General features: G+C 32.0%; 14 protein-coding genes across 17 annotated transcripts; 6 read left to right on the top strand and 8 right to left on the bottom strand.

Annotated features, from left to right (window-relative positions):
- The first annotated feature begins 14,985 nt into the window (after positions 1-14,985).
- Positions 14,986-23,450, top strand: LOC145952529 (uncharacterized). Its single transcript, XM_083064909.1, has 6 exons — positions 14,986-15,162; positions 15,205-16,015; positions 16,508-16,640; positions 16,788-16,932; positions 17,056-17,374; positions 23,443-23,450. Exons 1-6 carry the CDS (start codon positions 14,986-14,988, stop codon positions 23,448-23,450), a joined length of 1,593 nt encoding a protein of 530 aa, XP_082921035.1.
- A 3,705-nt stretch (positions 23,451-27,155) lies between these two features.
- Positions 27,156-27,898, top strand: LOC109805550 (histone H3.2). Its single transcript, XM_020367672.3, has one exon. It carries the CDS (start codon positions 27,244-27,246, stop codon positions 27,652-27,654), a length of 411 nt encoding a protein of 136 aa, XP_020223261.1. The 5' UTR covers positions 27,156-27,243; the 3' UTR covers positions 27,655-27,898.
- Positions 27,899-28,031: 133 nt separating this feature from the next.
- Positions 28,032-31,620, top strand: LOC109805480 (G2/mitotic-specific cyclin S13-7). The gene is made up of 9 exons (XM_020367561.3): positions 28,032-28,226; positions 28,766-28,880; positions 28,971-29,013; positions 29,090-29,149; positions 29,244-29,366; positions 29,949-30,071; positions 30,146-30,565; positions 30,659-30,840; positions 30,940-31,620. The coding sequence occupies exons 1-9, from the start codon at positions 28,211-28,213 to the stop codon at positions 31,079-31,081; spliced, it is 1,224 nt and encodes a 407-aa protein (XP_020223150.1). The 5' UTR covers positions 28,032-28,210; the 3' UTR covers positions 31,082-31,620.
- Positions 31,063-31,716, bottom strand: LOC109805481 (histone H3.2). Its single transcript, XM_020367562.3, has one exon. It carries the CDS (start codon positions 31,630-31,632, stop codon positions 31,222-31,224), a length of 411 nt encoding a protein of 136 aa, XP_020223151.1. The 5' UTR covers positions 31,633-31,716; the 3' UTR covers positions 31,063-31,221.
- Positions 31,717-35,444: 3,728 nt separating this feature from the next.
- On the bottom strand, positions 35,445-40,419 carry LOC109805458 (uncharacterized). The gene is made up of 4 exons (XM_020367539.3): positions 39,827-40,419; positions 37,102-37,385; positions 36,279-36,506; positions 35,445-36,160 (listed from the first exon to the last, which is right to left on the bottom strand). Exons 1-4 carry the CDS (start codon positions 40,251-40,253, stop codon positions 35,651-35,653), a joined length of 1,449 nt encoding a protein of 482 aa, XP_020223128.1. The 5' UTR covers positions 40,254-40,419; the 3' UTR covers positions 35,445-35,650.
- Positions 40,420-43,567: 3,148 nt separating this feature from the next.
- Positions 43,568-47,610, bottom strand: LOC109806550 (inactive rhomboid protein). 2 transcript variants are annotated; one of them, XM_020368992.3, is made up of 7 exons: positions 47,096-47,609; positions 46,703-46,906; positions 46,469-46,609; positions 44,970-45,089; positions 44,779-44,865; positions 44,114-44,557; positions 43,568-43,842 (listed from the first exon to the last, which is right to left on the bottom strand). In XM_020368992.3, the coding sequence occupies exons 1-6, from the start codon at positions 47,417-47,419 to the stop codon at positions 44,120-44,122; spliced, it is 1,314 nt and encodes a 437-aa protein (XP_020224581.2). In that variant the 5' UTR covers positions 47,420-47,609; the 3' UTR covers positions 43,568-43,842; positions 44,114-44,119. The 2 variants fall into 2 exon arrangements, with proteins under 2 accessions (XP_020224581.2, XP_020224582.2); XM_020368993.3 differs by lacking the exon at positions 44,779-44,865 and having other exon boundaries at positions 47,096-47,610.
- A 1,428-nt stretch (positions 47,611-49,038) lies between these two features.
- Positions 49,039-55,252, top strand: LOC109805401 (uncharacterized). The gene is made up of 6 exons (XM_083064908.1): positions 49,039-50,333; positions 50,523-50,776; positions 51,769-51,865; positions 53,248-53,367; positions 53,472-53,558; positions 53,857-55,252. The coding sequence occupies exons 1-6, from the start codon at positions 50,004-50,006 to the stop codon at positions 54,298-54,300; spliced, it is 1,332 nt and encodes a 443-aa protein (XP_082921034.1). The 5' UTR covers positions 49,039-50,003; the 3' UTR covers positions 54,301-55,252.
- Positions 55,253-62,249: 6,997 nt separating this feature from the next.
- LOC145952528 (uncharacterized) lies at positions 62,250-63,832 on the bottom strand. Its single transcript, XM_083064907.1, has 5 exons — positions 63,488-63,832; positions 63,248-63,298; positions 62,892-63,008; positions 62,699-62,785; positions 62,250-62,477 (listed from the first exon to the last, which is right to left on the bottom strand). The coding sequence occupies exons 1-5, from the start codon at positions 63,830-63,832 to the stop codon at positions 62,250-62,252; spliced, it is 828 nt and encodes a 275-aa protein (XP_082921033.1).
- Positions 63,833-64,337: 505 nt separating this feature from the next.
- Positions 64,338-67,557, bottom strand: LOC145952918 (uncharacterized). The gene is made up of 2 exons (XM_083066038.1): positions 65,159-67,557; positions 64,338-64,969 (listed from the first exon to the last, which is right to left on the bottom strand). Exons 1-2 carry the CDS (start codon positions 65,501-65,503, stop codon positions 64,877-64,879), a joined length of 438 nt encoding a protein of 145 aa, XP_082922164.1. The 5' UTR covers positions 65,504-67,557; the 3' UTR covers positions 64,338-64,876.
- A 3,441-nt stretch (positions 67,558-70,998) lies between these two features.
- Positions 70,999-74,323, bottom strand: LOC109806502 (transcription factor bHLH122). 3 transcript variants are annotated; one of them, XM_083065308.1, is made up of 7 exons: positions 73,553-74,323; positions 72,874-73,193; positions 72,245-72,412; positions 72,031-72,096; positions 71,888-71,956; positions 71,736-71,800; positions 70,999-71,477 (listed from the first exon to the last, which is right to left on the bottom strand). In XM_083065308.1, exons 1-6 carry the CDS (start codon positions 74,067-74,069, stop codon positions 71,747-71,749), a joined length of 1,194 nt encoding a protein of 397 aa, XP_082921434.1. In that variant the 5' UTR covers positions 74,070-74,323; the 3' UTR covers positions 70,999-71,477; positions 71,736-71,746. The 3 variants fall into 3 exon arrangements, with proteins under 3 accessions (XP_082921434.1, XP_082921433.1, XP_020224518.1); XM_083065307.1 differs by having other exon boundaries at positions 71,710-71,800; positions 73,553-74,321; XM_020368929.3 differs by lacking the exon at positions 70,999-71,477 and having other exon boundaries at positions 71,494-71,800; positions 73,553-74,314.
- An 8,751-nt stretch (positions 74,324-83,074) lies between these two features.
- Positions 83,075-87,591, top strand: FRS4 (FAR1-related sequence 4). The gene is made up of 4 exons (XM_020368432.3): positions 83,075-83,294; positions 83,951-86,168; positions 86,264-86,311; positions 87,263-87,591. Exons 2-4 carry the CDS (start codon positions 84,114-84,116, stop codon positions 87,398-87,400), a joined length of 2,241 nt encoding a protein of 746 aa, XP_020224021.2. The 5' UTR covers positions 83,075-83,294; positions 83,951-84,113; the 3' UTR covers positions 87,401-87,591.
- A 5,590-nt stretch (positions 87,592-93,181) lies between these two features.
- Positions 93,182-94,929, top strand: LOC109805959 (uncharacterized). Its single transcript, XM_020368264.3, has one exon. It carries the CDS (start codon positions 93,674-93,676, stop codon positions 94,778-94,780), a length of 1,107 nt encoding a protein of 368 aa, XP_020223853.2. The 5' UTR covers positions 93,182-93,673; the 3' UTR covers positions 94,781-94,929.
- Positions 94,930-100,407: 5,478 nt separating this feature from the next.
- LOC109805657 (uncharacterized) lies at positions 100,408-108,274 on the bottom strand. Its single transcript, XM_020367828.3, has 13 exons — positions 107,641-108,274; positions 106,923-107,419; positions 106,142-106,344; positions 105,857-106,054; positions 105,524-105,595; positions 105,303-105,398; positions 105,128-105,207; positions 104,870-104,948; positions 104,370-104,580; positions 104,057-104,253; positions 101,776-101,881; positions 101,524-101,613; positions 100,408-101,396 (listed from the first exon to the last, which is right to left on the bottom strand). Exons 1-13 carry the CDS (start codon positions 107,670-107,672, stop codon positions 100,660-100,662), a joined length of 2,598 nt encoding a protein of 865 aa, XP_020223417.2. The 5' UTR covers positions 107,673-108,274; the 3' UTR covers positions 100,408-100,659.
- Positions 108,275-111,990: 3,716 nt separating this feature from the next.
- Positions 111,991-113,525, bottom strand: LOC109805658 (serine/threonine-protein kinase UCNL). Its single transcript, XM_020367829.3, has one exon. It carries the CDS (start codon positions 113,449-113,451, stop codon positions 112,279-112,281), a length of 1,173 nt encoding a protein of 390 aa, XP_020223418.2. The 5' UTR covers positions 113,452-113,525; the 3' UTR covers positions 111,991-112,278.
- Positions 113,526-117,617: the final 4,092 nt, after the last annotated feature.

Raw genomic sequence — 117,617 nt, 5'->3', positions numbered from 1 at the left:
AGAATAATATATCATAAAAATGTTAATCCAAAAACATTGATAATTTTCATTATTTGATTTCAGTTATTTTGGTTTATCACATGAGAAATGATTTACTTGGTATTGGTCTACACCAAGGATTATATGATTCTGTGCATCCCAGCAGTGTGAACCCAGTTTACCGAAATGCCCACACGTTAGGAAAATTACCAGAAAGTGGAATTAGGTGTATTGCTTTGTAAGCAACATGGGAAGTTCCATCCACTATGTATAATGTCCCCCATCATATCTAAGGTGAAGTAATATTCAGCTTTCAATTTGAGGGCATTGTCAACCATATATTACTTTAGTACTCATTTACATTTTGTGTGTAATCATGACTTGAGTATGATGCCAAGTGCCAACTATAACTGTTCAAAAAGCCATCAAATACTTCCCTTACCCCAATATGGTGGTGAGGAGTAGGTGAACATACTAATTAAACTAAATGGCTTAAACCTGAAAGAATATTCTTCTTGTATATTAAATGCCTAATGCACAGGGTATAACACAAGCCTCACTATTCAATTTTTTCCATGCAAGCATGATGACCCTTCATGAAGATTAATATTGTAAACCCTTAACCTGTTCATGGATCCAAAGGCTAATGGGAATTTTCAAGACGGAAAAAAGACTTACCAAGTTCATGGAGTTGACCTCAAATTGGAGAATTTTAAAGCATTTAATATGTATTTAAAGAAAAAATAGCGATTAATCTCGGTAGGAAATCGTGGACTCACAAGATGAATACTCTTCTTTTTAACATAATCCGTTTGATATTTAATATTAAGATCCAAATTCTAAACAATTTAGTTAATTGATATAACTTTACCATTTATGTCAAAAGTGTGGTTCAATAATTTTTTTTATTTTTTTTTTGCAGATACACAGTTAGGGTGGCTGAGGTTAATATTGTTCAAGTACAGAAAGTAAAAACAAACAATATTGAGCCGTGCAAGGTTCAGTTTTTTCGGCCGAAAGGGAAAGGAAAATAACCAAAAGGTCCAAAACCATCCAAAAACTCACAGACAAGGAATCCTACAAGACAGAATGCCATAGTGGGGACCAATTGGTTCGTAGCATCTTTTAAAAATTCAAATTACATAAAACCCTAGCCATGTCATGCACAAATACAAGTCCCCATAGGGTATTTTTGAAATTGGAGAACGTTTTCTTGGTTGCAGCATGGTACCCTTTTGTATAATTGGAATTGGAATTCCATGTAGGACAATAGAATTGTTTAATTAGGAGGAGTTTGTTGTGACTGTGACCACCCCTTTTTCTCACAATGACACTGTTTTATGGAAATTAAGATCCCTAAGCCAAACCGGCCAGGGCAGTTAGTAATATTTGTCAAACAAACACATGCAAAAAGTGTCTTTTCTTGTTTAATTGGTAGCATTAACGCATATGCCTGAATTAAATTCTGTATTTTCTTTGATCAAATATTTCACAACCACTCCAGCAACCCTTAGTAGGTAGTTTAGCTAAGCTTTAGAAGACAGAGGTATTTGGTTTTGACTATAATTGATGTAGTAGTTGTGAAAACATCAGTCTTCTCCTAACCACCAAATATATTTTTTGTTCCCACCAAACGATCATAGGATGCTTTGACATTATTCAATAATTATACGCGAGTTAAGAATTAAAGGAGATCTATTTATTGATACTGGATTAGCTGAATAAATGTTAATTAAATGGTTTAGCAGAATGAAGTTAATCCACTGGTGAAAGGGAGTATCAATCTGCTAGTCCACTGCACAAGAGAGTGAAAGGAGTTTTTCTGGAATGAGAAAAATCAAGGTCTTTGAACTTATCAATTTAAGCGCGCATACCATTCATTGTTGAAAAAGTAAGAGACAAGATAATTTGATCACGTAAGGAGATAAGAAAGAATTTCACAATCAGCTCCTAAATTTTGATGATGAAGATCAAAATTGGAGTAGACAAATTCTTTATTCGATAAATCTAAAAATACTTGTGCAAAAAAAAAAAAAAAGTTAAAGATGATGTTGAGAAAAAACAATTCTTATGTCAACTAGAAGTAAAATAATATCAATTAAACATAAGATAAGTAAAGAGTATATAAGTGTGGAACAATTTTAAAGATTAAGTTAGACTTATAAATCACTTTTTTAATATAGTATCGAATTTATCTACTACTAATATATTCATGAAATTTAACAGTATTAAACGTGAGAGGATATATTGAAAAAAATTTAAAGTCTAATATATCATAAATCATTAAAAATAGTCATTTATCATTTATCTACATATTAAATCCAATAGTACTAAATAAAAGAAAGTGTATTGAAAAATATCCTAAATTATTAAAAAATGTCACCCACCATTAAATTTAATAGAAAAAATTAAAGTCTCACATCAACAAAATGATAAATGAGTTAAAATATCAATTATTACATAATATTGATCAAAATTTAGTTGATGAGGTAATTACTTATATATGTTTATCGTGAACACCATTTTGAGTGGAGTTTACTGGGTTTGAGACATGCATAACATGTTTTGTAGGATTAATTATTTGAATATTGTTGTAAATACTAAGTTTATATTAAGAGAGAGTATTTTTTATGAGTAAAAATGGTAAATAAAAGATGACAATTTCATGACTATCGGATAAAAGAATCAATGACATGCTTTAGATTTTCAGACCAAACATTATTATTTACTTAATAATTAGTCAAAATTTAATAATATTCAATTTGATAAAAACTTTACTTGTAATAGCAACCTACTAGAAAAATTTCACCTTTAATATCAAGTGAATTGTTATAAATAAACTAAATTTGATTAATAAAATACCAAGTAAATAATTATATGTAAAAGTCTCTTAAACATATCTAAATACACGTCAATTAACGCATCAATTAAACATAAACTTATTTGTCATTAACTTTTACACTTTTATCTATTATTTTTATTTTTTTTATGAGTATATGTTATTCATAGTTTTAATTTGTTAGAAGCAAAGCATATGAAAAAAAATAAAGAAAGAGAACAACACAAGGATTTAACATTATTTGACAAACTAGGAAATGTTTTAATATTTTTTGTGTGAATAAAAGTATTATAAAGTGTTAATTATATAGTAATATAAAAAGTAAAATTTCTTTAAAAATATTAGATGTGAGACTAAATCAAACTACACGATACTAACATTATTCACCTAATTTGATTTGCACTTTTTCATTAAAAGTTTCTGTTTTATTTTTAATTTCATCTGAACTTCTTGACAAATCCAATTAAATTTCACACTAAGCACTTTTTACGATTGAAGTAGAGATTTTCTTTCCTTAACATAAGAAGATTTTGTTGTGTTTACTTTACGATTGAATAACCAAAAAAATAACATGCATTATGTCATGTGTACATACAGTTGAAAATTACAATATAGACCACTGACATTCCTATTTTAATAAATAAAAAATTGATGTCATTGTCAGTGTTATTATTATATTAAATTTTGTATAACATATTAAAATAATATATTTTTTAAAATATTAAATATGTTAATTTAGATAAAGAATAAAATTTTATTAATTTAGTGAAAGACAAGTTTGTATCGAGAATTTATTATAAAAATATGTTTTTAAATAAATTACCATCATCAATTATATGTTAGATTACTCTTAAAAAATGTGTAAGTTATTTTAATGTTAAATAAAAAACTTGAAAAGAAAAGGCCAAATTTATTTATTTTTTTTATGTAGAATAAGTAAAAAATTTATGTAAATAAGGCTAGATATTTTTAAAAAAATTATAATAGATAAACATGATAAACCCAAATCGTGTACTTTAAACTAAAACAAGGCCTGATAAAAACATAATTTGACTTAATACATTTTCACTTTTATCTCTCATAGAGAATATATATATGAGGTCCATGTCAAAAAATTTATTTTTTTTAAAATGCATACATTATTTATAAAATATTATTGGCAATACCCTTAACGATTTAGAAATTTCGATATATGATTGAAAAAATAAAAAATAAAAAATTGATCGAATATTTTTCAAAACTTACCCAAAAACAACTTATTTTTTAACTAATGAGGAAAATATATATAGAAAAAAGATAATGAATTTAAACCATTAAATAAAATCAAAGAAAAAATATAGTAAATTTAAACCATTAAATAAAATCAAAGAAAAAGAACTCAAAATTTTAATGAAACAAACACACACACACACAAATATCCTAATGTAGTCATCACATACACACACACAAATATCCTAATGTAGTCATCATACACACACACACAAATATCCTAATGTAGTCATCCAAAATTATACTATATGATATTGTATTTGTTATTATTTTTTTTTATCATCATATTGGTTGAAATTTTGGGACCTTAACTATATTAAAGTTATTTTTTACAAGGTTATTTTTTTTATTTATCAAACTTAAGACCTTAAGACTTGAGATCAATCACAATATCAATTATACAATCAATATTGTATTTGTTATTTTAAAAAATTGATCACTAAATTAATTATTTAGAAACCAATAAGCATAGGTAGGATTATTTATTTTAGCTGGTAATCTCCAATTTTAATCACAAATAGATACTTATAAAAAGGAAAATTTTGTAGTCTAGAGTAATTTTACTAAATTTGAGTAAGATTAGTTTTGTGAAAAATACATGTGATTTTTTTTAAAGAAATACATTTTAAAGTGTTTTTTTTATATATTTTAAATATTTTATTACCAAATTAGTTACTAAAATATTTATTATGTCATGATAAATATTCATTTTGAACGATAGACGAGCTAAAGTATTAGTTTAGTAATTAAAATTTACAAAACCTTATATTAATTATTTTGATAATCAAAATAAATATTTTTAGAAAGGTTTATAATAAAATTTTATTTTAAGTGGTCATGACTCTAATATATCATGTAAAATTACTAATTTCCAACGGTAGCTATATGCACAAATAATGAATAGTTGAGTAGTATATTATATACTTGTTTCTCTAATATTTAATATTTCCCTTAGATAGTGGCTGTCAAATGGGACCAAATATCGAGGCATATAGGGTCGATCAATCATGGCGTAAAATTTACTCATGCAGCATGTACCTTTCGGTCTATTCTTCAATAATTGGCTTCATCATCAGAGGAAATTAAAGACTTGCACAATGGCTGTGATGAGCAAAATTTCTTTTATTAAAAACATCTCCATATAATAAAAGATTAATTCATTTTGTGGGACGTATTTCTAATAAAGTTTTGTCTTGTGCGTGGCTAAAAAAATCAAAATTCTTATTGTTACTATCGGAAGTTTGCTGACGACAGAAACACCACCAAAGATATTTCGCGACATTCAAATCAGTGAGCAGTTAGATTATAACAGAATTAGGGTAAGATTGATGCTCTCATAAATAAGTCACTGGCATTATCTCTGATATTAGAGACATATAGTTATATGATTTTTAGAGATATATATTATAATGGTTATGTGAAGATAATCCTGTAAACATTAGGGAGAAGGAGAACCATCTAGATTTATCTTCTGGGTTTAATGTGGAGAAGCTGACATTTTGATCGAGCTGAATGGTACACTTATTATCTATGATCTATCAAATATATTAAACGTAATTTGTTGGGAACAAGATTGCACGAAAATATGGGACCGTGATATAAGGTAGTGTGTTGGGTGTCGACCCACAGGCCACAGCTATTGAACAAACGTCGCATTGCACTACAAATAAGAGTTACGTAGAAGTTACAACTTACAACCATACTAGAACAATTCTGATCATTCGCAAATTATTCTTTGTTTCATTGGCCTTAGTAGGAACTAAACATGCGAATCTGCCTGCATGCGTCAACAATACTTCTCTTTCGTTTTCACTCACAGCCTAGCTTGAAAGAAACAAATCATGCCAATTTCCTTGTCTCTTTCTCAGTGAAAAACACAGCAAATAGTAAACTAAAACCAACCCAAGTACTGCTACCACACCATGTTTATTTCTACCTTTTGTCTAGTATAAAATGACAACAACATTTATATATACATTCTTTTATGCATATCCCATCTTGGGATCCATTTCTGTAGTATTGTAAACTCAAGTATACAGTAGTTATATATATATTACCATGTTACGTTACCTTAAATGATTTCATATTGTCCTGTAATGGGAGCTTACCGCTGTTTGTTTCGTTGTGTGTTTTCTGACACCTGCATTTTAATTACTCGTATAGCTCGAGTACTATGGTCTTAGGTTTTTGAAGAAGTGTTGTGTCGTTGTTGATGAATATGATCGAATGTAACAAATATGAAAAACAAAATGCGCCTGGCTTAATCGATAAAATTCTTGGAACAAGTTCACCTTCACATGGGTTAGTTGAAGGTGAGGTCTCGGAGCACGGAACAAGACGGGACAAGTCGGGAATTTTCGTGGTTTTAACTAATTTGGGATCGATTCAGAAGATTTATCAAAATTAATCAAAGTACTCCAACTAATTAATGAGATATAGGCATTGAGGACAATGAATTTGTCATTTCGAGTGGATAAGGCATTGGTGATTTCAAATGTAGAAGAGGTGATGATTAATTAACTACTTTTTTTCGTCACAAAAAAATGTTGCATCTTATATTACAAATGTATATATAATTAAGTGATTTCACTTCTCCTAATCAAGATTTAAGATTGAATTTTTATTATTTTTATGTTTTATATTATTCTTTCATATAAATTTATGTTAAAAATGAAACACATGATTCTTATTTTTACTAAAAATCTTTAAAAGGATTGGTGATTGATTTTGACATATATAAAAACACAATGAGAATAAGTTTATTAGTTAATAATATTTGAAAAGTATACAAATTTTTGTAGTAAAAATTTTCAAACAATCCAAATTAACAAAATAAACCATAAATAATGTCGGGTAGAATAATAACACACTCTCTGTGAGAAACATGATATATACACCTCTTTTCTTTTTATAATTACACCTCTTTTATTTTTTTTATTTTAAAGAAAAATTTAAAAATATCCTTAATCTTTTTTTATCATTTTATTTTTTGATTTTATACCTCCAACTCTCAATTTATCAGTTTCTTCTTTTTCACATACCTCATTCACTCTCTTACATACTTTTAGGAAGTATGTTCGGTAACACTAAATTGACTACTTTGAAAAAAAATGCTAGAATTATGTAAAATTGCATACTTTTATAAAGTATTATCCGGAAAACTAACTTTAATATTTTGAAAAATACTTTTTGAAATAGTAAAATTAATATTTTAGATAACACTTTTCAAAAGTTTATTATTTTATATAATTTCGAAAAGTGCTTTCAGAATAATAAATTTAGTGTTTCAAAAATACTTTTATGAAATATGTTAAAAAATAATTTTTGGAACACTAAATTAATTATTCTAAAAAATATTTTTGAAACACTAAAATTATTTGAACCGCTAAATTTATTATAGTAAATGTGGGAAGTACTCAAAGAAAAAATGTACATTTGGTTTGACATCCTTGAAAGAGTTAAGGAAATCACACACGTCTATCACGATATTAAGAACCAATTTTACATCATAAGTGCGTGAAAAAACTAAAAGAGAATGAAAAAAAGTAATATATAAATTAAAAGAATTAAAATTACCTACTAAAATAGGTGAAAAATAAAGATAAGACAAGATAGTGCATGTGAAAATTGAAAAGAAAAAAAATGTGAAAAAGAAAAATATTTTAAGAATTTAATTTTCTTTTTCAAAAAAGAAAGGAGGTGTACTTATTAAAATAAATAAATAAATATATATATATATATATATATATATATATATATATATATATATATATCATATTCCATAACTTGATGAGCCAAGCAATATTTGAAGAGTCCATGAGTCATAGGCTCAGCCCACAAATTTATGTAGTAATAAAAAAATAAAGGCGGGCCAATAATAAATAATCTCAAAAATTAAAAAGCCTGCGCTCGCCCTCTTTTGATACGAAACAAGATGCTATAAAATTAAGGGAGTTGCTACGATACCTTCAAAGATTGAGAAATTTCAATATATTTTTTCTGTAAACTTATAAAAATTTTAAAAATAAATAATTTAATTATAAAATAAATAATCTAAATTATATTTATAAAATGAAAAGTAAGATAAAATTATAGAGATTAAAATTATAAGATTTTAATAATGTTATAAAACATTAAAAAAAATTATTAAAATTACAATATGAAAATTCAAAAATTTAAGATAAAAGACAAAAATATATTTAAAAAATTATTAAAATTAAAATATAGAAATTTAAAATTTTTAAGTAAAAAGACAAAAAATATACTTAAAAATTTATTAAAATTAAACTATTTAAATATATAATAATATTATTACAAATAAAATTAGAATATATAAAATAAAAATAAAATGACTAAAGCTACCGCTTCATGAGTTGAATCTCATTGGTCCATTCGTATAGACACGGATCACCATCTCAGCCGTACAATAAAAACGAAATCAACGGTTCATTTTTATCCTTTCTGCCAAATTGTTTTGATTTCCCGCTTCTTTTCATTGCCTTAGGTTTTTCACTTTGAGTGGCGTTCAAAAACTCTTCCTGATAAATTTGATACTTTTGTTGGTGTAGGTTTCTGATCAAATTTGGAAGCAAAATTCTGGTTCAGGACAACATCAGCAGGAAAATCTGGGGCTTTATTGACAGAAGAACTTGTTGAAGTTTAATGAATATGCACAAATAACGTACTGAATATGTGAAGAGATTGCATCCTTTTATTCAATCATACGAAAATGGCTTTATAAGCCTTACAGACTTGACTCTCAAAACAGAATAACAATAAAACAAAAACCACCACAAAATTGCATGGCAGCAATCTAGGCGTAAACTAAGCAACTAACCATACCCAATCAGTCCTATAAAATAGGACTGTTTATTGACACGTTAAAAATAACTAACAGAACTATCTGAATTAGAAGGATTCATTCTTGGTTATTTGTGGCAGTGGTTTCTTTCCATAGGTAGTTGTGTGGCTATTACTGTGACACCCTCTACCCCAATGTACATATACAGTAATTATAAAAAAAAAATTCAATAAAAATCAAATTTCCAACCACGTAAGGGTAAAAAGTTCACATTCATAAACTTAATCCAAATAACATGCCAGTAAAATTACAATGAAATAAAACTGAATTTTCCAAAATAATTTAATAAAAACATCTTAAACTAATCCTATCTATGTCCCGATGTCACATGTCCTATCAGAGCAAATCCCAACATAGAAGCCTAAGTTTCATCACCAACATCCTCAGCCTCACGCTGATGATCACCTGTATAATAATCAAAGCAAAACAACACGAAAAAAGGGAGTGAGAAACATTTCACTCTAGCTCACAGTGTAGAAATGTATGTCGAATAGCCAAACACAAATAAAACAAGTATAACATAGATAAGTTAATAATAACATCACACTCATCCAAGACATAAATCATCACTTTATCATATAACATTAAAAATGCATAAGTATGGACACGGACTACATATTATCATGCATGTGGCGCTAGTAAAACATCACATGGCATATTGCCGCTAGAAATACACGAAGAGTAGTCTAGGAGTACATGCCGGGTCACACCCTCTGCGCACTCTCACTAGAAGGATATATTACCAGAGTCTCGTCGGGATAGCTAAGCCGCGCAAGATACATCCCATGCACATAATGGGCGAGACTGAGACTTCCAAACCGAGCTATCCCCAAGGACTAATCCCCAAAACTTTTACACTAGGGGGCCTTATCTGGCGGTGTATTCCATATCGTACCCTTAAAACACTTATGCAAATGATGCATGTCAATCAAGACTCTATGCATTCTCATATCACATTATCATTTCTCATTCCCATATCACATTATCATGTCTCATTATTGTAACAGCCCAAGCAACCCGCATGAGGATATTGTCCGCTTTGGCCCACGGCCGCACGGTTTTGCTCTTGGCGATGACACGCATGCCACCCCAAAAGGCCTCCTCACAAGGAAGGTATCCACACCCATATTCCGCTGAGGCCGCATACCCACGACTAACAAGGTGTACCTTTGGGTCACCCATGATATGCTAACAAGGTGTGCCTTTGGGTCACCAATGATGTAACCAGGCTCTGATACCACTAAATGTGACACCCTCTACCCCAACATAATTACTTAATAAGCATTAACTATATTAAAAAAATATATTAGAGTGATAATAAATATCATAAGATAGAAGATGCACATTCGTAATTAACATTTATACCAAACTCAAGAAGTCATAATAAAACAAAGATTATAAATTAATCCCAGTAAAGGTGGCAGTGCCTCCTAGTTAGGAATCAATTTATAATTTTTTTTTATATCATACAAATATATTTAAATTTCAAAAAAAGGAAAATAAAACATTATTATCCCAGAAAGAAGCCTAGCTAAGCCCGATGTCACATCCTATCAGAGCATGCCCACTTAAGCCTCTAGACTTCATATTTCATAATTATGATTTATTTTATTAATCCAACTTTAATAGTCCAATAGTCCAACAGTCCAATAGTCCAATCAGTCCAATAGTCCAACGGTCCAATAGTTCAACAGTTCAACGGTCCATTCATGGATCGTAGGTCACAAGTCATGAGTACATATTTCATACAGTCATATCCTTATAGGTCCGCATAGGTCTCATATATACTTCATATACTCAAGTCATAATAAGATCTTCATAAGTTCGCATAGGTATTTTTATTCTAAAACTTATTCTTTTTTATCCAGGTAAGGGGGGGAGTGGGAAACCTCGCTTGGGGGTGTTGGAGTAATCGTTAAATAGTTGTTTGTTAGATTGGCTCCCGATCTTATGCCTGTTGTTTGTTTGTATGAAATATTGTTATTAATGTGCTTTGCTTTTTGCATTACTTGATTTCTTGTCCGTAGTAAATAATAACTATACTATTTTTATAAAAGAAAAAAAAAATGCTGTAGTATTCACACTTAAGATTTGGAGACATTATTTGTATGGTTCAAAATTTGAGGTGTTTAGTGATCATAAGAGTCTTCGGTATTTATTTGATCAAAAAGAATTAAATATGAGACAAAGGAGATGGTTGGAGTTCCTTAAGGACTATGATTTTGATCTTAATTATCATCCAGGAAAAGCTAATGTGGTAGCTGATGCCTTGAGTAGGAAATCTTTGCATTTGTCTTCTCTTATGATTAGAGAGATGGATCTTTTGACTCAATTTAGAGACTTAAGTCTAACTTGTGAGGTGACCCATAGTAGTGTGAGATTAGGTATGACTCGAGTGACTAGCGAGTTGTTAAGGGAAATTGGAGAAGCACAGTTAATAGACCCATTTCTAGAGGCTAGACGTATGGCTATAGGACAAGGGGTGGGAGGAGAATTTACCTTAGGTGCAGATGGAGTGGTAAGATTTAAAGACCGAGTATGTGTGCCTAGTGACCCTACACTTAGACGATTGATACTAGAGGAAGGTCATAAGAGCAAGCTTAGTTTTCATCCAGGAGCAACTAAGATGTATCAAGACCTAAGGAAGATATTCTGGTGGCCTAGGATGAAGAAAGATATAGCTGAATTTGTGAGTGCCTGTCTAGTATGTCAGAAGGCTAAGATAGAGCATCAAAAACCTTCAGGACTACTTCAGCCTTTGAATATACCCGAGTGGAAGTGGGATAGCATTTCTATGGACTTTGTAGTTGCTTTGCCTAGGACTAGGAAAGGGCATGATTCCATTTGGGTTATAGTTGATAGGTTGACCAAGAGTGCACATTTCTTACCTATTAACATTAGGTATTCTCTGGAAAGATTAGCTAGACTGTATATTGATGAAATTGTGAGATTACATGGTATACCATCTAGTATAATTTCAGACAGAGACCCTAGATTCACCTCTAGATTTTGGGAGAGCCTACAACAAGCTTTGGGAACCCAACTGAGACTTAGTTCAGCATACCACCCTCAAACTGATGGTCAGACTGAGAGGACTATTCAGTCTTTAGAGGATTTGCTTAGAGCCTGTGTTTTGGACCAAGGAGGAAGTTGGGATAGCCTTTTACCTTTGATAGAGTTTACCTATAATAATAGTTACCACTCTAGCATAGGTATGGCACCCTATGAAGCCTTGTATGGTAGGAAGTGTAGAACTCCTTTGTGTTGGAGTGAGCCTGGAGACAATGTCATCTTAGGACCTGAAATTGTGCAGCAAACCACTGAAAAAGTTAAATTGATACAGGATAGGATGAGGATAGCTCAGAGTAGACAGAAAAGTTATGCTGACAGGAGAAGAAAAGATTTAGAATTTCAAGAAAGTGATCATGTATTCTTGAAAGTCACTCCGTGGACTGGGGTTGGTAGGGCATTAAAATCCAGAAAACTTACTCCTCGATTTATTGGTCCTTTTCAAATTCTTAAAAGAGTCGGCAATGTTGCCTACAAAATTGCTTTGCCTCCTAATCTGTCAAATCTTCATGATGTTTTTCATATTTCACAACTTCGAAAATACATCCATGATCCTTCGCATGTGATTGAGTCGGATCATATTGAGGTTAAGGAGAACTTGACGGTGGAAGCTACCCCGATAAGAGTCGAGGATCGAATGGTAAAGCAACTTAGGGGTAAAGAAATTCCTTTGGTAAAAGTTATTTGGGGAGGAGCTATACCAGAAGGTGCTACTTGGGAATTAGAGGAGAAGATGAAAGCTTCATATCCATTTTTATTTGCATCAGGTAATTTCGGGGACGAAATTTCTAAAAGGAGGGAAGTAGTGTAACATTCCAAAATTTTATTTTTTTTATGTATTGGAATTAATAGAAGAGTTACCATATTTTTATACGTATTTTACTATATACATATACGTATTTTACTATTTACGTATATGTATTTTACTATTCATGTATACGTATGTATGAATAGTATTCTACTATGCATGCATAGTGAATGGCTGCGCATGAGGGGCGGCTACGAGGGGCTGCGGAATTCAGAATTCTAAAAATTTAATTAATTCTAATATTTTAATGAATAGTGCATAGTAACTTTAATATTATAATAATGAAATAATATTATTTTAATGAATAGTGCATAGTGCATAGTAATTTCAAAATTTCTATAAATAGGGGCCTAGGGTTTTGAAAATTCATAATTCTAGAGAGAAGGAAATTCTAGAGAGATAGAAAGGGAGAAAGAAAGAGAGGAGATTCTGCCCTAGTTCCGGTTCCGATTTAAGAAAAAGAGGAGGAGGTTCTGCCCAAGTTACTATTTATCCAGGTACGGGAGAAAAGAGGGTTATTTATATGTAGAGTACATGAGGGTATTGGGTAGAATTTCTCAGAAGCATGTTTAATTTATCTGAATGGAAGGCTGAGCCTCCTATTAATTTGTAATTTAAACGTTTTTGATAAAAGACTAAAATGTACATCTTTGTTATATTTTTATTACATGATTTGGAAAATATAAATGGATTCCTAACTAGGAGGCACTGCCACCTTTACTGGAATTAATTTATATTTCTTTATTATTATCTGTATATATATAATTTATAATTTAGAATAATTATTCTATTGAAGATATAAATTGATTCCTAACCAGGAGGCACTGCCACCTTTACTAGAGTTAATTTATATTTTCTTTATTATTATCTGTATATATATATTACAACTAAGCGACCCATGAACGGTTGGACCATTGAAATATTAAATATTGAATTATTGACCCTTGGAATATTGAACTTTTGGATTATTGGACTAATGAACTGCATTAATGGACAATTTAGATTATAATTAAGGGAATATAATGTGATGTAATAAGTCGAGTGTTGAATCAATAAATATATGACATGTATCATTAATGATCTTGCTATATTTTGTTGGAATTATTAAGAATGATTGAGGGGTATGTAAACTCTATTTTGTTGTCTTATTTGTTATGAATATGAAATTGCATATGTGATAGAAATTGAATTATGAGTTGAAATGTTGTATGGTTGTGATATAGATGTGATTGTGATGTCTCACATCAATGACTAGGATGGCACGGTCCTGTATAAGTGGTGCTACAGGGAAGGCGTGACCTAGCATGGTGTGTGATGAGTAAGACAGTTAACACCACCACTTATGTCATTTATGGCTGCCCTGACATAGGGTTAATTGCAAGAGATTGTATTGATTGTAATGTGATTGTGGATACTCACACTAAAGGATTAAGGATGATACGAACCCTGGGTGGTGGATACTTTAGGGACGAGCGTATTCCTCGTAAGATCAGGGATGATACGAACCTTGGGTAGGTGATGCTTCAGGGACGAGCGTACCCCTGGTATGGTGTGAGTTGAGTGAGGCAATTAACCCGTATCACTTGTGTCAGATATGGCGAGATCTGGGCATAATGTTAACTGTGATATTGACGTGTTTGATGGATTATGAAAATGTTGAATAATTGATATTTAAACTATATATATGCTTGTAGATATTATACTGTGATGTGTTTGTATGTACTTTGCATATAGATATTTTCTTTTCTCACCGTATAAATTGTGGATATTTTAGGTGGAGAGGATCCAACTGCAAGTGGCATATAAGATGCTAGCATTTTATTTTGGGAAATGCTCTGATATTGTGACATCGGAGCAGAGGATTTTTAGGACGAAATATTTATATGCATTTGGTATTGTAATATTATTTTGAAAACAATTTGTAAAACTCTTATGTTTTATGTTTTATATTTATATTATTGTGATGTGAACTAGTAAGGGTGTCACATTTAGTGGTATCAGAGCATGTCGATTCAATCGGCCGTGAGTCATGAGTCTACTGTGCTTGTTTGGTAGATGAATGGTGTAGTAAATTGATTATTGAACTTAATTGATATGTTAAAATGACAATTGTTGTTTTAAAGCAAAATTGTTAACTTTTCTGGGAAAAACAGAAAAACAATGGCAGGAGGTAGAAACGATCGTGCAATAGCTGATGCTCTGCAAGCAATGGCTCAGGCTCTTGGTAATTTGAACCAACGACCAGACATTGATTGGCTAGAGAGATTCCAGCGAAATAATCCACCAAGTTTCCGTGGAGGCTATAATCCTGACGGAGCTGCTGACTGGATATTTGAAGTTGAAAAGATATTCCAAGCTATGGGATGTCCTATAATACAGAAGGTGACTTTGGCTACCTTCATGCTCTCTGGAGAAGCTGGCATCTGGTGGCAAAGTACTTGGAAAAGAATAATAGCTACGGGAACCCAAGTAAGTTGGGATAATTTTAAGCTGTTATTCTTAGAGAAATATTTTCCCCGAGATATAAGACATAAGAAACAGGTGGAATTTCTTGAGTTAAAACAAGGAGAGGATTCGGTGGCGGAGTACGTGACCAAGTTTGAAGATTTGGTTAGATTCTGTCCTATGTATGATGGTGTGGGCAATGAGGAGGACAAATGCGTAAAGTTTGTGAGCGGTCTTCGCCCAGAGATTAAACAAGTATTCAATTATCAAGGGATCACGCACTACCACGAATTGGTAAATAAATGCAGAGTTTATGATGAGGACAACCGAGCTAGGGTAACTCATTATAAAAGTGGGGGACCAATGAGAAATAATAAGTTTGGTTCATCCAATAAGGGTAAACCTTATAACAAGCCCGCTGGGAATACGAATACTAAAGTGAATAGTCAAGACTTTGTGCAAAAGAACCAAGCTAGCCAACTTTCTGGAAGTGGGAGTGTGAACATTGTTCCACACAAAAACTGCTATAACTGTGGAAAACCAGGGCATAGGGCATTTGATTGTCGATTACCAAAAGCAATAATATGCTACAAATGTCAACAGAAAGGACACAAGGCTAGTGAATGTCCTCAGAATAAGAAAGAAACAACAGAGAATGGAGGCAACGCTAGCAAACCTCGAACCATAGGAAGAGTATTTGCCTTGAGTGGTGTCGAAGCTACTCAATCCGAAGACTTAATTCAGGGTATGTGTTTCATTAATGGAACTCCTTTAACCGTTTTATATGATTCTGGTGCGACTCACTCTTTTATATCACATGCATGTGTGTCTAAGTTAAAATTACCTGTCTCTTCCTTATCTTTTGAGTTAATTGTCGAAACACCCACTAATGGTTCTGTAATTACTTCTAATGTCTGTCCAAAATGTCCTCTGATTATTGAAGGTAGAGATTTCCTGGTTGACTTAATTTGTTTACCTCTAAGTCAACTAGATGTTATTCTGGGTATGGACTGGTTATCTTCCAATCATGTCCTTTTGAACTGTGCTTGTAAATCTATTGTTTTTGGTGAACCTGTTGAGAAAGTGAGTAAGGATTATTTGACTGCCAACCAAGTTAAGGTATCTATGCAAGAGGATGCCCAAGTATACATGTTGTTAGCTTCTTTAAATTCTGAGAAAAATGTTCTGATAAATGAACTGCCTGTTGTGTGTGACTTTTCGGATGTCTTTTCTGAAGTGTTTAGTTTACCACCTAGAAGAGAGGTAGAATTTTCCATAGATTTAGTTCCAGGAGCAGGACCTATTTCTATTGCACCTTATAGGATGTCACCCATAGAATTAGTGGAATTGAAAAAGCAAATAGAAGACTTGTTGGAGAAGGGGTTTGTGAGACCTAGTGTATCACCTTGGGGAGCACCCGTACTCTTAGTCAAAAAGAAGGATGGTAGTATGAGATTGTGTGTGGATTATCGCCAGTTGAACAAAGTAACCATTAAAAACAAATATCCATTGCCTAGGATAGATGATCTTATGGATCAGTTGGTAGGTGCTTGTGTGTTTAGTAAGATTGATCTTAGATCAGGGTACCACCAGATTAGAGTTAAGAAAGATGATGTACCTAAGACAGCCTTTAGAACTCGCTATGGACACTATGAGTATCTAGTAATGCCTTTTGGTGTGACAAACGCTCCTGCAATTTTTATGGACTACATGAATCGGATTCTTCATCCGTACTTGGATAAATTTGTAGTTGTCTTCATAGATGACATACTAGTTTATTCCAAGACTAAAGAGGAGCATGAGGAACACTTAAGGGTAGTACTACAAACTCTCAGGGAGAATCAACTTTATGCAAAGTTGCCCAAGTGTGACTTTTGGTTGGAGGAGGTGAGTTTCTTAGGACATGTAATTTCGAGTAAGGGTATAGCAGTAGATCCATCTAAGGTTGAGGCTGTGTTGAATTGGGAGACACCTAAGTCAGTTAGTGAGATTAGGAGTTTCCTTGGATTAGCTGGATACTATAGGAGATTCATAGAGGGATTCTCTAAGCTAGCATTATCTTTGACAAATTTGACTAGGAAAGGGGTTGTGTTTGTTTGGGATGGTAAATGTGAAGATAGTTTCCAAACCCTTAAGGAAAAATTGACCAGTGCACCTGTTTTAGTATTGCCTGATCTTAGTAAGACTTTTGTGGTTTACTGTGACGCTTCTAAGATGGGTTTGGGTGGAGTGTTAATGCAAGAAGGAAGGAGAACGAAGCATGCCATATATATGGGTGTGGATACCTTCCTTGTGAGGAGGCCTTTTGGGGTGGCATGCGTGTCATCGCCAAGAGCAAAACCGTGCGGCCGTGGGCCAAAGCGGACAATATCTACATGCGGGTTCTTGGGCTGTTACAATTATCACTTTTCACATCATCTCATCATATTCACATAGTCATCACTTTTCACATCATCTCATCATATTCACATAGTCATCATTTTTCACATCATTTCATCATATTCACATAGTCTCTACAGAGCACTCAAAATCATATCAAAACTGATCTATTTTCAAAAATAAACACACATTTATACATCTCATTCAACAAGGAATACATCAGAAAACATTTATATTTTGTCTATTTCTCATAGGGTTCCCACAGGAACCCATAGAGCACTCTAATTCATATCAAAACTTGTTTATTTTCAAGATTATATACATATTTACACTCAGCAAATATCAAGAAACACAATAAAACAAAAAACATTTAAAATTTGCCTCTTATAATTATCAATGCATTCCCTTAGGGTTTCCCATAGGAACCCATAGAAATCTCAATTCATACAATTAATTACACATAAGAAAACAATAGGCAAAACAGATACAATTGGGAAAAACCCCTTGTAACAGCCCAAGCATCCCGCATGAGGATATTGTCCGCTTTGGCCCACGGCCGCACGGTTTTGCTCTTGGCGATGACACGCATGCCACCCCCAAAAGGCCTCCTCACAAGGAAGGTATCCACACCCATATATATGGCATGCTTCGTTCTCCTTCCTAACCGATGTGGGACTATATCCACCCCCCCTCAAGGGAGTCCAGCGCCCTCGCTGGCACACCGGCCCGGGAACCGGCTCTGATACCAATGTAACAGCCCAAGAACCCGCATGTAGATATTGTCCGCTTTGGCCCACGGCCGCACGGTTTTGCTCTTGGCAATGGCACGCATGCCACCCCAAAAGGCCTCCTCACAAGGAAGGTATCCACACCCATATATATGGCATGCTTCGTTCGCCTTCCTAACCGATGTGGGACTATATCCACCCCCCCTCAAGGGAGTCCAGCGCCCTCGCTGGCACACCGATCCGGGCCCCGGCTCTGATACCAAATGTAACAGCCCAAGCATCCCGCATGAGGATATTGTCCGCTTTGGCCCACGGCCGCACGGTTTTGCTCTTGGCGATGACACGCATGCCACCCCAAAAGGCCTCCTCACAAGGAAGGTATCCACACCCATATATATGGCATGCTTCGTTCTCCTTCCTAACCGATGTGGGACTATATCCACCCCCCTCAAGGGAGTCCAGCGCCCTCGCTGGCACACCGGCCCGGGAACCGGCTCTGATACCAATGTAACAGCCCAAGAACCCGCATGTAGATATAGTCCGCTTTGGCCCACGGCCGCACGGTTTTGCTCTTGGCAATGGCACGCATGCCACCCCAAAAGGCCTCCTCACAAGGAAGGTATCCACACCCATATATATGGCATGCTTCGTTCGCCTTCCTAACCGATGTGGGACTATATCATATGGATATAGTCCCACATCGGTTAGGAAGGAGAACGAAGCATGCCATATATATGGGTGTGGATACCTTCCTTGTGAGGAGGCCTTTTGGGGTGGCATGCGTGTCATCGCCAAGAGCAAAACCGTGCGGCCGTGGGCCAAAGCGGACAATATCCTCATGCGGGATGCTTGGGCTGTTACATTGGTATCAGAGCCGGTTCCCGGGCCGGTGTGCCAGCGAGGGCGCTGGACTCCCTTGAGGGGGGGGTGGATATAGTCCCACATCGGTTAGGAAGGAGAACGAAGCATGCCATATATATGGGTGTGGATACCTTCCTTGTGAGGAGGCCTTTTGGGGGTGGCATGCGTGCCATTGCCAAGAGCAAAACCGTGCGGCCGTGGGCCAAAGCGGACAATATCTACATGCGGGTTCTTGGGCTGTTACATTGGTATCAGAGCCGGTTCCCGGGCCGGTGTGCCAGCGAGGGCGCTGGACTCCCTTGAGGGGGGGTGGATATAGTCCCACATCGGTTAGGAAGGAGAACGAAGCATGCCATATATATGGGTGTGGATACCTTCCTTGTGAGGAGGCCTTTTGGGGTGGCATGCGTGTCATCGCCAAGAGCAAAACCGTGCGGCCGTGGGCCAAAGCGGACAATATCCTCATGCGGGATGCTTGGGCTGTTACATTGGTATCAGAGCCGGGGCCCGGATCGGTGTGCCAGCGAGGGCGCTGGACTCCCTTGAGGGGGGGTGGATATAGTCCCACATCGGTTAGGAAGGAGAACGAAGCATGCCATATATATGGGTGTGGATACCTTCCTTGTGAGGAGGCCTTTTGGGGTGGCATGCGTGTCATCGCCAAGAGCAAAACCGTGCGGCCGTGGGCCAAAGCGGACAATATCCTCATGCGGGATGCTTGGGCTGTTACATTGGTATCAGAGCCGGTTCCCGGGCCGGTGTGCCAGCGAGGGCGCTGGACTCCCTTGAGGGGGGGTGGATATAGTCCCACATCGGTTAGGAAGGAGAACGAAGCATGCCATATATATGGGTGTGGATACCTTCCTTGTGAGGAGGCCTTTTGGGGTGGCATGCGTGTCATCGCCAAGAGCAAAACCGTGCGGCCGTGGGCCAAAGCGGACAATATCCTCATGCGGGATGCTTGGGCTGTTACACCCCTCATACATAAGCATACAAAAAATGCAACAAACACAAGATTGGGGGCCAATCCTACTACCCAGCATACAATCCCACGCCCAGGGCGAGGTTTCTCACTCCCCCTTACCTGGATGAGCAGAAGACGAATGGTCTTGGTGTGATCTAGGATCGTTCCTAAGTACTCTTCCTTAGAGCTCCTTGTTTCTTCTCTTTTTTTTCCCCTAACCCTTTAGAACGCAAATGAGGCAGATAAGGTTAACGTTAGCTGACTCCTTTCTTAAAATTAATTCATTGGGCTGGATCAACCCAACCCATTTTCCTTTTCTTCTAACCCACTTCTCTTTTTCCTCAAAATAAATAAATAAAATAAATACATGTATATTATAAAATATTTTTCCTCTATGATAATAATATATTTATGACCCAAAATATAATAATATAATTTTAATAAAAAAATATCATATAAAATCAACATTCTCTTAAAACATATAAATATTTATTTAAAAACGCTAATAAAATACTTATTTAATACGTACAAAATAATTGTCCAAACAATAATTATTTAAAACGTACAAAATAATATTCATCTATAATTATTAAAATAATTATGACCAAATACCATATAATAATAATAATAATAATAATCCTTTTGAAAACTGGGGTGTTACAATTACTAAGTGTGTGTTTGGTTTATCATTTAAAATTCATTCAACGGACTTTTACACATTTTAATGCACTAAATGGAGAGGTAACTCTTTTGTTCCATTTGATTAAAAGCAAGTTACGTTGAACGTAACTTTTTCCCAAACACACCCTAAATTGGCTCATGGTGTGTCGTTGGAGTTAGTAGTCTGCCAAGGAATTGACTGCTAACTCCTTTGACTTTGATATGTTGTGTTGATATGTTTCGCCTTGACATACTTCGTTGTATTGATGATGGTAGTCTTTAGTACAGGTGGATATACGAGCTAGTTCGACCCTTTTAAGACTCGATTCGTAAAATCCGCATTTTTAACGAGTTGGATAAGTCCGATTTGTAAAATAAAATAGTCTTAAAGACCTATATCCGCCCATGAAATCCACAGATTAACGAGTAAGCCTCCGAGCTTAATAAAAAATATATTAAAAAAACATCCTTCCTTTTTAATATATAAAAATTATACTAAAATATAAACATTAAATAATTTAAAATAAAAAATTATAAAAGTCTTAATATACAAAGTTTTATACATTTAATCTAAAATATTAGAATATTAACATATGAAATTTGTACATTTAATCTAAAACATATTTATGCATAAAAAAAATCTAAAACATATTAAGTTAGCAAAAATGTAATATACTTTAAATATTAAATATACTAAATTCAATATTTATTACTTATATTTATTTATTAACAAACTATTAAAATCACTCATTATTTAAAATGTTTCATAAAGTTAAAAGAAAAAAAAATCTCTCTTAAACGGGCTAGCCTGCAGGGTTCGTAGATAAAGTTCGTGAAATCTGCAGACTTCACAAGCTGGACTTAATTTCTTCTATAATTATGCAAATTTTTAAAGGCAGATGATAAACACACCTCCACTCTCGTATAAACACACCCCTTTTAAAAATATATATATATATAATGTCTAAATTACCCTTTAAAAAAATGAAATTCCTAAATTTACACCTCTCTTCCCCACACCCCCCTTCTCCGCACCCACACTCCGCACCCTCTTCTTCCCAAAGCCTCTTTCCGCTCAATGTCATTAAGCAATATACTTTTACAGTCATTCTGAATAGAAAAAAAAGACTAGCCCTACCATAACCAGCATAAGAAAGGCTCTTTGCCGGTGAAGGATTTGACTCTGGTAAGTATCCTTTATACTAAAGCTTCTTTACAATGATTTTCTTTTATATAAGTGCTCGAGTTAGGATTGTTGACTCGGAATTTTGAAGTATACAATTCATTCCTGGCCGATTTCTTTCTCAATACCGGGACATCACATGTGTACATAAGTTTCAACCATTGCGTAAAAATTACATGCATGGAACATTATCCTGTATCTGCATGTAAACTTTAGTCTGGAACGGCACCAGAACGGGTCGTTCTGCAAGAAGAACGGCCCGTTCTGATTGCAGAACAGCCCGTTCTGCTTGCAGTACGGGCCGTACTGAAAGCAGTACAGGCCGTTTTGAGGCCGTTCTGGGGCCGTTCTGTTGCAGTACATTCCACCGCGTCACTTTTAAAATGGCTACCTTATGACTGATTTTAAAACTCTGATTTTAAAAGTCATTTTTGTACTAGTGTTTCTCTCCATAGAACAAGTAAGAGTCTTTCTCTTACAAGACCACCTGCTGACATTGTGCACCCCTCTTCTTTCTCTTTCTTGCACTCCTCTTCTTCTTCTTTTTTTCCCGCACCTCGCACACCCCTCTCCTTTCTCTTTCTGACACTCCTCTTCTTCTTCTTCTTACTGTTACGGAAAGTTCTTTCCGGAATTATATAAAAATGTTCCAGAAAATACTTTCCATAATATTAAATTCTTATTCTGGAAAGTATTTTCCGGAAATATTTTGTTACATAATTCCGGAAAGCACTTTCCATAATATTAAAGTTACTATTACGGAAAGTTCTATCCGGAATTATATGAATAATAATTTTACTATTCCGGAAAGTACTTTCCGAAATGCTAATGACTGTAAAAGTACTTTATGGAATGTTAATGACTGTAAAAGAGCCTTTCTTGTGCTGGTTATGGTGGGGCTAGTCCTTTTTTTCTATTCAGAATGACTGTAAAAGTATATTGCTTAATGACATTGAGCGGAAAGAGGCTTTGGGAAGAAGAGGGGTGTGGAGTGTGGGGTGCGGGGAAGGGAGGTGCGGGGAAGGGAGGTGCGGGGAAGGGAGGTGCGGGGAAGGGAGGTGTAAATTTAGAAATTTCATTTTTTTAAAAGGGTAATTTAGACATTTTATATATTTTTTTTAAAAAGGGGTATGTTTATACGAGAGTGAAGGTGTGTTTATCATCAGCCATTTTTGAAAGATAGACCCGTTAACTGTGTGGGCCGCAGACTTCACGGATCAGTCTGTTGGTTTGAGCCCATATACCCACTACTAGTCTTTAGTCTTTCTATTAGTAGTAACTATCTATGTATCCGTTTTAATTAGCAATTTTTTTTGTTTCACTTTTTTGCATTTCCCATGTCCTTGATTCTAAAATCTCTAGTTGTTGCCAGTATGTTTCTTCATTTTCTGTTTTAGTTTTGTAATAATACAATTATTAAATTGTTTCTTCATAATTTCTTATTTCAAATTTCAATGTCCTGCAAAGTTATTTCTTGCACTGATTTGATGTGATGAAATGTTTTCTTTGAAATGCTTGGCCTTCTCAGTGTCGCTATAGGCTTAGCCAACACACTTGATGGACAAAAAAAAATTATGTAGCCCATAGCGACACCCTATAAGAAAAAAAATTTAAAAGAATGAAAATAATAAAGATGTAAAATAAAAATAATAAACTGAGTTATTTATTATATATTTATAAAAATAAAATATTTTTTTAAAAAAATGAAATTTTAAATTAAATTATATGTATTTTTAAAAGAGGCACTATGGCCCATAGCACATGGTGTCGCTATGGGCCATAACGCCAAGCTCTTTATATTTTTATTTTTTGCAAATAATCACGTTTATTTTTTAATTTTTAATTTTTAAATTTTTAATTAAAAGTACACAAAGTAAATAATTTAAAAAAAATTATTTTATAATATGTTAAATTTTAAAAAACTTGGGGAAAATTATTTATTTTATTAAACATGTGTCACTATGGGTAGCAACATCATTTTTTTTTTAATATTAAATAAGTGTCGCTATGGGCAGCGACACCATCTATTATTTATTTTTTAAATATTAACATTTAATTTTAAAAACTTAATTTATATATTTTTAATTAAATAAGCACAAAAATAAAAAATTTAAATTTGCAGTATTTTGTTTAATATAACTAATATATATTTTTAGTAATTCAAAAATGCGTAATTAAAAAAAAAAACTGGTGTCGCTATGGGCAGCGACACCATTTTTTGTTTTACTATTTTTTTTTAAATATTAACAATGCTTTTGTATAATTTATTTTGGCAAATATTTACGTTTTATTATTAAATTTTCGTTTTTATATTTTTAATTTAAACAACAAAAATTAAAAAGTTAAATTAAATTTATATATTTATATGTTAATTTTCAAAAAACTGTTGAAAAAATAAACAATTAAAAAAAATGCAAAAATAGGTGTCGCTATGGGCACCGACACCTTTTTTGTTTAATATAAATAAATTTATATTTTTCGTAATTTATTTATAAATTTAATTAAAAATAATGAATTGTGTAGTTTAAAGAAAATTTATTGTTTAAATCTATTAATAATTTTTTTATATGTTAATTTACAAAAAACTAGACAAAAAATAAAAATTAAAAAAAGGAAAAATGAGTGTCGCTATGGACTACGACACCTTTTGCATATTTTTTTTTTGCAAATATTTACGTTTTATTTTAAAATTTTCGTTTTGATATTTTTAATTAAAATTACACAAATTAAAAAATTAAATTAAATTTATATCTTTATATGTTAATTTTAAAAAAACTGGGAAAAAAATAAGTAATTAAAAAAAAAAGAAAAAAATGCCAAGCCTGTTTTTAATAAACTAGTATAAAAAAAAAACCACACGAAAAAATAAAACTGAGGAAAAAAATATAAATAAAAACGCACACACAAAAAAGTGAAGAGAAAAAATGTAGAAAAAGACAAAAAAAAAACTTACAAAAAAAATTAAAAAAAAAATTGGTAAAATAAATGTGGAGAAAAAAATGACCCAATGACAAAAAAAAAAACAAACATTTTGAAGAAAAAAAAACTGAGGTAGAAAAAAATGAAAAAAAAAAACTGATGTTGCTATGGGCCATAACGACTTTTTGTCACTATAGCTCACAGCAACTTTAGGGTTTAGGGTTAAAAAAAAGAAAAACTAAAATTTTCAAAAAAAAATTTTCTTCAAAATTTTCGTTTTTCTAGGATTATTGGGTCCTTTTTTTTCTCTAAATTTATTCTACTAGTATTTTTTTCAAAAAAATTATTTTATAATTCATTTTTTTATGTTTTTTTATTATTTCCATTTATATAAATAAATTTTGTCCCTAGAAAAAATGTATTTTTTTTTCATTTTTTATTATACACTATACACAATTTTTAAATAAAATATATATGTTAAAAATTATTATATACTCAACATTCCAGTAAATTATTTTACAAAAAATTTATTTAATTCCACTAAATTTATTATTTCTGTAATTTCTTTATTTTATACATTTTTTTTCCTTTTTATCTATTTAAATATTTATAAAAGTGGCGCTATGGCCTATAACGACATTGTGTCGTTATAGGCCATAGTGCCACCCTTTTTTACGTTTTTTTTAATGATTAACTTAAATTATTTTTTTCAAATTTTATTTTTTATTTTCAGTTTCATATAACATTATATTTATAAATGTATATTTTCTGTAATTTCTTAATTTTTAATGTATTTTATTTTATATTAAAAATGAGGCGCTATAGGCTATAGCGACCTCATTGAAGCCATTTATTGTCGCCATGGGCTGTAGTGACATTGTAAATATGACTTTCATGGCTTTTTCTGAAGTGAAAAAAATCCACGTGTCACTGGTGTCGCTATGGCCCATAACGACATCGTTAAAAAGTGTCCCAAAGGTGTACATTGTTTAAAAACATCCCTATTTACGTAAATAATTTGGGGAAGTACCCCATTATTAAATTTGGTACCCTGGAACATTAATTTCAATATTCCAAAAGTTACTTTTTGCAATAATGAAATTAGTCTAGCATTCTATAAAGTATTTTTCAACATTATGTTTCTTACATACTTCTAGGAAGTATGTTCTATAACACTAAATTTACTATTTTGAAAAAAAAAAATGCTAGAATTATGTAAAATTGCATACTTTTAGAAAGTATTATCTTAAACACTAACTTTAATATTTTGAAAAGTACTTTTTGAAATAGTAAAATTAATGTTTTAAAGAAAACTTTTCAAAAGTGTATTATTTTATATAATTTCAAAAAATGTTTTCAGAATAGTAAATTTAGAGTTTTAAAAAATACTTTTATGAAATATGTTAAAAAATAATTTTTGGAACACTAATTTAATTATTCTAAAAAGTACTTTTGAAACACTAAAATTATTTGAACCACTAAATTTATTGTAGTAAATGAGGGAAACACTCAAAGGAAAAAAATGCACATTTGGCTTGACATCTTTAAAAGAGTTAAGGAATCACACACGTCTATCACGCTATTAAGCACCAATTTTACATCATAAGTGCGTGTAAAAACTAAAAGAGAATGAAAAAGAGTAATATATAAATTAAAAAAATTAAAATTATCTACTAAAATAGGTGAAAAATAATAAAGATAAGATAAGATAATGCATGTGAAAATTGAAAAGAAAAGAAAAAAAAATGTAAAAAAGAAAAATGTTTTAAGAATTTAATTTTTTTTTTCAAAAAAGAAAAGAGGTGTACTTATTAAAAAAAGAAAAAGAGTATATATATCATATTCCATAACTTGATGAGCGAAATAAAATTTGAAGAGTCCATGAGTCATAGGCTCAGCCCACAAATTTATGTATTAAGAAAAAAAATAAGTGCGGCCCAATAATAAATAATCTCAAAAATTAAAAAGCCTGCGCTCGCCATCTTTTGATACGAAACAAGATGCTATAAAATTAAAGCTACCGCTTCATGAGTTGAATCTCATTTATCCATTCGTATAGACACGGATCACCATCTCGGCCGTACAATAAAAACGAAATCAACGGTTCATTTTTATCCTTTACGCCAAATTATTTTGATTTCCCGCTTCTTTTCATTGCCTTAGTTTTTCACTTTTTTGTATAGAAGTGTATTATAAATCTCCGAGAGAATTTCTTGAAACGCCACAATCACTCGATTCTCTCTCACACTTTGCTCTGAAACAAGTCTTCGATCTCTACAATGGCAAGAACCAAGCAAACGGCGCGCAAGTCCACCGGAGGCAAGGCTCCGAGGAAGCAATTGGCCACAAAAGCCGCCAGAAAATCGGCTCCGGCCACCGGAGGCGTCAAGAAGCCCCACCGCTTCAGGCCGGGAACGGTGGCTCTAAGAGAAATCAGAAAGTACCAAAAGAGCACCGAATTGTTGATCCGGAAGCTTCCGTTTCAGCGATTGGTTCGCGAAATCGCGCAGGATTTCAAAACGGATCTGAGGTTTCAGAGCAGCGCCGTTTCCGCTCTTCAAGAAGCAGCGGAGGCTTATTTGGTTGGTCTCTTCGAGGACACGAACCTCTGCGCCATTCACGCTAAGCGCGTCACCATCATGCCAAAGGATATTCAACTGGCGCGCAGAATCAGAGGCGAGAGGGCTTGAGCTTCATGAACCCTTCGTCACCGCCAGGACACGTTAACGTATTCTCGCACACTTAGTAGTTTAGTCGTTATTCTTCTCCTCGCTGCACGTTGAAATCGTGAATTCGATTTTTGTTTTGAATGTGCATTATTATGCTGCTGCGGCGTTTTGAACTGTAACTTATTTTATCGAATATCATGGATGTAGATTGAAATTGCTAAACGGTTTTTGTAGTTAATATTTTTTTCCTTTCCGTTATTTTTAACTTTCAGCTGTCTCCCTTTTTATTTCGTTCTTGTAGTTACGATACTTTATCAATGAATTTTGAATGCTAATCTTTATGGATCTAACGTGGTGTGCACGACATTTAAGAGTTTTTATTTATTAAAATACGTTAGTGTGGGAATTTCTTTTTTAAATATTTTAAAAATACCGTAGGGTATTATAAACATAGGTATGCAGTAACATATGAGTGTTCAGAAGCTTCTATTCATATATCGTGGTAATAGGTAAAATTACTAGGATTAAGGTTGCCTGCGATCGTTAACGCGAAAAGGTTTTTATCTCCGATAGGGCGATGGGAAGAGAAAAAGGTGTTAACTTTTACTCCTTCCTAAGATAGATCCATTTAGTTTCTCTTTTCTTGTATCTATCTTATAGTTTCATTTTCAATCTTGTAATTCTTTCTGGTGTTCGCTGTATTTTTGTTTGTTTTTCATGGTATTTATCTTGTTATCTTTATCTTTTCTTTCTGATATTTAACTTTATTATAATTCTCTATCGTTTAAGCAGTTTCTTGATGTTTTTTCGTTGGTTTTTTAAAGTTATGTCGATACCAGGTTCTGTCTTATTTCTTTGAAACTAGAACAACGATCAGAATTCAATTTGTTTAATTCAAGTTTTCAACGTTGTCTTTGGTGCGGTGGAAAGAAAGAGGGGAGAGTTTTAAATTGAATTAAGCAGAAAATTAAAAAGCAAGAATTCAATTTGTTTAACGCATTCTCTTTAATGTTGTCTTTGCGCAACCTCTGGGTTAATGAAAAAAACGGTTTAATCATGTAAAAGTTTAGACTCTCTTCTCTTGGTTAGACTCTATATTTTCTGTGCATCATGTTAAGAGTATGGCATGCAGGAAAAGCTAAAAATGTGGAAGATGGACAAGGGTGCCGTCAAGTTCTTGGTGACATTGGTAATTTGGAGGTGCCTAGAATCACTGAAGGGAAACTCATTTCAAAGCCATTTACAAGGTTCTCCAATTTTGTTGTTGCTCATCAGTAGCTTGCCTTAGATCTTGTGTGTGTTACTATTTATTAACCAAGCTTGCTTGTTGCTTGCAGAAACTTACATACAAAACTGTCGGAAAATGAGCTATCTCAAGAAGTAAAAATGAAAAATCCTTTGCTATCTTTATTTGGGAATGAAATTGAATTATGAATCAATCTATGTTTAATAGCAGGATCCGGTACTGGTGTTAGACGTTCATGTTAATGAGCAGGGAGCTGCACAAGGGAACAAAGTAAAGAACCATTAAGACGACATTTTTCTGTCTGGTATTGTACTAAAATTATACTTGTGTTTAATGCACTTTCAGCTGCATATTGTGTTTTCAGAGCGTTATTGTACCTACTCTAGACAAAGAAGCAATTGTTCACCAGGAACATGGTGCCGAAGATTTCTTTCGCAAACCAAATCTTGAGCCTGTAGCTATGGCTAGTTCTGAAGCTGGAGAAAGGGTTAGTTGTTTGTGAAAGAAATTCAAAAGAAAAATCTTTTAGGAATGTCAAGACTCTGACTTCTGTAATTAATTCACAAAGCAAGGTGGAATCAATTTTGCCCAGAAAATATTGTATGAAAAAATAATGTATAAGAATATTGAGTTGTGTCACTTATCACTGCTTTGAATGCAAATTCTAATAGACTTTTGTGCAACTCATTATCGATTTTGTTCTAAAAGATTTATATAGTGGTGTGTTTGAATGTGTACTAAAGACTAAAACACATTTGAGCCTTATAAACAATGCCCAAAAGAAAACTAAAAATGCAACACACTTCTGACACTATCTAGAACTCATTTTGTTATATATATATATATGTTTAGGGTACAAGCAATTAATCCACTGACAGTTTTAATAAAAACTTTTAATACTAACATTAACAAATATGCTAATGATAACAAGAATATGTCAATAGTAATCAAGAAATAACTAGTATTTATATGCCCATTATTTCCATCTTGGTGATAAATCTGGCCAACTTCCTCCAATCACTCCTTGGTTTATTCTTAGTGATATTCTATGTTGTGGGTTTTAATACAGGAAGCTTCTGGAGTTTTGATTGAAGCTGAGTATGAACCTTTTTACATTGATGTAAATGATCCTCATGAAGTGGCAGTAGCTGAATACTTTGACGACATATACAGATTCCTTAAGCTTGCTGAAGTACTAATGATTTTTCATATCCTCAATTTCTCATTTGTCACTTCATCTTTTCACTAATGCAATTTATGATGCAGCTGGAGACTGGGTTTCGAGCTTCAGATTACATGAATTCACAACATGATATTAATGAGATTATGAGATCAATTGTGGTGGACTTTTTGGTTGATGCCCACATGAGATTTCATTTAGTGCCTGAAACCCTCTTTCTCACGGTAAACATATTTGATCGATACCTATCATCAACAATCGTGCCTAAGGAAGAAATACTGTTGTTAAGCATAAGCTCAATGCTCATAGCTTGCAAATACGAAGAGATGTGGACCACTCCTAAGGTTAGCGACTTCATTAGCATAACAGACAATGCTTACTCAAGAAACCAAATACTTTCCATGGAGAAAGACATTCTGATGAAGTTAGAATGGAAATTAAGTGTCCCCACCTCGTATGTATTCATAGTCACATACATCAGAGCTTTTAATCTACCAGATAAACAGGTATAATATATATATATATATACAACATATAAGTTACCAATTTCAAAATTCGTATCGCTAGCTTCTCTTAACGGAATTTTAAATTTTGAGTAGATGGAGAACATGGTATTTTTCTTAGCGGAACTTGGACTTGCGAACTACCGAACCGCAATTTCGCTCCTACCTTCAATGCTTGCCGCAGCAGCAGTTTATGCTGCTCGGTTTACACTTAATAGAAATCCCATATGGAACGAAATCCTGAAGAATAGGGCTGGCTACACCACACAAAAAATAAGGTAACTTCTTTCAGTTTGCTTTTCCATTCTATTATTACTTTCATAGTCCACACAAACACTGATCAAATTTCTATTTTTTCAATTTGCACGCATACACAGAGACTGTGCGAAGCTTCTAGTTAGGTTACTCTCAAATGCTCCAAACAGTAACACAAACACACTGTATCAGAAATTTTGCAGCATTGACAGAGGAGGCGTAGCGTATTTAACTCCGCCGAACGATTTTGAAACACATTTGTAAATCATTCATTAATCTTTGACATGAGCACAGATTCACATGAACATATACTAGGAATAAGGTGAATCTTACAATGAAAGTGCGTTTAGGAAAATACACGATACAATAGTTAACCTAATTAAATACTATATAAGGCATTCATTCTAAGCCCTCTCGCCTCTGATTCTGCGAGCGAGTTGAATGTCTTTAGGCATGATAGTGACTCTCTTGGCGTGAATTGCGCAGAGGTTGGTGTCCTCAAAGAGTCCTACGAGATAGGCTTCGGCGGCTTCCTGCAGAGCGGAGACGGCGCTGCTCTGGAAGCGGAGATCGGTTTTGAAATCCTGAGCGATTTCACGAACCAATCGCTGAAACGGAAGCTTTCGGATCAACAACTCGGTGCTCTTCTGGTACTTTCTGATTTCCCTCAGGGCCACCGTTCCTGGCCTGAAACGGTGGGGCTTCTTGACTCCGCCGGTGGCCGGAGCGGACTTTCTGGCGGCTTTCGTGGCCAATTGCTTCCTTGGAGCCTTGCCTCCGGTGGACTTGCGAGCGGTTTGCTTGGTACGTGCCATTGCTTTAACTCGAAAGGGAATTAGGTTATTGAATGGGATGAGATGATGAAATTGATTTTGCTGTGTGGTATTGGCATGGATTTGGGGGGTATATATATCGTGAAAAGTGGAGCGGGAATTTTGAAATATTTTGGGTTTGGGAAAATGTGGTTGAGCGGGTGGGGAAAGCCTGAAACTAGAACCGTTGATGAGCACTTCAATCGACGGTTGGAGTGTTTCGTACACTCAAGCCACGGATCGTGATCCGTGGCACGTCTATACTTTACACATCATCGTCACATGGACTAAATACATTCTTGGTTACACGTTTCAAATTATTTGCTCTGCGTCTATTAGTGTTAAGGAAAAAATATATAAGGGATAAATTTTAATTTTTTAAAAACTTTTTTTTTGTTGTTATTTTCTCGTTAACCAAATACAATAAATTATTTTATCATAAAATTTTAATATGTATATTGTATGTGATAATATTAATTTATATAATTAAAATTTATAATGAGTACATATTTTCAGTATAAATTATATATTATAGATAAAATTTGTAAGATAAAAAATGCAGCTTCAAAAAAAATAAATAAATATATATATATATAATATTTTTTATAATAAATAATTTAAAGTACGATATAAAATTACTTTTAACTATTACTCTATATATATTAAAAATAATTATCTGTTTTATAAACATAGTATTCCCTCTACACAGCTACACTCCATTATATTTGTTTTAATATGAATATTTTCTCCTTCAATTAAGATGTGAACTTCATTATCTTAATATTTAAATTTCTTTAATATTTTTCACATCAAATAGATGATATATTATCAACAAGTAATAATTGAATAGTATCAAAATAAAATTTGTCTTTAAAATATAAATATTATTCCGGTGCATTATTTTTATATTTTAATATTTTGTTTCTCTTATCTCGTTTAATCATTTAATGTATCATTTTTTATATTTATTTAAATATTTTCTACTTTTTGAAATTTTTATTTTAAATATTTATTTCAATATTTTTTTTCCAAAACATTTATAATTGCATATATAATAATAAAACTTGAGATTATTAGTTAAATTGTAATAACATTGTCAGGGCCTCAAGTATAAAATAGTTCAAACCTTAACTTTAGCCTTTCAAAAATATTTTAGGCCAGTCTCGTGTAAAATATACCCCAACATCTTTTTTTTTTTTACTTAAAGAACTTAATGAATTAATTGTATTAATATTAAGTACGTGTTTGTATAATTGGGAACGAGCATTCCAAAGCAATAAAATAGAGAAGTATAAGTCTTGATGGATTAAAATAAACGTACATTTACTTGTATCAAACGGGAAAACAAACACACTATAACTTTGGTTTGTTGGTCATTGTCTAAGCTTAACATTGTAAGGACTGTGATTTGATTATAGTATTGTAATTTTTTGCTAAAAAATTCTTTTTTTTTATGGGTGACTGTTAATTTTCTTGTAACTCTCTCTCATCTTTAAACTAGACTCGCTTTCCTATTAATTCTTCTTCTCCTCACTAAATTAAGTCCCAAATTATGAACGTTCCCACTTTCTTATTAATTCTTCTTCCCCACTAAATTAAACCCCAAATTATGAACGTTACTAATTAAATTTACTATATCCTTCATTTCTCTCCCCGCCTCTTTCTCTTTGTCTTTTCTCAATCCGTCTCTTGATTATAATAACTTTTAAGTGATTTTGCATCTCAAAAGGCTCAAAAAATAAATTTTAAATAAAATTAAAATAAATTATTGCTATTGATTTTAAAAATGCCTAATTTTAAATTTTGTTTTAAGCCTTAAAATATGTTGGGCCGGTCCTGAACATTGTATTAGTCTATTTGGATATTTAATAGTTAGTTTTTTTTTGTCACATGCATATAAAATTTCTTAGAATGTGTTTGGAAATCCGTTTTTTTAACGAAAACGTAAAACACGCGTTCCAAAGCACCAAATTACAAATGAACTTTTCTTATCTTTTCAGTTGAACGTAAATTTGCAAGATTTTAACAATAAACCAAACACACATCTAGTAGTTGGTTGAGAGGTGAAATTTTTATACCATATATTAATAGTCATGTTCCATGCCTTCCTTACTTCATTTTCACCATACTAAATTGTAACTTCACATTTATAAGAGTTAGAAGCAAAAGTGTTTTCACGGTGTATTCTTCAATTATAAGATATATAATTGCTCTCTCCTTATATTTAGAGAAATTGACAGCATCTAAGGGAGGGATTAATTTTGATCCTATTTAAGTCTGAGACTCAGAGTATCTATAGAGTGGCGTAATTGTATTGAGCCATGCAGGTAGTCAAATGATTTTGGGTCTAGCAACAATCTATACTCATTGGTAATTCTGAAGTCTGAAGCAAACCCCATTGCTTTAAAAAAATGAGAACTCAAAAACAAAACCAAGTACCAGTAGCCAGTATTGGAATTTCAAATCCAATGCAATAGCAAGACTTCAATGATTGAAAATAATGAAGCAATCTAACTTAAGAAGCACAATAATGATAGCGCAAATACGGTTTATAATTAATTAACAATCTAATGTTGCCAATTAGTTCTATTGGGAAAAACCCAAGTCCCACATCGACTAGAGATTAGGCAATTGAATAGTATATAAGTGGAAAGCAACCCTCACCTTACAAGCCGGTTTTGTAGGGTTGAGTTAGGCTTAATCCACTATTCTAACATGGTATCAGAGCCATTTAGATCCACTTTAAATGGGCCACCCACCATTGATGCATGCCTCATAGGCATGAGGGGGTGTATTGGGAAAAAACCCAAGTCCCGCCTATCCTAGATCATTAAAAAGGGCCACCCACCATTTATCCACGTACCAAGCCCAATAGTGCTGGACGTGAGGGGGTGTATTGGGAAAAACCCAAGTCCCACATCGACTAGAGATTAGGCAATTGAATAGTATATAAGTGGAAAGCAACCCTTACCTTACAAGCCGGTTTTGTAGGGTTGAGTTAGGCTTAATCCACTATTCTAAGATGGTATCAAAGCCATTTAGATCCACTTTAAAAATGGGCCACCCACCATTCATTGATACATGCACCATGGGCATGAGGAGGTGTATTTCAAGTCCCGTCAATTAGAAAAGGGCCACTTACCATTCATTGCTACATGCACCATGGACATGAGGGGGTGTATTCAAGTCCCGCCAATCCTAGATCATTAAAAAGGGCCACCCACCATTTATCCACGTACCAAGCCCAATAGTGCTGGACGTGAGGGGGTGTATTGGGAAAAACCCAAGTCCCACATCGACTAGAGATTAGGCAATTGAATAGTATATAAGTGGAAAGCAACCCTCACCTTACAAGCCGGTTTTGTAGGGTTGAGTTAGGCTTAATCCACTATTCTAAGATGGTATCAAAGCCATTTAGATCCACTTTAAAAATGGGCCACCCACCATTCATTGATACATGCACCATGGGCATGAGGAGGTGTATTTCAAGTCCCGTCAATTAGAAAAGGGCCACTTACCATTCATTGCTACATGCACCATGGACATGAGGGGGTGTATTCAAGTCCCGCCAATCCTAGATCATTAAAAAGGGCCACCCACCATTTATCCACGTACCAAGCCCAATAGTGCTGGACGTGAGGGGGTGTATTGGGAAAAACCCAAGTCCCACATCGACTAGAGATTAGGCAATTGAATAGTATATAAGTGGAAAGCAACCCTCACCTTACAAGCCGGTTTTGTAGGGTTGAGTTAGGCTTAATCCACTATTCTAACAAGTTCCATTACGAACTATCCAGACCCAAAACTAAAAGAGGGAAACACAAACAAAAGTCGTGATGTTTTTCAATTTCCAAGTTATATGCTATATCATTCTGCTTTTCCATAGCTAATGAAGCAAATTAAACAAAATCTGGAAGACCTGAAGTCTAAAACAATGTATATTATATGTACAATAATTAAACTACAATACCATGCATGACCATCATCTAATATGCAACTACGTATTATATGAACATGATATTCATACCCAGTTGCTGGACAAGGAAAAATCATGGAATCTAAAAGAGGATTCACCAGCTGTGTCTCTCTCAAGCCTGGACTGCGAAATTTCACTTGTATCATCACTTGGTTCGGAGGGTGGAGGGGGCAGTGGCAGTACATGGGTTTCGTTTGGAAGGCGCGGTACTTGAACTTCAGATGATAGTGATGGAAACACAGAAGAAGAGAGATTCTTAAACCTAGTGCTTCCTCCACTTGAAGAAGCCAAAGCCCGGTCCCAAAGCAAGACATGCAGGAGAATGGGAACTTTGGTGTGTCGATGCAATGAGAGCTTCTGGCTCAGTGAAACAGTGTCATAACACCGAATGGCTCCTGTTGAAGAAACCATCCATGGAAGGACTTTTTGATTTGACACTCTTGAAACTACCAATAGCCTACAAGTATCCGTTGCTAGTTTGTACAGATTGCTCAGCCCTGATCTTGTAGCAGGCACATTTTCTTGATTAATAACTGATGAGATGAAAATAAATCCCTGTATACAAAAAAAAAAAAAAAACTATTAGCTAAAACTTTAACTCTTTAAGCAATATGGTATGTTTATTTTAACCACACACTAATATTATGTAAGGGTATGCATGATCAAGATATACCTCTTCGGTACGACTAATGGCAAAGCCAAGCTTTGCATCTTCCTCTTTGAGTTTGATCTCAATAGATAACTCTCCTGCAACTGGAGCATACCATAGGCGAATTGCTCGAACAACACCAATGTCTATTCCATGGTAATCCTCAAAGCCGTAAAGGCTTGCATTTGATAAGTTAGCTAAGTCAGATAATGACCCTGCATTCACAGTGGAAGAAGCGGTCTCTCCAGATATCTATCACACAAATAAAATGGAAACACCACATGTCACATATTTGTACAGAAAAAAACCACCAACAACAGAAGAACAATTCTCAAGAAATAAAAAATGAAGATGGTGAAAGCTTGGTTGCCTCCTAGTACACAATACGATGATAAAATCTAAATTGTGTTTTCCAATTCCTTATGATCAACTACATTACATATATAGGTAACAAGATTATAACTGGCAGCACCTAAATTTATGGACCTCAATAATAGTGTTCCATCCTTTGAAATGGGGAACTTTTTGATTGCAGGCGAAACAAACATTCCCCAAAACTAACTTTCCGCGAGATTTGGATTTTTTCTAATAACTCAACAGTCAACTCTACAAAATTGACATGTAAAGTAACGGTTGTCCTTGCCCTCATTTATGTTATATACTTTATTTTAACTTTATACAAAGTAAAACTTGAATTTTTCCCACTACCTATCTACCTACCTAGTGTCATTTAAATGCTCATATCATGTTATGGACAAATTCTTCCAATTAAGTTTAAGCTTTAAATTAAGTTAGAAGCTCACGAATGCCACAACTTCATGTGCCACAATAAGGAGTGACCGTTTACCTTAGTAAGTAGGGACTCTGTTTGGATGTTCATGAAGACAATAGGGACACCTGAAGCTTGACCTGCATTGAGCCATGCATTTGCCCGAGCTAGGGTATCCTCCAGATCATTGTAGCGAGAAGCTACACGATCTGAAGCTTTGGGAAGAAATAATAAGGAAAGGAAGTTGCTAGAATTGGGAACTGATAGCATTTCCTGCATCCTTCTTTCCCATGAATATGAAACATATCCATCCTGAAGCTTGGTTCTGGTTAGCGCATTTACCATCCTAGTGCTCCTTGAAGCTGCAAATTGCAGATGTTGTTTTCAAATATTATATATGATACCCGAAACTAAAAGAGTGAAGAAAATTGCAATTCCATTGATGACTAAATAACTGGTGACTATCAGCCAATGCCCAATACAGACGGAGAGGTTGAAAACGAGTTGAGCAACAACTTCCAAGAAAATAACCTGATTTTCTGTTGTTTTGAGATTGAGGGCCTTTAAATTCATATAACCTTACAAGTTATAAGACAGAACATACGCAGAATTTGTAATACTTGGTGGTGGCAATTCATCCATATTACTTATAATAAAAATATAAAATCACTTATTAAGCAAGAGTTAAAAAATTGAACTTGCATATTTGAGGAGACATACATTGATTGCTTAGTCATAGCACATAAGTTAAGATCGGCATTCTTGCAATTGAACGGCAACTGACTAAAAATTGCTAGCAGTAACTTAATTGCAGTTGAATAGTACACACAAATGAAGTTTAGAGGCCCTTCAATTAGAAAACAAACAATCCAAAATATGTCCAAGATTAGTTTCAGTTTTGAGGTGACATAAGTATTAGGCCTATTTATGACGACTATAGTAAGTAATAGAGTCTGTATCTAGAAGAAGTCAGTAAGCTTCGTACTGAGTAAATAGATAATGTTCAAAGCATGATTGTGTGAGGAAACATTAATCCTTGGCCCAGGATGCTTCCAGCCAACGTTTCCATTTTAGATATGTCCCTTAAGTCTGTAATGTGAATCCATTACTACTGCTTATGTTCGTGCCAAATACAAGTTTAATTTACTCCTCAGATAGTCTTGATAAACCAAGTCTGATTGAGACTACAGTGAGTCCGACGCTATGTTTTGAAGAAGATCAGGGAACTTTAAAGCAAAGACAGCATTACTAATGCAATACTTGAATATCCATTTGGTTTTAATAGACAATTATACATTTCACCAGATCGGGTAACCAGTTTGATCAATATTAAAGCATCAATAATCCAATGACAGCCAACAAGAATCCTAAGCCCACAATCTTTTTTTTCATTAATGATTAAACTCTACTGTAATCGCGTGCGAAAAACATTGGTTCCTATAGTTTAAGGGGCTAACCAAGTCTTAAAGTTAAAGGTGACTTCACCAGAGGAAGTCACGAGTTTTGAACGAATCTGACAACGTTTTGCAACTTTTAGATGAGAAGTTCACGTTTTCAATAAAGGGATTTCAGTCCAATAAAATGAGGTGTCCGTTGGTCAATAAAGTCAAAAGTCTATTTACAAAGTAAATCAAATCGTTGGATGAAGCATGAGAAACTCTTTATGAAGGATCTTGAATCAGTTCGCGCAGACACATTGGATCACAGAAAGAGATGGAATGGGCTCAACACACACCAAGGAATGTCAATTCGCAGGCCGCCCCAAGCAAGTTACGTGTCAGCTAATTAAGCAAAACAACTATTATATCATTAACTTTTTATATTGTTTTACACGTCAATAGAGTAAATATTTATTTTTTTTTATAATTAAAATTTACGATATGAGAGTTTTTAAACTTAACAATTTGCTTTAGAAAATATCAAAATTCAATATAACGAAAGAAATAGAAAAGGAAACAAATTGAAAAGGGAGGGCAGTTTGAGATTATTGGAGATAACTTTTAATTAATTAGAAACGTATATTTCACACTTCAAATTGTGTATTATAATTTAGAATACATGAATATATTATGATTTCCTTAATCGTTTATATCTTTCAATATACTTTCCTTTTATTTTTAAATTAACTTTCAATAATTTTGTAAATGAAATTGTCAATCATTAACAATAAATTTATATAACAATTCAAATTAATTATTATAAATTTTAAATATAATTTATATATTTAAAAATTTATAATTATGAAACAATATGGCATAACTAATTTTGACTCTTAATTTTTCTGCTTAATTTATTATCATCCGTATAGTGTTATTACATTTCCTTTATATTCATCAAGTTTTGCAAAATTGTAGACAAATCCCCTACTTTTTCTATCTCTATCTTAAAAAATTGCAGCATATCCCTTATAAAAAAGGTTGTTGTAATTTGTAAATGTTAAAATTAGTATGACTTATCTACATTGTTATAAATCTTTAGAAAGTATTAGCATAATTACTCTGTTTTTGGTTGAGTTTCAATCAGTTTTTTTAACCTTGTTATCTGTCACATTTATTTTATTTGTTCTTTCCTCTTACACATCTTCACCATTTTACCTAAACAGCAGATTCACCCAACTTCCATCCACACCTCATGAATGAGGCACGTGTGAAACGAAGCAAAGTGTTCCCAACGAACGAACGCACTGAAACAATTTTTTATTTTCAAAAATAGACGACGGAGTCTCGAAAGTCGAAAGTGGAAACTCAAAAAGTCAAAGGCAAACACAGTGAGTTGGAAGTAGGAAGAGGTTGGCGAAAAGTACCTTGAATCTCGAAGCATTCCGCCTCAGTCCGATCCACAAACCCTACCACGTAATTCGGATCGGAAATCGAGCGAAGCACGAAGCTCTTCTTCGCCGCGAGCTCGTTAGGCACGATGCACGCCTGCAGCTCCGCCAACTCGTCGGAGCCTCGCCGCACTCTCACCGCGATCGACGTCTCCTTCTTCCTGTAGGACTCCTGAAGAATCCTCTGGACGCCGCTCTTTCCGCCCTTGAACGGCGCCTGGTAGCGGATCCGCGAGGTCGGCGACGACCCGATCCGGAGGTCCTCGACGACGTCACCGCTCTGGAGCATGTCGGCGCTCCACTCGTCGCCCTTGGAGCTTCCTCTGAGGCATTCGATGGACACCACCTTGGGGTCTCGGGTGGGGGAATCGGAGCTGCTTTGCGATGCTTTGTCCATGGTCATGCTAAAAACGTTCTCTGTAACTAACTAACTAACTAGCTCCAGTGGAGATGGCGGGAAGGTTAATAAGGGAATGGTGTGGTGTGGTGTGGTGAATTCAATTGCTTACGCTTCAAACTTCAAACTATGGCTGCTCCTATAAAGTCAAACAATTCTAATGAATGTGAACGAAATGTTTCTGAAATTTAAAGCCGTGTCACGCCTTGTTGTGGTTTTTGACTTTGACCATTTTTCTTTCTCATTAATATGCTTTCACTAAAAAGAATAATCTAATTATCACTAAAAAAATATTTTTATTTAAAATATAAATATAATAAATATATTAATATATTTGTTAAAAAATGCATCAACGTATTATATATTGTTAAATATTATTTAAAATTAATATTAAAATAATATATAAATATATATTAAATAAATTTATATCTTTATATATTGTATCTATATCATACTTTTATATCATTATATAACTTTTTTTTATAGTACATCTATGTTCATACTTTTATATCATTATATAACGTTTTTTTTATAGTACATTTATGTTCATACTTTTATATCTCGTAATATTCATCTTTTCATATATCAAATCTTATTATTGTCATTAATTTAACTTTTTTCTTCTTTATATATTTTGGTAGATTATATCGTGAACTATTTTTTTCTAATTTAATAATATTCTTCCTAAAATATATATTTTTTAATACATGATCTTTCAATTACATTATTTATTTTGATAATAAGGATAATTTAAAAAAAATATTATGAGATTAATAAAATTTAATATAAATAACTAATTTTTTAATATGCATAAAATTAATATTTTTTCTTTTTATAATATAAATAAAAGGGAGTATTCTATCATTTATTTTACATATATATATATATATATATATATATGCATAAAAATATCGAGTTTCATGCGGATGTTCTTGTCACATCTACCAACTATTAAAAGAATCATGATCCTAAAAAAATTAGGTTCCACTAAACCTTTTAAAAACAGAAAAAGTCAGATTGCTAAAATGTTAAATGCTATTGAATCCATTTTTTTTTCTTCCAATTTTAAATTAAGAAGATATATTTTCTCACAAAAAAAATATATATACAAAACAATAGTGTGAATAACATACATGAAGTTTAATATTTACATGTTACAAATCTTGTCTCAAAGGAATGCGAACACAATGAGATACACCTGCGAATTCAATCAATCTGCTCAATCCAATTATATTGCAAGAGTTAATTCATTGAATTGAGATGAGCATATACTAATTAACTTATAATTGAAGTAACAAGTTAATTAGTACTTCATTAACTCAACTCAACCGCACTCAAAATTAGTATTAATATATAAATTTACTATTAATCATAAGTTTTTTTTTTTTATTCACATAAGCTCCCACATGTTAGATTTTTAGGCGATACCTAATCGATTCATAATTGTTGCCAACTAATTCAAAGTTGTAGCTTCAAATCTACGACCGACCATGTAAAAATGAGTATAACCTTTCTACCTTCTCAAACTTAGACCCACCTAAAAATGTACTGTATTATTTTTTAAAATTGTATTTCACCACCTACTCTACTTCGTAGAAACTGTTATGTTATTAGATACCCTGTCTCCCACTCATTGACTTTCTTAATGGTCTGGTTGTTGAACTTAATTGTCTGACTTGGTCGGAACATGATGCTCGCTTTCATGGAATTTCAAAGTAAGATGATTTTCTAGAAACTGGATCACACCAGCCAACCTGTTTTACAGGAATCAGTTATGTGATTTCTCAGATAACCATGGAAATTAGACATTAACGCGACCAGTCAAGAACCAAGTAAACCTTTTTATGTACTACTTTTTTGTATTTTTAATATTATAATTTTTTTTTATTTCTTTTAATCAGTATCCTAAGTTAACATCCACCCTATTTTATAATTAGAATAATGTTGTCTTCACTAATTAGAATAATTTCTTTCGTGTTTTGTTTTTCTGGTGGAGGTCAAACTAATTTCTTTGGGAAAATGATTTGAGTTGACTGTAGAAATATCGCAAAGAATAGCACTAATCGCACAGAAAGAAACGGCGTGTACATAATACGTGGACTGACTTGACTGCATGGAAGGTTCTGAAAACGAAGAAAGATATTTGCAAGAGAACATCGTGATGCAATTCATAACTTTAATATAAAAAATAAATGTGTATAATATTACAATATTAGTATAAATAATTTCAATAAATTAAAGAAAAGGATGATGTAGTCATTTTCATTCATGGACTTCAACAAAAATTTAATAACTAAAATTCTACATTCAACTACAACTTATTTTATTATGTTTTTAGTGATTATTTAATTTTAAAAATATTTATTTTATGTATAACATAAATTGTGATTTACAGATGAATCGAGAAAATAACATATAATTGATTCGATTAAAAAGGAAACTGGTTTGATAAAAAGAAAGGAAAAATAGAGAGAATGAAATGGAAGTTTGATGAAATTTTTATAAGAATGTGACAGTGAAATATGTATTTGTTAAATTATTATGCAAATTCTAGAAAAGAAAAGAGTATTCTAGAAATATAAGATAAGATGTATAAGAGAAAAAGAAAATTCTAGAATCATAAGAAAAGTTGTATAAGTCTCTAGAAAAATTTAAAAGAGTGTAGAGATTTGTAGAGTCTAGAAAATTCTAGATAATTTTACCATCATCTAGAGATGAAGCATCATGCCTATAAATAGACAAATTAGAACTTCATTGTAACAACAACAACAATTACCACAACTACTACTACTCTCTAAATACAAATAAGTTTCTATTATTCCTCCGACTATTCTCTTGACAACTATCATATACTAATAGTATTTTTGTTTCAGTTTTAAATCGGTGAAACTTCAAATTCTAGAAAAGAAAAGAGTATTCTAGAAATATAAGATAAGACATATAAGAGAAAAAGAAAATTCTAGAATCATAAGAAAAGTTGTATAAGTCTCTAGAAAAATCTAAAAGAGTGTAGAGATTCGTAGAGTCTAGAAAATTCTAGATAATTCCACCATCATCTAGAGATGAAGCATCATGCCTATAAATAAGCAAATTAGAACTTCATTGTAACAACAACAATTACCACAACTACTACTACTCTCTAAATACAAATAAGTTTCTATTATTCCTTCAATTATTCTTGACAACTATTATTATATACTAACAGTATTTTTGTTTCAGTTTTAAATCGGTGAAACTTCAAACAGAAATGGTAGAAAAAGAAACTGTAGTGTCGTTCGTTTGTTTCTTGAATCACTTGAGAGAAAGACCATAGAAACAGATCAACTGAGAATCTAATGACTAAAATAGTCCATCAAAGATATTATAAAACATATAAACCATCTGTCCGACAGCACCAACTATATTTGAATAATATCCATGTCGCTGCGATCTGTAATTTATCATCTAAAGCATAACATGCATAGCTCAAGTATTTAACTAGTATGTAAGCTAAGCCCATAAAATATTTACCATCTTCTGTTTTACACGATTCGATCCCATTGGATAAGTGCAGAACATAGGGCAACCTGTATCCTTGACCACATTCCACAGGAGCCTACAAGAAGAAATGAACGTAATCTCTTAATACAAGACGAATTCAAAATACAATGAGAGAAAAAAAAAAAAAGGAATTTATTCATGGGCCATGACTGTAGCTGGTGCACGGAATAATTTTTTTTTTGGAAACATGTGAAGTAATTTCCTGATTTTGAAAAATATTTTCAAGTTTTTATGCAAGATTTTTGGCTCCTAAACTTTAGTTTCAACATAAGGAAACCTGTAACATAAGTGAATAAATTTTTGTGATATGATTCGAGATTACTTACTCGTTACTATACCCATCTCTTATGTACAGTTGCACTCTTATCTCCATTGAGTGATCGTTTTCTACTCTTTTTTAAGTCCCCACGAGCAGACAATTGTTTTTGGGCCGAAGAAGAAGCTTCAGTAGATTTTCGGCTGCTTGAAACTTCTTTACAAGGACTAATGGATCGAGACTTTGAGTGGCGTTCAAAGACTCTCCCTGATGAGTTGGATACTTTTGCTGGTGTAGGTTTCTGATCAAATTTGGAAGCACAATTCTGGTTCAGGACAACATCAGCAGGAAAATCCGGGGCTTTAATGACAGAAGAGCTATCTGAATCAGAAGAAGAGGGACTAGTGGCGCTCTCCATATCATAAATAACGTTATCTATCATAAGCGGCAGCTGACTGTCATCTGAGCTACTAGCACAGAAAGAGGGTCGACGAAGTCTTGTAAGTTGCACAACCTGCAGTCAATTGTGAAAGACATAGTTATGCATTAAGCATTTAATATTTGTAGATAAGAAATCCTTCTTGTTTTGCACTGCTTTGAGAGCTTACAGCAATGTAATGTAAACTTCTATTACGTTGTACATTATTATAATTTACATTCCAGGGTTGTCTTCTTATTATGCAATACATCAAAGACTGGTGCATACTAAATTTTTTATATATATCAGCATCTTACCTTTTGTTCTAGAACCACCAAGTCCTTCTTTAGTTTTAAAATTGTTATACTCTTCCTCCGTATAATGTCTTCTAATTCAGTAATTCTCTAGTTTGAATAACAGTGAGAGTGATGAGTTAATTAAGATAAAACAAAAAAAGACACAATCATACAAATTATAATCTTCAAGAACAAATGTAGATCAGTATTACCTTACAATTAGCAACCTCGGTTGAGTTCAACAGGGTGGTTAGCTCCTTTATTGTAGTATCCTTCTCTTCACAGTCCCTCCTAAGATTATAAGTATCTTGTTCTACAGCCAAGTTGTTTAACTGAGGATAATGACAAAGGTATCCAAAACATTACGAAAGTAAAAGTACTTTTACAACTAATATTCAGAAATGATGGAACTAACAAAAATTGCAAAAAAGAAAATGGCAAAAAAGGTAGCCAGAAAGTAGAACTAGGACAACATAACAATATAATTCTGCAAGTACAATTAATCATGTACAACAATATACACAGTAAAAATTTACTATTAATTATCCTAGATTCAGTTAAAATCAAGGTTGCGGAATGAAAACAAACTGGAAAAATGTCTGATGAGTTATCATATTCATTCATGAGAACCCCATTTGCTCAACTTAACTTGAGTCAAAGCAGTCGGATTTATAATGCACTTTTGTTAAAAAAAATATATATTAAAATTGCATAGCCGAACTACTAAGATCAGCTTTATGGTAAGAGTTAGAATAGTATATATGAAGTTATAAATTTTAATGTTTTTATATGACTATTATACACACAAAAAATAAATCAAAATCAAAATCACATAGCCTTAGAAAAACCTTCCAAAAATCACTTTTTCAAAAGACCTAAAAAGAAAAACCTCAAACATGTTACTTCTTGTACATGGCTTAAAAAAGTGAACATTTATAAAAAGTACATGTCGTATGCAACCAAATGTGGACACCACTCAAAATTGAGGTTATAAAAATCAAATTAAACCGCTTGAAACTAGTATTAAATCTAATTATAACGATGGTGACATATTTAAATATAAGACTCTGCATACTATTAAACAAATTTATAAAAAATAAAATAAAAAATCAATCAAATCGAAAAAAGAAAGAAAAAAGACATTTTTATTTATTACAATTCGGTTCAGTTCTGATTTTTTTAATTCATATTGTTAACATTGAACTGCATCTTTACTATATTTATATCATTATGTAATAGTATTTCCAACATTTGTTAATGATAATATGTATTAAATATTTTGGTTATATTAAACTATAGATGGACGTCATTAAGAATGTATGATTAGTAGACTATGAATGGCCTATAATACAGTTTTTTTATAAGAAGTTTGTAATGTAGTTCTTTTTGTTGTTATTATTGAAATTTGTAATGTAGATATTATCAATAATGCGTGTGGTCTTTCAATTGCTCTATAACTCTATTGCTTGTAGTTATGTGAGTATAATTTTCGAGGACTGATCATAAACCACATGATATTAAATTTTGTTTTGTTTCAATGGTGTCAAATTGAAAACAGAATTATCATCCAATTACTTAAAACAAACAAATAAATAAATAAATTCGCAAGTCATATAAAAAATGAACTCAAATTTTGAAAAATCACCAAACAATCCTAACGCAAGCGTTTGACCCAGGACAGTAACAAAGACGAGTCTGAAAAAAACAGTACCTGGATATCAGCAGAAGATGTAACACTGGAAGCCCAATCTGACATGTCAGACATCCTTCGCTCCTCTTGATCTTCATTAGAGAAGGGAGTCTTATACTGTAGCTCCTCACTTGCATCAGAGCTTCTTCCAACAGAGGCACACTACAAAGAAAGCCAAGTGAACACATCGTAAACATACACTTACAGCATTACGATTGCACACCACCAACAGTAAGCACCAACCAAAATTCTCACCATTAATTCACCAAAGTATGCAGAGTGCTGTTCACAATGCCAACAACCACAATCAACAAACTTAATTTTCTCAGTACCAAAAGCTTCACTCGATCGCAATTCCCCGTCCTTCTCAGAAGCCTCATTAGTCGATTGCTCTTTAGAATTGTTAACCATCTCGCAAAGACTGGCCAGCTTCTGCTGCATGCTCGATAGCACCTTATCCTGTCAAAAAGTCACAAATAATTAAAACCTAAAATCAGATTCATTCATAAAAAATAATTAACGCACCAAAAGCATTACAAAAAATAGTGCATAATAATAATGATAACATATTACAGATCACACATAATAGATTTGAGTATTAATCAATTAATTTCGGAAGTGTAAACAGTAACGGTTTCGAACCAGTACCCTGAGTTCAACACACTTCTTGAGGTGACAAATCTGAAGGTCTTTCCGGGAGCGTGCGACAGCGGCCCCAATGACGGCGACAATGAGAAAGCGGTGGACGGGAGGAAAGAGGTTCCAAGCGATGGCTTGCTCGGCGCTTAAGCCGCCGCCGACGGTGCGAGCCGCGCTGGCTTCGTGGGCGTAGAGAAGCCGTCCCTGAAGGGATATCCGCGCCATTGGCTTCTCCGACGACGAGACAGGGCGGCTCCGCTCCACGAAGCTCGTGGAGAGGCGGCGGCGGGAGGTGGTGTGTGCGGACACGGATACGAACCACGGCGGTGGCATGGCGATGGCGTCGCCGTCCTGATTAAATCGATAAGCAGCGTTCGGGGGTATGCGTTTTACGGTGGTATTAATTCAAACATTTGAAATTGAGAGGGAACGAGGCATGGTGTGGTGTGGTGCAGTAGAGGACAAAATGTTGAAACCGTGAATGGTGTGGATGAGGACAGAAACAAGTCTTGCACCCCCAAATATTTTTCTTTCAAATCTATGTCCTTTCATTACCCTATTTTTCTTGTGTATAATGTTTTTTTTTTTTGGAGAGGGTTTTTTATTTATTTATTTATTTATTTTATTTTAAATATAAAGGATATTTTATATATTAAAATATTAATGGTCAATCTTTTAAAATAGAAAAAAAAACTTAATTTTTATTATTTAATAGTCAAAAAATATATATACTTAGTATTATGTATAGTAGTGTAAAAGAGACACTATTTTTATTTTAAATAAATAGTAAAATAATTTATTTGAAATATCATTGAATAATTAATGATTATAAATTTTGAACTATTTTAATAAGTTATAAAGATAAAATTAAATTAAAAAAATATTATTTAAAAAATATGTGTTGATTGACAAGATTTTCAATATAAATGGCGAGGTATAATATATACAACTAAATAAACCTGTGAAATATAATTTCTTTTAATGTATTGATAAAATTAATGTTAATAATTGATAATCTAGTCAACACGTACTTTTTAGAATGTGAATTTAGGATTATGCGGGCAAAAAATATTTTAAAATTATTTTTTTATAAAAATATATTTAAAAATATTTTAATACTAAATGTATTTTTAAATATTTATTATTTAATAAATGTTTTTACAGCTAATTCATTTAACATAATTGAATTTAAATTTTAGCCCAAACATTCCTTAATTAATTCAATTTTTCAAACTCTTCAATCATCAATGGTCAAAATTTTCAAACCCTAAAATTATTAATGTGTATATATATTAAATTAAATCTCTTTCACAATAAGAATTTAAAATGTAATCATTAAAAAAAAAGCATTTAATTTTTGTTGCACTACTTTAAAGGCTTTTAGACATTCATTAAAATTTTAAGTGGATTTCTATACTACCAGAAAAGGAAATTAAATCCTTCTTTTACGCGAGTGAGTGATAAATATTTTTAGTGTATATGATATCCTAGACTAAGTTAGATTTTTAAGTCCTCCTATAATTAAAGTAACAATTTTAATTTCTCTACTTGTAATTATAAATTTTTGGCTTTTAATTTCTTAAATTACGTAATTTTAGTCTCCATTCATTAGTTGACTATTAGATGACTGTTATTGCAGGACTACAACTTATAAATATCAGTATAATTTGTACCATTTGAACTACTTAATATTTTCTTTTTAAATTAAATATTATATTATATATAATATTATTGTTCGAGTTAATTATTTTTTTAAAGTTCTTTATCTAATATTAATCTAGTTTAAAATTAATAAATAATAGTTTTGATTAATAAGAAAGATTAAATTTTAAATAAATTAATCATATAATTTATTATTTAATGTATTTTTATACAATAAATATAAATATACAAGCATTTTTATTTTTTATTTCCTTGTTAAAATGTTTTTCTCTTTTCTTAATACACTAGTAAAGCTAAATTTGATATTTTAATATTGTAAAATTTATTGATTTATTGTATAAAAATATACGTGTGTATATATATATATATACTAATATTTTATTTTTATTTTATGTTTTTACTATGATTTTCATCTAATAAATATAAATTTTATTGTTTAATATATTTTTTATCTAATAAATATAAATATTCAATATAAAATAAATTAATATATTAAATGATATATAATAATATTTTATTTTTATCACAAAACTCCTATTTTACTATTTTTGTTATTTTTTATATTTTATTATTATTTGTATTGTGTTTACTTTTTTATTCTTCTTTATTTTAATACAAAAAAAAAGGCTAATACGTTTTTTTTTCTTTTTTACAATTTTAATGAAATTGATCACCAGGCCATATGAAATTATGAAAGTCGCATAATAAGATAAATCATGAATTAAAAATTCTTAACCAACAACATCAACATCAAGGATATATTTTATGACTAACACTATTGTTGGAAAAATTAAATGGAGATTTAACCTATAATATTTCTATAATTGTTGTAGTAGTATAACAATCCCTCTAATATTGATATGTCAGTGCTTAATGAGAAGGTAACTTTTATATTACTTTTGTAAATATTTTTAAGTTATTATGATAAGAATGCCTTTTATAAGATTGACCATTAATATTTTAATATATAAAATATCCTTCTACATTTAAAAAAACATTATACACAAGACAAATAGGTTAATGAAAGGACATAGATTTGAAAGAAAAATATTTGGGGGTGCAAGACTTGTTTCTGTCCTCATCCACACCATTCACGGTTTCAACATTTTGTCCTCTACTGCACCACACTACACCATGCCTCATTCCCTCTCAATTTCAAATGTTTGAATTAATGCCACCGTAAAATAGCAAACTCCCAAACGCTACTGCGTATAAACTCCCAAACGCTGCTGCATATCGATTCAATCACGCTTTAATGGACGGTGACGTCACCGCCGTGGTTCATATCTGTGTCCGCACACTCCACCTCTCGCCGCTGCCTTTCACGAGCTTCATGGAGCGGAGCCGCCCTGTCTCGTCGTCGGAGAAGCCAATGGCGCGGATATCCCTCCAGGGACGGCTTCTCCACGCCGACGTAGCCAGCGCGGCTCGCACCGTCGGTGGCTTAAGCGCCGAGCAAGCCATCGCGTGGAACCTCTTTCCTCCCATCCACCGCTTCCTCATTGTCGCCGTCATCGGCGCCACCGTCGCACGCTCCCGGAAAGACCTTCAGATATGCCACCTCAAGAAGTGCGTTGAACTCAGGGTACTCGTTCGAAACCGTTACCGTTTACGCTTCTAAAATTAATTGATTAATACTCAAATCTAATATGTGCGATCTGTAATATGTTATCATTATTATTATGCACTATCTCTTTTAATGCTTTTGGTGTGTTAATTCTCCTTTATGAATGAATCTGATTTTAGGTTTTAATTATTTGTGACTTTTTGACAGGACCAGGCGCTATCGAGCATGCAGCAGAAGCTGGACAGTCTTTGCAAGATGGTTAACAATTTCAAAGAGCAATCGACTAATAAGGCTTCTGAGAAGGACATGGAATTGCAATCGAGTGAAGTTTTTGGTACCGAGAAAATTAAGTTTGTTGATTGTGGTTGTTGGCATTGTGAACAACACTATGCATACTTTGGTGAATTAATGGTGAGAATTTTGGTTGGTGCTTACTGTTGGTGGTGTGCAATCGTAATGCTGTAAGTTTACGTTTACGATGTGTTCACTTGGCTTTCTTTGTAGTGTGCCTCTGTTGGAAGAAGCTCTGGTGCAAGTGAGGAGCTTATAAGACTCCCTTCTCTAGGGTTTGTTTGGATTTGAGGATGGAAAATGGGGAGTGAAAAAGGAGGGATTTGAAGGGAAAGTGAGGTTGTTTGGATTAACGGAAAGTGAGTGAAAAGTGTAGAGAAAGTTTGTGAATGAATGGATTGATGTGATAGATAAAAATAAATTTTTTAATTGATAATTCTGTAAGATTACTATTTTGCCCTTAGATTAAAAAAAAGTTTATAATTATTATAATTAAAAGATAAATATATAAATTTTAACTAAAAAAAATTATAAAATATTAAATTAAAAATAATTTAATTTAAATATTTGCTTTAAATTTAATGATAGATAAAAATTAAAAATTTAATAGATGAATATATAATTTACACTTTTACCATTGGATTAAAAATGAGTATAATATTATTTATTGTAAATAATAATAATTACAATAGAATTATATTAATAGGTATAATTTATTAAAAAAATAATAAATAATGATAAAAATAATAATAAATATTAGAAAAATAATAAGAATCATAATAAATAATAATGATATTAATTATAATAAATAATAATAATATTATTAATAAAAATGAAAATAATATTAAAAAATCATTTTCCATGTCTAAATTTGATACCCAGAACGGCCCGTTCTCAGATCAGAACGGGTCGTTCTCAAATTAGAACGGGCCGTTCTAAATTTGTATATGATTCCTCTGTTGCATGGCACGGTACGCATGCATGGGACAGGAGCATTTTCGGGTTTTCACAAATCTTACGTGGCTTTCTTCTCTTTTCTTCGCTTTTGTGCGAGGACGGCAACGACGCTTCTCCCCCTTTTCTTTGCCTTTCCGTCGTTGCAAATCACCGGAAACAAACACCCATTTTCTTCGCCTTTCCTTCGTCGTGAATAGTAAATCAGTGGAAGCAAACAGGGGCCTAATGAAGATCAAGAGGAGCGAAGGATGTCTGACATGTCAAATTGGACTTCCAGTGTTACATCTTCTGCTGATATCCAGGTACTATTTTTTTAGACTGGTCTTTGTTACTATCCTAGGTTAAACGCGTTAGGATTGTTTGGTGGTTTTTCAAAATTTGAGTTCATTTTTTATATGGCTTGCAAATTTATTTATTTATTTATTTGTTTGCTTTTAAGTAATTGGATGATAATTTTGTTTTCAATTTGACACCATTGAAACAAAACAAAATTTAATACCATGTGATTTATGATCAGTCCTTGAAAATTATACTCACATAACTACAAGCAATAGAGTTATAGAGCAATTGAAAGACCACACGCATTATTGATAATATCTACATTACAAATTTCAATAATAACAACAAAAAGAATTACATTACAAACTTCTTATAAAAAGACTGTATTATAGGTCATTCATAGTTTATTAATCATACATTCTTAATGACGTCCATCCATAGCTTGATATAACCAAAATATCTAATACATACTATCATTATCAAATGTTCGAAATACTATTCATAATGATATAAATATAGTAAAGATGCAGTTCAATGTTAACGATATGAATTAAAAAAATCAGAACTGAACCGAATTGTAATAAAAAAATGTTTTTTTTCTTTCTTTTTTCAATTTGATTGATTTTTTATTTTATTTTTTATAAATTTTTTTAATAGTATGCATAGTCTTATATTTAAATCATGTCACCATCATTACAATTAGATTTAATACTAGTTTCAAGTGGTTTAATTTGATTTTTATAACCTCAATTTTGAGTGGTGTCCACATTTGGTTGCATACGACATGCACTCTTTATAAATGTTCACTTTTTCAAGCCATGTACAAGAAGTAACGTGTTTGAGGTTTTTCTTTTTAAGTCTTTTGAAAAAGTGGTTTTTGGAAGGTTTTTCTAAAGCTATGTGATTTTGATTTTGATTTATTTTTTGTGTGTATAATAGTCATATAAACATTAAAATTTATAACATCATATATACTATTCTAACTCTTACCATAAAGCTGATCTTAGTAGATGGGCTATGCAATTTTAATATTTTTTTTTCTAACAAAAGTGCATTATAAATCCAACTGCTTTGACTCAAGTTAAGTTGAGCAAATGGGGTTCTCATGAATGAATATGATAACTCATCAGACATTTTTTCAGCTTGCTTTCATTCCGCAACCTTGATTTTAATTGAATCCAGGATAATTAATAGTAAATTTTTATTGTGTATATTGTTGTACATGATTAATTGTACTTGCAAAATTGTATTGTTATGTTGTTATAGTTCTACTTTCTGGCTACCTTTTTTGCCATTTTCTTTTTTGCAATTTTTGTTAGTTCCATCATTTCTGGGTATTAGTTGCAAATGTACTTTTACATTGTAATGTTTTGGATACTTTTGTTATGCCTTTTGTTATCCTCAGTTAAACAACTTGGCTGTAGAACAAGATACTTATAATCTTAGGAGGGACTGTGAAGAGAAGGATACTACAATAAAGGGGCTAATCACCTTGTTGAACTCAACCGAGGTTGCTAATTGCAAGGTAATACTGATCTGCATTTGTTCTTGAAGATTATAATTTGTATGATTGTGTCTTTTTTTGTTTTATCTTAATTAACTCATCACTCCCACTGTTATTCAAACCAGAGGATTACTGAATTAGAAGACATTATACGAAGGAAGAATACAACAATTTCAAAACTAAAGAAGGACTTGGTGGTTCTAGAACAAAAGGTAAGATGCTGATATATATAAAAAATTTGATATGCACCAGTCTTTGATGTATTGCATAATAAGAAGACAACTCTAGAATGTAAATTATAATAATGTACAACGTAATAGAAGTTTACATTACATTGTTGTTGCATAATAAGAAGACAACCCTGAAATGTAAATTATAATAATGTACAACGTAATAGAAGTTTACATTACATTGCTGTAAGCTCTCAAAGCAGTGCAAAACAATAAGGATTTCTTATCTAAAAATTTTAAATGCTTAATGCATAACTATGTCTTTCATAATTGACTGCAGGTTGTGCAACTTACAAGACTTCGTCGACCCTCTTTCTGTGCCAGTAACTCAGATGACAGTCAGCTGCCGCTTATGATAGATAACGTTATTTATGATATGGAGAGCGCCACTAGTCCCTCTTCTTCTGATTCAGATAGTTCTTCTGTCATTAAAGCCCCGAATTTTCCTGCTGATGTTGTCCTGAACCAGAATTTTGCTTCCAAATTTGATCAGAAACCTATACCAGCAAAAGTATCCAATTCATCAGGGAGAGTTTTTGAACGCCACTCAAAGTCTCGATCCATTAGTCCTTGTAAAGAAGTTTCAAGTAGCCGAAAATCTACTGCAGCTTCTTCTTCGGCCCAAAAGCAATTGTCTGCTCGTGGGGACTTAAAAAATAGTAGAGGACGATCACTCAATGGAGATAAAAGTGCGATTGTAAGAGATGGGTATAGTAATGAGTAAGTAATCTCGAATCATATCACAAAAATTTATTCACTTATGTTACAGGTTTCCTTATGTTGAAACTTCCAGTGTGGACAGGAGGAAAGAGGTTCCACGCGATGGCTTGCTCGGCGCTTAAGCCGCCGCCGACAGTGTGAGCCGCGCTGGCTTCATCGGCGTGGAGAAGCCGTCCCTGGAGGGATATCCGCACCATTGGCTTCTCCGACGACGAGACAGGTCGGCTCCTGATGGAGGAGGCCCGTGGGCCAAGGGCCCAACTACTAGGGCTATGGCCAAGAAGATACATGAAGAATGGGCCCATGCTCAAGAGAAGCCCATTACACTTTTCAGTTGGGCTTTGACTCAAGCCCAAGTAGATTAGGAGTAGTGTAGGTTTGAGCCTTTGGGCTTGTATTGCATTTTTTAGGCCTTGTATTTCGGCCACCTAGATTAGGAATTTACATTTCATGGCAATGTGAATTTAGGGTTAATTTAGGTTAGCATGTGCATGTTCATTTGCATGTGATTAGTATAAAATTTAGTATGCATTTCGGCCATGTGCACACATGCACATGGTGTGACCGAAATGCAACTCAAATGGATACCAAATCACATTCAAATAAGAGTGCACATGGGGAGATGACCGGTTGGCACCAATATTTGAATATTTGAATTCAAATTTTGGCGCCTAAGGTTAGTTAAACCATAACCATACCATGGTTTAACTTAAACTTAGGTTAAGCCAACGTTCACCTTACCCTAATTTTCCCTATAAATTCACTCTTAGCCGAGACTTGTAGTACTTTTGGATTATTGAATGAGAATTTACTCTTTGATAGTTCTCTCCTCCGAAAGTATCCCTAAATCTTTATCTACCCTACTTGAGATCTTCTCCTTGTAGAGATAGGTACCTTCACCTTCTATCCGAGATAGCTAGGTGAACCTTTGCTACACTTGCCTCTTCTTAGTGCTTCAAGTCCTTGCAATTCTTCCAAGGATCCGAGAAGAGGTTTCATGAAGCATCCTTTGAGGTTTTCTTCAAGAAGAACCTCATTAAGTGGTATCTAGAGCTCGGCTACAAGAGATAAGTGTCTTATCTTTTGTTTGATTGTGTGATCCGTTTGAAAATTTTATGTCATTGTCACTTTTGAGTTGATTCTTTCCTAGATCTAAATTGTGCCTAAAATTTGATGGATCTTGCCTTTCGGATTGCTTGAATGATTCATACATGCTTCTTGATTTATTGTTTTCCATGAATCATGCTCTACAAATTGTGCTTCTAGGAAATTTCAGCTTATGTGCTTTTATTTTTTCTTGAGTCTTGATTTAAAATTTTCGGTCATATGTGTTTGAGTCTTTAAAATTTTTGAATCCATGTCTAGTGTCATGTGTAGCTCTTTGCATGTTCTTAATTCCTAGCTATGCTTGTTGTTCTATTTTTGATTCATTTGTTTTAAAAAAATTCTGGACTTGGCCGAATCCATTTGGTATAGTTGTGCTCCCTAATTTTGGTTTTGATTTGAGTTCATAAACTACTATTAGATCATTAGTAGTTTTCTTAGATTTTAGGTTTCCTTTGATACAAAGTGTTTTTAAACTTTTGTGCCATTTCCGTGAGTTGATTTTGTTCATAACTTGGTTGCTGAAAATTTTTGGTTGGAAACATTTGAATTCAAAATTTGAAATACTAAAACCGTGGCATGTGATTAAATAAAACAAGTAAAGCATGTCCAAAGTTCATTACATTTAGACCTAATTTTGGTTGCATTTGTATTCACAATTCAAATCCGATTTTAGTGTATCTTTTTTTTAAGTGGTGACCGAGAGCTTTGTGTTCAAAATTCAAAAGGATAAAAGGCATCTCCTATAAAAAAAAAATCAAATCAAAAGTTTAAAGAAAATTCAAAATAAAATTGATTAAAAAAAAAGAAAAAAATAGTAAACCTAATTTTCAAGTTAAAAGCCAAAAAGGAGATTGTTTTGTTTTGGTTTATGCTTCTCGATTTGCTAATTGTGTAGCTTGGAGTAACATACATTTTCAGCTTGAAATTTTTGAGTGTTTTTGATTTGTCATTCAAATTCTAGAACCTATCTAGGATCATTCCTTCTTGTACTAGCCTAATCATTTTCTTTGTTCATCTAAATTGTCTACTCTTCTACTCTACTCATGTCTTGGTTATCTCTATATTGTCTTGGCTGTTTGTGTTAACATTGAACTCAAAGTGTGGCCTAGTGTTGACCTAATCTATCTCAATAGAAACTAGTTCTACAAGGGTCATCAAAAGAGGACTAAGATAAGGAGGAGGAAAGATGACAAAGGAGATCCTCTCGGTTGGCTACCAAATCAATCACTAAACACCTCAAGTTTCTGGAAATTTTTGTGGCTGCTGCACCTTACAAAGTCGTGAAGATCCATTGGAGAAATATTTCAAAATTGTATTAATTTATAAATAAAAAAACAGAGTATTAGAGACGGATTTAGAGACTAATTTTCCATCACTAATTTGATTTTCCTTACAAAAGTGGTCTCTAAATCCATCACTAAGCTTGGTGGCTGTTTTTGTTTCATTGAAAGCCATTTGTTTACTTTACTGTCCAACATTTATTTCAATTGTAATTGGCCATTTTTGGAGTGTCTTGGGAGTGTCTTTGGTACACAACCATCTCTCCTTTAAGAACCCTAATTTTCGCTAGACTTGGTGGAAGTGGTCCTTGATTGGTCTTTGGTACCTCTCAAGCTTTCACCTTAAGAATCCGTGTGGATAGCTTTTAAATTTTGCAATTTAATTTGTCTTTAATTCTTAATTCGTCTAGCTTATTCATCACATCAAAAATCACAAAAAAATATTTTCATTGAAAAGATTTTAGGTGAGGATTAACTACAAGGGGGATTAGTAATTTTTACTTGAAGAGGCTTGGTTATTAAGTGGCTCTTAGTGGCTCACCTCCCTCCAAAGTTCAATTTGTATACTTAGTCCTCCAAGTACTTAGTCTTAACCTTTAAAAATTGCTTTCAAAACTTCTTTCATAAAACAACATCTTTCACCTATAATGGAAGAATTTTCTACTCCTCATAGTGATAGTAATTCAAGTGATTACAATGACATTTCCAAAGTATCACGTGAATTAAGATCACTAAAAATTTGGAAAGAGAAAGAGGCCAAACAAAGACTTAAAGAAAAATTTGAAAGAGAGGCCCAAATTGCACTTTTGGAAGAGGAAATTCGTCTATTAAAGGAAAAAGAGGAAAAATTACACAATAAACATCGAAGTAGGCATAGTTCTCAAGTTCATAGTTCAACCCTAGGAGAATCCATGCATGATGATAGCCTAGCCTTAGGAGATCATTTTCAACAACCTCCTAGAAGAATCCATAGGACCCCCAAAGTTAGGGAATCTAGAGTAGATCTCCCTTACTTTCATGGCAAGGATGATGTGGAGGGGTACCTTGATTGGGAAATGAAGGTTGAACAAATCTTCACTTGCCATCAAGTGAGTGAAGAAAGAAAAGTATATCTTACCACCTTGAGTTTCCAAGGCCACGCCATGTATTGGTGGACATCCCTTGTTAGGGATAGGCACCTCCATAATGACCCACTAATTCAATATTGGAATGAGTTAAGGAGTGCTTTGAGAAGGAGATACATTCCCTCCTACTACACTAGGGAGCTTATCAATAAGCTCCAAAGACTCCATCAAAAAAATATGACTGTTGAGGAATATAGGCAAACGATGGAGTTATATTTGATGAGGGCTGGGATAAGAGAGGAAGAAGACATTACCATTGCTAGATTTTTGAGTGGTCTAACTTTTGACATAAGAGATAAGGTTGAGCTTCTACCTTATAGGGATTTGAATGACTTGGTTCAACTTTGCATCAAGGTTGAACAACAAAATTTGAGAAATTTTTTTAAAACAAGCTCATACTCATCTTCTTATTCCAAGAATGACTACAAGAGGGAGGGTAAATCTTTTGAAAAGAAAACTAATTTTGACTCCTGTTAAGTCTCAATTATACCTCTTTTTGGACAAGACTTAATAGACAATTTCACTCATTCTTTGAACCATTGCAATACAATTGTTCTCTTTTTGATTCACTTTTTGTGCAGATATAGCTAACCCATATTTAGCTAACAATACCTTAATACACCTCATTTTTTGTGCAGGTATTGAGCTAGAGAATTGAGGATTGAAGACTCTTAGGATTGGAAATCTAAGAAGCTAAGGAGCAGAGAAGAGGTTCTGCGCCGGGCGCAAGGTGATCCGCGCCAGGCGAGCAAAACAGAGTATCTCACCTCTGGGAGCCATTGCGCCGGGCGTAATGTGAATTGCGCCGAGCGTGTCCTAAGGCAGAGAGTATCTGGAAGGCCCCGCGCCGGGCGCGAAGACTTATGCGCCGGGCGCGGAACCCTAATCTGACTCCCCAAGCTCGTATTTGAAGCCATTTTCGGGGGAGAAACCCCTATTCTCACATTGGGCGCCTCCAGGAGCTGCGGAAGGGATTCCCAGGGCTTGGGATCGTCCGTGTGCGGATCTTTCCTTCGGTTCTTCACTTCCTCTTCCATCTCTATTTTGTATTTGCCCTCATTGTTGTGAGTGGTTTCACCCAATTTTTGTGGGGTTAGATGTAACCAACGTACTCTATTGTAATCTTTACGGTTTTAATGATATACATACATGTTGTTTTATTCTTTGTTGTGTTTGTTTCTATTCTTAATGCTTGCTTTGGATTGATCACCCTTTGCTTGATTTAAGGTTCCATGGGTATTGGAAAATAACCTTTGAAACTAGTTCTGAAACATATGCCTAGTGGTGATTGTATCTAGGGATAGAGCTTGACCCATTAGTAGTCTTAAACCCTAGCCCGTAATGCGGGTGTAGATATTGGGTACTCAAGGGATTGATATTCAATATCCTCACCTAGGCTCTTTCTCTAAGGGATTAGGTTTGAGTAAACTCTTGGGTTGACTAAGCAATGAATTTAACAAGAGATTAAGGATACATTAGTGTTACGTTTGGTGAAATCTGACCCCCACAACCTCACAATACCACAATATCATTTCTAACCTTTTCCACTCTCAAACAAATATTTTTATAGCTTTCATTCCAGTAGTCATGATCCTTAATTCACATTCACATGACAAACTACAAATTGGAATTATTCTTTAGTCACGAATAGTCAATAAATGCTTATTTTACCTTCTAATCCCTGTGGATACGATATTTTTACTACTTGAACGGCCGGTATACTTGCCGTGTTTGAGACCGTTGATAGAATTTAACTGATTTATAAATTAAAACAAAAGTGTTTTAACGGAAATCTCAACAACTCCTCCAAAAATCTAGACAAAGGTAAAGCAAAAGAAGAAAAAGAAAAGAAAAACACCTCACACACTAGCACAAAGACTTGTGATATGAAGTGCTTTAAATGTCTTGGGAGAGGCTACATTGCTTCTCAATGCCCTAATAAGAAAGTCATGATATTGAGGGGCCAAGACATTTATAGTAGCCAAGATGAAGCTACTACTTCTCCATCTTCAAGTGAGTATGAAGAAGAAGCAAGTGAGGGAAAGTCATGTGAGGTCACTTATCCTTACAATGGGGAACTTCTTATGATGAGAAGGGTCCTCAACAACCAACCTAGTGATACACAATCCCAAAGAGAGAACATTTTTCACACAAGGTGTAACATTTCCAACAAAGCTTGTTCTCTAATTGTGGATAGTGGATCTTGGTGCAATTGTTATAGCACTAGGATGATTGAAAAGTTGGGTTTAACTACCACACCCCATCCAAAACCTTATCAACTTCATTGGCTCAATGATGATGGGGATATGGTGGTTAACCAACAAGTGGAAGTAGAGTTTTCCATTGGGAACTATCACGATAAAGTCAAATGTGATGTAGTTCCCATGGAAGTTTGTCATATTTTGTTGGGTAGGCCATGACAATTTGATAAGCAAACACACCATGATGGTCTAACTAACAAAATAACTTTCACTCATAAGGGTAAGAAATTTGTACTTCATCCTCTAACACCTTCACAAGTGGTGGAAGATCAAGTACAAATGAAGACCAAACGTGAGCAAGAAAAAGGAGAGGAAAAAAAATTAAAAAAAAAAAGCCTCTAAAAATTAGGAATCAAGAGGATTCTAGAGAGAATAGTGTTCCCTCTCTATAGATAGTTCAAAAAGAGACCCTTAAAACAAAACCTTTACACAAAACTTCTCTCTTACTTGAACCATCTTCTTATATCCTCATGTGTAGAGGAACATTCACATGCACTGCCACAAGTTCTTTGGAAACTTCTTTACCTCTTGAGGTTAAAAATCTTTTAATTGAATTTGATTATGTATTTCCTAGTGAAGGCCCTATGGGACTTCCACCTTTTAGGGGAATAGAGCATCAAATAGATTTTGTGCCTGGGGCTAGTCTACCCAATAGACCGGCCTAGAGGACAAATCCTCAAGAAACAAAAGAGATAGAGAAGCAAGTACAAGATTTGTTGGATAAGGGTTGGATTCAAAAGAGTCTAAGCCCTTGTGCTGTGCCTGTTTTATTGGTGCCAAAAAAAGATGGAAAATGGAGGATGTGTTGTGACTGTAGAGCCATCAACAATGTAATGTAAACTTCTATTATGTTGTACATTATTATAATTTACATTCCAGGGTTGTCTTCTTATTATGCAATACATCAAAGACTGGTGGATGCCAAATTTTTTATATATATCTGCATCTTACCGTTTGTTCTAGAACCACCAAGTCCTTCTTTAAGCTTGATATTGTTTTATTCTGCCTCCATATAATGTCTTCTAATTCAGTAATCCTCTAGTTTGAATAACAGTCGGAGTAATGAGTTAATTAAGATAAAACAGAAAAAGACACAATCATACAAATTATAATCTTCAATAACAAGTGTAAATCGGTATTACCTTGCAATTAGCAACCTCGATTGAGTTCAACAGGGTGGTTAGCTCCTTTATTGTAGTATCCTTCTCTTCACAGTCCCTTCTAAGATTATAATCTTGTTCTACAGCCAAGTTGTTTAACTGAGGATAACAAAAGGCATGACAAAGGTATCCAAAACATTACTAAAGTAAAAGTACGTTTGCAACTAATATTTAGAAATGATTGAACTGCATCGATCTTTACTACATTTATATTATTATGTAATAGTATTTCGAACATTTGATAATGATAGTATGTATTAGATATTTTGGTTATATCAAGCTATGGATGGACGTCATTAAGAAAGATAATTAGTCGATTGCTCTTTGAAATTGTTAACCATCTCGCAAAGACTGTCCAGCTTCTGCTGCATGCTCGATAGCACCTGGTCCTGTGAAAAAGTCACAAATAATAAAAACCTAAAATCAGATTCATTCATAAAAGATAATTAACACACCAAAAGCATTGAAAGAGATAGTGCATAATAATAATGATAACATATTACAGATCATGCATATTAGATTTGAGTATTAATCAATTAATTTTGGAAGCGTAAACGGTAACGATTTCGAACGAGTACACTGAGTTCATCGCACTTCTTGAGGTGGCATATCTGAAGGTATTTTCGGGAGTGTGCGACAGCGGCGCCGATGACGGCGACAATGAGGAAGCGGTGGACAGGAGGAAAGAGGTTCCACGCGATACCTTGCTCAGCGCTTAAGCCCACGCCGATGGCGCGCGTCGCGCTGGCTTCATCGGCATGGAGAAGACGTCCCTGGAGGGATATCCGCGCCATTGGCTTCTCCTACAACGAGACAGGGCTCCGATCCACGAAGCTGGTGGAGAGGCAGAAGAGGCGGGAGGTGGAGTGTGCGGACACGGATACGAACCAGGTGCTCGCCTGGCGATAGCGTCACCGCCCATTAGAGTGTGATTGAATCCTTCTTTTTGGCGAGTAGTGGATGTGACAAATATTTTTAGTGCATCTTATATCCTAGACTAAGTAGATAAGAAAATTCGGGTTTAGTGCATCTTATATCCTTCAAATTTGGAAGCAAAATTCTGGTTCCGGACAATATTAGCAGGAAAATTTGGGGCTTTATTGACAGAAGAACTATCTAAATCAGAAGAAGAGGGACTAGTAGTGCTCTCCCTATCATACAAAATGTTATCTATCATAAGCGGCAGCTGACTGTCATTTGACCTACTAGCACGGAAAGAGGGTCGACGAAGTCTTGTAAGCTGCACAACCTGCAGTCAATTGTGAAAGAGATAGTTATACATTAAGCATTTAAAATTTGTAGATAAGAAATTCTTCTTGTTTTGCACTGCTTTGAGAGCTTACAGCAATGTAATGTAAACTTCTATTACGTTGTACACTATTATAATTTACATTCCAGGGTTGTCTTCTTATTATGCAATACATCAAAGACTGGTGCATGCCAAATTTTTTATATATATCTGCATCTTACCGTTTGTTCTAGAACCACCAAGACCTTCTTTAGGCTTGACATTGTTTTATTCTGCCTCCATATAATGTCTTCTAATTCAGTAATCCTCTAGTTTGAATAACAGTCAGAGTAATGAGTTAATTAAGATAAAACAGAAAAAAAAACACAATCATACAAATTATAATCTTCAATAACAAGTGTAAATCAGTATTACCTTGCAATTAGCAACCTCGATTGAGTTCAACAGGGTGGTTAGCTCCTTTATTGTAGTATCCTTCTCTTCACAGTCCCTCCTAAGATTATAATCTTGTTCTACAGCCAAGTTGTTTAACTGAGGATAACAAAAGGCATGACACAGGTATCCAAAACATTACTAAACTAAAAGTACGTTTGCAACTAATATTCAGAAATGATTGAACTGCATCGATCTTTACTAAATTTTTATTATCATGTAATAGTATTTCGAACATTTGATAATGATAGTATGTATTAGATATTTTGGTTATATCAAGCTATGGATGGACGTCATTAAGAAAGATAATTAGTCAATTGCTCTTTGAAATTGTTAACCATCTCGCAAAGACTGTCCAGCTTCTGCTGCATGCTCGATAGCACCTGGTCCTGTGAAAAAGTCACAAATAATAAAAACCTAAAATCAGATTCATTCATAAAAGATAATTAACACACCAAAAGCATTAAAAGAGATAGTGCATAATAATAATGATAACATATTACATATCAGGCATATTAGATTTGAGTATTAATTAAATAATTTCGGAAGCGTAAACGGTAACGGTTTCGAACGAGTACCCTGAGTTCATCGCACTTCTTGAGGTGGCATATCTGAAGGTCTTTCCGGGAGTGTGCGACGGCGGCGCCGATGACGGCGACAATGAGGAAACGATGGACAGGAGGAAAGAGGTTCCACGCGATGCCATGCTCAGCGCTTAAGCCCACGCGGATGGCGCGCGTTGCGCTGGCTTCATCGGCGTGGAAAAGCCGTCCCTGGAGGGATATCCGCGCCATTGGCTTCTCCGACGACGAGACAGGGCTCCGGTCCACGAAGCTGGTGGAGAGGCAGAAGCGGCGGGAGGTGGAGTGTGCGGACACGGATACGAACCAGGGTGCTGGCCTGGCGATAATGTCACCGCCCATTGGAGTGTGATTGAATCCTTTTAGGCGAGTAGTGGAAGTGACAAATATTTTTAGTGCATCTTATATCCTAGACTAAGTAGATAAGAAAATTCGGGTTTAGTGCATCTTATATCCTTCAAATTTGGAATTAGAATTCTAGTTCCGGACAATATCAGCAGGAAAATTTGGGGCTTTATTGACAGAAGAACTATCTGAATTAGAAGAAGAGGGACTAGTAGTGCTCTCCATATCATACAAAACATTATCTATCATAAGCGGCAGGTGAATGTCATTTGACCTACTGGCACGGAAAGAGGGTCGACGAAGTCTTGTAAGCTGCACAACCTGCAGTCAATTGTGAAAGAGATAGTTATACATTAAGCATTTAAAATTTGTAGATAAGAAATTCTTCTTGTTTTGCACTGCTTTGAGAGCTTACAGGAATGTAATGTAAACTTCTATTATGTTGTACATTATTATAATTTACATTCCAGGGTTGTCTTCTTATTATGCAATACATCAAAGACTGGTGGATGCCAAATTTTTTATATATATCTGCATCTTACCGTTTGTTCTAGAACCACCAAGTCCTTCTTTAGGCTTGACATTGTTTTATTCCGCCTCCATATACTGTCTTCTAATTCAGTAATCCTCTAGTTTGAATAACAGTCGGAGTAATGAGTTAATTAAGATAAAAACATAAAAAGACACAATCATACAAATTATAATCTTCAATAACAAGTGTAAATCAGTATTACCTTGCAATTAGCAACCTCGGTTGAGTTCAACACGGTGGTTAGCTCCTTTATTGTAGTATGATTCTCTGCACAGTCCCTCCTAAGATGATAATCTTGTTCTACAACCAAGTTGTTTAACTGAGGATAACAAAAGGCATGACAAAGGTATCCAAAACATTACTAAAGTAAAAGTACGTTTGCAACTAATATTCAGAAATGATTGAATTGCATCGATCTTTACTACATTTATATTAATAGTATTTCGAACATTTGATAATGATAGTATGTATTAGATATTTTGGTTATATCAAGCTACGGATGGACGTCATTAAGAAAGATAATTAGTCGATTGCTCTTTGAAATTGTTAACCATCTCGCAAAGACTGTCCAGCTTCTGCTGCATGCTCGATAGCACCTGGTCCTGTGAAAAAGTCACAAATAATAAAAACCTAAAATCAGATTCATTCATAAAAGATAATTAACACACCAAAAGCATTAAAAGAGATAGTGCATAATAATAATGATAACATATTACAGATCAGGCATATTAGATTTGAGTATTAACAAATTAATTTCGGAAGCGTAAACGTTAACGATTTCGAACGAGTACCCTGAGTTCATCGCACTTCTTGAGGTGGCATATCTGAAGGTCTTTCCGGGAGTGTGCGAAGGCGGCGCCGATGACGGCGACAATGAGGAAGCGGTGAACAGGAGGAAAGAGGTTCCACGCGATGCCTTGCTCAGCGCTTAAGCCCACGCTGATGGCGCGCGCCGCGCTGGCTTCATCGGCGTGGAGAAGCCGTCCCTGGAGGGATATCCGCGCCATTGGCTTCTCTGACGACGAGACAGGGCTCCGGTCCACGAAGCTGGTGGAGAGGCAGAAGTGGCGGGAGGTGGAGTGTGCGGACACGGATACGAACCAGGGTGCTGGCCTGGCGATAGCGTCATCGCCCATTGGAGTGTGATTGAATCCTTCTTTTAGGCGAGTAGTGGAAGTGACAAATATTTTTAGTGCATCTTATATCCTAGACTAAGTAGATAAGAAAATTCGGGTTTAGTGCATCTTATATCCTTCAAATTTGGAAGCAGAATTCTGGTTCCGGACAATATCAGCAGGAAAATTCGGGGCTTTATTGACAGAAGAACTATCTGAATCAGAAGAAGAGGGACTAGTAGTGCTCTCCATATCATACAAAACGTTATCTATCATAAGCGGCAGCTGACTGTCATTTGACCTACTGACACGGAAAGAGGGTCGACAAAGTCTTGTAAGCTGCACAACCTGCAGTCAATTGTGCAAGAGATAGTTATACATTAAGCATTTAAAATTTGTAGATAAGAAATTCTTCTTATTTTGCACTGCTTTGAGAGCTTACAGCAATGTAATGTAAACTTCTATTACGTTGTACATTATTATAATTTACATTCCAGGGTTGTCTTCTTATTATGCAATACATCAAAGACTGGTGCATGCCAAAATTTTTATATATATCTGCATCTTACCGTTTGTTCTAGAACGACCAAGTCCTTCTTTAGGCTTGACATTGATTTATTCTACCTCCATATAATGTCTTCTAATTCAGTAATCCTCTAGTTTGAATAACAGTCGGAGTAATGAGTTAATTAAGATAAAACAGAAAAAAAACACAATCATACAAATTATAATCTTCAATAACAAGTGTAAATCAGTATTACCTTGCAATTAGCAACCTCGGTTGAGTTCAACAGGGTGGTTAGCTCCTTTATTGTAGTATGATTCTCTTCACAGTCCCTCCTAAGATTATAATCTTGTTCTACAGCCAAGTTGTTTAACTGAGGATAACAAAATGCATGACAAAGGTATCCAAAACATTACTAAAGTAAAAGTACGTTTGCAACTAATATTCAGAAATGATTGAACTGCATCGATCTTTACTACATTTATATTAATAGTATTTCGAACATTTGATAATGATAGTATGTATTAGATATTTTGGTTATATCAAGCTACGGATGGACGTCATTAAGAAAGATAATTAGTCGATTACTCTTTGAAATTGTTAACCATCTCGTAAAGACTGTCCAACTTTTGCTGCATGCTCGATAGCACCTGGTCCTGTCAAAAAGTCACAAATAATAAAAACCTAAAATCAGATTCATTCATAAAATATAATTAACACACCAAAAGGCATGACAAAGGTATCCAAAACATTACTAAAGTAAAAGTACGTTTGCAACTAATATTCAGAAATTATTGAACTGCATCGATCTTTACTACATTTATATTATTATGTAATAGTATTTCGAACATTTGATAATGATTGTATTAGATATTTTGGTTATATCAAGCTATGGATGGACGTCATTAAGAAAGATAATTATATCAAGCTATGGATGGACGTCATTAACAAAATTTGGTATAAACATATAAAGTGATATGAAGTTATAATTCAATGATTGAATTTACAAAAATCACATTTAATATAAAGTTATTGAGTGCTGTAATACTTAATAAAAATTACACCGGTGTCGTTTTAATGCTCTCTCTATATATATATAAATAAAAGGAAAAAACAATTTTTTAAAATTTAATTTTATGTCAATATTGATGTTTGTCTATAATTAATAATTAATTTGATTATATCTCATTAGGATTAATATTTTATTAAACTTTTACGATTTCCTATATTAATATTATTAATTCACTGATATTTACACATTACATTTTTACATAATTAGTAAGTAATATAATTAATATTTTTTAACTTTTTTATATTAATATTAAGATGACCAATAAATACAATAAATAAATATACAATAAATCTTATCATATTGTGAATAAAATATAATATATATGTCAAGTAAACAAATATTTACATACGTGAAAATTTTTTATATGAATTTTGTAAAGACTTTCTTTTATAATAGATAAATAAACTAACAATTTTTATATATAACAAATAAATAAATATACTATTTTTTTTATGTAAATACTTCTACAAACTCATCATTTTTAACGAGCCAATCATTATTATGAGAATTGTCCCATCAAAGATATTAAATAATTGTATATTAGATTGTTTTTAGTTTTTTATTTCACAAAGAAACAATAAATATGATATTTTATTATATAAATTCATAATAATTTGGATATAAAATTTGTAAATGATTAACTTTGATATTAATTTTTCTTCATATACACATGCTTGAATATTTTCATATCATAAATAAAATATTTAATATGAAATTACATTTTTTAAAAGGCATTCTTATCATAATAACTTAAAAATATTTACAAAAAGTAATATAAAAATTACCTTCTCATTAAACACTGACATATCAATATTAGAGGGATTGTTATACTACTACAACAATTATAGAAATATTATAGGTTAAATCTCCATTTAATTTTTCCAACAATAGTGTTAGTTATAAAATATATCGATCCTTGATGTTGTTGGTTAAGAATTTTTAATTCACGATTTATCTTATTATGCGACTTTCATAATTTCATATGGCCTGATGATCAATTTCATTAAAATTGTAAAAAATAAAAAAACGTATTAGCCTTTTTTTTTATTAAAACAAAGAAGAAGAAAAAGTAAACACAATATAAATAATAATAAAATACAAAAAATAACAAAATAGTAAAATAGGAATTTTGTGATAAAAAAAATAGAAAAAAACATAAGCAAGATTATAGAAATATTTCTGTAGTTATACTCCAGCAACAACATATGCAACATAATAAAATAAGAACTTTGTGATAAAGAAGAGAAAAAAAACAGGGATAAAAAGAAAAAGTACATCATAATGGGAAACTTTTTTCTTCAAATTTATTTATACTTAGATCTTCTGGGAATTAATTTTAAAGTCAACTTCCTAAACATCAAACAACTGGTAACTTTTTACTCATGGTTGTAGAAATAATATGACTTAAATCACTATTTATATGATAAAAAGTAATTCATAAAATATGTAGTATTATAATATAGAAAAGCTTGACTGACGATAAGGTTATTTGGTATATAATAGTGTATATTTGATATATATTGTATATATGTACAAGGATAATATGTAATTATATTAGGAGTTTTATGCTTTTCGATTATATTGACAATAATTGTTTTATGTTTTTTTTTTCATCTTATACATATATTTGTTGCATAAATATCAAAGTGTTATTACATGAAAACTCTAATGTAGCTAGTTATTTTATATTTTTTGTCGCGTAGTAATTGTACTATACTAAGTATAATAACTCATCAAGTCATTATAATTTGTGGTTTAGATTTAGATTAAAAAATGTTTTCTAAATTTGATTTGAATCAAAATACCTAATGATTCTAAAGGTTCAAAATAGATTAGAGTTATAAGTTAATCAAATTCTTGAGTTTAATCCAATGATTCTAATATGATAAATTTGATGAATTAATTATTAAACTAAGATCCTTAGAATTTTTAAAGATAAGGAATTGATTTGGAATGACTTGGAGAATTCAATAACATTGAATGATATGAGTCATATATAAATAATTTTAAGAAAACAAAGGAGTAAAATAAATGAAATTCAATTTCAACAGTTATTGTCATTGTCTTCTTGTTCAATTTATACATATATTTTTTATACTTGTTTACTTACTTATTTAATGATCAATTACAAAACAATAAACTTATGTACAAGTGATATTTCTTTTACAAGTTTTAATCATGATAATAAAAATCACAAAATTTATTCTAAGTCCTTATAGATACCACACTCATACTTCAATTTATATTATAATAGATTTAGTCCATGTCCCAAAATATCAACACTAACTTGTCTGAAGCTTGGTTACAACATGCCACATCCCTATGTTCATACACCAAATTAGTTACTCTGTTGGCCAGAGAGTAACACAAATGGTGCCTATAACATCCTTCATTCAACAAATTCACAACCAAAGTTGAATCAGATTCTACTAACACCTTTCGAGGAATACCTATATCGCATATTACATTTAGCCCATACTTCAACTTGCACAATAGAACATTTGGCTAATTTAACAAAGAAATCACAAAAAAAAACCTCCAAATGATCATCAACAATACCACATGAGGCTACAATTCCTTCTCTGACGCCACCATCACAATTTAGGTTGTAACATCCTTCTAGAGGGGGAAACCACCGAATATTGGAAACAACAAAGTTAAATATTAACAATGTTTTTTATTATATGAAAAACTTTATACAATTTTCTATTAACTGAAATTTAATTTCAATAACTATATTACGACATGTTCATCAACACCAACAACTATTGTTTTTGTTTCTACAAATTTGGATCAACCTACATTATCTATTGTTAACCTCAAATCCAACGAGGACGACTAAATCAAATAATGTATTATGTTTTATGTTGTCTTCTATTTTAAGCCCAGAAAACACTGATTTGGATTTTCATCTATAACTAATATTATTTTGTATGGTATAATATTCATCTTACTAGTGAAGAATTAGTGGTATAATTTCGATTTATTCCACCATATTTTCACAAGCATTTTCTATTTCACTTAAAAAATGAGAGTAGAAAATGGATTCTCAACTTAACAATCCTTATCATTCTCAACTTCAAATCCCTTAAAAACTAGCAACTTTTTGTATACTTAACACTTTCTCAATAACTTAAGTTTTGATGCATATGGTCTCATCTTCACCACTACCCAACTCTAGTGGTGAAGCGTTACCACTTACCACTTACCACAAAGACAAAGATGCTTGTCAAGTTGCACGTTGCAGTGCGGTGCACCTCACCCTGATCCCCATCCGAGTCAAGAAGCATTGAGAAAGACCTATTCTGTGAATAACATCAACACTTGATTCACGTACAAACGTTTAATAGCTAAAAGACTAAAAACTTAAGGACTACCAGGAAGGTCCCCCCCTCCGTGCTAAACAAAAGCCACCATCTGCGTGTCTCCATGAACCTCACTACCTACAAAATTCCTTTTTATTGTTTTCTACGTTGCAGTTAATAGTAGGCCCGGCCCGGGCCTGCGTGTGAATTGCTTCCATTTCATTTACTTGGCGTTTAGGGTAACTTTTTTCCCTCTGACATCATATGTGACATGGTATTCACTTAATTGACTTGGACCCCACTCTTGGCCCAACATCCATATGCCCCCTCCTCCTGTCCATTGCTTCCAGCTGTGCCATTTCTTTCAACCCCAACTTTCTCTTTTCTAACCATATCCACTCCAAAACACCCATTTCATTTTTCCTCTTTCGGCCATCAAATATTATGATTATTATCATGCTATTTCAAGAGATAATCAGAGTGGATAACCACAAACTAGCGGCTATACTGTAGCTTAGTGCACCACAACTTGCTCTTTATCTTTACTACTACTATTACATACGAACATCTCTATTTTCATTTTCCCTTAACTTTAATAAAATTAGTATTACAAGTTAAGAAAACGTGCAGCATCTGTTGTAATTTGCACTCACATCATGCAAGTAATCATATATTTAACTAGAGTGGTCGAATCCAAATTGTTGACATATAGCATCCAAAAAAACAAAAACCTCATAACAAAGCAGAGCCACCATTCGTAAATGGTTTAGGTATTAAAACCCAAAAATGGATATGACAACCACCAAATTGGCTTTGTCTCGAGGGGGAAAGTGGAAAAAGAGGGTGAGGTAAACGGTAAACCTCAAACTTGTTTCACTAACGAAACCATGTCGGTCCTATGCCATTCCTTGTGAAACCAAACCCTTACGTTACTGCAATACCAATAAATTTAGATTTTTCGACCCCTAAATGGGGTCCTCCAAGCCTACGGATTAAACTCACGACATAGTTTTTTGCGTACAGACATGACATGCTGTGGTCATGCAGCATCAAAAGTCAACTTTTATAAGCAATTTTCCTCCCCCACCTCCACAACCGTTGAAGAAGTTGCACCTGCACACCGGCACCCTACAGTTATATAAATTTATATATATCTTTATTTTGGATACATGAGGGGCCAAATAATTTGTAAGTACAGAAACAGAGAAAAGGTAATCTAGATTCTAGCTATGCAATCAAATTATTACTAATATGTACAAAAACTAAGCGTATGGGAGGGTCCTAAACAGACGTTTTCCCAATAGCAATAAATTGTTTCTTCTGGAATTTCAAAGGGTATACAAACACAAGCTAGGTCGTCCAATATGTCACCCTTTTCGCCGTTATTGTTGCTTCTCATGTGAACACGTACACTTAGCTTGAACGTCTGAAAGCGTCTATAGAAAGTGTACATAGATATGTTAGAAGAAAATTAGTGTAAAATTCCACTTTGACATTGTTTATAACTTGGCGTTTTAAAATACCTGAACTTGCTTTTGAAGGTCTTTGATGTAATCCACAGCCAAGTCCAACATATCTGCCGTGTTTGTTTGCTGGAAAGGGAAACGATCAACACAAGGTGTGGTGTATGAAAATACATGCAAATTTTAGTAATCTTATTTTTTACCTTGTCCATGTTTGGGACAAGATCTTGAAGTTTCCTCATACGCTCGCTAATTTTAGTTCTTCTAACCTGGAGGGAAGCTCCACAAGAATATCCATAAAAAGAAAATACAACTCAAGTGTGGATACCCACTGATATGGTTTCCAAATAAAGAAAAGTGATGTGGGGAAATCTATTTAGAGTGAGGAAATATTTGGTTAGTTAGAAGAAATGGTACCCTCTCTGCAATGCTTCTAGGGTGAGTGGCACAGCCACGCTTGGCACGAATTTTGCACGGAACTGAATCTGAAAAGTGCAGAAACTTCTCAATGGCTGCCATTTCAGCTGAAGTATTCGGCAAACTCATTTGATGGGCCAAAGGACCAGGATTCTGTCCCGTTTCATTCTGATTAACAACACCAAAATCACGTCAATCCCATTGCAATATTTGTGGTTTGGATAACCCTTTCTATAATTAATTTTGAATGAAATTGATCCTGATTAGAATTGATTAACTGCAAATACATTTCTAAAAGATAAAAATAGAAATAAATTGAAATAAGTTTCTTCATAAATTAAAACTATATGATATATGAGTTAAAAGTTAAATTTTGAAAATATTATTAAGGGAGAACTTATATAGTATTGGTGCTTTAAAATTAATGGTACAACTTGGTAAAGATTTTTTTTTTCTATCTAAAAATCTAAAATCAATTAGACAGAATAAATTCTTCAACTTTGGACCAAACTTGTAAACATATCTAAAATCATGTTATCTAATATTTGAACGTGATTTTAGATGATTCAACATGAAACCAAACTCGAACTCACTAATCATACATAACATCAGATCTAGTACTGTTCTACCTGAGTCTCAGCTCCAGAAAATGGTTTTCCATCGTTTTCTCTAAATCTTTTCACACCACCCACGTTGTCAGACATCATTGCAGAATCATCCCAATGACCACCACCTTGAAAACCAGCCATAAAATCGTTACCACCATCAACAAAACCTTCATTATCAGGACTACCTTCTCTATTCCTGTCCCCAATTTCAGCTATGGACGACATTCGCCCCGACCCAAAATTCTGTTGATTCTTCAACCTCCTCGATGCAGAAAATTTCGCTTCTTCAACACTGTTATTAACCGCCCCCAAGGTCCCCACGCCTCTCACTCCAGCATACACTGCCAATTACGACAACAGTAAAACTCATTCATACTCTAAACACACACACACAAAAAAAATCGAAACAAACACGCAGCCTAATATCCTAGTCCAAAATAATTAACCTCTTCTAACATAGTTGTACCTTGTACTTGTAGCAACAAAAATAAACATAAAGTAAAATTAAAAGTCCTTACCTCAAGTATTTAAACACCAATTCTGTTCCTTATTCAGGACCAGGATTCGATCTTTTTAAGTATAGAGTCGTCACTCGAAATATTATTTTATAAATCATAAATGAATTATGAATTGTACCTGGTTATAAAAAAAAAATTTTAAAAAAAAGTAGACATAGAACATAAAACAACATAGGACATACCATTTTCAATGTTAATTTGGGAAAATAGTCCAGCAGGGGAACTACTGTGGCGGATAAGGTTAGAATTATTTCTGAGTCCCATTGAATACGTTCCTTCCATAGCCGAGGGAAAGTTGTTGTGGTTGGGCAAAGGTGGTTTGGAAGAGGTTTGGAAGAAATGATGAGAAGCTGAGTTATAAGCACTCATGTTACTATTGGTCCCGTGAAGCGCCACGTGTTCCTGCGGGTTGCTAACCTCTTCTTCCTTAATAGCGGAATCAGTTGAGAGCTTGCGATGAAGCGAATCTTCTTCTTCTTTTTCTTTTTCTTCTTCTTGTTCTTCCGGTGCAGCATCGGCGCTTAAGCTGTTGATGAAGCCCGAGAAGACTCGCTCAGTTTCTGGACTCGAGGGACGGTTGAAAATGTGCTCGTAGAACTCGCGGTCGATGATGTTGGAGAAATAAGAGCTCGGCGCCGATCGGTACCGTGTCAAACCCGAAGAATTCACCGGAGCTTGTTGCTCGAGATCTGACTCCATTATTTCTCACACGTGCGGGAGAAGAAGAACACCAACAACGCCAGCAAGAAATTTAACTCAGATCTCTCTGCAACACTTGTGGGTGTGTTTTCTGTGTTGTGATTGGAGTGGTGGAGATGCCTGCAGCTGTATGTGTAAGAGAAAGAAAGCGAACCATTATTTTTTAGACAAAAATAAATAAATAAATAATTTCTTTTTCTTTCTCTGGTTATGCAGCCAATGAAAAGTGAGACACAGCCATAAATCTTGGTTCTCAGGTTTGAGATGTTTCCCGGGGGATTTTACCGAAGTGCCCTTGTCTTTGGGAGTAAGGTCATTAAGGTGACAGACAAACTGTTCCCAAGGGAGAAAGACAGAAAATAAATCCAAATTTTACGAGGCTAGGTTTTGATCGAATGGGAAGGGTACGAGGTGAAATGACTTTATTGCCTGCCACTTTTTTGCATGCTTCAAAACTTGATGCAATTCTATAAATTTTGTATGCAGTTACATTGCATAGGTAATTATGGTTTGTTACTCCACCACATGAGTGCCATCATGTTTAACCACTCCTTGAATTCAAAACAAGTACAATTTTGCATAATAATTTAGTGATTGTACTGATAATTAATTCTTGATGGAAATGAAATTCGTCACATGCTTGCATTCATTGGAAAAGATTTGCCCGGGATTTTTTAGGTGATACATTCAATAACAATACAACGGAGCACTCGAATATGATCAACCAGCTAATTAATTAACCCAAGAAACCTACCCAGAATGTGACTGGTGTATCTCACATGATTAAAAGTCGCAGTAATTTTTGTTTTTTTTCCCTGACCACGAAGTTGGAAGATGACGAGAAAAACCACAATTAAAGATCTGAAAAGCAAAACTAATTAACGCCCAAAGTCGAGCATTTTGGTAGCCACTTAGTGACTTAGGTACTTATTTATGGTTCCTCTCCTACTTCTTTCTTTCTCAACGGTGTTTTAATTTATGGTTTCTTCAAGTTAGTTGGTGTCATATTATTGTTTTTATGGTCACACTTGGGTGTCTCTCCACAAACAAGATGTGATGCTTTGGACAGTCAAAACAAATTGAGAAACTCAATTCCTAGTCAACTCAAGTTGATGTCATGCTGTCTAATAGTCATTCATCCAAATATGTGATACATGGAAAAGTATTGATCGTATTTACGAGACATTGCTCAGTCATAGAGGTTTCACATCTCTTATTTCTACCACACTAGTCATGCATGCTTTGTAACATATCAGAATTCTCTAAAAGACCCCTAAATAAGTTTTTGACCATTTATCTTATTTACAATAACATACACCGTACGATTTCCTATCTTTATTGTTGAAATACAGTTGTGCATTTCCACCAATTCATCAATTCAATAACCACAACATGTTAAGAGTAAACCTAGTTACCTCACTTATAACTACTTGATTCTACCATTTTCAAGAAAGCTATGATATTCAATATTAAAAACCTTGAAACAAATTAAATGTTTACTTAAGATAAAAAAACAATTAAAAAATGGTTGAAAAGAAATGTAGAGTATTAGAGGTAAGCATACTAGGGTCATCAAGCATGAGACATTAAGCTATAAATTATTATTTTTTAATTATTTGTGTCACTGCAGTGATTAAAAATTAAAGTAGTATGCATAACATTATTGTAACTTTTATTATTAAAAAATTATAAAATAAACTTTTAATATTGTGTGCTAAACCTTTTTGTTTTAAGAAATAAATAATTTTATCCTTAGAAATTTTTTAATTGAATAAGATAGCTCTACCCATCCATTAGATGTTCATACTTTTGAATGAGGAAAAAGATAAAAAAAAAATGAAAAAGAAAACAAGAAATGTGGTAGATTTGATGTAAAAATTATATATCAACCCACACAATGTGCAAGTAAATAAATAATTATTTAAATTACTGATATTTTAAAATATGTTAGAATATATTATTTTATTAATTGATTTATTAATTTTAGATGTGATTTCTTTAAATAACGTAATCTTAATAAATTTTATGATCTTTATATTTAATTTCTCTATCATGATAATTTTTTTTAAAAAAATGTATATATATATATATATATATATATATATTATAAAATGAGAAAAATTAAATCACTTTTATATTATTTTTTTAAGTATCTTTTTTCTCCATCATTTTGTATATTATATGATTGACTTTAAATTATTTTTAAGTTTGTATATATATATATATATATATATATATATATATATATAGATATATATATATAGTTATATATACATATATAAATAAAAATAAATAAATAAATAAATATATATATATATATATATATATATGAATAATTTCAAGAAAAATAAAAATGAATATAGAGATTATTGTCTTTTAATAAAAACATATACAAATTAATTGTAATGCAATTTTATTAATACTTTTTAAATACTTTATTTTACATATTACATTTTAAAATTGTACTATTGTGTGTTTCATTTTTTTAACAGTTATTATAATGTTATTAGGGTGTGTATCCTATACATTTTACCAAAATAAAAAATATATATATTATCATCACATGTGTATAATTTTAAACATTTAATATTGTGTATAAGTTTTTTACATGTAAAACTAATTTTTTTAGTATTGGTCAAAAGTTTGTTAATCTCCTATTGAAAATTAATAAATTTTTTTAAAGATAAATTAATAATATTAGATACTACTATTTTTTATGATAGATAATTTAATAAATTTAGTCTCTTAATTACAAGTCAATATCATCATTATCATATATAACCATTAATTAAAAATAATTTAAATTATTGATTACTCAATATTAATTGTAAGATCAAATAATATAATTGGTATTGACTATATACATGACATATTATTTGATTTAAACTTAATTTTTTTAAAAAATTCAAAATAATAAAATTATATATTTAACTATCAAAAGGAAAAGAAATATACAAAATACAAATGATGTGAGGAGAAAAAAATAAAATAAGAAATAAAAAAGGAGAAAAAAAGAAAAAAATAATGATTAAAATGTTGTATTGATAGAGACATAAAAAAATATTAAAAATATTATATATGAGTGATATATGAAAGAGAAGAAGAAAATAAATATTTACAAATATAAATGAAAAAAAAAAGAGAATTGAAAAAAGAAAAATATAAATTGATAAAACAATGACTATGTATTCAGAATATAATAACTAAAAAATAAAATATGATCATCTTTGAACGCGAATGAACATTGGAGAGGAACATTTCAAGTTATTTTCTTTAAACATGAATTAAGTATATAAGTTCTATTATATATTATTATTATTTCAAAAGCCTATAAAACAACTAATAAAATTAAATCAAAACATAATAATTATGACATAAATAATTTTTAATAAATTCAATAACGAATATAAGACATTCATTTTGAGTTAAAAATTATTAATTTCTATATAGTAAAAAAAAGTGTAGCAAGTTATAAAAAAAATATATTATATAAGTAAAAATGTTAATATGAAAGAATATATAATTTCTAAAAATTTGAAATGATAACTACTAAACCTTTGTATTATAAACAATTAGATAGATAAGATAAGAAAAAAAAATTATAAGAAGAATAGTCAAGTGTAAAAGAATATAAAAATCATTGATGATTTAAATTAATTTAGCTTTTCTATTTCTTCTTTATTCTAATTTGAGTTGGATGCATCTACTGCGTTCGTGACAAGGTACTCTTCAATTATCTTTATAAGTGTATGATTTAGAATGTGTTAGTTTTTTATTAGCACGAATTTTCAAGTATATAATTAAATACATAAGTGGAAAAACAATAACCAATAACTTGTTGAAAAACATACAATGAAATTTTTTTAACACCGTATATAAATTAAACTTTTCTTTTTAAGCATAGGCATATAAATAGGCATATAAAATCCGGTAACAATAATATAAATTAAAGTTGATCCTTCAAACTTAATTAGGCTACGGGCATGTGAATTATGACTACACGTTTGATTCCGCACAATGCGCTAACTCCACCAATTTCCTAATCATTTTTTCCGATACATCTACTTCATAATTCATATCCTATTTTATAATATTGTATAGTATTGGACGGATACGTGTATGTTTGTCTAAACTAATTACCTAAATAATATAAAAAATATTATAATAAATATTTAATTATTAACTAAATGAAAATATTATATTTTTTTTTACATTTTTATATATGACCATGCTTTTAATATTAAACATATATTAAAGACCATAGATTTCTTTGTTTCTATATTAAATTTTAGCATTTTAATAAATTATTAATAAATATTTTTTGTGGTCCCAAATCAATCGTGTTTACATAAATAAACAATACAAAAAGACAAAAACGGTTCCTGGTTTATTGGGGTATACATGCATACAGCTGTTCTTTTTTATTTATTTATTATTTTATTTCAGTCAGCTAATGTAACTATTTCAGCAAATCTTTATAATAATAATTATTATTATTATATTTATACATGTGACCTACTTAAGCATCAATTATGTTGCAAAAATATCATAATGCTTCTGTATGTAGCTCACATATGACATAACTATATATTTAATGGTTTCAAAAAGTGAAATTGTGAACTTCAAATCAAAACGAACATGCCTTCAAACTCTGTTGAAATTATTGCCTTAAATTAAGTTTCTCTAGAGAATCATTCGATTTAGATTATGTTTGGTCAATTTTTTTGTGAATTAAAAATAATTTTTAACATAAAAATTATAAAAGAGCTTTAAAAATTAAAATAAAGTAGAAGTTATTTAGTTCACGCCAGTTTTTTGAACATAGACTATGTATACAGTTTGTCTTTCAAAGTTATTTATATATATATATTTTTTTAAGTGTTGTTATTTTTTTATACCTTTAAATTCTTTAAAATGACAATTAAAAGGACAGTTAAATTCTCTAAAATGATAATTAAAATGGAGCCTTAAAAATTGACTCTTGCCATGGTAGCAACTTGCACACTAAACTTGCGTTTTGGACATCTTGGGTGCAAAAGTTGCGGCCAACCAAGTGAAGATTATAAAAATGTTTGTGGCCAATTAGAGTGTAAGATTGTGATTTACACCATTAACTAAACTAGTAGATAATCATATCCTAGCTAGGTATTTGTTCACACCTCACACTGTACTTTTGCCAAAAGACAAAATCTCTTGATTCAAAACCAGACTAAAGCACCTTTTCATCTGAATTTCAGATAATATATCTTATTTAACAAATCTACTATTGTTTACATCATGTAAACTACTATTAAAATTTTGTTTTTGTGTTCAAATTAAGTGAAATGATAAGTAAAAACAAAATGTAAAAGTGTTAATGTTATTTTATTTTATTTTTATCATTTTATTAGTATATAATACTTATCAACTTTATTATTGATTAATTTGTATTAAAAATTTCATCAGTTATTTTTAATATGATATTTCTTTTTAATCGTTCTTTTTATTTAAGATTTTAATGTGAACTTTTACTTCCGAGTTTAATTGCACTCAAATTTATATAATGTTAGTTAATGTTATTTTAATTAAATTTGATAATTTGTTAAAGTAAGAATACAATCTTATGAGAAATACTATTTTATTTATTTTTTTGAACCAACGTTTTCTTTTGTAGCAAACTTTCTAACATTATATTATTAATTAAAGTTTAAAATCATATTTTTTTGATGAATTTTAATTTTAAATCAGAAGAACAAATTATTAAATAAAATGTGTGACCTCTCAAATTTGTGTTTTTTTAATAAATTTGAATCAATAAAAAGATGAATGTTGTTAGCATTCTTTGTAATTTTGATAAGGAACAATAAGATATATATTAAGTTATTTTTGTCAAAGAATAATAAATATTACATTTTTATTATTAGTTTTTTAGTTTGTTAAAATAGATCCTTAGAATTTATTTAAACAAGAAAAGTGTAATTTTTTTTATTATTTTTGACTGAAAAAGTGCAAGTTTTTATTAAAAAAAATTATTTGATCAGCCTACAGTGTAATAAGTTAATTTTCTAAATAAAAAAAATACTTTTAGATGTTTAAAATTTGTCCCGATAATTGATATCATTTTTTTCTTTCTTATTTTGATTCTTTTGAGTTTAATTGTTTTTAAAATCATAAAAATTTATCACTTTCCAAAATCATTAGACATTTAACATATAAAAATTTCTTTAACCAATTTATACATGGTTTATTAACTTTATACATTAAGTACATAGGTCAAGGAGTTAATTTTTTTAGTGTAATAAATAATTTTTGTAATTACAATATAATATATTTTAATTAAAAAACTTAAATATATAATTTTTGTAATATTTTTTAAAAATTATCCATTTACTCTATCCATTTCAAAATAAGTAAGTTTGTGATAATAAAAAAAATTACAGTAAGTGAAGTTTTAGGTTTTTAACGAAATATAAATTTTTTATTCCAATTTTACTTAAAAAAAAAAAGTTGAGTAACTATAATGAATTTAACTTTGGTAATTATAACAAAAAAGAGTATGGTTTTTTAAAAAAAATTCTTGTGCACTTATTAATTTAATAAAAAATAATTATCACAGACATATGATAATGACAGACAAATATATCTTGTTTTCAATTTTCCCATGTAATTCACGTGCAAAGCTTTTGGCCTCTTTCTCTTGGATTGTCCAGCCAATTTATATTTTAAAATTAAAAATAAAGAACCCAATATTGGAAAGTCTTCTTCGTCGGCAAGGCAAACGCGGTTGAATCTTTTTACCTATAATTTGTTTTCAATCGAGAAATCATGTACCTTTTGCCTCACGGGATAACAAATTCTAATATCGTCATTTAATTCTCTCAACCCGCAACGTTGTCAACATTTACATTTATGAAACCAAACCTAACACATGTTCCTTAATTAAACGTTTTGGACGGGTGAAAGTTGGTTAAATTGGGCTCGAATTTACAGGAAATATTAGTTTAGTCAAAAATTTTAAATGTAAGGTTTAAGTATGTCTTAACTTCTTGATATAGACAAATTTTTTTTTAAGGTTGGTTTGATTTTTATAAAATTATAGCTTAATCTAAAAATTTATTTCAATTTTTTTTCTTCAAGAGTTTTACAAATGTGGTTCACTCATGATAAACATTTCAGTGATATATAATTTTTGGGTGGACATATCTATGATATCTTTTAAAAGGATAACAAACTAGCAAAATCAAAATATTGTGAAGAACGAGTGAATAGTTATAAAAGACATTCGACATTCAAGTTAATGAATATAAATTGTATTCGTAGATGTTTTTTAGTTGCTTGATACAAGGCTGAAGACCTTTCAAGAGTGATGTTTTCCATGTTTTTGGTGTATTAGAAGAATACTTTTTTATTTTATATTGAGTTATATTTGGGTGTTCAATATCTTATGTTAAAAATCTTGTTCTTGAATATTATTTGGGTCACCTTACACAATTTAGGTTAGTTGAATTGTTTGATTATATGAATTGACCTTAGGTCACAATAAAAAACAATTGTCCTCCAACTCGACATGCTCAAAGGTCGACTTATACGTTCTTGTGATTTCAAAAACTTTAATATAATTTTTACAGATGTTCTATATTTTTTTTGTGTTAATTAATTTTACCACCAAATTGTATTTATTAATTGTTATTAGAGTCATCTTAATTGTTGGAGAAGTTGAGGTAGATAAAGTGAGAAATAAGTTCAATATTATTTTTTTCTATTGACTGACAATTATATTTTACCCACATTTATTATTTTTCATTCTCTTTATAACTCTCGATGTTTTATGGAAGTTATATTTAAGAAAATTCATTTGTTTGATACATGTTATTGAATTTATCATTTGTAGTTAACTTTTCTATAAATTTAAACTCTACGGTGTAGGATACCATAGGCAAGAGCCAAAGAAAAAAAAAAATCACTCAAGTGACCCCAACAAAGAATATTTCATGTTGTAATGTAAAAGTTGTTTAAAAACATTGATTATTTTAATACAAGCATGAGAAAGAAAATCATTAAGAAGAATCTACTTCCATGCACCATTTCACAAAACTCTTTTTACTACTCCCATATTCAAGTTATAGCACTTAGAATTTTACTACTTTTATTAAAAAAACTTGATTGTATCATTTATAGGGGAAAACATTGATCAAATTATAAAATATAATTAAATATATCTTTTTGTGGTTTTGTAGTGTAGTTTCATTTGTTAATTAAACTAAAATTTAGTATGCATTGTAAAACATATAGTAAGAGTTCCACTTGCTCCTAAGAGGACACAAATAAAGTTCTCTTAGTGTTGAATGTACATTTTACCTACAGTATGAAACTTTGGAGCGTAAAAAATCTTATTACCATTTTCCCTAAAAAATTTACCATTGTACGCAGTACGTTTACACACCATTTAGGATGTGGAAGATAGGAAAATGAAAAACAATGGAGTGATTACATTTTTTTAAAAAAAAATCTTTCATCTATTTGACATGAAGACAAGAAAGGGAAAAAAAAGTGACTCATATACAAATGAAACTTAAATTGCTGCACAATAAAAACATAAATAATTCTTACTTAAAACATAAATATAAACATAAATAATTCCTACTTAAAACATAAATATCAATATCGTAATCGAAGAAAAAAATTAATTACCCTTTTAATCATTTTAATTTCATAAAAACGTTTCATTTTAGTCTTTTGTATATATAATATTTATTCTCTTTTAGTTATTGTGTCTATTGCTATAATAAATAAAATTATAGAAATTAAAATAAAAAAAAATAGTATATATAAAAAGTAAAAAAAAAATTTAATTATAAAAATAAAATAAAATAAAATATTTTTAATTATAAAATTTAAAAAAAGTAAATTTTATAAAATTATAAGAATTAAAATGGTAACTAAAAAAATCCTAATAGCCGAGGGTCATGTAGATGTAGTAGAGGTTAAACAGAGCGATAAGTAGAGGTTTATTAATATCATATCTTGCCCAAATTTTTCTCTATTGCGTTTCTACCCACTTCCTGTATGTATAGTAGTACACTATAATCATCCACACATAAACCCTAATTTACTTTCCCAACCCAATTCCAGAACAGAAGATAAAGATAATAGGTTACTCAAATACCTTGTTCGTTAGGGCTTTGATCGCGCGCCTATGGAAGCAGGTTTCTCGCATCGAAGCCAAAGGATTCGAGTCGGAGCGAGGTTACCTCTGAATTTTGCTTAATCTTTGCACTTTTTTTTTTTGTCTTCATTTTGCTTTTTTTGTTCTTCCTATCTGTGTAGGCCGGTTTTAAATCGTGGATAAATCTCTTCGTTTTCTATAATGTTAAATGATTTAATTTAAGTTCTGCTTAAGCTATGGTTCGTTTTAGGTTCCTATCTACTACTGGCTAATAGTGTTACGTGAAAAATAAAATGCTCTACACTAGGTAAGGATTCATGTTCTGACTTCAGATAAATAAATTTTATTGAGTACGCAGTTCCAATTTAGAATATGAGTATGTTCAGTGTCACCTTTAACATCTACAATGCAGAAGGCTACTTAATCATGAATATTAAAGTGAATTGCACGAGAGTCATTCCGCTTATTTAAAATAAGGAACATTATATTTGAAACGTAGAGTGGGTGGAAAAGTGGATAGCTCTTCTATTTCTTTTGTAGTATCATAAAAAGATACTTCTAAAGTGGACTGGTGAAAGGGGATTATGCGTAAATATATAGTTGGATAGCTGTTTGGAAATGCTTAGATTTTTGGTACTGTTTGTTTGACTGTTTTATTGAATTCTCGGGTCCTTGATTTCTTTACAAAATTTTGTATAAATTATATTCAATAGATCATTTTTTTTACTCTTGGCAGGCACAATCTCTCAATGAAGTATTGCCCTTCCATTTAGGTACCACCTTCGCCAGATTATTGCGACAAACCTTTACCTCTTCCATATGTGTGGTACTTTTGGACATGTGAAACAATTGTTTGGGAAGTGAACTGGATCTGAAATCTGAATGTTGCTGCAGTAGTTATGGATTCTTCTGCTGTTGCGGGTAGCACAATTTTGGAGCCTCATAATGATATGGAATTTGAATCTCATGAAGCTGCATATTCTTTTTACAAAGACTATGCTAAGTCTGCAGGGTTTGGGACTGCTAAGTTGAGCAGTCGGCGGTCTAGGGCATCAAAAGAATTTATTGATGCGAAATTTTCATGTATAAGATATGGTAATAAGCAGCAATCTGATGATGCAATTAATCCACGCCCTTCTCCAAAAATTGGTTGTAAAGCAAGCATGCATGTGAAGAGAAGGCAGGATGGTAAATGGTATGTCTATAGCTTTGTGAAGGAGCATAATCATGAGCTGTTACCTGCTCAAGCTCATTTTTTTAGGAGTCACAGGAGTTCTGATCCACTAAGTAATGATGTTCGTATGCGAAGGCGGAAAAACTCAAATGCAGTTTCTAAATTATTTACCGCATATCAGAATGTTGATTGCTTAGAGATCTTTGTGAAACATCAACAAGATAAAGGACGAAGTTTGGTTTTAGAAGCAGGGCATGCCCAATTGCTTCTTGAACTCTTCATGCACATGCAGGAAGAGAATCCAAAATTCTTCTATGCCGTTGATTTGAATGAAGAGCATCGACTGAGAAATGTGTTCTGGGTTGATGCTAAAGGCTTGGAAGATTTTGCTTACTTTTCTGATGTTATTTCTTTTGACACAACATATTTTTCTAGCAAATATAAAATACCATTGGTACTTTTCATTGGAGTAAACCATCATATTCAACCGACATTGCTTGGTTGTGCATTGATTGCTGACGAGACAATATATACATTTGCCTGGTTACTGCAAACATGGTTAATAGCAATGGGAGAACGAGCTCCACAAGTGATTCTCACTGACCAAAATGAGGCTATTAAAGCAGCTGTTGCTACTTTTCTTCCAGGAACACGTCATTGTTTTTGTTTGTGGCAAATTTTGGAAAAGATACCAAAACAACTAGAATTTTTAGGCGCATGGCATGATAGCTTTATGGAAAAATTTAACAAATGTATATATAAATCATGGACAGATGAGCAATTTGAAAAGAGATGGTGGAAGTTGGTTGATAAGTTTGACCTTAGAGATGTTGAGTGGGTTCGATCCTTATACAATGACCGTACCTATTGGGTGCCAACTTTTATGAAAAATATTTCTTTTGCTGGCTTGTCTACTAGTTCACGCCAAGAAAGTTTAAATTATATGTTTGACAGCTATATCCAAGTTGATACTTCTTTGAGAGAATTTATAGAACGGTATAAAGTGATTCTTGAAGACAGCCATGAAGAGGAAGCCAAAGCAAATTTTGATGCTTGGCATGAAACACCTGAATTGAAGTCTCCTTCCCCTTTTGAAAAACAACTGTTGTCAGTCTACACACATGAAATTTTTAGAAAGTTCCAGGTTGAGGTTTTGGGTGCAGCTGCTTGCCATCTCAAGAAAGAAAATGATGGTGTGACAACTACTTATACTGTGAAAGACTTTGAAAATAATCAAAACTATACAGTAGAATGGAACACAACAAGCTCAGATATATGTTGTTCATGTCACTTGTTTGAATATAAAGGTTATCTCTGTAGACATGCTATTGTTGTTCTACAAATGTCTGGTGTTTTCAGTATTCCACCAAAGTATATATTGCAAAGATGGACAAATGCTGCTTTGAGCAGGCATCCTATTGGTGAAAAATTGGAAGAGGTTCAAACAAAGGTGCGGCGATTTAATGATTTATGTAGACGGGCCATAATATTAGGTGAAGAAGGTTCTTTGTCACAAGAAAGTTACTATATTGCTTTAGGTGCCATTAGTGAAGCGCTAAAGCAATGTGCAAATTTGAACAACTCTGTTGAGAATGGTATGAGACCTGATGCCTCAGGTACCAATGTTGTTTGTAATGTTGAAGAAGAATATCAATCTATTATTGCGTCTAACAATAAGGCACCTGATCCAAAAATGAATACGGGAAAGAAAGCTGTGAGGAGTGGTGTAGCTGGTAGGAGTCTAGGAAGTGTTGAAAACAGTGAAGGAAATAAGGGAAAGGTAAGTTATTTTGGTGATTAATGATTGACCTCCCTGTATTTTTTTTTAATAATTTTTTTACTTTATACATGTGTCTGAGTTTGTTCTCTTTATAGGTATCTCAGGTCGAAGCAGTGAGCGGCAAAGATGATTTTCAAGAAATGGTATGCTATTCCCAACACTTATTATTGTGGTCATAACTCATAAGTCTAGTTATATTTTGTTCCAATTTTCATGAGTAAATTCTGCTAATTCATCAATTTAATGAAAGACTTGTTTTCTGAGACTGAACTTTTGACTACTTTTATTTTGGTATATGCACAGAACAGGATATGGTATCCTCAAGCCATGAAAAAAATAAATTAAAAAAGAAAAAAGACCAGGGTGCTGGGGATGTAGTTGTAGGGCAGCAAATCCCTTTGCATATTGAATAAGTACACAACATCATCTTGAAACGCTCATTTGCCGAGCACAGGATAGAAGCCTAGAGAAAACACCAACCAAAAGCAAATATAGGGGAAAGGGAGGGATGTCTGCAGTACTGCGGCAACTATAGTGTTCTTTTTTTATGCTAGATTTACACATCACTCACTAGGGAGACATTAGCGTGAAACCTGCGAGTCTGTTGTATGCTGTTTTGCTGATTTTGATTGTTCGAGATTTTAACTATGCAATACAGCATTTGATGGAGAATAACGCTGTAGTGAAGGCTTGATTGATTGAACAGTTGTTCATGCTAGTATGTTATGTTATTAGGAGACTCAATATCCAACTGTTAGTTTTCACCTGTGAGATTATCAGAGCTTGATCTGATAAATAAGCAATGACAAATGCACCTTGATATTTTGGGTTCAGAAGCGGAAAGAAGAGCAAGCTGAATTATATTTTTGACCCATTAGATAATAAATTATACAGATTATTACTTTTACATATCTTGTGTAGAAGGACCTGATTGTGCATTTGCAGATTCATTTTATATTAAGCAAATGCCAGCAAACGTTCGAAATCTTTATTCTTGATGAGAGCATTTTATAAATTGTCATTTAATTGAAGTATTAGTGAAAGCATGGGTATGATATGGTTTTAAATTTTGTGTGTTTGTTTGCATGTTACAGGAGGCAACTGATCTGAGATCACACAACGTCATGCCAATGCAGTTTCACAGTGTGGTACCCACTCTATTCCATAATGTTTCGTCATCATTTCATACTGCACCTTCAACACATTTGCACGAGAATCGTCTTCCTCGTTAGCTCGATAAAAATTTACTTTCAAAACGATGTGGAGACCATGTATAGAGCTGTACATAAGAAATGTGACTTCTAGAAGGCACTGTGCCTTTCATTTAATGGTATTTGTGTAGCAGAGAGGCCAGGTGGCAATCAAATTTGAGAGTTGTGCTAACTTGACTATCATTATATTCCAAAAACAGGTTCATCTTCAATGATCGATGTAAGTATCTCTTACTGTCTTTTTTTTTGTTAGTTGTTCTTAGTCCAATTTTATCATAAAAATTAAATTAAAAAAATGTACTTGGTTCACTGTTGCTGAATTACTTGTAATAAAAAGAGTAATATATCAAATTAATCTTTGAAATGCAAACATTGATCATTTAATTCTTAAAATTCTAAAAATATTATTTTGGCCCTTTAATTATAAATATTGGCCATTTTAGTCTTTTTTTTTTTAATTTAAGGGATTAAAATAATTGTTTGATAATGTTAAGAATTAAAATAACTAAGTTTAATAATTTTTTTTTGAAATCAAGTGATGCTTTTGTAATATTAAAAGATCACACAGATCAATAGTTCAATACTTATATTTAATTTAATGCATTAATGTGGTTTTAATGTATTACTTAATGCAATATTAAACTCATAAATTAAAGAATCGTAAAGGAAACATGCTCATTTCAGCACAGTTTGAAGCTTCCTCACCTCTTTTGGTAACCAAATAAACTAATCCTGCACGATGTTCGTTGAACACTCAAAATCCTCAACAAATCATTTACTTTGGAATACTTTAGATTTTCTCTCCCAATTAAGCAAACGTAGGCCTATAAAACTCAAAACCTTTAAATTTCATCCGCATTATTTATCTCATGCATGTTGGATGCTCATCAAGCAAACCTTATTATAATTAATTAATGTAAACTGAATTTTAGTTCACGTAACTTGTTCGCAGGAAATGAGGATCAAACGCGTAATGGTCCTAGTTGAATGACACGTTTAATACGATCAATCTCACATATTAATTTGGATAACTTGTTAATATAATTAAATTTACGCTGATATTGTATTGCGTTAATGAAATTATTAACCTATTTATCTGAATTTAGAAGTTGTCCTTGTGTTTAATTTCTTTCATAAGGCTGATAATTAAAGTCGTTAAAATGATTTAATTAATGGTTTGGTGGGCCGAGCTAAAAGAAAAAAATAGTTCAAAAGAACTGAATTAATTTGGTTTGATTTGACAAACCAATTGGATAGAGTTGAATTAATAAGTTTCAGGTTTGAAACCAACCATATTTATATGGGTCAGTATTATTATTATTATTATTATTATTATTTTGTATTAGAATGAGAAATAAAAATAAGAAAATAACAAAAATTAGTCTCTCTAAAACACGGTTTCCAGAGTCCAGAGATTCGATTAGTAACAAATTAAAGAATTAAAGGATACTTTTGTAAAATAACTAACCTATCATTACTAAATCTCATTCGAGTCAAAACATCCGTACAACTATTATCCTCAAAGTAAGGTGTGAGTATTATTATTATTTATTTATCGTTATGATATAAATTATTAATCATAAATTTAAAATATAATTTATATATTCGAATATAAATTTTTAATTAGTTGCTTTTGTGTAATAAACTTAGATATCAATACATACAGTAATCCTACAATGGATACAATTAGTTGGTTTTGTGTAATAGAACATAATTTTAAATTACTTTGAACTGAGTAACATAGCTTAAAAATAAGCCAGATACAACGTTGTAGATGCTCAAAGTAGATATAAAAATAGAATCAAATTTTTATTTCAAAATTAGTCTGATAAAAAAAATACGATAATATAGTAGCAGAACAATATATTGAGTTAAGTAACATTAATTAATTTAATAGAATATAATTGAATTTGAATTATAATATATTTGTAATTACATTGTTATCCAATCTAATTATATATTATGGTAAAAATAAGATTACAATTTTTATAAAAAAAATAATTTAAAAATTATAATTATAATGATTTTTAATTAGTTGATTGTGTAATAATATTTATAATAATGTACCAAAATTAAACTTATAAATTTCTTTTTTACTGTCCCCCTATATTTGATATTTTAATTGGTGCCTTAATAATGGTACGTGCTTGTTCTTGCATTTGAATTTTCTATAATTGGGACTTATTGAAATAATAGCTTCATAGGATGTTGATTCAAGAAAATCAAGTTTGAGTTAGACCCAGTTTAGTAGGGGAAAATGTTCTTACCTTACCTGCGCTAGTTTGTGGGAAAAAAAAAAAAAAAAAAAGAATATGCATTATGGATTGTGTGCGTATGTCTTTGTTTTTACCATGTAAAAGAAGTGATACTAAAATCAATGAAGAGATAGTGGGCCTTTCATTTATTTTTTCAGTAGAGACGGGATTTTGGGTTTAAACAATATAAATAGAGGTTTTGGGTTCCTGGTTGAGTTGGATTTAACCCATGCATGCATAGTTTGCATATTATTAGGCTGTTTATGATAATTTAAAATTTGACACGTGTATTTTTATTCTTTCAATTTTGTTGTGTGGAATTTTAGTTTTCGTAATTTTAAGTTAACTTTTTTAGCTGTGACAAATTAGTCTCATACATTTTAGGGCGTTAAAAATATGTGTCTCCATTTTCCTGTCCCATATTTCGAAAATAGGCTAATAGATTTATTATTTTTTATTTGTAGGAGTTATAATGACTAATACTAAAAAATATTCGTAGTAAAAACCAATGATTTTATATATACTACTGATTATAGAAATCAACGATCATATAACATACACAACAATCTATATAATTGGATGATGGTACAAAAGCTTTTATAATAACAGTGTAGTTAAATTAAAATACAAGAACAACACATTCTCTAATATTTAAAAAAAAAAAGTATATAAAAAAGAAAGATACCATAATGAAATAATATTTATTTTTAGTTTTTTAGGAAAATATGGAGAGGTCTTAAAATATCGTGGAAAAGAGTAAATTACATTTGTCATTCCTTAAAGTTTTTAAAATTAATTAAGTAAAAAAATATATTTTTTTTATCCTTAACTAGCTCTCCTTAATTTAAAAAATACGACACTTACACTTCTTAAACATTAAATTTAAACTCCTTAATTATTTTAAAAAAATTGCATCATGTCGTCTATATGTAGCGAATATCTTGTACCTAGGCCTTAGTTTCTTTCTTTGCTTTTTCTTTGGTTTCCTTATTTTACTTATAAAAAAAATAAGGATGTTGTTATAAATGTTCTAAAACAGAGATAAGAGATAATATGAAAGAAAAGAAGAAAAAAACGAAAAAGGGGATAAAAAATATATAGTTATTTCTAAAATATTATATATATATATATATATATATATATATAATATTCTATAAAAAATATATAGTTATTGGTTTATAATGATCTTCTATATATAAATATTTATGTGAGTATAAATTTTTTGGGGGAGGGGAGGATGCCAAAGCCACCCCCGGTGCTAGATAATTTAACCAGCCTGCTGATTTTCTGGCTAAACATAATCTATGTCTCTATTAGTTGTAAAATTAATTTTTTATACCCTTTATTTTTGTATTTGACTTTGTTGACGAATAAAGCTTCTAGATGTATATTCACTGCAACACAAATAGTTTTTAGCAACATTTTCAAATGTTGTATATAGTCTATGTTACTAAAGACTTTTAATAACATTTTTATATAATTAGGCAACATTTTTTAAATGTTAGCAAAGTAGTATTTTTGTAACATTTTAATGATGTTGCTAATATTTTGTTAATTTATAAAATAATAAATTTTAATTTAGATATATTACTATTAATTATTATATTTTTATGCCTCTTAAACTCATAAGAATTCTTAGTTATTTTTTAAGAGAAGACATTCTTAATTAGTTACCACTAATTATATATAAAATATCAAATTTCATTTATCTTAAATATAACTACATGGTTATATATACTCTTTATGAGTCATTAATCTATTCGATGTGAGATTTTAATTATAGATAATAATTAAAGATAAAAGAAATATACTTTTTTACTTGATATGAAATTTTGATTTTAGAAGCAATTATAATAACATTTTTCAAAAAGATGTTGCAAAATAATCTATGTAAATTTTTTTTACTTGATATAGGACTTTAATTTTGAAAAAAATTAAAAAGAATAATATTAAAATAAAAATATTACTTTATCTATAATAATATTTTTTAAAAAAGTGTTACAAAATAACTTATTTATTTAATATTTAATAATATTTTAATAAATATAAACAAGAAAATGTTGCTAAAAGATTAAAACTTAGTAGTGATCCTTTTCGTAGGAATTCAAATTATTTTTATTTTATTTTTTTATAAGGGGAAAACATTTGTACTCTCCCTTAAACATAAAAAAAAAAACACTTTTACAGATGTACAGAAAAAGCTTTCATAAATTAGTTTAATCAGTTGATTGTATATAAAAATTTTAAATATGTGTCATGCACAACAATATTTATTTTTAAATTAAACAATATCTTTATATGGATGTAAATTGAATTATATTGTCACAAAAAATAAGAAAGAAAAAAGAATAAAATATATATGTTTGATATGGTAATATATATATTTGGACAAGACAAAGTGTTTGAGTCACCGGAATCTATGACCAATTACCTGTGTGAAGATCATTTTGCACATGCCCACACATGCTTTTCCACAAGCATCTTACCTTAACAAATGCCACAATCATGGGTTGTAACTCCCTTAGTCAATCTAAATTCAAACTTGAGAGCCTCCTGTACCTTCTGTGATCTATTTCTTTATACCAAAATAAATTAGGAATAAAAGGTTTGCATGCCACCTAACTGTCAGGTTTTGTGTGAAATCCTAGTGGAAACAAACAAAATCAAGATAACTTGTTTATTTTTTTAATGCAATTCATTGTTCTCGTGGATAAGGTTTTCTCAACATTACTTGCCTTCTCTGGCTGGTCGGATTCTTCCTTGAGAGAACTACAATAATTGAAAACTTGCACATGTACAACAACAATATTTTACGCTTTAAAAAAAACAAACACATATATGTAGAAAGCAGAGTTGTACATATATATTAGTATATTACTAATTTATTATCATTAAAATAATAATAATAATAATAATAGTTATTATTATTATTGTTATTTGAAGTGAGGGAAAAATATAAGAAAAGATATGATGGGATTGTCCTTATCGAGCAGCAATAGTGATCCATATGCACAATATCTTCAAGCATGCAAGTGGGTCATTTTTCAGAGTGTGACCACAAAAAGGCAAGTGGACTCATTAACTAGGATGATCCTCCATTTAATTAGTTGGCGTAAACAGATTCTGATACCGACAGCAATTATTTTGTTAGGGAAATTAAATTAAATTAAATTAGGTTTAATGAAAGTGCATTAATTATGGAATTAAACCTCCTTCCCAGAATAAGGCAGGGGACAAAGATTTCGGTACCTCTAGCTCGGGGGTCACTCTGCATTGTACTATTGTCCATACATCCAACGTGACACCGTCCTAACCCCATATGCCTTACAAACCATAAATTATGAATTATTAGATTGTGTCCACTACGTGTTAATGTCCTAATTAATTACGATATAACATCTTATTGAAAATATTAATAACACTTTTAGTAATGTTCATCCCACAAACTAAAAGAATGAAATTCTAGTGATGTGATTCATTTACACGCTAGCTTTTGTTATTGACACGAATGAGAAATAATGAGTGAGAAGAGAGAAGGTCCCAATACAATTGTGAATGATGAGAATTAATAGAGAAGCAAACCTATGTAGCAGCAGTCTCATAATGTTAGTTTCTGGAGCTTTCTCCACCATGTGCATGCTTCAACACTAATCTCCACCTGTCACACCATTTCCTTCCACCCACAAACTTGTCCCATGTTCACTTGTTCCTCATATTTTCTTCATTTAAAAAACAAAAAAGAAAAAGAAAAATATTAACCAGATCATGTCATAGTCCAAGAAGATCACTTCCACAGCTACGACAATGTGAGGGGCAAACTCGTCACAAAACTCGAATCAACCCTATAAATAACATTCTCACGAGAATCCCAAACTCCCATGCAACAACACTTGATTCACCGCTTCATTAACTTCACTCACACACACAACACAAGAGAGACACTGTTACTGTTAGTGTTTTCACTCCACAACAGAGTGTATATATATATATGGTAATATAGTGCAAATAAATATAAATATTCCGAGAACGTGATTTCGCAATGTACGGCGTTAGGTCAATAACAGTGGTGGCGGCGGCGTTGGTATTGCTGGCCCTGAGCTCCGGCGTGGAGGCGTGTCCGCCGTCGGACAGGGCGGCGCTGCTGGCGTTCAAGGCGGCTCTCCACGAGCCCTACCTCGGAATCTTCGACTCGTGGACCGGCGCCGACTGCTGCCGGAAGTGGTACGGCGTGAGCTGCGACCAGGAGAGCCGCCGCGTCGCCGACATCAACCTCCGCGGCGAGTCGGAGGAGCCGATCTTCCAGCGCGCGCGCCGCACCGGCTACATGACCGGCTACATATCGCCGGCGATCTGCCGCCTGGCGCGCCTCTCCAGCCTCACCATCGCCGACTGGAAGGGAATCACCGGCGAGATCCCGCGCTGCATCACAGCGCTGCCGTTCCTCCGCATCGTCGACCTCATCGGAAACCGCCTCTCAGGCAACCTCCCCGCGGACATAGGGCGGCTCCACCGGCTGACGGTGCTGAACGTGGCCGACAACGGCATCTCCGGCACGATTCCCGCCTCGGTGGCGAACCTGACGAGCCTGATGCACCTGGACCTCCGCAACAACCTCATCTCAGGGCCCATTCCGAGAAGCTTCGGCAGGCTTCGGATGCTAAGCCGGGCCTTGCTGAGCGGCAACCGGCTTAGTGGGCCCATCCCGGCCTCCATTTCGGAGATTTACCGGCTGGCGGATCTGGATCTGTCTCGTAACCAAATCTCTGGGCCCATTCCGGAGGCCTTGGGTAAGATGGCGGTGCTATCGACGCTGAATTTGGACTTTAACAAACTCTCTGGGCCCATTCCGGTGAGCCTTTTTAGCTCGGGAATAAGTGACTTGAACTTGAGCCGTAACGCGTTGGAGGGGAATATTCCGAACTCGTTTGGGGTTAGGTCTTATTTCACGGTTCTGGACTTGTCGTATAATAAGCTGAAAGGGCCCATACCCAAGTCCATTTCCTCTGCTTCCTATATTGGACACTTGGATTTGAGTCACAACCATTTGTGTGGGAAGATTCCCCTTGGATCTCCCTTTGATCATCTTGAAGCCTCCTCCTTTGTTTACAACGACTGTCTCTGCGGGAAACCACTCAAACCTTGCTAGTTCCAATGTACAATGGAAACACATATATATTTGTAATTTGCCATAGCCCATAGGATAATTACATTAGACTCGTCTGTTTGTGTGTTGCCATCACTCATGTCTCATGGTGTTGGTGTGGTGATTGCCAAATAAAATGCAAGTTCCCTTCACGTCCACGTCTTTTTTAATTTGCATGAAACCACTCGGTATCGCTCCAAATTTTACGTCATTCCTTCTCTTCTTCCTTTTCGTTGCAATCATTTCCTCCCCGACTCGACTCGACTCGATTACTACTCATTCAATGTATACAACTATACATCGACCAATCATTTTTTTTTTTTTTTAATTTTCATCGCTTGTACATTTCACGGAAAACAATTCAGTTGGAACCGACTAAAATCTCTTCTTTCTCTGAATATTTATTACTTTTCAGAAGTTGAAGTCAAGACTATTAATTAAGTTTTATTAAATTAACATTTACGGCTAAGATTAGAATTAAAGTAAAAGGTAAAATGGAACCAAATGGAATGAAATTATGCAAGGAGGCTGTTCCATTATTTGGATAATGTGTAGGAAAAAAATAATTGAATAAAGAAATCAGATGAAAATGAAACATAGAAATCCAATTCTATTAATTAATTGACGGAAAATTAGTTTTTTACAATATATTCGTTTAATATTTTTTCTATAAAAACATTTTTCTTTACATTTTATGTGTTTGTCTAAACTTTTTTGTTTAAATAAACTGTTTTCTATTTTTTTTAACAAACAACTCCTATCTTATTCTTAAATGATTATTTAAAAAAAAAAAACTTGTTTAAAAACACTTATTTTGGATCCATACTGAATTAAAATTTAAATGGATAAAAAATGAGAGAGATGGAGAGAAAAAGTAAAAAAGAACAAGAAAACAATAAATATGACCAATGATGTATAGAAAAAATAGAGAGATATGAAAATAAAACTTAAGTGTAAGTAAAATAGAAGAAAGAAAATCAAAATACTCGTGTATGTTATCTTAACTCTACCACTGATTAAAGATTGTCAAGATAAAATAGTTATTTTATTTTTAATTTAAAATTTTCTTTTATTTTTTAATTTAAACCAAACAATTTCATAATATTATTTATCTAAAATCAAACAATCCAATTTTTTATATATTTATTTCACGTCTTTCCTCAATGCCAAATAGAGCATAAATGAGAAATAAAAAACGAGAGTTTTTTGTAACTGACACAAATTACACCAAATAAAAAATTTATTTTTACTGAATATTTTATTTTTTTAATCCATTAAAATTATAATGACGATATTAAGACTTGAACTTAAAATTATATACAATATCAATATTTTATTATATTTATAGATATTAAAACATAATTAGTCTATTTTTTAAGAGAGAAAAAACTATACACTAATATTGTAAAATAGCCTTACAATGCCATCTAATTATAAATTACTATGATCCTTCGGTTTAAATACACAATTTTTTTTTATATATAATTTACAAAAATAATCCTCACTCTCAATAAATGCATTATTTTTAATTGTGATAGTTGAATGATTTATAAAAAAAATAAATTGAAAAAATAAAAGTAAAGTATTATTAATTTTTAAGCATTTTTCAGATGTAGAAATTATAATCATTGTACAATCCGGTCAATATTATTATAGGATATTTATTCACTTTTACAATAATTATTTTAAAAAAGTTATATTAATAATAATAATTTTTAATTAATTAATTATATAAAAAATAGACTGATATTTTTGTTGGATGATCATTAAACTATTTGTTGTTAATATCTTTTTATATAACAAATGATGATTATATCGCTATCTTCTTTAAGCAGATGCAGATCTCACAAATGAAAAATAATGCTGCCGACATGGACTTAAGTGCTATCTCACAATCATTAAGTGCTATGCCACTCAATCGTAACACCTTTCTAGGTTGACTTTTGCTTACTCATTTATTTGAATCATTAAAAAATGTGGTAATTTTCATTAATACACTTTTACTAGTAATCAATTTTTCTTTGGAACTCAATCTAATCATCATTCTTAATGATTAAAATTTAATACTACTATTAGTAATTTTTTTCACATATATATATATATATATATAATATTTTTTCAGGAACCATTAGTAATTTTTTTGTTTCTTAATTGTTTAATCATTATTCTTAAAATAATTCATAACAACACCATTTATAATATATATAATGTTTTATTAATTGAACAACTTATAGATCTAACATTATATTCATATTTTAAAATCTTTTTAGATAAATTACATGAAGATATCATCGAAGACAAATTAGTTAATGTGTGTATTAATTTTTTCTATAAAAAAAATCCCATTTCTTTGATAAGTGTAAAGATAGTAATAAATTGAAAAAAGAAACTTTAATTTAAACTTTTAAAATAACAAACCGAAAAGAAAAGAAAAAGTATCCACCAATACAACAGATAAAAAAACGAAAGAAGGAAAATTCAGAAAATAGTACCCTTGAAAGTTGAAAAATAGACGATCAACTAAAATTAATGTGTGTGCATCAAAGAACTTTATTAATCTAGGTTATTAATTGAGAGGAATAATTGGTGAATATTTGATTAATCTAGAATTGTTAGTTGAAGGTTTTTATTAATCTAGAGTTATTACCTGAAAAGAATAATTGGTGATGAGGCAGAGATGTTAGATCCAAATGTCTCGACTCAAAATGATAGCATAAAGATATGACCAAAAAGTAAGTAAATGATAATGTTGGATGTAGGGACAAAATGAGTGGATAAGAGTGAGAGACGCCAGACACCGCACGTGCTGAGAATGAGATCACTAACATCGTAGCTGGAGCATTCAAGAAACGAGCATATCAAAGTGAAACCATCATCTTCATCATTTCAAATCAATATTCAACTATTTTTTAATTTTTTTTTTTTTTATAAAAGTTATATTGTGTTGTAATGCATTGTTATGCCAATCTCTAATTTTGAGTTTAATTTTGGTAAATGTGAGATAGTAATTTTACTTTATAAATTAATTTTATAAAATTTAATTTAATTTAAATACATATTTTTTTAATATAATATCGAACTATTGTAATACTTATTTTATTATGCGTATTGTACCAACCTGGCCAAGTTAGTAAATTCGACACGAGCTTAGCCAAGTAAACAAACTCAATTAGGAGACAATAATATCAGAAAGTCACATCAGCTTATAAAGGTTAGTCATTCACCAATTAAAAATATGATCTTATTACTATGTTACAATTATAATAAAATTCTAAAATTGCCAATGTACCAAAAATGAGAAATAATCCTAAAATTATTGAGATACACATATTATATATATATACATATACGAGATATCTATGTTATCAAATACTAATTTAAACATTAGTCTTTTTTATAGGTACCACTCTTATCATAAAATGACCAACATACAAAGTAAAAGAAGTTTACCAATCACATTAGAAAAGTCATGCCTAGACCAATCTCAGGTGATAACACGTATTGGTAAAAATAATATCTACAACACGTATAGTACATCATGCAAGTTTTATTCTTTCTTAAATAAGTTGACTGAAATCCACTATCTAATCATACGGATAGATAAGATTTTGTTGTCTGAAGCAAATTCACTATATTAATTTCCAGGTCTCAAAAAGTTAATTTTTGACTCATAACCTCGATGAGAAAAATAAAACAAGAATAGAAATGATGTTTATCAATTCATAACCTATATTGGTCTGGTCTTGTACTCTCCTTCTTTTGCCATTTTGGTATTGATATCTGTTATTAGATTCCAAACAACATTCTCTTACCTAAACATCAACTAAGCTAAATTGTACTGGATAAAAATTATTGTATTTACATTTTTAAAAGTAAAGTATAAGTCATCATTTTAGTTTTTATTTAAGTGTTACTCTCTTTCTTAATTAGTCATTAAAATAATAAAATCATAAATATTATCTAAAATATTATAAATTATGCTACATAACTTTCGGAGTATGGAAAAATATTTCAAATTAGTCTTTCAATATTATAAAATATTATGTTAAATACCAAATTAATGAAATTTCAGTACTTTTAAGAATGAATTACTTTCATTATTTTAGAGACTATTAAGGAGAGACAATAATAATTCAGAAACTATAGATTGGCAATTTATTCTATTTTTAAATCTTCAATTAGAAAATTTTAACTTAATTAATTAAGATAGAACAAATTAAACCTTTGCTAGTCGATATAATTAATGATCCATGTATTTTTAGTGATTTTTTTTTCTCTCTTATTTTTTATTAAACTTTATTTTTATTATTTTTTTCTTCTATTAGAATTGTACAAACTCCCATGATGAAATTGTTTTGTACTATTTTTTTTGTTTTAATAAGATATATAATTAGTTATCATCGAATCAATTCTATAAATATAAAATGATATTTTTATTGTAACTTCATACTTAATTTCAAAATTAAATCTTAATTCTTAATTAAGAAGTATCTACATTGAATACCAACAACATGTATAAGACATTCATTTATCAACCAACTAAAGTACAATCTTATTGATTTTTCTGTGGCTCATATTATGCCACATAGTTGTAACCTGAACCATATGGTATCTGAATACGAAATTAAAACATGTACTTGGACACCAAAAAGTCCAATAAAGACGCCACGCGAAACCGCAAAAAAAATTATTGGGTTAGGCACTACGAAAGTGAAATTTAGGTACGATCGAACACATGAGTAACTACTGATATTTATTGACATTCTATAAAAAATTTATATTTTAAACATCTATAAATACACTCTGTAAAATGTATTTTTAAAAAATATTTGTATATTATATAAATATATCCTATAATATTTCACATCGAAAAAAAATTATATTTTAAAGAATGCTTTCATTAACTTGTATTTTAAAAACACTGACTAAGTAATTAATAAATAAAAATTTATGTTAAAAATATAGTAGATTTGTATTAAAAATCACTGTCGGTGAAATGTGGTAATTACACTTTTTCATTAAATATTTTTCAATTTTAACTCTGATGAATGTCCTCTAACATTCTTCTTGATAAAATGACTGTTAACTTTATATACGTTGATATATTTATTTGTAATTCATGAGATGATAGTAGAGTAAATACATTAATGTTCTCACATAAAAAATGAAACATTTATTGTCCCTAACTCTTAAAGTTGCCATAGTACCAATATACTGCAAATAAGCCTCCTCAGAACTGGGAAACTCATCCATTTCATGCATCTTCATCAAAACCTTTGACAGATCACAGAATCACTTGGCAGTATGCTACGCAAATTAAACACATACCAATAATTAAATAAAAACAGTTTGATTGTATTGTATGGTTCTTATAAGGCTATTATAGATGACACTAGATACACATTCATTCTTATTTTTCACTCTCAAAACCTCTTATACTCATTGACATGAGAGTCATAGTTCGTAAATCCTTATAGGTGATTACTTGACTTGAAGAAGGCTATAGAGGTATCTCCTAAAGATTCTCCTCCAAGTGATCACTGTCATCACCTCATATACTCGTTGACTTGGATCATTCCCTTCTTCAAAATAGATGGAATTTAACGTATCCGTTTCTAAGGATGAAAATGAGAAGGAAAAAAAATATTGTTGTGACAGTTCAATAGAACGATAAACTCGTAAAGTAAGGAATTTAGTCTAGTTTGGATGTTTGACTCATTTTGATAATAATGCACAAAACGAATCAAACATCATGTTAATCATTGAGTACCATAACCATAAGTCCACAACTAATTAATTGGTGTTAAGATGAAACTTAAAACAGTTTTATTTCAACTCCTATATCAAGTGTACAGTGGGAGTGGAGGACCTAAAAACCTGTATCAACCTTTAATGTTGAAATAAACCGAATAAGACTCATCTCTGAAGGCGAATAAAGGCTCTAGAAGAAAATTTCTGTTTATCCCTTTGGCCATAAAACTGATAGGATTATATTTGCTTATTCCTCTCTTGGCAATAAAACTTGCTTCTTGGTTAAATATGGCATCAGAACCAGTCTTACAAATGAGTTTCACTCCTCCACCAGAATGCAAACCACTATGCACGAAGCAACCATTATGGCTTTTGGATTCCAAAGATATGGTTTCATTTCGACCATCAAATCCTGGTACCACAACAAAGACAGAAGATGATCCACTCGAGGAAGTGCCTACAATTGTAAGAGGATGTTGTATTCCTTGGTGAATCACTCGCATTCCCGCATGACCAAATGGTTCAAACATCACTGATTTACCAATAGCATCTGTCAATGTGGTAAACTTTCCGGAAGATTTTACTTGGATCACTCTAAAAGTTGCATGAAGAGCCAAATCAGTTCCAGGCTCAGGTAATTTTTTCATTGCTAATGATTGGTTTAACTTTGTCAAACAAGAAGTTGACTTTGTAGAGTCTTGAGAAAAATAGAATAATCGACTATTGTAGGTGGCTGGAATTGGAGTAATCCAGTTTGCTACAGATGCATTTGGTGCACCTTTAATGTCCCAATCACCAGTGGTGTGACCAGCAAGAAGATACGGACCATAAAGAATTGCTTGAATAGAGGCATATTTAGACCTGTCATCTGTATTTGATTCAAAACAATATCAATAAAGTAAACAATTATACTTTCCATAAGAAATGGGCACTGTGGCAGAGGAATAATGGTAATTAACACACATGAAATAAATATCTTGTGATTGTAAAGCTACCTTTTATGGCCTCTGTTCTGAGGGTAATGGGCAATTGAAGGCTTAGCTTGTCACCAGCATTCCATTTTCGTGTGATTGACAAAAAATTACCTACAGGTCCAGTAAGTTACAAGTGTTAATTTTTACTTTCGCTATGTATATATGTAATATGTATTATGTGTCAATTTATATACTTTCTTATAAACCTGCACACAATCTGATAGTTAAGGTGAAATCTCTACATTTTGGGGCTAAGTAAAGAGAGATTCACACCTGGGGTTGGCAGAGATAAAGTCTCATTATTTAAAAGGCCTTTTGCACCATCCTTATATGTCCAAGTTGGTAGTCGGAAGTTTAGTGTAGATGAAGTACCAGTATTCTGCAAACGTAGATAGGTTTTAGAAGACTACGAAAAATGTCAAGGATTTTACACTTGGTAGCTTGTTGATTTTTTTTTTAAGAACATTCAAAAAAATTAATAAAATAAGAGAAGAAATAAAAGTTTATTAAGCAAATACATATTCCAGTGATAAAGAGATCTTTTAGGTAATAATAAAAAAAATATAAAAACAGATTCAAAACAGATAATATCTTACCATTGTGGAGTTGTGTGAAATAATCTTATAAGAATAACAAAATTATAATCATCTCCTTTTCATATAAATATATCTTCTCAAACAAATACCATAAAATAACTCCAACAATATTCATATCACTCTTTGCAATCACAAGTTCAATAAAATTTAACTAATTAAATTGATATAAAGTTGATATATAGATGAGTTTCTTCAATCATATAATGAATCCATGTTCAAGTAATATTTATCTAGATGTAGCATTTTAAAAATAACAGAGTTATAATCTTCTTCTCTTTATATAAATATATCATCTTAAACAAATAGTATAAAATAATCCTAACAATGGTATCAGAGTCACAAGTTGAATTTGGTTGTAATCAGTGACGGATCCAGAAATTTTAGATAGTGGGGGCAAAATTTATTCATATATTTGTAATATTAAATTTTTTGCATATAACTTTTAAAAGTATATATCATAATTTATATCTAAACATATATCATAATTATTTTTTACAAGTTTTTATATCTACGATTATGATTAAGAATGAAAATAAACTAGGTTAAACTATGTTATATTATAATTTAATAGGTTTAAACCTAACTTTCTTTAAAAATACATGTCCTAAATATAACTTATTTATCTATCATAGACATTTTTTAAATGTTTGATTAGAACTACAATCTTAAAGACCTACTTTATCATATTTTAACACTAATAAAAACATAAAAATAAATATGTTAAATCTTATAAAAATCAAGTTTGATTTATTTATGATATAAACATATTTTTAGTATATCATATAAATTTTTAAATGATAATTTAGTTTAAAACATTTTATAATAAAAATTATAAATAGAACATAAATCTTCTAATCTTTTCTATTTTTATTTTTTTTAATCAACGTATACAATCTCACTATCTTTACTATTTTGATCTTTTTAATCAACATATACAATAAATTGAAAGTATAAAAGGTAAACATACATGTTGCAAATTTTATTTTATCAAATTTTTTTTTAATATATCTCATATTAATATATATATATATATATATATATATTATAATTACAAAAATTTTAAAAATAATTTATTATTAAGGAGTATTTTTTATCACATATGAGAATTAATCTCCTTCGAAAGTTTGACAAATATCAAATAAATGAATACTTTGTCCAAATTTATATTTTATACATATGATAATTTAAATAAATAAATATATATATATATATATAAAGGTAGTGGGGGCAAGTGCCCCCACTCTACTCAACCTAGATTCGTCCCTGGTTGTAATGAAAGGTTAGGTCCCTTGTTCACACATATTCCTTGGATTTGGTTGTAATGAATGATTGGGTCCCTTGTTCACATATACTCCAATGGTAAAAAAAAACCTTTTAAATGATAACAAAAAATAAAACTGTGAGGATTTAAATCCAAAACAAACAATATTTCATTGTTGTAGAATTGTGTATGAAATAACCTTACAAAAATAAGAAAGTTATAATCTTCTCCTCTTCATATAAATATATCCTCTCAAACAAATATCATAAAATAACCTCAACAATGTCCATATCACATTTTGTAATCAGAAGTTCAATAAAATTTAACTAATTAAATTGACATAAAGTTGATAGATCAATTTCTTTAATCATATAATGAATCCATCTTCGAGTAATATTTATCTGGACGTAGCATTTTAGACCGGCACACTGTTATATGCATTTTTTTAAAGTTGTATAAAAAAAAGACTGGTGGTCAAAATCCTAAAAGAAACTAAAGTTCAAGCAAAAGCATCCATCTTTTCTGTCACTTTTATTCTAGCTTTACCAAAAGTATTGCTTAGCTATAACAATATTAGACTATAATAAAAAATAAAACTTAATATTTCTTTTCCACAATTCAGACGACTATGAATTATTGATCACAAAGCAATAATGATCATACACAAACTATCCACATAACATAATGTAACAACCACCTTAGTAGGAGAAAATGTAAATGACACTCGTAGGAAAGGATCCCATGAAGCAGCTGGAACAACCGTCTGATTAAGGATAATTTGTCCAGATTTCCAATTAAATGAGCTTGATATATACTGGATGATGTAAAGAGTAGGATTTTCCCCTTCCTCTTCAAAATAGATAGAATCTCCCAGCTTTGAGAATGATTCAATTCCTAATAATCAGGAAAAGGAAATTGAGAACATATTAGTATGAAGTAGAGAAATGATATGGTATAGTTTAACACTTTGGTGCAATTTGTATAGTGTGATGGACATAACATAGGTGCACCTGTTCCATAGCAGCACCAGAAACTATCAAACTTGGTTCCCCAACCAAAGCTAGTTTTAGCCTTGGAAACCCCACGACCTTGTGGAAGCATATATATCATAACTCCAGGTTCTGTTCCTCTTTGAATGCTTAGTATACCATTTGTTAAGGCACGCTCATAATAGTCTGCATATGATTCCTTTTTGGTCCATGTAAACAGGTGCCGTGAAACCTGAAAATTTGTTTTTATTTTTCTTTTACCTAGAGGACAATGTAAAAACTTAAACATAATATAACAATAAATTAAGGTTCATTTACGTATTTTTAAGTCTTACACGTGGACACTCGCATATAAACACAAAATCCACAAAGACATACTAATGTATGTTGTGGTAATATATGTCCACAATTTTTCAACTGTCTATAAAATAATTGTGAAACCATTTTATACAATCATCATTTTTAGCTTCCCAAGCATTGCATGATGACTAATGGCCTACTAAAATAATGACTGGTTGTACCTTCAACATATTGTAAGTTGTGCACGATTCCTGATTCTCAGTTGATTTTAGGGCGTCTGCCATTCTTTTTGGATCACCCCTATGCAGAAAATGGAAGTAAACAAGTTTTTTTTTAGAAGAAAACAATAGTAAAATCTGTGAATAAATATTTACAAGAAGAAATAAAATATTTGCTTTTACAGATTCAGTTATTCGATGGATAATTAATTGAAGTGCATCGGAAAAATTTCTGAAACTAAAATGCTGACATCTTGTTACCAAAATTCGTTGACTGATGTCCCTCCAGTTGCATAAGTATGAGAAGAGTTAACAAGATCCATAAAGAATGTTCCTATTTCCTAACACACCAAAAACCAAGAGCCAACATCGAAATTTAAAATAATAACAACAAATCTTAGTAGCTGTCATCGACAACATTCATAAAGCAGTTTACCTTATAAAGTGGATCACCAGTGACTTCATAGCGTACTTGAGATCCAACAACCACCGGGATATGTGTATTAGCATGAAAATCAGCTATATCATTAGCCTACATAGAATTTTAGAACTCTCTAAAAATATATTTTAAAACCTCCTAAAACTACACAAATAACGCAACCTGTGACAATAGGAACTTGGTAGCAACTTGTGATGATGAATAAATATTGTCACTACCTTCACTGCAAGCAACCCTAAAAAGCATGGTTTGTCAAAAAGGTGGGCTAGCAATAGATGCCTTTGATCTCCCTACATATATTAAGTATTAACAAGACATATGAGTTTACAGCTAACTATAAGTACCATGTACAATGAGAACAAGAAGCTAATACTTAGTCAAACAGACTGAAACAAAGTAAGAACTAAACATATACATATAACTGTATAAGAAAAGAATAATTTGTCAATTATGAATTAGAATACGTATCTGTTAATGCAATACTTACATCTAATACGTCTAGGAGTCAATAAAAGTATAGTTACAGAAACTAAATGGACTAATTAACGTACCGTTATGCTGTATAGTTTGTAAAGGAAATCATTCATGCCTCCAGTTTCCTCATTCAGTGATTGATAGTGTCTACTTACACTAAATTTTGTTATAACATTGTGTACTCGGTTGTAAAAGTAGTCTACCATCCATGTCACTATTTTTAAAGCTTGAGGATTTCCGGCTATAGAATGTTGATCCAAAAGGCCATCCAAGATCTGCCAAAGTTGACCAGATGAAATGCCACAATATTGAGGCCAAAAGTAGTTACATAGTGAAATCATCAAAGTCACCTAACATTGTACCTTGTGAATGGTGTAATAGGGAGCCCAAACATACTTAGTAGCTTCAAATCGATCAAAAAATTCTGATGGAAATGCAGAGAGATATCCTGTGCCAATTTTCTCCTGACAGACAGAAAGATCGGCAACAAGAGCTGACATTTTCTTCTTCAAGGTATCATTATGTGTGCTGGCCCACATTAAAGCTGATGCACTCAAATAATGCCCTTTAAAATGTCACAAGCAAGCAAATTTTAATTAACCATGAAAATGGAGTTGCAAAGGCTTAAAGTAGCAGCCATGAGCAGGTTATTTACAAGTAAAGACTTCTACACCTTTTCTAATCTCTCAATAAAAATAATCAATTATAGAGTAATGTTCAAGCAGTGGTAACCTCAATAATAGTCTTATAGTGAGTTATTAAGTTTTCATTGATTTCTCATTGCCCTTTCTTCTTACTTCCTTGTAGTTGAGAAAACTTTATGAACAACCACCAGGAACTGAGAATGAAAGAAGAACTTTTAACTAGATTTGCATCATGTTTAGATAATTTCACCATAAGAATAAGATAATTTTACCTCACAAGCAAAAATCAACTTATGTGCAAGTTCAAATCTGTTTTTGAAGAAGCTAATATAAAATAATGTCAGCAAATTAGATTATACATAAACTAATTTTAGTCCACTTAACAAATTACTTTATTTTTTCCATCTTATTTTCTTTTGTCTTATGCGTGTCTACAGAAAAGTTTATCCAAAGAAACTTTGATAATTTAAAAACAAGGTGATGAATGAAATAAACTAACCAACAAAATGACCCCGAAGCTCCATTTTTGGATCTTCCCACCCTCCATATGGTGTTCCAGGAGTTGGAAGACCAGCTGTTTTCCTAAAGCTCCAGAGTAACCTGTCCACATCTAACATCAACAAATACTCTAAGTTTGTGTGTTGTGCCTGAGCATGGATTGAACCTTCATGCAATCTCACATCATGCAGAGACACTTGTTTCAGAAAACCCTGGGGTTGGGGTGGCTTCAATTTCCTAATTTTCCTGAACATCATATCCGAATCATGTTGCTCTTCCTCTTTCAACAACTTCCTTGGAAGCAAATCAGCCCATACGTGGTTGTCATCCTTTGGCTTCAAATCATAATGTGACATTATGCTCCAAGTTTCATTCATGGATGTTAATAACTGGTAACGAAGAGCATGTGATTGAGCATGATTGTTTGTGCACTCTTTACCCGCAGCACAATCCCACAACACAATTGCAACAAACGCAAACAGAAAAGCCATCATCCTCCTGAGAAATTCAAATTAAAATGAACCTTATACTAATTGGTCAAAATATGGGAACAAATTAAAATCATGAAGCATAGCATTATCCTATAGACAACATGAGTTCAAGCAGAGACTAAATGCAATTGAGTCTCAGTAGAAAACAAATAAAATACATAGTTTTTTTTTTTTTTTTTTTCAAATTCCCCATTGAACTTTAGAGAAGTAACATAGTGAGAAACATACACGCACTCATAAGATACAACAAAGCTCAACATTTTAAACAAGAAACTCTTAGAAAAGCAGCTTCAAGTGTAGCCAATGAAGAAACATCTTAAATAGAACCATGTCGTGAAAAACAAGACTTAGGACATGGAAATCAGATAGAGAAATTTCAAATTGTAAATAATAGTATGTTTAAATTCTGTAGAGTTTTTTTTTTTTTTTTTTTTTTTTCCTTTTGCTTTGCACATATACTTTAGTCTTAATTGAGGTGTGATTGGATGTTAAATATGGGCATCTGTGTCAACAAAGATTCATTTCAAAAGCTTGTAATTAATTTAAAGCATAAGGTTTTGGAATTTTGATCCAAACTATAATTTGAAAACTTTTGTTAAATCTTTCTAAACAAGGTCATTCTTTTGCGTGAAGTGATAGTGCGACGTTACCTTTGCCTTCCAAGTTTCATACTTTCATTCTTGGATGGTAACGTTGGAAAGTATGTGAATATGTTATATGTGTACACTCTTTAGTCTTTACCCGCAACACCACTGCACAACAAAGTAGCAACAAACCTGAACTAAAATAACATAATTAGGGATGTCTCATGGATATTCGTTTAAATATAACTTTTTTATAAAGGTAAAAAGATAATTAAAACTAGACTAAAAGCTAACAATTTCAAAACATGTATTTATACATAAAAAAAATTAAACAATTAAAATCATATATTTATATTAAAAATAAAGGATAAGTTAAAAACGTGAGGCATGGTATAAGCAAAGCATTATCCAATAGACAATATGAGTTCTAGTAGAGCTGAAACGCAATGTAAGAATGGAACCCATGCATTAAGAACTTGAATGATAATAAAAAAATTAAAAAAAAAAAAACTTGAATGAACTGAATAGAAATGTAATAAAATATATAAATTTTTATTTATTTATTTCCCGATTGAACTTCAGAGAAGTAACAAATTGATAAACACATACTCACTCAGAGTCATAGAACAAGGCTCAATCAACTGGGTATACATATAGACACACACTTAGACAAGCAGTTTCGAGTGCAAAAGGTTCCAGAATTTTGATCCAAACTATTATTTGATTACTCTTTAAAGACAGGTGTTAAATCTTTCTAAACAAATAGTGAAGTGTTTCTTTTGATGTTAGACATACAAAGTCCTGAATAAAATAAAAATATCTTAAAATTCTTCAAAGCATATAATATCTCAAATTATTAGAAGAGTTGTTAATTTTGTTAGCTATTTATATAAAATCATTTAGCATTATTCCTCTAAAATAATATATATTAAAAAAAAAGACGAACATGTGCTAAGTTGCTGGACTGATTAGCTAATGTGGGCTTGAAGCCTTGATGAATTGGACTCACACTCACTAATGCAATTTGGCTGTGGCAGGCTAGCAGCATTGCACAATTATGTATTTTTTTACAAAAAATTTCAACTAACTCTTGAATTATCGAAACCATTGGTGAGCTATGCAGATTAGCCATGGGAATTGTGAGAGAACATTTCATCTAACTAACCATTATTTTGCCCATAACTTATGATCAAATTCATAATAAAATGGTGCACAGCTGCTATAAAGGAAATCAAATGATGTATACGGACGGAATAAAAATTACTTGCTTGGTTTATTTATTTATTTATTTTTAACCCGTGAGAATCAAACTGGATATTAAGAAGATTTATGACACTGACACACATATTCAACTAACTGAACTAGATGTCTTGATTGTTAGGTTTGCTTCTGTTAAAATAGGAAATTGATATACATTATCAGTTTATATTGTTAGTACGACATAATATTGTTAGTCTATATATATATTGTGTTTATATTATTAGTTTAATTTCATTATTTTTTTGATTGATTATTTTTTTTATTTTAAAAAAAGCTGAAATCATGGTGTAACGAATTTTTCTCGAATTGTGTCCCATATATTATCTCGCATTTTTTCTTTTCATTAAATAAAGTTTAATTCAGAAAAAAAAAAGTTTATACTAACAAAAAGTATATATATATTTAGCTACTAATGTTATTTTTCGTCAGTAAATATATTTTTTAGTGAAGAATCAATGTCCTTAGAGGGTAAGTTAGATGCATCATTGTTGAAAATGACGGAATAATGGCGCCAAGTGTCGTGGTCACTTTTATATGGAAGAATGATATATACTTTCATTAGTTTTCTGTTTTGACTGCAGAAAACATAATTTAGTTGAATATCGATTTCTTACGGTTTATCGGTTACAAATTGAAGCGTGGACACTTTTCCTTTCCGATTACTTTGACATCCAAAGTTAAAGGTGATTAATCTTTCTTCTAAAAAGCTTGGACTAAATTCTTCCAAGTTATAATTATATACCAACTGCTTTCGGCACTTACCCCTTCAATTATGTAATCATGTTATGATACGAGTGCACTTTTATGGTGTACAAATGAAGACAGAAGGAGTCAGATCAGGAATGAGGGACAATACAATACAATACAAATATACAATAGAATACAAGAGAAATCTAGGAGATGCATGGAAACAAAGTCATGCATCATGTATAGGTTTTTGTTACTTGGTGATTGCTAGCTGGACGCTAGTTGCTATCCATGCAAACATATAGATCCAATGCAAGGGGTGTTTGGGAAGGAGCAATGAAGTGAAGAAAGTGCAAACTACCTTAAACTTGACAGAGGTAGAAGACAAAAGGGTACATAGGTTAAAGAAGCAGTAGGTCCTTGGAACTCAGAAGTGATCTCTTTTCTAAGTTGTAAAACAACACTTGGTACCTTACATGAAGCCAAAAAATGGCCGACACAAGGAATACTAGTTCACGTTAGTGCTAGCTACTAGGGAACCTATTCCTAATTTTAGTTCGTTTTCAACATGGCACCAGATTCTCCGCACAATGGACACTTGAGCGAAGTTACCTTATAATTTGTCAGCAACCCAGGAATTGCTCACAATCGCAAATTTAGGGAATCAGATATGCATCATGCATCATGCATCAGAATCGCAAAAATCCCAATTATGAATTATCTACACCCTACGTTTGGAAACTATATATTATTGAAAACTATTTATATTTGACAAGTCCAGCTGGCCATATCTATTTCTCCATATATAGCTCTTTGATAGATATATAACAGTGAAGTGAGAGGATTGCACCATGTTTGGGCACGTGTTAAAGATTTTTTTACTTCTTTTTTTGTGACATAAACTAAAATAGCTAAGAGTTTAATTTGAAATCAAGTATTAAACTAAAAGAGCTCTGCCACAATTGATTCAGAACTTTGTGGTATGTGTTAAAGAATTATAACTTCAGTATCTCATTATTATGTATAAAGACTTTATTTGATAACAAATCGCCACTCTTCACGGGATAAACAGTGTTATTAATTATATATCCTGATGACTAGCTTCTTTTTGAATAAGATGGTGCCACTTAGAATTAAAATAACTAACTGGTCCTACAAAAGCTTTGTTCTCAAAAGAGAGATGCCTTTAGTACTTTCCCAACTGAAACAATGCATCAATAAGCCAAGGGGTATCAAAAACCCATCCATGTACCTCAAAGATCATGCTAAATACAACTACAAAATAAATACTAAAACTAGATCATGGTCATATGAACTTTTAGTACTTTACATACACAACCTAAAACAACAAAAGAGGAAATTTTCAACACCCGTGATTTTGAATAATTCGCACTCAATGCAACTTGAAGGTCGCATCAATAATTCTTTTAATTTTCATGGCAGTTTCTTGGGTCCAAACAATAATGATCATGTAATGTTTGGACAAGATTGATCCATTGATCATATAGTGGGAATACCAACTGTACGGATAGGACTCAGAGTTGAGATATTATAGACAATTTTTTGTAGAATTTTAAATAAAAATAAAAATAGCACATCACTGTTTATAAAGCCAGTATTGATTTTCTAATTTTTTGTACCCTTTGTTACTATTATTTGATGTCGATTATTGGTCAATGTTTTGCAAATCTAAATGAATGAAAGTGGAAATTAAAATTTGGTTAAAAGATCCCCAATCTAATACATTTCCCTACCAAAAAAAATGTTAATTTGGCTTACTTGTCCAATTCTCACAATCTTGGATGGTCCCTTGGAAGCAACTCCTCATCCCCTTTGTTACTGTTGTATATTATTAGTCATGCAGTTTGTTTGAGATTCAAAAACACTCAGTACATGATCTAGTCTAGGATCACCACCACATCCCATGATTATGGTCTTAAACAATATCTATAGCACTAAACTGGAATTTTCGGTTTATGAAAAGGAATTGATAAATTTTAAGCATATATAATTAAATCACGTAGAAGTTCATTACAACCATCGGTGGTGGTCGAGGACTAGTTAATAATTTCTCCAGAAACTCACCATACAATCATCTTCCTCAAGTTACCGATCGACCATGAAGCAAACACGTGAAACGCATGAAAAGGATATCAGAGTGTGTATATGCATGTGAAACTTATCAAAAAGATTTCACGTATAAACAACCGTATTGTACAATTCTATCTTCGGTTTTTATCTATACATAACCAGTTCCTTCACGTTCTAGCGTTATTAATTCCCCATATACACAGATATTTCAAGAGTTAAAAGAAAATAAGGCCTCGCACGTGCGTCAGAATTCCGGCAAAGAAACATTTTTCTGAAACTCATCAAAGGACGGTGACGGTGACGGTAACGGCGACGGCGGAGATTTCAATCTCTGAAAGTAGCCCCTTATGTCGAGTCCAGCGGCGAAAGGGTCAACGTCGTCCTGGGACGGAATAAACGGCGGGCGCATGACCTCCGTTAGTAGGTCCCACCTGACCCCTCTGAAGAACTCGTGCTCCATGATCTCGGTAGCGCCGCGAACGTAACCCAAACGCGCGGTGGGGTCCTTTTGAAGCAACCGTTCAATGAGGTCCGTCAGCGCCGTCTTCCTCCCCACGAACTCCGGCGGCTTCAGAAGCACGTTTCGGAACGTTTCCTTGCGGTTCTTCCCCTTGAACGGCGTCGTCCCGTAGAGCATCTCGTAGGTGAGAACCCCCAGGGCCCACCAGTCCACGGCAAACTCGTGCCCGTCGCCGCGCACCACCTCCGGCGCCACGTACTCCTCGGTGCCGACAAACGAGTTGGATCGCTCGCCGTCGCAAAAGCTGGGCTTGCGGCGAGTGACGGGGCTGACGCGGGCGCACTTGGAGGTTGTGTTAGTGTTAGTCTTCCAGAGGAAGTTGCGGCGGGTTTTGTTGAACGACGTTTTAGGCCCCGTAACGTTGGTTATATAGTCTGTTTTGGGTGTGTGATTATTCGGTGTGGGGCTTTTGATAGTTTTGGGAGTGAGGGTTCGGGAGAGGTCGAAGTCGGTGAGGGTGACGTGGCCGGATTGCTGGACGAGGACGTTTTCGGGTTTGAGGTCGCGGTAGGCGATGCCGATGGAGTGGAGGTGGTGGAGGGCGGAGAGGATCTCGGCGACGTAAAAGCGGATGACAGCGGGGGAGAAGACGTGGTCGGTTTGGCGGTAGCGGAGGACGTTGAGATCGCCGCCGGGGCAGTATGGGAGGGCCCAGCCCATTAGATTTTGGAACTCGAATGAGCCCAATAAGGAGGGAAGGAAAGGGTGGGATAAACGTGATAGGACGTTGATTTCCCAGCGTGCTCGGCGGGGTGCGTCGTGGAGGCAGCTTGACTTGTCCACCACTTTCACTGCCACGTGGCTGTTTTTGTGTTGGACGAGGAACACCGTGCCCATGGCTCCTTTGCCTAACACTTTCAATGCTTTTAGGTTGTTTAGGTCCAACTCCTCCCCCATCTTTGCCTTCCTAATTCCTATCTATGCATGCGTTCGCCTTTTATACCGTTTTTCCACTCTTGTTTTTAGTCGTCAACTCATGGGCGTGTGTGTGAGTAACTCATCCTCACACTATAACTCAATAATTAATTATATTTTTTTCCTAATATTAAATTAATTCTCGTGTATTGTAATTATTAATTAATTGATGTTTATCCTTGATAAAGTCACTGTGTCTCATTCTTTGTCTCTCTCAGTCTTACCGTGGCTCAAGGAATATGCTATTAGTATATAACCATCTTATTTTAAAAGATTAAAAAAAAATTGTAATGGAACAATTGTACAAGATAATTTTCCTGTTGAACTTTCACTTTTTTTTCTTCTTGGAATTAAAAGATGAGTAATTACTACATGCCTTATATTTTATATGAATATTTTTAAATTAGGTAAATTTAAAATTATAAATAAAATATTTAAAATTATAATGAAGTATTTCAGTAATGCAAAATGACATATAAGTTTTTATAAATTGAGTATAATAATTGATTAGGTATTTTTAAGAGGATATACTTTTAGTTAAATATAAAGGTAGATAAGAAGGAAAATATTGTATTTACCTTAAAACAATTGTAGTATATTTTTTTTATTCATACATTGTAGTTTACCTCTTGCTATCCTATAAGTTACTTCCAAAATGTTAACAAAAAAAAAAATTGAATACAGTTATAGTATGCAAAGTTTATATATATACATATTCATTTTATTATTGATTATTATAAATGATAATAATGTTGGCTTTTGACAAATTTAGTTTTAGAAATATAGTTGAATTAATTTATAATTGGTTAACAATGTATCATATATAAACCTAATTTTTTAAAAAGAAATTAAGATTCCAATACAACTCACTATTTTACCTTTCGGCATCTATAAACTTTATAAGAAGCATTGCCAAATACTAGATGTAAATATTTCTCTTCTAAACAAATGTAAACATATCTTATAAATAAATTTTGAACCTTGATTCATCTCACATTGTGAAAGATTATTAAATCTCTTGTTGATTATTATTTCTTTTCTTGTTAATTAGCTAAAAAACCATTTTCACATTCTATTTAATTTTATCTATTTTATATTTCATCTCTTTTATTTGAGTTTTAAAATACGATACTTGCCTAAATTAGTTTATTTAAATTAATGATTATTTTCTATAAAATATATAGATATTTAAAAAATAATTATATCCTCATAATTGAACTAAATCGAAAGAGTAAACAGTGTTAAATAATTAATCAATATTCATCTCCTTAATCTTATTCGTCCATTTAAAAAAAAATACACGAGTAACTGGGGAGATATCACATATATTATATATAAAGTTTCTTATATAATTTAATAAATAGTGCACAAAGTGACCTAGCTATATATAATCATCATTTTTTGTTTTTTGTTTTTTGTTACAAGCTATGTGCATCAGTTATCGCCACAAGTTGTGCACAATACATTACTAAAATGGAACATGAAAATATCAATCGATTGACAACAACTTGATTTCCAGCTTTCGTTTTGATCGGTTGCTACTTGTAACTTCTATTGTTTTGCTGAATTGCTACTTCTAACTATTAGATATGAGAAAGGCAAAGTGAAACTGTTCTATTACACTGGCATTTAATATTCTATTATATTAACTTTCTTACACACTTTTTTTTTTTTTTATATTTTAGCTAAAAAATCAAAGACAAATCTAATAAAAGCGCGAAGACGACATTCGTATTTAATATGACATTATTACTCCATTAAAATATGACGTGACATTTCATATCTATGCATATCTTTTGATTTATGAAGATAAACTTAAATAGTTATTATTTTATTAAAGTCCTAAAAGTAATAGATTGATAATATGTTAATGTTGGTGTGCATTTTTGTAATGGGGGAGGGGAGGCTAGCTCCTTGATTTGCATAAGAAAGCAGATGAGTGGATGGTCACACGTGTGAGACAGAAGAGAAGCAAAGAAAGAGTGATCCAGTAATACTGTAATTAGTGTCGAAGAAAATGACAAAAACGAATTGGCCGTACGTTAGTCACATGGGAGCACCCTTATTCTAAGGAGAACGTGAACGTGAACGTGCACCCTATGGCATCGCTTCATGTTGGAACCTTGTCACCTTATCATTTACCAATATCCATTCCTTTAATTAATCAAACACAACACTTCACTTACCCTATTCCTCACGCTCCGTTTAATTCTTAATTCTCTCAACAAATCATGTAAGATTTTGCCCTCTGTGTTCCGCATATTAAATTCACTTTTCATTCATGAAATTTAGGTACATATATTATTTATTATTTTTGGACTTGGATCAATTCTTTTGTATTTATCGGCTCCATTTGTAATTATACGTGAATTCTTCTTTGAAAACTTCTCTTTATTTCAGTAACTTTTAAAAGCATTTCTAACTTGTATTAAATAGACTTTCTCCAATATTTTAATTTGATTGAATAAGCTCACCAATTATCATCTTGGAATGCGAATGAATTTGTTGCCTCGTGATGAACTATAATCACAAAAATAGAAGAGGGAGACTGTAGCTAGCAAAGTAACAAGGGACAAAGCAATAATTAATGGAGTTTCACTTGTTCAACATTAATGTTCCTTAGGTAAGACACTACATAGGTGGGAATTTGTAAATGGGTCGTGTACTTAGTACCAAAAAAATCATTAAATAATCTGGAGGAGCCATTGGCATGTTGGTGGTCAATTAGGTGGGTGATGCTGAATTAGTCATGGCTTCATTGTCAAAAGTGTGGGCTTTATGCCAACATAAAAGATGTTGAGATATAAAAGATGGCATATAAATTAGAACTTAGTCTATGGTTAAAACAAATGATGGTAGACAAGTGGAGGACAAAATGATTATGCTTCCAATCCTTTAACATTGTGAATTGACAATATCCTTTTGATTTGCAAATCTTCCACTCCAAACTGTACGAGCTTAAGGAGAAAGAAATAGCCAAGGAACCACACGTATAAAACAAGTCACTAATTCATCAAAAAAAAATTTGTAGTCCATTGATGACGACTTAATTAAAAAATAACGTGGAATCGTGATTTGGGTACAAGTTAGGTGATCTTCCGTTGGATCAAATCCTTGATAGCATCTTCCACCAACTGCAAAAAAAAGGTGAAGAAAGGAGTAGAAAAATGCTTCAACCTAGCTAGTTGGTGGTTTCAATTCACATTCCTTCAAATGCCTTATGATATATTAATATATATTCTTTATTCTATTATGATAGTGAGATTATGATTCCAAAGTAGGTTATCACCACACCCTTCGTATATGGCTAGATGCTATTTGAATTATAACGACCGGGCCTTATAAAATATTTATTTAGAGATTCTCTACCTTGATTTTAGCCCATCTTTTCTTCACAAATCATTTTGAAGAAGGCGGAAATGTATGATTTTCCTATGAGGAAACATCTTTCATTTGAGGAAATTGAAAGAAAACATGTAATTATTATTATTTAAGTTAAAAGAAATAAAAATACTAATGAAGAAAACCTTCCGATTGGGAAGAATAGTCAGTATCTCAAGTTAAAATTTCTATCTTTATAATGTGCTTAATTCAAAAAAAAAAATGGTTGTTTAAACTTGAAAGAAGTGTTTTTAAATAAGTATATTTTAAAAAATAAGTAGGAGTTGTTTCTTCTAAAAAAAATTGCTTATTTAAAAAAAAAAACTTAAACAAACACATCAAAAAACATATTTTTATTTTTAAAAAAAATTCTAAAAGAAAAAGTTTAAATTAACATACTTGTTATAACTCAAACAAGATGTTAAATGAGATAAGGAAATATAGTTTTGCTCAAAAAAATGTCACTTTAATCAAATAATATTTTTGAATATTCTTTATCAATTTAGAAACTAAAAATGAAATCAACTTTTGAATGGTCTTAGCTTATGTACTTTTTAAAAAAAAATATATTAAAGAAAGTATAGGAACTCATATAAATATAGAGTTAACTATTAATTCCTTTTATGCTTTTTAGTGGGATTACATATTATCTATCCATTATTTATGGACATAAGCTTGCATAAAAAATAGAAAATATTAAAAAAAATTAGATTCAATACTAAATCTTAATTAGAAGATAAAAATTAACCATACAAAATTGTATATAA

This window comes from Cajanus cajan, chromosome 10 (assembly GCF_000230855.2).
Source record: "Cajanus cajan strain Asha chromosome 10, NIPB_CcT2T_4, whole genome shotgun sequence".
In the NCBI taxonomy this organism is placed as follows: domain Eukaryota; kingdom Viridiplantae; phylum Streptophyta; class Magnoliopsida; order Fabales; family Fabaceae; genus Cajanus; species Cajanus cajan.
The sequence above is the reverse complement of the archived record's forward strand: the minus strand, read 5'-3'. Positions and strand labels throughout refer to the sequence as shown.

Excerpts from the sequence above, each read along its gene's own strand:
- LOC145952529 (XM_083064909.1), top strand. The coding sequence starts at position 14,986 with ATGGCAGGAGGTAGAAACGATCGTGCAATAGCTGATGCTCTGCAAGCA. Across the intron at positions 15,163-15,204 it reads CTGCTGACTGGATATTTGAA|AAGGTGACTTTGGCTACCTT; the intron begins GTTGAAAAGATA and ends CCTATAATACAG. Across the intron at positions 16,016-16,507 it reads ATCCGAAGACTTAATTCAGG|TGTTTAGTTTACCACCTAGA; the intron begins GTATGTGTTTCA and ends TCTTTTCTGAAG.
- LOC109805550 (XM_020367672.3), top strand. The coding sequence starts at position 27,244 with ATGGCAAGAACCAAGCAAACGGCGCGCAAGTCCACCGGAGGCAAGGCT.
- LOC109805480 (XM_020367561.3), top strand. Across the intron at positions 28,881-28,970 it reads ATTTCAAAGCCATTTACAAG|AAACTTACATACAAAACTGT; the intron begins GTTCTCCAATTT and ends TGTTGCTTGCAG. Across the intron at positions 30,841-30,939 it reads TACACCACACAAAAAATAAG|AGACTGTGCGAAGCTTCTAG; the intron begins GTAACTTCTTTC and ends ACGCATACACAG.
- LOC109805481 (XM_020367562.3), bottom strand. The coding sequence starts at position 31,632 with ATGGCACGTACCAAGCAAACCGCTCGCAAGTCCACCGGAGGCAAGGCT.
- LOC109805458 (XM_020367539.3), bottom strand. The coding sequence starts at position 40,253 with ATGACCATGGACAAAGCATCGCAAAGCAGCTCCGATTCCCCCACCCGA. Across the intron at positions 37,386-39,826 it reads GGAATGCTTCGAGATTCAAG|CTTCAAGGAGCACTAGGATG; the intron begins GTACTTTTCGCC and ends TGCAATTTGCAG. Across the intron at positions 36,507-37,101 it reads CAGAGTCCCTACTTACTAAG|ATATCTGGAGAGACCGCTTC; the intron begins GTAAACGGTCAC and ends TTTGTGTGATAG.
- LOC109806550 (XM_020368992.3), bottom strand. The coding sequence starts at position 47,419 with ATGCCACCGCCGTGGTTCGTATCCGTGTCCGCACACACCACCTCCCGC. Across the intron at positions 44,866-44,969 it reads CCGAGGTTGCTAATTGTAAG|AGAATTACTGAATTAGAAGA; the intron begins GTAATACTGATC and ends TATTCAAACTAG. Across the intron at positions 44,558-44,778 it reads TGGTGGTTCTAGAACAAAAG|GTTGTGCAACTTACAAGACT; the intron begins GTAAGATGCTGA and ends AATTGACTGCAG.
- LOC109805401 (XM_083064908.1), top strand. The coding sequence starts at position 50,004 with ATGGACGGTGACGTCACCGCCGTGGTTCATATCTGTGTCCGCACACTC. Across the intron at positions 50,334-50,522 it reads AGAAGTGCGTTGAACTCAGG|GACCAGGCGCTATCGAGCAT; the intron begins GTACTCGTTCGA and ends ACTTTTTGACAG. Across the intron at positions 51,866-53,247 it reads CATCTTCTGCTGATATCCAG|TTAAACAACTTGGCTGTAGA; the intron begins GTACTATTTTTT and ends TGTTATCCTCAG.
- LOC145952528 (XM_083064907.1), bottom strand. The coding sequence starts at position 63,832 with ATGGGCGGTGACATTATCGCCAGGCCAGCACCCTGGTTCGTATCCGTG. Across the intron at positions 63,299-63,487 it reads AGAAGTGCGATGAACTCAGG|GACCAGGTGCTATCGAGCAT; the intron begins GTACTCGTTCGA and ends ACTTTTTCACAG. Across the intron at positions 62,786-62,891 it reads TCGAGGTTGCTAATTGCAAG|AGGATTACTGAATTAGAAGA; the intron begins GTAATACTGATT and ends TATTCAAACTAG.
- LOC145952918 (XM_083066038.1), bottom strand. The coding sequence starts at position 65,503 with ATGGGCGATGACGCTATCGCCAGGCCAGCACCCTGGTTCGTATCCGTG. Across the intron at positions 64,970-65,158 it reads AGAAGTGCGATGAACTCAGG|GACCAGGTGCTATCGAGCAT; the intron begins GTACTCGTTCGA and ends ACTTTTTCACAG.
- LOC109806502 (XM_083065308.1), bottom strand. The coding sequence starts at position 74,069 with ATGGAGTCAGATCTCGAGCAACAAGCTCCGGTGAATTCTTCGGGTTTG. Across the intron at positions 72,097-72,244 it reads CTAGAAGCATTGCAGAGAGG|GTTAGAAGAACTAAAATTAG; the intron begins GTACCATTTCTT and ends GCTTCCCTCCAG. Across the intron at positions 71,957-72,030 it reads TTGTCCCAAACATGGACAAG|CAAACAAACACGGCAGATAT; the intron begins GTAAAAAATAAG and ends TTCCCTTTCCAG.
- FRS4 (XM_020368432.3), top strand. The coding sequence starts at position 84,114 with ATGGATTCTTCTGCTGTTGCGGGTAGCACAATTTTGGAGCCTCATAAT. Across the intron at positions 86,169-86,263 it reads GTGAAGGAAATAAGGGAAAG|GTATCTCAGGTCGAAGCAGT; the intron begins GTAAGTTATTTT and ends TTCTCTTTATAG. Across the intron at positions 86,312-87,262 it reads AAGATGATTTTCAAGAAATG|GAGGCAACTGATCTGAGATC; the intron begins GTATGCTATTCC and ends TGCATGTTACAG.
- LOC109805959 (XM_020368264.3), top strand. The coding sequence starts at position 93,674 with ATGTACGGCGTTAGGTCAATAACAGTGGTGGCGGCGGCGTTGGTATTG.
- LOC109805657 (XM_020367828.3), bottom strand. The coding sequence starts at position 107,672 with ATGTTGAGCTTTGTTGTATCTTATGAGTGCGT. Across the intron at positions 104,581-104,869 it reads CAACTTACAATATGTTGAAG|GTTTCACGGCACCTGTTTAC; the intron begins GTACAACCAGTC and ends ACAAATTTTCAG. Across the intron at positions 101,882-104,056 it reads TTACATTTTCTCCTACTAAG|AATACTGGTACTTCATCTAC; the intron begins GTGGTTGTTACA and ends CTACGTTTGCAG.
- LOC109805658 (XM_020367829.3), bottom strand. The coding sequence starts at position 113,451 with ATGGGGGAGGAGTTGGACCTAAACAACCTAAAAGCATTGAAAGTGTTA.